Here is a 144,179-nt window from a genome sequence, read left to right on the forward strand (position 1 = left end):
AACAGTCGAGGGTTTTAGCCGAGCCCCTTCTTCAGGACTCCTCATAAGTGTGGGCTTTTGATCGCTTGAGAAAAACTTGCTGAAGATACACAGAAAGATATTTTTCTACCCATGCTTCTAACACAGAATAGTCATAGTCATGGCATCACAAGACAAGATTTATCTATGGTATATGGTGTATTGGCAATTAATTTGATGACAGACTATGAACCTATTCATCTTTTCGTCTTAAAGTTTCCCATTTGCCTATTGTTCACACTGAGACAAGAATTGTTTCTCCTGTTTCACCTTTATTTGAAATTTTAAAAATATAGAAATAGTAAGAAATCATAACCATTTAATTTATCAAATATTCTAATATATAGATTGAGATCTCACACACCGCAATGGATTATTATTCATTTCTCAACCAGTTTCTGACTGTTGTGATCAATTTAAATTCTCCAACAAATTCAACAGCAATAAGTCAAATCAATGTTTGTGATGCTATCAACAAATTTCATGGGTTATTATTAAACTTTAGTTTTGTGACTGACATACAGTCTTTGCAGATAATGACAAATTGACAATTCAGTAGATTTCAATTTTTATTGTTGGCTCAATGACTTGAAGTATAGTGATGGACCAATGGGCATATTCTGATTGGTCATCAGCTGATGGAGACCATGATGACTGTTGTTTCATGCTCCGTGATAACCAAAGAACATCACAAGAAATTACATCACAGCAGTAAAATAACATTGCAGTACCATTTCAAATTACTTTTCTTGAACGATATACACATTCAAATAACTCTGAGAAGCAACACATATATATTGTGAATTTTGTAACATGAAAGTTCAGAGTTAATTTATTATCAAAGTACATATATGTCACCATACAGCCATGAGGTTTGTTTTCTTGTGGGCATGCTCATTGCATCCAAGAACCATAACAGAAACAATGAAAGACCTCATCCAAAAGGATGAACAAATGACCAAAGTGGGAAAACCAACAACCTATGCAAATACAAAAGAGAATATATAATAATAAATAATAAATGAATACTGAGAACACGAGCTGAAGAGTTCTTGAAAGTGAGTCCCTAAATTGTGGGAACAGTTCAGTGATTGGACAAGTGAAGTTGAATGAAGCTATCCACACTGGTTCAAAACCTTGATGGTTGAGGGGTGATAACTGTTCCTGAACCCGGTGGCGTGAGTTCTGAGGTTTCTGTACCTTCTTCCTGATGGCAGTAGCAAGAAGAGAACATGACCTGAGTTACAGGGGTCTACGTTGCTGCTTTCCTGCGATAGTGCTCTGTGTAGATGAGCTTAATTGGGCTGGGACATGATGGACAAGGCTGTATCCACTACTTTTTGAGGGATTTTCCATTCAAGGTCATTGGTGTTTCCATGCCAGTATGTGAGGCAACCAGTCAATATACTCTCCACCACACATGATGTTTGCCAAAGTATCAAATTTGCTTTAAATATATCCAATGCTTTGGCCTCCGCAGCCAGCCGTGGCAATGAACCCCACAGATTCTCCATTCCCTGGCTAAAGAAATTCCTCCTCATCTCTATTCCTAAGGGACATTTTTCTATTTTGAGCCTGTGGTCTCCGCTTCTAGACTCTCCCACTATTTGAAACAACCTTTCTACGTCCACTCTATCTAGGCTTTTCAATATTTGGCAGATTTCAATGAGATTACCCCCACCCTCTCAGTCTCCCAATCTCCAGTCAGTGCAGGCACAGAGCCATCAAGCACTTCAGACATTAACCACTTCAGTCCCTGGATCATTCTCATAACCATACTCCAATTCTCAGATATGGTACCCAAGACCACTTATAGCGCTCCAAATGTGTTCTGACCAATGCCTTATAAAGTCACTGCATTACATCCCTGTTTTTATATTTTAGTCCTCTTGAAATGAACGTGAACACAGCATTTGCCTTCCATACTACTAATTCAACCTGCAAGTTAACCTTCAGGGAATCCTACACTAGGACTCCAAATCAGTTTATTCCTCTGATTTCTAAATTCACTCTACATTTAGAAAACACTTTATGCCTTTATTCCTTTGATTAAAATGCAGGACAATATACTTCCCTATGCTGTATTCTATCTGCCACTTCTTTGCCCATTCTCCTAATCTGCTCAAGTCCTTCTGCAATCTCCATACTTCCTCAACATTACCTGCTGCTCTACCTATCTTGTTATCATCTACAAACTTGGCTACAAAACCATCAATTCTATATTCAGATTATTAACATATAACATGAAAAGTAACAGACCTGACAATGACCCCTGTGGCACACCGCTTGTCACTGGCAGCCAACCAGAATAGGATCTCTTTATTTCTACTCTATGTCTTCTGCCAGTCAGTCAATCTTCTGTCCTTGCCAGTATTTTTCCTGTAATACAGGAACTCTTACCTTGTTAAGCACCCTCACATTCTGCACCTTATCAAAGGCCAAGTATACAACATCCACAGGCTGTCCATTGTCTATCCTGCCTGTTAGTTCCTCAAAGAATTTTAACAGATTTGTTAGGCAAGAATACCCCTTCAGGAAACCATGCTGACTTCAACCTATATTATCATGTCCGTTAAGTACCCAGAATCTCATCCTTAAAATGGACTCCAACATTCGCCAACCACGAAAGTCGGTCTAACTAGCCTACAATTTCATGTCTTATGCCTTCCTCCTTTCTTAAAGAGTGGAGCAACATTTGTCATTTACCAGCCTCCAGAAACATTCCAGAATCTAGTGATTCCAGAATACCTCCAAAATCTCTTCAGTTACCTCTTTCAGTATCCCAAGGTGTAGTCCATCTGGCCCAGAAGACTTATCTACTTTCAGACCTTTCAGCATTCCAAACACCTTCTTTTTAGTAATTGCAACTACACTCACTTCTTCCCCCTGACACTCTCAAATTTCCGACGTGCTGCTGACATCTTCCACAGTGAAGACTGACACAAAATACTTATTCAGTTTGTTTGCCGTTTCTTTGCCATTACTACTTCTCCAGTGTCATTTTTCAGGGGCCCAATATCTACTCTTGCTTCTCTTTTACTCCTTCTATGTCTGAAAAATTTTTGGCACTTTGTTTTATATTATTGACTAGCTTATCTTTATATTTTATTTTTTCTCTCTTTTTTTTTAGTTGTCTTCTGTTGGTTTTTAAAAGCTTCACAATCCTTTAAATTTTGCTATACTGAATGCCCGCTCTTTTGTCTTTATGCTTTGATTTCCCTTGTCTTCCCATCCTTCCTTTAGAATGCTGTTTCTTTGGGATAAACTAATTCTGCATTTTCTGAATTACTCCCAAAAATGTCAGCCATGTGGGCACCATGGTAGTGTAGCAGTTAACACAGCGCTATTGCAACTTGGAGTTTTGGAGTTTGGAGTTCAATCCCAGGATCTTCTGTAAAGAGTTTGTACATCCTCCCTGTGGAATGTGTGGGTTTCCTCTGGATGCCCCAGTTTCCTCTCACAGTCTGAGGATGTACCGGTTAGTAGGTCAATTGTCCCATAATTAGGTCAAGGTTAAATTAGGCAGTTTAGCTTGAAGGGTCAGAAGGGCCTATTTCATGCTGTATCCCAATAAATAAAGAAATAAATCCCTGCCAGTGCCCCTTTTAATCAATTTTGGCCAGCTCCTCTTACACGCCTCTGCAGTTAACTTTACTTAACTGTAATACTGATACATTCGATTTTAGCTTCCCCTTCCCTCAAACTGTAGGGTGAATTCTATCATATTATGATCACTGCACCCTAAGAGTTTATTTATCTTAAGCTTCCTAATCAAATCTGGTTCATTACACAACACCCAATCCAGAATTACCTTTTCTCTAATGGGCTCGACCACAAACTGCTCTAAAAGCTATATTGTAGGCATTCTACAAATTCCTTCTCTTGGGATCCAGCATTGATTAGGGTTGATTTTCCCAAATCAACGTGCATACAGAAAACCATCAGGACCTTTGCAATATTGCCCTTTCTACACGAGTTTGTATGCCAAATCCTGGCAACTGCTCAGAGGCCTGTATATAACTCTCATCAGGTTCTCTTCCCCTTGCAGTTTAGAAACATAGAAAATAGGTGCAGGAGTAGGCCATTCGGCCCTTCGAGCCTGCACCGCCATTCAGTATGATCATGGCTGATCATCCAACTCATAACCCTGTACCTGCCTTCTCTCCAAACCCCCTGATCCCTTTAGTCACAAGGGCCATATCTAACTCCCTCTTAAGTATAGCCAATGAACTGACCAAACTGTTTCCTGTGGCAGAGAATTCCACAGATTCACCACTCTCTGTGTGAAGAAGTTTTTCCTCATCTCAGTCCTAAAGGGCTTCCCCTTTATCCTTAAACTGTGACCCCTCGTTCTGGACTTCCCCAACATCAGGAACAATCTTCCTGCATCTAGCCTGTCCAATCCCTTTAGAATTTTACACATTTCAATAATATCCCCCCTCAATCTTCTAAATTCCAGAGAGTATAAGCCTAGTCGATCCAGTCTTTCATCATATGAAAGTCCTGCCATCCCAGAAATCAATCTGGTGAACCTTCTTTGTACTCCCTTTATGGCAAGGATGTCTTTCCTCAGATTAGGGGCCCAAAACTGCACACAATAATCCAGGTGTGGTCTCAGCAAGGCCTTGTACAACTGCAGTAGTACCTCCCTGCTCCTGTACTCGAATCCTCTCGCTATAAATGCCAGCATACCATTTGTCTTTTTCACCGCCTGCTGTACCTGCATGCCCACTTTCAATGACTGGTGTATAATGACACCCAGGTCTCGTTGCACCTCCCCTTTTCCTAATCGGCCACCATTCAGATAATAATCTGTTTTCCTGTTCTTGCCAGCAAAGTGGATAACCTCACAGTTATCCACATTAAATTGCATCTGCCATGAATTTGCCCACTCACCCAACCTATCCAAGTCACTCTGCATCCTCTTAGCATCCTCCTCACAGCTAACACTGCTGCCCAGCTTCGTGTCATCCGCAAACTTGGAGTTTCTTAACCCTGCCCACAAGAATTCAACATCTTCTGATCCTATGCCACTTCAATCTAAGAATCTGATTTCACTTTGTACCAACAAAGCCACCGCAACCCCTCTGCCCACCTGCCATGTCTTTTTGATATGATGTGTGTCTTTGGATGTTAACTCTACAGCTGTGATCTTCTTTCAACCACATCTCTGTGACGGCCACATCATTTACCTTATTTCATATGCTGTGTGCGTTGAAATATAACACCTACAATCTTATATTCACTAAATTTTTATCCCTTTCTAAACCATTTGTCTTATACTTTATTCTGGAAATTTCAGTAACCCATCTTTCACCTTCCTTCCTTTTTACTTATCAATACTTCTCCCATTATGTTACTGTTTATTGTGGTCCTATTCACAGCCCTACAAGACCCTGGTCCCAACATGTTTCAGGATGTCCCATCTGAACAGTTCCCTTCTTCCCCAATACTGGTGCCAACGTCCCACAAATTCAAACCCACTTCTCCCATACCAATCTTTGAGCCACGATTTTAGCTCTCTGATCTTATTAACCCTGTGCCAATTTGCATATGGCTTGGGTAACAATCCAGAGATTATTACCTTCTTGGTTCGGAGTTTTAATGTCCCTAGCTGCTCAAGCTCCCTCAGGAGACCACTTTCCTTGGTTTTCCTATGTAGTTGGTTTCCATATGGACCATGACAACCAGACCCTTCCCCTCATGCTCCAAATTCTTCTGCTGGTCAGACGAGATGTCTCGATCCTGGGTACCAGGCAGACAACACAGCCATTGGCGCTCTCAGTCCTTGCCATAGAGATATGTATCTAATCCCCTGGTTATACTATCCCCAATCACAACTTCATTGCTCTTCACACTCCCCTCCCCATTTAATTGGCCCCCTGAACCACAATGCTACGATTTGTTTACTCATCCTTCCAACAGCCCCCACTATCATCCTTGCATCAAGCAATAATCTCAGACCTGCTGGGCAAACTCGAGGTCTGAGGCTCCTACAGCACTACCTCTTGGATCCTCCTACCTGCCTCACTCACAGTCACACCCACTTGTCCCTTAATAGGAACTGACCACATGGGCCCTATGAATGGCTGTGCTTTACCAGTGTTGGTTTAGCTGCAAGACACCCAAAGATCCCAGCTTGCAGGAACACACTAGATGCTGCCACAGCTCTGGAGGCGAAGGGATATCAACAAAGAGAGTCACTCTGTCATTTGCTGTACTACCCATGTTCTGAAAACTCCCCAGTGTTGTCCATGGCATAAATGCAGCTGGTAGATTGAGAGGAGCCAGCTGAGTCTGGTAAGGTTAGATCCGGAGGACAATGATTCCTATTTCCTCCCCTTTCTATAATTAACCCCTAAACCAGCTAATGGATATCTTGAACTAATCAGCTTGTTCACAACAGAAAACACTGCTTCTCAGAAGGAATGTAGAAATTCTCAATTTGCATTGATATGTAATCTTGTTCTACCAAGAACATCTACCAGGAATCAGACAGCTTCAGTAAAGTAATAAACTTAGTGCAGATTATAGAATTAAGTGTCAGAGACATTTAAGACAATCTGATGTATTTATTCTGGTTAATACATTTATATCAAAATAGCAAAAATAATTTTATATTTATAATTAACTTGAATTTCTAACAGTTCTTTTCCAAAAATTCATGATAATAATTGTATCAATGTTCACACAGTTACACAAGTTTCAAGTTTCAAATTATATTATCAAGGAATGTATAAATTGTACATCCTTGAGATTTGTTTGCTTACAGGCAGCCACAAAGCAAGAAACCTGAAAGAACCCAATTAAAAAAATAAATACCAGCACCTGATATGCAGAGAAAGGGGGAGGGGAAAAAAACACAAATCATGCAAACAACAACATTCCAAACCAAAATCCCGGAACAGCCTGGAGTAAGCCCAAAGCCTCGGTAACAGTTCATATTAGCGGGCACGGAGCCAGGGCAGTCTTCATAGCCTCAGCAACATGGAGAGAGGAGTGAACAGTATGGGAGAGCATGTGAAATCAGTTCCTGCCTCTGATCCCGACACAGTCTTTCCACCGTCTATCTGGGCTAGTGCTTAAATTGTCCAAACAATGTATCATATCTCGTATTAGGTGACTGTAATTAAATTGGCAAGCAATGAACTTCTGTAGATGAGAACTCTAATGAATTTAGTACCTTTTCCCCAACTCAAAAAAAATCAGCCATTCGGAGATTCAAATAATACCATTTACTGGTTACTCACTTAAAATAATAACAAATGCATTTATTTTAGACTATATTTAATTATAATTGTAATTTATCTCCTGGGCTAAGAGCTTCTGTTAGCTAAAATTGCTATACCTGTATTGAAAAAGCAGATAAGATGTGGAGGGTAATTAGAGATTATTCAATAGACTAAAAATAGCACGCAGCCTCCATGTCTCAAAAAAATATAGTTTGTGAAAATTTTATATTGACTTTGTGGTATTGCTAGTCGTTTATCAATATTGTGAGAGGCCAAATACTTCTTTAATAGTAATTCGTCTTCCACAGTGAAAAATCCCTGCATAATTCACAGAAAAGTATGCAGACCAAACTGAAAATTGCCCTTCTGAAATTCATTTCAAGTACCATAGCAAGAATACATGAACAAGCGAGTTACAACCGGTTAATTAACAGTCAGCCACAATGCTGGCTTTATAGACATACAATGGTGCTAGAAAGCTTGTGAATCCTGCAGATTTTTCTCTTTCTGCATAAACATTACTGTACCTAAAATGTGATCAAATCTTCACACAAGTCCTAAAACAAGGGAAAAAAATGAAATAAATAACACATAAAACATTATACTTGTTCATTTATTTATTGAGAAAAATGATCCAATATTATATGTATTTGTTGGAAAATGTGAAGGGGTAATGCCTTCTACAACAGCTTTTTCAGGTCAGGTGCTCCAATCAATAAGATGGGATTGGAGGTGTGGGTTGTTGAGGTACCCTGCCCTATAAAAAAGGCACACAAGGTCAAGTTACTGACAGAGCCTGTGCTTCTCAAGAAAGATCTATTTATGTGCACCATGCCCCATATAAAACATCTTTCAGAGGACCTTAGAAGAAGAATTGTAGAGATACAGGAAGCCGGAAAAGGCTTCAAAAGCATTTTTAAAGATCTGAGTGTTCATTAGTCCACAACAAGAGAAATTCAGTACTGTTGCAACTCTCCCTAGGAGTTGATATATTGCAAAGATCACACCAAGAGCACGATGTGCAAAGCTGAAGGAGGTGAAAAAGAACCTGAGGGTAACAGCAAAAGACCTTCAGAAGTTTCTAGAACATGCTAAAGTCTCTGTTCCTGTGTCCACTATAAGAAAAATACTGAATAAGAATGGTGCTCAGGGAAGGACACCACAGAGGAAACCACTGCTCTCCAAAAGAAAACATTGCTACACTTCTCAAGTTTGCAAAATACCACCCAGATGTTCTACAACACTTCTGGGACACTGTTCTGTGGACAGATGAGACAAAAGTTGAACTTTTTGACAGAAATCAACATCGCTACGTTTGGAGGAAAAAGGGCACTTCGCCCCCAACGTCAAAAACTCATCCCAACTGTGAAGCATGGTGGAAGGATGATCATGGTTTGGGGTTGTTTGCTGCCTCAGGGTCTGCTTAGCTTGCAATGATTGAGGGAATAATGAATTCAAATTGTGTCAAGACATTTTACAGGAGAATGTCAGGTCCATCACTCGAAGCTTAATATTAGTTGGATAATGCAACAAGATAATAATCTGAAAGACAAAAGTAAATCAACAACAGAATGATTTTAAAAAAAGAGCATTTGTGTTTTGGCATGGTCGAGTCAAAGTCCTGACCTTAATCTTAAAGAAATGTTGTGGAAGGAACTAAAGCATGCAGTTCATGCAAGGAAGCCCACCAACATCCCAGAGTTGAAACAGTTTTGTAAGGAGGAATGGCCTAAAATTCCTACAAGCAGATATGCAGGATTGATCAATAGTTACCAGAAATGTTTGGTTTAAGTTATTGTTGTCACAAGAGTTACTGAAAGCAAAGGTTCACATACTTTTTCCAACAAATACATGTAATATTGGATCATTTTTCTCAATAAATAAATGAACAAGTGCAAACATTTGTATAATGTTTTTGTGTTATTTACTTAATTGGGTTCTTTTTATCTAGTTTTAGGACTGTGTCTGATCTGATCATATTTTAGGTCATATTTATGCAGAAATAGAGAAAATTCAATGGGGTTCACAAACTTTCTAGTACCACTGGAAAATCAACATGGAAGCAAAAATCACCTACTTAATTGAAATAACAGTCTTGAATGTTTGTCTTGATCCACTTAAACATTCTTTGCTTGTAAAATTTGAAGTACTGTTGCTTTAACTGAGGCAATTTTAAAATTGGTAAAATGCTACAAATTATTGGATGATACTGTCACAATAGAGCAATTGTAGAAATGTAAAAATTGTTTCCACATAATGGCACATATGTAAAACAGCGAGCCATAAAAATTGAAGCATATTGCAATTTTGCACAATAATTTAGTTTCTTAAAAGCAGTGTTATTTCCCATCAGAGTACAATGTGTGCACACATCTATAAACCATGTAGCACACTTCCTTAATCAAATGCAGCAAGATAGGAATTCTTGAATTTTCATTAATATTTATTTATAACATTGCATTATTCATATAGAACCAGTAAATATTCTAGAATGGGTTTTGAACTATTGCATGCAATGGTAATTTTAAAAGGTGGAGCCTTTAATTGTCAGGTAATGAATTAAAACAGCTGCAGTAAAGACAACCTAGAACTCCTTGCTGGAAACTGAGGTCCCAATCCTTCAGATTATAAACTTAAAAGAGAAGATTCACCTAGCAGAAGAAACTTCAGCACATTTAAAATTAATCTTTATTTTTGTCTTCAACTGGATGTTATTTTTCCCCTCTTACGTTTCATGTAAATGGTATCTTGTTCAGGTTTGTTTTCGCAGGGACCAGATGTACTTTATACCTCAAGTGTGCCAATTATTTATGTGAAAATCTAATTGTTTTATAAGTCATTTATTCATTCACCGACAGCTTTAGTGTTAAGCAAACTCCAGTCGTCACCACTGTATGTACATTTTCATCAGATACTGAACTGTGGAAATTCTAACTTTCCAGTAGTTCAGTTAGTTATAATATTCCTGTTGGCTCAGGTACTCACTTTATAAATGTGAACCAATCTATTTATGGCTCCAATACGTTAGCTAGCCAGAGTGAATGCCATCAGAGCAATTCCGTAATAAATCAAACTTGTGAACATACTTGTGTTTCAAGATGATTTTGTACCACAATCTTTATGTAAATATCCTTCATTTCTGAAGAAGTTACCTGCTTTATGTGGAGAACTTATTTTATACTACAGTTTGCACTGCTCCTTTCAAAATAAAAAGCTGTAGCTAAGTTTTGCCATTGATCCAAGAACAGCTCTGGCTAAGACTGTTTCTGATTTAGAATATATGAATTCAAACTGGTTTAATATTATTTTGCAGTTTCTACTCTTCCCCCGCCCCCCCCCATACAACAGGATGGCATTGCCCAGCAATGCACAAATATCTCCAAATCCTTCTGAGAACGAAGAACAAATGTTTAACAAACTTCATTGGAATAGCTGAGATGTGAAGCATAAACTATCACAACTAAACAAAAACAACAGGAATTCTGCAGATGCTGGAAATTCAAGCAACACACATCAAAGTTGCTGGTGAACGCAGCAGGCCAGGCAGCATCTATAGGAAGAGGCGCAGTCGACGTTTCAGGCCGAGACCCTTCGTCAGGACAATTTGTTAAGTTCCCTTGTGCACTACATACAATGAAATCAGAAATGCAATCTCAGATGAGCTTCTTGTGGAACTGGCCTTTTAGCCTTGGCACATTGGGATTTCCTCAATTTATTTCTGGATAGTGCCCGGTCTGGAGCTTCAGTTAGGTCTTCCAACCAGCTGACCAATCTGTGTTGATTCATAAAAGCAATACAATAACAAGCTTTCCTTAATATTTATTAATGATATGGAATTGTATCGGGCACAAGTTCCAAGCTAATAGATTATACAACACTTGGAATCTTAGTGAACTGTGGGAATGAAAGTAAATACAGTACAGAGTAGCTGGCAAAATAAGTGATAGGGAGCAGGTAGGTGCTCAGAAATGGGGACTGTTACATTCTGATTGGAAAAAATGAGCGGCAATGTAGAAAGATTTTGTAGGACTATGAAAAGTGAGCAGTAATATGGGACTAGCTAGACTGCCCTCTAATAGAATTGATATGGATTTCCTAGGCCCCTTGGCCTCTTTCAGTAGTAACTATTTGATGATTTTGTAATCACAGACCCTGAGTTATAAGGAAAGATTGAATAGGTTAGGACTGTATTCCTTAGAATGTAGAAGACAGTGGAGATTTGATAGAGGTATATAAAATTGAGGGGTACAGATAGGGTAAATGCAAGCAGGTTTTCCCACTGAGGTTGGGTGGGACTACCATCAGAGGTCATGGGTTAAGGGTAAAAGGTGAGAAGTTTAAGGGGGACATGAGGGAAGACTTCCTTTTCTCAGAGGGTCGTGAGAATGTGGAATGAGCTGCCAGCACAAGTGGTGCATGTGAGCTCGATTTCAACATTTAAGAGAAATTTGGATAGGTACATGGATAGTAGGGGCATGGTGTATGGTCCCGGTGCAGGTCAATGGGAGTAGGTAGTTTAAATGGCTCAGTACAGACTAGATGGGCCAATAAGCCTGTTTCTGTGCCGTACTGCTCCATAACTCTAAATCTACCCTACATCTTTATCCCTTCTGGGCCTCATTCTTTTATCATGGCTAAATTACTCAAACACTGAAGTAGAAAACTTGTCAATTCAGAGCACCATCTATGCTGTTCAGTCTCAAAATCCGGTTAAAGACAAGTTTTCACCCTTGTTTTATCCTAAATCTGAATTTTAATATCTTTAACCCCTCCTGCCACCCCAAATATTTTAGCCTTTTAGCATTGCAAACCATCTCTTTATTGTTAATCTGTACTATCCCTTTACCGTTTATCAATTTACACCTTCATCTTCTTTCATTTAGCAAGAAAAAGTTGCAAGTTTTCCATGAATTTCTTTGCACTTTTATTTCTTCATATCAGCAGCAATTTACTGAGACATCAATGTACCCCATGTGTATAGTTTGCAAATAATTTTTTTGCAAACTTTGGTATGTGGTTTTATTGAATGCTAAACAAGCACTGGGAATCAAATGGCCTATTCTTGCTTCTGTTTAAGTTCTTATAACTGTTTTCATATTGGCGATCTGTCTGGAGATATAGCTACAAAATGGAAATATCACACAAGTACTATTTAAGGAATTCATGCCCATGAAGCTGTTATGTTCCAACCGAATGTACAGTAGGTCACTTCCAGTCAGAATATTACTTATGATTATCAACACACAAAACTGAGAGGCAGGCAGAGATTTGTTGCACAACCAAGACTACGCAAGGTCTAGCAGCTAAGTGCTAACATCTCCAAAGGCCATTTAGATAAATACTAACCCAAATCAGTAAATGTTGTTTGAGAAGAAATGCCAAAGTATGCAAAATGCTATTACATCCTATATTTTGAGTACCTTCTGTATATTAGCCACGCGACATCAAAACACTTCAAAAAAACTGCCCTTCTGTCAGGCGATATGTCACACGTGAGAAATAAAAAGAAACAACAGAATCAATAACCCTTTATGAAAAATTAGCACCATTAGAATGTGGCCAGGTCATTTTCGTGAAACTCAGGAATTCACCAGATTTCTTGTTTTTCTTTTGTTAATCTAGTGCTCCATGAATCTATTTGCACAGTTACTCTTTATAATTGAGGCCATTGGTTTATAATTAATGAATAAATCAAACTGTATTTGCATTACAAAGAATTCAGAGAAATTCATCTAGAAATAAAGAATAAAATTTTAATCATCTTTACCCCCCAAGAACATTTTCACTCATCAACATTGTGAATTGTATGTATACTGTTTGAGCTTTCATTTTTGCAAATGAATTGTACATTATTCATCTTTTTAATGGTTAATAAGCCTTTCAGCTACACATCAAAAGAAAGTATGCTATTTCAATTACAGGGAGTCCCAGAGTACTTCAAAACCAATGAACTACTCTTTAAAGTTCATATTTGAGACATGGGAGTTGCTACACAAATGAGTATCTATTGCCTACCCTTAATTGCTCTTGAGAATGTAAGAAAATAACAGCAAGAGTAAGCGATGAGACCCCTTGAGTCTGTCCCACCATCCAGTAATATCATAGCTGATCTATGCTGGCTTCAACTCATCTTCTATGTCAGATCTCCATAACCCTCAATCCTCAATGTTTCAGAGGCTTTGCTCTTCCCATCTATCTGCCACCCTTGGCTGGGGCGGGGGGAGTTAGGGGAGGTAAACAAAGAAAATTTTCCAGATGCATTACTCTGAAAAAAGAAATTTCAATGTACCTGTTTTAAATGAGTAGCCCTTTATTTTGCAACTATGTTCCCTCTTCATTGGTTAAAATATCTCAATGTCTACCCTGCCAAGCCTAAGGGTCATAAAGGTGTCCAAGGCTACTGAGATATTTTGCCTTTAACCACTGTAATTGCTCCAATAAAGTACTCCTACAAGCTTTTAATGAAGGAAGTTCCAATATTTAAACACATCGGTGATGAAGGGCTAATGATAAATCTCCAAGTTAGTCTGGTGTGTTCCTTCGAGGGGAACCTGAAGGTGGTGGTGTTCCATGCACTTGTTCTCCTTGTCCTCTGTGGTAGTAAAGATCATACTGTTGTAATTGTATTTGGTAGATGTTGCACTCTGCAGTCAAGGGAACAAAGTTTAGTATGTTCCATGGGGTGCCAAGAAAGCAGGCTGCTTTCTCCTACTGGCTGACAACCTTCTTGAGAGTTGCCAGGACTGCACACATTCAGTCAAGTGATTTTGCTGTTAATCTTTTCATGCAGGAAAAAAATCAGCGAATTTGGTGTACAATCCAGTAAAAAAACAAATGAATTACAACTAGATGGTCTTTCTTACAAAGTAGATAGGAATAAATATTGGCTGATAAAACGTTAATGCCCTTCTTTGTAGAAATGCCAAATTGGATCTTTTATATCTATGCTTCTTGTAATGTGCTTTTATTTCTTCATGTCTGCTATGAAAATAATGTCAATCAAACTTTGACTTTGAAAATATATAACCATTTAATCAGAATCCGATTTAATATCACCAGCATATGTTGTGAAATTCATTGTCTTTGCAGCAGCAGTACAATGCAATACATGATAGTATATTTACTGTACATTGTCTATTTAAATTAAATAAGTAGTGCAGAATAAGAGAAATAAAAAAAGTAGTGAGGTAGTGTTCATGGGTTCAATGCCCATTCAGAAATCAGATGGCAGAGGGGGAAGCTGCTGTTTGTGAATCTTTGTAAAGTTATAACGCAAAGTGAGATGTTTTCTGATACACAGAAAAAATTATCAAGCTCCAAAACAGCTTGTTAATCCATAGATCTCTGAAGCAGAGGGTGATTGACTGGAATAATTCAGCACATGTGCATATTTCATAGTGTTGCAGAGGAGCTTGATCTTGAATATCAACATGCAATGTCTACTTATTCCAAAGACTTTTAAGGTGTTTTGATTTATGCCATTTTCATTACCCTTGATTGGTTGGTTCTAAGTTGCCATTCTTCATTTCTGGGGGAGGGGGAGGGGGGTTTGCAGGATATTGGGTTTCAGCAAAATTAACACATTATTATATACACAAGATGAAACAGCATAGAAGGATGCCATTTGGCACATTATGCCTGTGCCAGAAATAATCAAAATATGTATTTACACTTCAGAATCACTCATTCTTGTAGTAAATTATTGAATTCCAATTCAAGTAAACAGCAACATTCTGATAATCTTCCTCAAATTGCATTGCATGTATCAGCTTAGTTTTTCCATTCAGCATTAGATCCGTAAACTAGCAGATCACACTTCTATAACCACACACAGACACAAACAAGCATTATTTAAATATGAAGGCAATATTTATTGCTCCCACTGTTCCTTCAGGCAGCGACAAGACCCCTACCACATTGAGTAAATTTCCTCGAGTAATTGACCAGTTACTTTTAATCTATATTTACACAATGCAAGCATCCGCAAAATCCATCAATTCAAGAGTTAAAATGTCGATCGTGCAAGCAAGATACAACATGTCATGTAGGAAGGCAGAAAGTACAATTTCCAAATAAAAGTCTCCACAAGAGAGACATCAGCGGACAACTTCCAGCCCCAAAGCAATATCGTTGTTTTTTTTTCGCAAAGTGAATTTGCATCAAAGATAAAGCTGGAAACACAAGAGACTCCGCAGATGCTGGAAATCTTGAGCAGCAGGCAAATGCCGGAAGAAGTGACCCAAGTCATCGACGGCCGGGACATTTTGTGTTTGTCGGTCACTAGAACAGCCGGCCCGGGGGGTGGGGGGGGGAACCTGTCATTTCACAATCCTCTCCTAATGTACTAAATGACAGAGCCTGCCTCCTCACCCTTCGCCTTCAGAACAACCATCGGCACAGGCCGCTTCCGCACTGACCGGTTCTCCCGGGGTCGGTTAGAACTCCCATTCAAAATCAGCGCCTGCCCCCACGTGCGTACTTCCCGCTTGTGACGCAACCTAAACAGGCAAACGGGCCGGCCGAGGGCACCTTGAAACTGTCGAACCGGAAGAGAAAGCCGGCGTTGTTTTTCTCTCTCATCCCCCTTTCGCGTCAGGCGGAGGGCGAATGGGGCGCCGGCAGGGGGAGGAGCCTGAAAACCGTCGAACAGGAAGAAGCTCGCGCCTCTTGTCATTGCGCTCAGTCTGTCGGTCCAGGCGAGCGGAGAGTGAGGAGTGTGAGGCGGGGGAGGGAGGAAAGATCGGGGAGGGGGGCCGAGAAAGAAGTTTCTCCTCGGGGGAAGGGGGGGTTGAAAGCAGGCGATCTGATTAGTATAAACATACGTACCTATAATGTGAGACCAGGGCTCGGTATGTGAGAGAAGCCGGTCGAAGAGGAGGGGGGAAAAAGCTGTTGGTTTGGAAACAGTTAATTGGATTTTCTGAGGCAAAAAAGTGGTGCCGAAAGGGCGGTGACGCGACATTTTCCCCCCTTTTATGATTTTCTTTATATATTTAAGAAGAGAACCAGGAGGGGTAGGGAGGGGGCAGTGGTGCGGCCGTCACGCTCGATGGGGGATTACGGGTTCGGTTTACTAGTTCAGACCAATAATACCAACAGTAAGGTAGCTTTTCCAGTCAGATATCACCAGCAGCAGAGCGCCGCCAGCTTCTGCAGCGCCTCCACTTCGGCTTGGCTCTTCCCTGCTTCGGCCATCCAGACCATGCAAGATGATCTGCTGCTGTCAGAGAAACCCAAGCCCCAGCCCCAGCCCCAGCCGCCGCAGCTCTCCCCCCGGCTGGATCAGGCTGCTGCCCCCGAAGTAGTCATCCTCTCCGAGTCACCCAAGTCCGAGGAGGAGAGCGGGGGCGCCGGCGCCAAGGAGAAGCTGAGGATGGAGTCGCCGATCCTGCCCGGCTTTGACTACCACGACCCTCCTTCCTCGGGGCTCGGCACGACCGGGACGCCGTCCCTCACCTCGTCAACATCCTCCCTGACCGGTTTCAGCAACTGGTCAGCAGCGATGACTCCTCCTACCGTCAGCGAGGACAATTTCTTCCACCAGGGCGTCCCCGCTCCCTCCGCCAACGGGGCGATGCTGTTCCAGAATTTCCCCCACCATGTCAGCCCCGGCTTCGGAGGCAGCTTCTCGCCCCAGATGGCCCTGTCTCAGCACCACCACCCGCACCACCCGCCGCCGCCGCACCACCACCACCAGCAGCAGCAGCGGAGGTCTCCTGCCAGCCCGTTCCCGCACAGAAATGCTTTCAACCAGCTGCCTCACTTGGCCAACAGCCTCAGTAAACCCCCTTCCCCGTGGAGCAGCTACCAAAGCCCGTCGCCTTCCTCGTCTTCCTCGTCGTCCTGGAGCTCCGGCGGCGGCGGCGTCGGTGTCTGGGGTGGGTCCCAAGGTCGGGATCACCGCCGCGGCATGGCAGCCCTCAACTCCATCTCCCCCATGAAGAAACCTTTCCCCGGCAACCACATCCCGGCGCACAAGTACTCGAGATCCAGCTCAGCCTTCCAGCCCAAGTCTTGGATGGAGGACAGCATGCTGAGGAACGATATTTTACCGTTTCAGGTGAGAAGCGCAGAGTCCGACTGGGCTCATCTGTAGAGTCTGATTTCAAATTAGGTAAAAACCTTGGCAAAGACCAGTCCATCTTTATTTTAATATGGATAATTGCCTTTTAAATACCGCAAAACTAAACGCTTTAGTGTTCAGTATCATTTCCCCTCGGATGCTGCAGTTCTTTTATTGTTCACTGTTTTCTTAAATTCGAGATGAGCGGTTCCAGCAAGCTACTTGAAATCAAATTATTGTTATGCAAGTTATCTTGCAATTATAATATTTATCAATGGATGTTTTTGACAGTGAGATTAATGATGATGGAATGTATTGATTCCATTGCTCTGTAGTTTATTCTGGAAAGATCTTTGTAGCAACTTGCAGGAAGCTAATGTGTAGAAATTCCTTTTCCAGGGTTTCAAGATAGGCAAAAATTGTCTCCACTTGTTAAACAATGGACAAAATCTCTTTCTGGGACGATAGGTGATTTTTGGTATTTTTATGTGGTAGCTTAAAGTTTAGTCCGTTAGAGATTAATAAATGAAACTGCATAAATACTCAATCATCCTTATTATCAATGTCTTGACAGGAAATATGTTGTTCTGCGGCAGCAGTAGAGCGCAAAGACATAAAATGCATTTTAGGTTTCTTGGCAATTTCATACAGTATCTCTTCCTCAATACATTAAAATAATAACATTTTATCCCCTTTTGATATGTAAAAATTACAGGATTTCTGGTAGTTATTTTCCAGTTGCATCTTTAAGAATTTTTGTTCTTTTGTTTAAACTTGGCAAAGCAATGAACAACACATGAATAGTGTTAGCTTTTAAGAAGAGTCATACACTGCAGATCTCATTTTAAACTTCCAAGCAGATGTGTGCTTGCCTGATCAAGGCCTTGAATGCATGGTAGCAATCTTCAGTCATCGATTGGTCAGAAGAAATAGTACAATAGTCTGGTTATGGCATGCCATAACAAAATAAATGCTCTGAATTCTTAAATGGGGTTTAATATTCACTGACCTGGTATTATCTTTAATAATAAGAGCATTTATTCTCACAAGACAAGCCATAATTTAACTATGGTACCATTTCTTCTGACCAATAGATGACTGAATATTGCTACCGTACATACATTCAGAGTCTTAATCAGGCAAGCACACGACTGCTTGGAAATTGTGCTACGATTGGAGTCAACAATTGGAGGACTCACTAAATGAATAATTTCATAGATAACACTTTTTTTTACAATGTAAGACAACTTGCTCTGAATGAGAAAGCTTATGTATATTTTGCCAGTATTCAGTTGCAGTAGCCTTGTACTTTATTTCTGCTGATAGAAACATTAATAGGCTGAGTCTCAATGTTGTCATAATCTAGGTAGCTAAACTATTGAACAGTTAAGAACAAAAATACCTAAGTATTTGCTATAAATTAGACTTTTACAAAAGAATTATTTGTATTATTTCTGAGCAAGACTCAACATGGTCAGAAGAAACAGTTACCCACAATATTATTTTGTCAAAATGACAGTTAATGAGGCAAGCTTTTTGGTCATGAAGGGTGTTGTAGTTGGAGGAAACTTCAAAAATCTAGATCCTTGGAGCATTAATTCCACATGTTCCAATAACTGCTGTGGATCATGTCTATCAGCTTAATGCTTTTGTTGAAAAACTGTATATGAAGACTTTAATGGGGGTCTTTTATTGTGTAGCTTATGGCAAAGAGATCCAGATTTTGACAACTGCTCCTATCTTAAGATCTTATACATAAAGTGTCAAACAAGATAATTTTGAAATGTAAGAAAGCACAAGTATTTGAAGGGACACACATCAAAGTTGCTGGTGAACGCAGCAGGCCAGGCAGCATCTCTAGGAAGAGGTACAGTCGACGTTTCGGGCCGAGACCCTTCATCAGGACTAACTGAAGGAAGAGTTAATAAGAGATTTGAGAGGGGGAGGGGGAGTTCCAAAATGATAGGAGAAGACAGGAGGGGAGGGATGGAGCCAAGAGCTGGACAGGTGATTGGCAAAAGGGATATGAGAGGATCATGGACATCCCTCCCCCTCCTGTCTTCTCCTATCATTTTGGATCTCCCCCTCCCCCTCCCACTTTCAAATCTCTTACTAACTCTTTCTTCAGTTAGTCCTGACAAAAGGTCTCGGCCCAAAACGTTGACTGTACCTCTTCCCAGAGATGCTGCCTGGCCTGCTGCGTTCACCAGCAACTTTGATGTGTGTTGCTTGAATTTCCAGCATCTGCAGTATTCCTGTTGTTTGAGTATTTGAAGGGAACTAGGTATGGTTCGAAAATTTAGTAAATCGTTGAACTAAACCTTTTAAACTAGAATTGTTCAGTTGGGAATGGAGTTTCCAAATGATATTCAAGAGGCTGCTTTCAAGTTTATTTGCAGGAATGAAAACTAATAGAAAATATTGTATGACTTAGATATCGACGGCTCTCTAAAGTTTAGCTAGATCAGAGTTAGAGCTGTAGGAGACTGTCATTTGGCTTTCATTTGTAAGTTTATTTGTAAAATCGAGCTGAATACATTTTTAAAAGGTATAATGTACAATAGTGATGTTTGGTTGTATTAACCATTCCAGTTGGAAAAGTCAGCAGACCAAAATGGAGCTTTTGCTTAATTGTAATACAGATGCTGTATGTGCACTTAACCTCTTATTGCCAAATGAATCTGCAGCACAGAGATAGAAGCATATGCCTGGGAATGAAGACTTTATATATCTACTGAGCATTTAAAGCAAATGAAAGGCTTTATAGATTACAATGAGATAAGTAGGGGAGATGGTTGTTGGAACTGAAATTGTATCTGAGTAGTGGAAGTCTTTTTGCAGATATTCTAAAAGAATGGGCAATTTCACAATCATTGGGCAGTTGGCCTAGTAACTGTAGAAGGTGAAATAGGCTATCATTTTATAGCTTTTTTTCCAGTGCCCATTTGTGATGTTTTCTTGGAATACAATAGATTGTGATTGCAAGTTTTTAGTGGCTATGGGTTATTTAGTAAATATTAATTGCCTACAATTTTAGATGTAATGAATCATAGTCAAATTTGAGTTTAATTTTATTGGAACTGTATAGTACAATATAATCACAAGATGTTCTGCAGATACTGGAAATCTAGAGTAACATACAAAATGCTGGAGGAACTCAGCAGGTCAGGCAGCAACAATAGAAAGGAATAAATAGTTGATGTTCCTGATGAAGTGTCTGAGCCTGAAATGTTGGCTGTTTATTCATTTCCATTGATACTGCATGACCGTTGTTCTTGCAGCATTTTGTATATGTTACTTTTTTTAAAAAATGTTCGTATTTTGGCTCCCCACTAGGCTGTCATTTGAGTTCCTTGATGCATTAATTATTCTTCATTAGACAGATTTTTTTCACTCTCATTAAACTGATAGGATTTTTAAACCATAGAGTACTTGCTGATGGTACCTAACCTATGACAAATGTGAAAGATTAAATGCTTTCAGGAATTATAGGCCACTTAAGTAGATTGGGAATAAGTAGGTTTTAAAGTACTTTTAAAAGTGTAATGTGAAAAGAGACTTGTACGCAGTGGAAAAAGGCCGTATTGGAAGCAAATGATAGATCAAATGGTTGTCTTGAGGTATACTTTCTGAATCAGTGAAATGGATATGGGTGAGTATAAGAGCAAGTACCATGTAACTATTGATTGCACTAAATATACTAAAATGTGTTATAGTATAAACTGGTAAACATTTTGATACAAGACTACAGGTTTCCCCTGCCATCCAAAGGTAGAGTGTTCCTATGAAACGGTTCGTAAGCCGAAATGTTGTAAAGTGAAGAAGCAATTACCATTTATTTATATGGGAAGATTTTGCAAGCGTTCGCAGACCCAAAAAAAACCTACCAAATCATGCCAAATAACACATAAAACCTAAAATAACAGTAACATGTAGTAAAAGCAGGAATGATATGATAAATACACAGTATATATAAAGTAGAAATACTTTTCTACAATCATTGCCGCACTGTCCACCGTAGCGAAAATTTCATGCAAGCGCTCTCAGCAGAAACACTCTCTCCAGTAACCTTTAAGCTATGAAGCTGCCAAATCATACCAAATAACACATAAAAATACACAGCCTATATAAAGTAGAAATAATGTATGTACAGTGTAGTATCACTTACCCGAATCGGGAAGACAGCGCCGAGCCCACTGGTGATGGTGTGTTAGGCTGAGTCGCGGAGGTTGGGGTGGTGCAGTGGTCCCCACTGTCTACGCCACGGGCTGATACCGATCTGCGAAGAATGCAGTGGTGCAGCGGTAGCTGGGACGCACCCAGCACATCTTTAAGAAAAAAGCCGAAATAAACACGCTAATTAATTAGGTGCCTCTTGGCACGTAAATGTTGGTCCAGATCAGAGGCGACGCAATCGGCATTCGCCTCTGATCTGGGCCAACATTTACGTGCCAGGTGGCACCTAATTAATTAGCTTGTTTATTTCGGCTTTTTTTCTTAAAGATGTGCTGGGTGCGTCCCGGCTACCGCTGCACCACTGCATGCTTCGCGGCAACGTATCGGTCTGTGGCCCGGAGGTTGGGACCACTGGAGTGGTGGGACACTGAGGTGTCATCTCATGGTCGTCTGTTTTCATCAGGGCAGGCAGGTCATCTTCTTCTATCTCTGCCTGCCTCAATGTCAAAGGTCGAGGTTCGTCGTCAACCGCGGCTGATATGGAAGGCTTGGAAAACGACAGTATGCTTGACTGCTTAACCTCACGCATTTTTATATCATACAGTTCTTTGTAAGCACTCAAACCATCCTGCAAATATGGCCTAAACCTACGTGCCCTTTCAAAATTAAAGTTGTACTTTTCTGCGATCATTGCAGCAAAAATCTCACGCAGTTGCTTGACGTTCAGTTCCTGGACGACTTCACTTTTGGTCCGTTCGCTACCGCATTCGGTTTCGATTGTTATCCTTTCCTCTTCCAATTGCATCAGCTCTTCATCTATCAGTTCTTGGTCATGGGATGCCAAAACCTCTTCAACATTATCTTCGTCAACTTCCACAAGCCAAAATCACTTTGTCCTTACTTCGTTCACCACGATCGAAACGCTTAATTATGTCTCGTTTTACGCTAAGTGTAACACCCTTACGAGCTCTTTTAGGCTTTTCTGATACCTTAGAACTTATCTTGCTAACAGATGCTCAAAATAAATCGACATAAAGCACAGATGCTCATGGGCACGTGTTTAAGCAATGCCGGCTAGAATGCAGTTCCGGGGGAGGAGCTTGGCTGCTCGGGGCGCGCGCTGCCTTTTTTGGTAACAGTGAAAACACCTTCTGTTAGCGAAAACAGGTAACTAATGTAGGTCTTTCGTAACAGCGAGGTTTTGTAAAGCGAACGTTCGAAAAGCGGGGGACACCTGTAAAAGATATAGAAGCAGAATTGGGCCCTTTGACCCATTGTCTGCTCCACTATTTCATCATGGTTGATCCACTTTCCCTCTCAGCTCCAGTCCCCTGCCTTCTCCTCGTGTCCCTTCATGCCCTGACTAATCAAGAATTTATCAACCTCTACCTTTAAATAAGTGGACTAGAATATAAAAGCCAGGGTGTAATGTTGAAACTTTATAAAGCACGGGTGAGGCCTCACTTAGAGTACTGTGAGCAGGTTTTGGCCCCTTAGAAGGGATGTGCTGAAACTGGAGAGGGTTCAAAGGACGTTCAAGAAGATGATTTCAGAATTGAATTGCTTGTCATATGAAGAGCATTTGATGGCTCTGGGCCTGCATTCAGTAGAATGAGGGGTGACCTTAATGAAACCCATTGAATGGTGAAAGGCCTTAATGAAGAAAATGTTTCCTATGGTAGGAGAGTCTAAGTCCAGAGGGGACAGCCTCAGAATAAAAGGGTGTCCTTTCAGAATGGAGATGAGGAGGAATTTCTTAAGCAAGAGAGTGGTGAATGTGTGGAATTCTTTGCCACAGGCTGCTGTATATTTGAAGCAAAGGTTGATAGATTCTTGATTGGTCAGGGCATGAAGGGATACAGTAAGAAGGCAGGAGGTTGTGGCTGAGAGGAAAATTGGACCAGCCATGATAAAATGGTGGAGCAGATGCGATGGACTTAGTGGCCTAATTCTTCCCCTATATCTTATGGTCCCAGATCCTCAGCTATAGGTAGGTAGCCCCACTGCCTCGTGGGCAGTCTTGGGAGAGATGAAGGCTACGGCAGTCAACCCAGGTAACAAATCTGGATTGGAACCCCTAAGGCGGCTGGGTGTCATTGAACATCCTTCCAGTAGCTTCCGCAGCCAAGCTGATGTCAAATGTATTGCTTCAAAGCTTTTATTTGGATTACACTGGTGAGGCTGAGAGGGCGATCTTGATGACTGGGCATCTGGGGATCTCCGTACTTTCCGCCCAGGCTTGTGATGGTGATCACCCATTGTCCTTCGTGACAGACAGATGCCAAACAACTGTATTGTCCTAAATAGTCAATGACTTGGCCTCCATAGCCACCTGTGGTAATTAATTCCACAGATTCACCACTCTGGCAAAAGAAATTTCCCCCTCATCTGCATTCTAAAAGGATGCCCCTGTCCTCTCTAGTCCTAGACTCCCCCACCATAGGAAACAACTTCTCCACACCTCTCTATCAAGGCCCCTCAACATTCAGTAGATTTCATTGAGTCGCCCTTCATTGTTTTGAATTTCACTGAGGACAGGTCCAGAGCCATCAAACTCTCTTTATGTACAAGCCTTTCAATCCCATAATCATTTTCATCAACTTCCTTTGAACCCTCTCCAATGTTAGCACATCCTTTCTAAGATAAGGAGCCCAATACTCCAAGTGAGGCCTCACCAGCACTTTATAAAACCTCAGTATTACATCCTTGCTTTTATATTCTAGTCCTGGAATGAATACTAACATCACATTTGCCTTCCTCACTACTGACTCAACCTGCAAATTAACCTTTAGGGAATCCTGCAAAAGGACTCCCAAGTTCCTTTGCACCCCAGTTTTTTTTCTGGATTTTCTCTCCATTTAGAAAATAGTCTGTGTTTATTTCTTCCAAAGTGCATGACCATGCACTTCCCAACGCTATATTCCATCTGCCAGTACTTTGCCCATTCTCCTAATCTTAAGTCCTTCTGATAACCTCTCACTTCCTCAAAACTACCTGTCCCTCCACCTGTCTTTGTATTGTCCACAAACTTGGCCACAAAGCCATCAATTCTGTCATTCAAGTCATTGACCTGTAACGTGAAAAAGAAGCAATCCCAACACAGACCCCTGTGGAATACCACAAGTCACTGGCAGCCAGCCAGAAAAAGGCTCCCTTTATTCCCACTCTTTGCATCCTGTCAATCAGCCACTGCTTTACCCATGCTAGTATCTTTCCAGTAATAATAAGGGCCCTAAACTTGTTAAGCAGCCTCATTTGTAGCACCTTGTCAAAGTTGCTCTGAAAATCCAAGTGCACAACATCAGCCGATTCTCCTTTGTCTATCTTGCTTACTATTTCTTCAAGGAGTTCCAACAGATTTGTTGGCTAATATTTTCTGTTGAGGAAACCATGCTGACTACAGTCTATTTTATCATCTGCCTCCTTGTACCCCGAAACCACATCTTTAACAATCAACTCCAACATCTTCCCAACCACTTGAGGTCAGATTAACTGCCCAATAATTTCCTTTCTTCTGCCTCTCTCCTTTCTTGAAGAGTGGAATTTTAGTCCTCCCGAACTATGCCAGTACCTAGTGATTCTAGGAAGACCACTACTAGTCTCCACAATCTCCCACCTCTTTCAGAATCCTGGAGGGTATACTATTTGGGCCAGGTGACCTAGCTATCTTCAGACCTTAGTTTCCCAAAAACCTCCCAAGTAATGGCAACTTCACACACTTCTGTCCCCTGACACTCTTGAACTTCTGGCATAGAGTAGATTGGTTAATTGGAACACATCGGAACTAGTACATTTTGACCCAATTAAATGGCTGTACTAAATAGCCAAACTTCATAGAAATAGTTAAAAAGGTGTAAAAAGAGAAACTGAGTAACAAATCATAAAAAACTATAAAACCGTATAAACTCCTAGTACTTAACAATGGAGAAATTCATCCTTATCATGTCCTTTTGACTGTAAATGAACGAAATGGGTGGCATGGTAGCACAGTGGTCAGTACAACGTTTTACAATACCAGTGTCCTGGGTTCAGTTTCCGCCACTGCCTGTAAGAAATTGTACACTCACCCCATGGGCAATTGGATTTCCTCCGGGTACTCTAGTTTCCTCTCACAGTTCAAAGACCTACCAGTTGGTAGATTGGTCATTCTAAATTGTCCCACGATTCGGCTAGTATTGAATCGGGATTGCTGGGTGGGGTGGCTTGAAGGGCCTATTCTGCATTGTATCTAAATAAATTTAAAAATCAGTGCAGATAATGGACTGTCTCCAGATAATGCTGTTGATGATTGCATCCTCCAAACCTTCATTCATTCGTATTGTAACTTTCAAGGTGATTATTGGTACCTTCAGTTGTTCATAATTCCTATTTGAAGTAGTGAAATGTTTCTTTTTCACTCCCAGCCATTTCTACAATTTCTAAGTCTGAATGCTTGAAACTGCAATGAGCAGAACAGTTCTGAATTGTGGTTTTATTTCTTGCCAACTATCAATGACAAAAATCACTGCTTTTTGAATACAGACACACACAACTGACGCTATTTAAGCTTTTAAGAGTTGTCACAAATAAATGGTTACCCCAATTAACCACAATCCACCATGTAGTGCATTTAATGAGTACATTAAAGTTTTGTTGTACATTTGGAAATCCTGCCCAAAGCAGATTTGTAAGGTATAAAAGTGGGCTTCTGCCAGAGTAGTTTTAACTTTCTCTTGCTATTATAAGATACCTGGATTGCTGTTATAAACATTCTGTGCATTATTATATTTGGATCGTTTTAGTTCCTAGAAGCCTGCATTGCACTAAAAACTATTTTTAGCCATTTAGAAGGATGGGAAGGGAAAATCTTAAAGTAAAAGTTAAAACAGGTAACTGAGTAGGTAGTCACAGGTGTCAAGATGCAAATCTCTACAGAAATGCATTAGTTTGAGAAATACATGATGGGGGGAAAACAAGAAAGACAAGTTTGAAAAGGGAACGTTAAATTAGCCTTTTAAGGTTTGGTTATTAGATTAGGTCATGAGGACACACAGTCCTCTTTTATTGTCATTTAGTAATGCTTGCACTCTGAACATGCACTTAAGGTGGGAGGCAGTAAGTGTAAAAGAGATTTGATGTAAGTTTGTTTTTACTCACATGTAGAGCGGTACAGGTGCCTGGAATGGGCTTCATGCATAGTGGTGGAAACAGATACAGTAAGGGTATTTAGATAAATGTGAATTTGTAGAGAATGGAGGATATGGATTACTTACAGGCAGAATAGAGTTTGTTTAATTCGGCATCATGTTTGATACAGATTTCATGGACCAAAAGTCCTGTTCTGGTTCCTATAGCTGTTTTGCCCATCATATATTGCCATGGATCTGGTACTTGTGGCTAATGCCTGTATCCATCCATGCCGATAGTATTTCAAATAGTCTTCTGATTGCTTAATAAATATTGGGACTACCTTCTGCCTCCATCCCTCAAGCCTATAGCTAACCTACAAATTTTGGTTATATTTGGTTCTACTAAGGGAAGACAGCAGGAAGTATTTCTCCTTTCTGTGTCCCTCAAATTTGTATATTGCAATTCAGTTCTGCCTTAATCCTCTCTGCTCTTAAAAAATCAAACTCAGCTTGTCTAATCTCTTATACACGCTTCATTTTAGCCAATATCATCTCTTCTGCCTCTTTCTGTACAATCATCTTTCCTATAGTGTGACAACCAAAATGACCTAATGTTTTGTATATTTCCACTGCTTTTGCATTCTGTGCTGCCTAATGAAGGTGCATATTCTGAGTACCTCCTTATTTACCTGTGGTGCTGGAATCCTACCACGTATTGTGTATATCTCACCCTTATTGGATCTTCCAAAATCTATTGACTTGCAATTTTCAAGAATAATTTTCATCTGCAAGTTGTCTGTCCATGTTAAATGATTAGCATCATTTTGTAGTTTAAGGTTGTACTATTCACCAGGAGCAACTCACCAATTTTTAAGTTATCTAAGTTTATTAATCACATTTCCTACATTTGCATTCAGATTGTGGGTACATTATTAGCAAACAGCAAAGCCTCCAGCATTAATCCCCATAGTACAGGTCATGGGGATTACACAGGCTTCCAATTGCAAAAACAATGCTCTGCCCATCACCAACTGAATGTTTTTTTAAATTTACTAATTTGTCCTGGATCTCATGGGATGAAACGTCACCCTTTTGGGCCAGCTTTCTGTGTGGGGCTTTGGAATTGACCTTAATGAAGTCCATGTAGATGACCCCCAATCAATTCTATCCTCATGGGAATGATCATTACTCTTCACAAAATTCAAATCATTTAGAAGTATTTCCTTAAAGCCATGCTGCTTATCCTTAATCACGGCATATCCTTCCAAGTGTTCAGCTTTTTTTTCCATAATATCCCCTACCACTAATGTTAGACTTACTGTAATTTATCAAGCTTATTCCTGCTACCCTTTAATAAAGGTCCTATATTTGCCCTCCTCCAGTCATCTGGCCAAAGAAGCTTAAAACAATTTTTGGTCCCAACACAACCTCATTCTTGGATGCATCCCATCAGACCATGGAGATTTATCCATGTATAAGCCTTCTAGGTCAATCTATACTAGAATTCCAACCACCCCACTACCATCCTTCCCTCCCTGAGTTCTTCAATTGCATTTTACATTGTAAATATAGATGACAAATATCAGTTAAGACCTTTTCTCCCTCTTCTTTTCTCCCACCCCCCACCACACCATGTCCTCAAGTTCCACACAGAGTTCCTAATGGACCGTGATCATTACCTGTCAACCCTCTGCCTTTAATATACTTCTGGTATTTTTCATAATCTTGCCCACGAGAGCTATTTTGTGCTCTTATTTACCCCCCTAATTACTTTAAATACTACCTTTCACCTTCCCTGTTCCTGTAGAATTTTAAGTAATCTTAAATTTGTCATAAGCTGTATTTATTTCTTTGCCCAAACCTCTGTCTCTTCATGGGAATGGTGTCCCAAACTCATTCATTTCTTCCAAATGCCTCCGTTGATTGCCTATAAACATAACTGAAAGTAGCTGCTCCCAATCCACTTTTACCAAGGATGAGATTTCCGTGCATATGAAAAACTATGTTCTTGGAGCATTCAGCATGTCATATTAAAATCAATCTTCCTTGTTTTAATTTCCAATACATCATTATCTTTTGTTCATAACAATGGTGGATATATTGTTATGTAATTATTACATGCATGTCTGTGATAACTTTGTCTTTGGCCATCTGAAAATATTTTTTGGGAATAATGTTCAATGACTTGTCATCACCATTAACCAGAAACTAGACTAGACTGGTTATACACATGTGCCTACAGGAGCAGGTCTAAGTATAAGCAGTCTCCAGCGAATGACTTGCCTCTTGACTTCTCAGAACCTTTCTACTGTTAATGTTGTGAAAAGAATGGTATCCTTGTGCCTGGTTAAGTGGAGCGTAGCAACACGGGAAGCTTGACAGGAAAATAAACCCACCATTTTAATTGGTCTGTCATCCACAGCCTTAAGCAACTATTTCCTTCAGGTGACCGTTATTCACAAAATACATGGCAAAAGTTCTCCAAAATCTGAAACTCCTGACATGACATAATGCATTTTAAAAAAAAACTCCACATGGATTGCAGCAGTATGTAAAGTGGCATGAAGTATTAAGGACAAATAGGGATTGGAAAGCATCTTTATTCATGGGTCTGATGGAAATGTAGAGCCTGCAACTACAATTTCAGTTTAATTTCTAATTGTGATAAGGAATATCAAATTTTTAAGAAAAGATTCTGAAAATCTTTTTACAAAAAATGCTGAAATATTTGGGTAATGAAATGGAAGCAGTGCGACTATTTTAACTTCAAGATGTTTTCATTGGAAAAGTTAGGTAAAAACTTATCTTAAACTGCAGGGAAGGGTAGGAACAGACAGAGATTGTTGGTCTTAGAACAATAATTGATATCAAAGATGGTAGTGCTGTCGATAAAGGCTTGTTAATTACATTTATCTACTGGAGATATAAATAAGAAACATAAAAATGGTTTATTCATCCCATGTATGCTGCTTTCTATACAGTCACTGCCCTATTTTTTATATCTTAACCCTGCTTGATTTCCATATCCAGTGACAGACATCCCACCCTGCAAAAGCTGATTTCAGGGAGGTAGCACCGTCAATTTGCGGGAGACTTCCGGGAGAGGTGGGATGTCTGCAATAGAGTAGCTCCTTATCAGCTAGCCAGCTAGTTTAAATAACGTTAGCTATGCTAATGAACGAATGACACCTGTTAAACTCACCTCAACATGTCTTTTACAGTCTTAACCCACCATGGGCAATAGAAAAGTCACTGTTGCAAATAGTGCAGCGAGCAACACTGTCATTATTTTGACCCCTATTAGGCAGGGGTACACTTCAGTGTAGGCTGGGGTGATGTACGTTTTATATTTTTTTTATTTTGGAATACTCTGCCCTGGCGCCCTCGCGCTCTCTCTCACTCTCTCTCGCTTGCTTTCTCTCTTGCTCTCTCGCTTACTTCTTCTTTTGCTTGCTTGCTCTCGCGCACTCTCTCTCTTGCTCGCTCTCAAAAAAAATTGATTTCTGTGATATTGTATATAATTTGCAGGCATCAGGGAGCCATTATTCATATGCAGGAGACTCCCAGAACTTCTGGGAGAGGTGGGATGTCTGCAGTGATACTTTTTATAATCTAGAAATCTACCTTTTTGTTTAAATATATTGTAAATTGGCCTTCAGTTCTTTCAGTCATTGAAAATCCATCATTTGACACCCTCTGAGTAAAGAAAGCGCCACTTCTTAGTCCTAAACAAGAGATTCTGCCGATGCTAGAAATCCAGAATAACAGATACAATGCTGGAGGAAGTCAACAGGTCAGGCAGCATTTATGCAGAGGAATAGAGTCAATGTTTCAGGCTGAAATCTTTCATCTGGACCCCTTTTTAGTCCTAAATACATGCCCATATCAATTGTCTGGAATCTTTGGTTCTGGACATCCCAACAGAAGTAGCCTCTCTGTATTCAGCTATTGAGTTCTTGAGTTTCCAGACTCTATTCAATACGGCACTATTTTATCCAGTTTCTCCTTATTCCAGGAATCAAATGAGCTTTCAATACAATTATGATTTTTTTCCTCTATCAGCCAAGTAATTTCTTCCCAAGGTAGAGCTTGGATTAGTGTCTGTTTTGAGAGTCTGTTTATGCATCCTACATGGCCTGCCAAAGCTAAAGTCTTGATGGTAGACTCTAGCTCGAAAATCAGAGTTGCAAAGCTAAGGCTGCCTTCAAGGATATTATTGAAAGTAAAGAAAATTGAGCAATTTGACAGTACTTTAGGAAGGGAATCTGGACTATGGAGGAAGTGCAAAGAGTCTTCAAATGGTACTTGGAATGAGAGCTTTTGGTTCTGTGGGGGAAACTAGAAAAGCTGGAGCTGATTGTGTAAAAAGGTAATAGAGATGCTCAAAATCATGAAAGTACTATAAAGCTGGTTTTCTGCGAAAGCTGCATTGGTAAGTGGATACAAATTTGAAATGATAAAAATTCAGAGCAGGCAGACCTAACTAAGGTGGGTTATTATGATCTGGAATGTACCGTCTAAAATGTGGCAGGAGCAGTTTAAAAAGTAATGGGCAAGAACCAGTAATTGAAAATGATCCGTAGGGTTACTCTGGGAGTGTTGGAGTGCAGAGAGAGTACACTTAATTGGATGGATCTACAAATGAACCAGTATAGATGAGTGATTTTGTGTTGTGATTTGACATTTTGCCCATCTGACTTTTAGCTGGAATTACAACATTACTGAAGGACTTTATAACTATCCATGCTTCAAAGCAATTAAATTAAAGTATTTCAACGGAATAGTTGTAGACCACTTTAACCTCTAATCATAGATTCATCGAAACTTCTATCACAGGAAATGGTCTATTGACCAATTAAGTCCATAAGGCTAAGTATTGAACTACTTTGGTTACTCCTACTTCACTTGAATTGCTTTACCATAAGCATGATAATTTCTGCCTTTTGTGCTGTCATAATTTTATATTAAAAAAACTTATCTCCCTTTATTCTTCTCTTTTTCCAGTTTACAAAGTCTTTCTTAATTAATAATTGCCAAGGTTTGGCATCGTCCTTTTAAGTACTCCCAGCACACTTGTACTATTGTCATTTTTCCTGCTGTGTGGTGAATAGAATTGCATACGCAGTTGGCTAACGGTGGCTTTTCTATCGTGTCAGCCCTATTTTTTATTTTGTCTTTGCCAGTGAAGGAAAGCCTCTCATCTCTGTTTTAAACGTCTTACCAATTTGACACAGTAAGAAAAGATTTTTCTGTTCCTGTACACTTAATATCTTGAAATTTGTCTTGTACTCCTTACAGTATGTGCCTTCTACATGCATTGCCTCTCCTTTTTTTGAATTAAATTCCATTCAGTACATTTGAGACTGCATATCAGTCCATTGTCTTCCTGCACTCCAGATTTTTGTCTTTCACACTAATTCACATTGCCAGTTTTGATGATGGGTAATGTTCTAAACTGTGAGCCAATATTTAAGTTGGTCATGTGCAATGAGGAGCAGGGGATCTGATCCTGGGCTCTGTGGAATCTCGTGGCATACTGCCCTCTAGCCACTCTACTCTGCTAATCAAGGAGATGGGTTATTTTTTAAGAGTGTATCTGTCTTCTGTCCTTCAATATGTATTTATCAAGCATAAGTATTAATGTTGATTTAAATTTGAAAAATCAGTAGTAGCATTAATTATGATTAGCAGAAATAGGTTTGAATCTATTACGAACCTTTCTTGTAGAAGTTGTTTGGAAATGTAGTCTTCAAAGATCTGGCTCTAATTTCAGAGAATGATGCTTAACTGAGATTTCTGGGCCTACAACAATTATTTCCCTCTTTTGCTATCAGATTCATGAGCTGTCCATGTACTTTTTCAGGGTCTATCATACTCAAGATAAAATTACTCAATTAATAGACTATTTAAAGTGGAAAGGAAATGAAAATTGATTTTTTCATGCAAGTATTTAAATATTTTCCAAAAAAGAGATGAACTTTTCTTTTTCTGTGGTTTTCCTTTGGTCTAATCAAAATAGTATGTAGAGCAGTATTAGAAATGCAAAAAAAGTACTTTTAAAATGCTGCCATTGTTATGTGAGTGTTCAATCTTGTCACCAGCTCTTGAAAACCTTATCTGCATTCCTTTAACACTGCACATTTTTTTAGAAGTAACCCCAACTGGTAGTAGTAGAAGAGCTTTGACACTACTTTCATACTTTTAGCTATAAATTATTACAGGTCAACCTTCACTAATCCGGCACCATTGGGACCTGAGGAGTGCCGGATTAGTGAAAATGCCAAATTACAGAAGGATCGCATTAAGCATAATCAGTGCCGGGTTATCGAAGGAACCGGATTACAGGTAGTCGGATTAGTGAAGGTTGACCTGTAGAATGTATGCGACCAAGATATTGCTGTATCATTACAATGCAAATTTAAAGTTGTGTATACAATTATGTTAGGTTGTGTTAGATACTTGAGTTTCATCTGAGATTGGAGGATGAGAGTGTTGGATGGTCTTAATGTTAGTGTTTATGGTTCCACACAAGTGTAAACTTTAAAAATCATGTTGGATATTATTCATTAGAAAATGTTATCAAAATTGATTGAGACATTAACTAATTTGGCTGGCTGAATGCCAATAATGCAGTCAGTAGACATTGCACACACCTTGATGACTTATCTTTATGTAAGCAAAACTGTTGGATGTGAGCGCTTGTATTTTGGAGCAACTGTGCTTGGTTGTATAAAATTTTGGGTTTGGAACTGAAAACTTCATTTGTTTAGCAGTTTTTGCAGAGATCTCAAAGGAATAAACTTAAGTTAACAAAGCAATGGTTGTCTATTTTTTTTTAAAAGCATTAACTGGGTTGATTTAAATGTAACTGTTTTTGGACTACATGGATTGTTCGCTGGATTCCAGAGAAACAAGCTGTCCTACTATTGAATAATTTTCATCATGCGCGCTGCATCAAGACACTGGCTTGAACTGCTAGCTTAGTGTGAGCTTTTTCTAAATGTTTGGACCTGAACTGTAGTTAACTCAAAATCCTTGTGTGTATTTTAGTATTAAAATGTAATTGCTGCACTTGTTGAAGCAGCTGCCTTTTAGGGATTTAGTGTAATGTTTTACAAGATTTGGGTATTGTTGGTTTTGAAAATTGAGGTGTGATGCAATTAAATTTGTATACCCGCTCCTCATAACTCATTTGTAGACACCTGCTCAGAGATCATCTGATTTGCCTGTGAGGTTACTTGCATAAAAGTAACTTAATATGAGCCTGCTTCCTACCCTACATCTGTCTGCTTTGTCCATTGGACTTGATTTATCCTTTACATTTAAGTTGGTGTCTCCATCTGCTATGATTCTTCACACATTTTATATTAGTTTAAGCCCTCCCAAGCATTTCTCTGTGTGGTTAGATACAATCTGGCCTCCTTGTACAGCTCTTCTCCTTGCACTCACTTTTTAGCTTTTGTCTATCTGTCCTGCCCTCTTTCCATCTAACAAACTCATGGCACAAAATGTTCCTAAAATCAGAGTCATATACCTTCTGCATAACTTTCTGAACTCTTTGCAGGCCTTCATCACTCTTTCTGCCTGTTAAAAATATCATATTTTGGCTGTTCTCCCTCCCCCATCAGAATATTCTGTACCTAATCCAAGATATTACAAACCCAAACCTCAGTGAGACAACACACTATACTGGTGTCTTTTTCTTGGCTACAGAATTGTGGTGGTTCTACTCAGTAATGAAATTCCCACCACTACTACTCAAGACTTTTCCCTTCCCTGCAGTGCAAATGTGGTACCACAATTTGACTGTTCCTGCCTTTTTCCTCAAAGGCCAGTCTTCCAAATGTGTCCAAAATTATGCACCTGCTTTGGAGAGGAATGAGCAATAATGTTTCCAACATTATGCTCTGACACTTGCTGTCCTTCCTGATGGCCATCTATCATTCTTTCTATAGTTATGTTGCAGCTAGCTCACTAATGTTAGTATATACATCATTTTCTGTCTTCTTCTCCCCCCCCCACCCCACCTCACCAGTGCGCAATAGATCCAACTGCTCTGCAGTCTGAGAGCTGCAACGGAATACACTAACTGCAGATCTAGTCACGAGGGATGCTAGAAGATCTTTGAACTCTCACATCCTGCATTAAAACTATACCACTGGCCTAGTTTCTATGTCCTGTTATTCCTAGCCCTTCTAAGGAAAAGGAGAAAAATGAAACCTTATCTGATTGCTAAATGCTCTCCATTCCAGAGTCCAACACACCAAAGGTGCCACCTTTAGCATCGGATATTGAAGAATCAGTAAATGTGATGTATCTTGACAAAGTGACTTATTTATGTTGGCAAATAGTACACGATAAATGCAGTGTAACATGAGTGATTAATATATATTTGGAAAATGTTTGTGTCTGAAGAGGTCTAGGTGTGCCTGCACAGCAGTCACTGAAACCAAACATTCCTATTTTAACATTTCAGCTATCCATCCCATGGCTAAATTTTTTTTCATAATAAACTTGGTGCTCATTCATGATAGGCTTCTTCAACACAGCTTGGAAAATTAAATGTCCCTCTACTGAGGTTTGTAGTTTTTCTTCAAGTGTTTCTTCATTGAACTTTGTACCTTCCGGGCATTCGTTTTCTAAACTAATTTGGAATGTGGTCCTCCCTTTCTCCATCTGTACCTATGTTTTAATTTGGAAAAGGTACCTGGGATTCATAATTGCTGCTTGTGACATTTTCCTTGATATTTTAATGCTCTAAGGATATTGTGGCTATTCATTCCGTTTACCTGCTCTGCCATTCTTTAATTATAACTTGACATATTTTGCTTTTATCTTTTGAGGTAGTCTTAATTACGCTGGCCAACGAAGAATGATTAGTGTTTTGTATAACTTTGTAATGTTCGATGACATATTCAACAATTTTACAAGCAGAACCTTGAACTTTTTTTTATGATTTGTACAAAAAAGTCTATTCATCTGCATTAAATCTTGCACTTTGTTTCTTGAAGTGAGTTTGAAAGGAAAACTGTTTCTACATTTTTAAATTGTAGCTGAGTTGTTTTTACAGCAGTTTTAGATGAAAAATAATTCTTTCACATTTTCAAAGGATTGCTTATTTGCAGTAATAATTCAATTACTAAAATGTTTAGCCTTTGAAAATGTCATTATTTGAATATTTCATAATTGTAAATTTAATAAATTTGAGAAAAACCCTACTGCTAGTTTGGAAGTAACTGATGTTCACTAATATTTCAATTTTCACCATGATTTGTTTTCAGAATTTAAACAAAGATGATTTCTTTTTCCAGGATCGAACTAGATTATATGACACTTTAAACATGCACTCATTGGAGAGTTCACTGATTGACATCATGAGAGCTGAACAGGACCCTCTTAAAGGTAAGTGAAAGCTTTGAAATGCATATTCAATTTTATATTGAGGTTTTGCCATAACAAGAATAATTTTTTGGAAGGTACAGAACATTTCTTTCTCCTTAAGTATGTGAAGCAAAATAATATGGATTTGAATTAAGCCAAATGGTGCTAAGATTTACATTTTAAAAATAGTTTCATTCATAAAAAGAGAAAGAATAAATTATATATGGCAATGACACTGTTGACAAATTGATAATAGTTATATGGAACAAAATTTTCTCCTTTCCACCCCTGCTGTGCTCCTACTTTTAATCCATAAGACATAGGAACAGAATTAGACCATTCAGCCTATTAAGTCCGCTCTGCCATTTCATCATTCATCATGGCTGATCTCGAATCCCATTCAAGCCCATACACCTGCCCTCTCACCATATCCCTTGATACCCTGACCCAATCAGGAATCTTGATCAACTTCTGCTTTAAATATACCCACTGACTTTGCCTCCACTACAGTCTGTGGCAGAGAATTCCACAGATTCACCACTCTTTGACTAAAATAATGCCTCCTTGCTTCTATTCTAAAAGGTCACCGCTCAATTTTGAGGCTGTGCCCTCTAGTTCTTGATACCCCCATCAGAAAGAACATCCTCTCCACATTCACCTTGTCTAGTTCTTTCAACATTCAGTAGGTTTCAATGAGATCCCCATGCGTTCTTCTAAATTCCAGTGAGTATAGGTCCAAACCTTCATATGCTCTTCATATGTTAACCCTTTCATTCCTGGAATCTTCCTTGTGGACCTCCTCTGGACTCTCTCCAATGACAATACATCCTTTGAGATATGGGGCCCAAAACTGTTAATGGTACTCTTAAGTGCAGCCTGACTAGTGTCTTATAAAGCTTCAGCATTATGTCCTTGTTTTTTTTTGTATTCTGTTCCCCCTGATACAAATGCCAACATGTATTTGCCGCCTTTACCATAGACTCAATCTGTTAATTAACCTGGGAGTCTTACACAAGGACTCCTACTTTGCTCCTCTGATGTTTGAATTTTCTCCCCGTTTAGATAAGTCTGCACTATTGTCCCTTTTACCAAAGTGCATTATCATACATTTCCCAACACTGTATTCCATCTGCCACTTTTTGCCCATTCTTCCAATTTGTCCAAGTCCTGCTGCAATTGTATTGCATCCTCAGCTACCTATCCCCCCACCTGTCTTCATATCATCTGCAAACTTTGCCACAAAGCCATCAGTTCCACTATCTAAATCATTGACAAACAATGTGAAAAGAAGCAGTCCCAATACTGACCCCTGAGGAACAGCAGTAGTCACTGGCAGCTGACTAGAAAAAGCTCCCTTTATTCCCACTTGCTGCTTCTTGCCTGTCAGCTATTTGTCTATCCAAGCCAGTATATTTCCTGTCACACTATAGGACTTTATCTTGTTAAGCAGCCTCATGAGGCACTTCATCAAATGCTTTCTGAAAATCTAAGTAAATGACATCCTCTGCCTCTCCTTTGTCCACGCTCCTTGTTGCTTCCTTGAAGAATTCTAACAGATTTGTCAAGCAAGATTTCCCTTCACCGAAACCATGCTGACTTTGACTTATTTTATCATTAGTCTCCAAGTACCCCAAAACCTCATCACTAATAATGGACTCCCAACACTTTCTTAACCACTGAGGTTAGGCTAATTGGCTTAAAATTTCCTCATTTGCCTTCCTCCTTTCTTAAAGAGTAGAATGACATTTGCAATTTGCCAGAATCAAGTGATTCTTGAAAGATCATGACCAATGCATCTATTATCTGTTCAGCAATCTTTCAGGACTCTGGAGTGTAGTCCACCTGGTCCGGGTGACTTATCCAACTTAGACCTTTCAGTCTGCCTAGCACTTTTTCCTTTGTAATATCGTCGGCACTTACTCCTGCTCCCTGACACTGACAGACCTTTGGCACACTGCTAGTGTCTTCCACAATGAAGACTGATGCAAAGTACCCATTAAGTTCATCTGCCACTTCTTTGTCCCCCATTGCTACCAGCATAATTTTCCAGTGATCCAGTATCAACTCTCACCTCCCTTTACTCTTTTGATAACTGGTTTTAGTACCCTGCTTTATATTATTGGCTAGTTTGCCCTCGTATTTCACCTTTTCCTTTCTAGTAGCTCTTTTAGTTACCTTTTGTTGGATTTTAAAAAATCTTCCCAGATATCCAACTTCCCACTCACTTTTGCTACCACTTTTATTTATCAGTGATGGCATGCTTGGTTTGGGGGATGGGAAGCTGATTTGTAACTCTAAATCCAAAATATTTTAATGAGGTAAATACAATTTGAATGTCTGTCTGAAATTGGGGAAAACCATGTTGACTTGAATAGTTTAAATCTGTGGATCAGATGGATAATGTTTACGATGTCAAAAACATTCAAGACAAATATTGCATATGGAATGAGTTTAAATCTTGAAGGTAAAGAATATTGGTGAAGTGGAAACAATATTGGGGGTTAGACAAGAAATGTCCTTTATGTTAATAGATTTTGACATGTTTTGTGCGAGGATACAGTATACCTTGAAAAGGTATATCTCATTTTTCCACTGGAGATTTTGAGAGCTATAATTTTGGAATATACAGCCAAAGAACCAAAGGATATGTTTGTTGAATGTGTTCATCTGAAAGATGGGCAAAGGGCTCCAAAGATATTTTTCTGCACTCAGTGGCCACTTTAGGTCACTCTTGTACCTAAAGTGGCCACTGAGTGTATGTTCGTGGTTTGCTGCTGTAACCCATCCATTTCAAGATTTGTCATGTATGTTCAGAGATGCTCTTCTGTACACCACTATTGTAATGCACAGCTATTTAAGTTGCTGTAATCTTCCGGTCCGCTTGAACTAGTCTTGCCGTTCTCCTCTGACATCTCTTATTAACAAGGTGTTTTTGCCCACAGTACTGCTACTCCCTGGATGTCTTTTGTCTATCACCCCATTCTCTGTAATCTCTAGAGACTGTTGTGTGTGAAAATCCCAGGAGGTCAGCTGTTTCTGAGATATTCAAACCACCCTCTGGCACTAATAATCATTCCATAGTCAAAGTCACTTAGATCACATTTCTTCCCCATTTGAAGTTTGGTCTGAATAACAACTGAATCTCTTAACCAGGTCTGCATATTTTTATGCATTGAGTTGCTGTCACATGATTGGCTGATTAGTTATTTGCATTGCATTGATATGGGTGCCACGATAGCATAGTGGTTAGTGCAACGCTATTACAGCTCGAGGCATTCTGGACTTTAAAGTTCAATTCCAGTGCTGTTCTGTAGGGAGTTTCTGTACATCCTGTCCATAGAATTTATTGGTTTCTGCTGGGTGCTCTAATTTTCTCCCACAGTCCAAAGTTGTAATGACTGGGTTAAATGGTTGTTGTAAATTGTCTTGTGATTAGTTTAGAGTGGGTTTTCTGGCGCAGCATGGCATGAAAGGCCTACTCTGCACTGTATCACTAAATGAAATAAATAAAATCAATGAGCATGTGTACCTAATAAAGTGGCTGCTGAACGTAGATTGGACCCTGTATGGATTCGCTGATGAGAAACAAGTGGAAGCTATCAAATGTGGAAGGCAACATAAGCAGGATATGTAGAATGGGTAATATGTAGAAAATGCAGTATGAGAATGACACTTAAGTATCTGAGACAGTTTTGCTTGATGTATAATTTTGAAACTGTGACATTGCCTACATGAGAAAACATGATAATCTTTGTCAGCAGTATTGTCTTTTGGTTACAGAAACTTCAGGAAATTAGATCCCAAGGACCTAAAAATGTGAGGAAGGACTGGTACAGTTGCGTTGAGAGGAGTGTACCTCAGACTGAGATACCTTTTAATATTTGGCAGCAAGCTTGAAGGCATGCAGAATTTTGGAAATTGGAGGTTTTTGGTTAGCTAAGAAAATAAGAGCATAAGAAATAGGACTAGGATAGGCCATCTGGCCTGTCAAGCCTCCCCTGCCATTCATTACGATCATGGCTGATCTGGTTGTGGACTTGGCTTCACTTACTGCTTTATCCAATAACTTTTAATACCCCTGCTGTACAAGAGTCTGTCTAACTCTGTCTTAAATATATTTAATGAAGGAGTCTCTGCAACTTCTCTGGGCTAAAAATGCCACAGATTTACTACTCAGTGGGAAAAGCAGTTCCCCCAATCCCCTGAATCTTGGGGTTGCGTCCCTAAGTCGAGTGTTGCATATCAGTGGAAACAATTTTCCTGCCTCTGTCTTATTTATGCCTTCATAATTTTGTTTCTAAGAGATCTCCTTTCATTCTTCCGAATTCCCATGAGTATAGTACCAAGCTATTCAATCTCTTCTCATAGGCTAACTGTCTCTTCTCTGGAGTCAACCTAGTGAATCTCCTCTATACTGCCACCAAAGCCAGTATATCTTTATCATAAAAGGCCACACAGTAACGATGGTTATTGATACTATTGCAGATCACATGATAATTGGTTGGTTGTTCTGTGAAACTCCGTTCTACAGGAATGCAGTGGAATAAGGACCTTGCAAATTCTCAGAAAACTAATGTACAGTGTAGCACAGGAACGTGAAAGAAAGCTGCCAGTTATGGCAGCCAGCTGTATTAAACAGCCAATACTGTTGTGAAAGGACTAGCTTTGGGCCCAGCTTTTATTTTGACAATCTAAGTGATGGCTATGGAGACATTTATGGCACCAGTCCATACAATGGTAATGTTGGGTACAAGCCTACATTCTTCAGGCGAAAGAGGAGATCATAAATTGAACTAGAATAGGTATTTGTGAATAAGTATTCGACAGAGTAAGTGTCATACAATCATACAGTATGGAAATGGCCTGCTTGCCCAACTGGACCTTGCTGAGAAAGATGTCCATATTAGATAGTTCCATTTGTGCATTTTTCAAAGGTTTCAAGAGTTTTAAAGGTACATTTAATGTCAGACAAATGTATACATCCTGAAATTCTTTTTCTTCGCAACCATCCACGAAAACAGAAGAGTTCCCCAAAGAATGAATGACAGTTAAATGTTAGAGCCCCAAATTCCCCCCCAGGTCCCCCTCCCACGCGTAAGCAGCAGCAAAGCCATGATCCCCCCTCCCCCCACCAGCAAAAAAAAGTATTGGCAACCCCCGCCGAGCACTTGAGCATGCAGCAAAGCATCAATAAGGAGATACCACAGGTGTTCTCTCTCCCTAATAAGCGAAAAAGAAGTGTCCCCGTTTCACAGCGAGAGGGAAGGCATAATAAACAAGTCGCTGATTTACAATTTTAAAAGTCTGTTGCGTTGCTTTTTCCAAGCTCTGTGCCCAAAGAACTCAGGTCTCTGGACACACAACCGGCAGCCACCTTGCTGCTTTCAATCTTCCATGTATTCCCACGACACACCTCAAGCGCTGACCTGCAGTCTGCCCACCTCCAGGGCCACAAAATCCAGAAACCCTGAAGGTGTACCAGTCTTCTAGGCCGCATCCTTGGTATATTGAATAGCGGCCAGTCGTGAGACCCCGCGAGCGGGTCTCATTCCCGCAAAGAACCGAAGTCAGCGTGTAACTCCAGGTCAGGGTCTTCAGAAGAAGTGGGATATGTTTGGCCATGTCCCTCTGAATATTTACTATTCATTTATTTTCCAAAGTGCTTAATAACAAATGAATAGCAGTATCATCATGACAGCATCTCCTGTATTCTTCTCGAAACTTTTGATGCTCTTACTAATTAAGAACCTAACAACCTCTGGGAATACTTAAAACAATGACATATCCTCCATACACAATAGGTGCAGAAGTAGGCCATTCAGCCCCTTGAGCCAGCACTGCCATTCACTGTGATCATGGCTGATCATCCACAGTCAGTACCTTTTTTCTCATAGCCGTTTATGAATTCCACAGATTCACCACCCTGGGCTAAAGTAATTCCTCCATCTCCATTCTAAAGGAACATCCTTCTACGCTGAGGTTGTGCTCGCTGGTCATTTGCTGTCCCAGAAATGGAAACGTCCTTGCCACATTCACTATATTTCAATATTTAGTAGGTTTCAGTAAGATTCTTCTCTTCCCTCCTCCTGCCCCTCCCCCCCCAACCATGCCCTTATGCTTCTAAACTCCGTCGAGTATAGGCCCAGAACTATCAAACGCTCCCCATATGTTAACTCTTTCATACCTGGAATCATCCTAGTAAACCACCTTTAGACCCTCTTCAATTGCAGTATATCATTTCCTAGATATGGGGCCCAATGGTGACTAACGGCTTATAAAGCCTCGGCGTTGCAACTGTGCTTTTAGATTTGAATCCTCTTGAAATTAATGCTAACATTGTATTTACCATCCTTGCTACTGACTTAACTCGTTTAATTTAGTTTACCATTAGGAAATCCTGCACCAGCACTCCCAATTCCCTTTGCACCTCTGATTTCTGAATTTGCCCCCCCACTTTAGGAAAACACACTACACTTTTATTCCTTCTACCAAAGTGCATGACCGTATGCTTCCCTACACAGTAATCACTTGTTACTGACAGCCAACCAGAAAAGGCATCCTTTATTCCCACCTTCTGCCTTTGGCAAGTCAGCCAATCTTCTCTTCATGCTAGTATCTTTTCTGTAATAACATAGGCTCTTATCTTGTTTAGCAGCCTTGTGTGTCACACCTTGTCTTTCTTTCTTTCTTTCTTTTTAAATCTTTTTATTGAGTAAGTATACAAAAAAGGTAAGCCATATAAACATTAATACAATGTTAAAGTATAATAAAATTCCAAAAGATAACGATACCAAAAAGAAAATACTACAATGTAATTTAAGCATAAGAAACCAAGATAACATAATAGTATACTAAATTTTATATATATCAATGGAAAAAAAGAAAAAAACCCCCCAAAAAAAAACCCACCGTGCAACTAACTAAAAGCAAGGCAAAGCAATGGGCTAACTTGAAACCAAACAGAGTTAAACTTAAAATCACGTCCTCAATCCCGACCTCCATTAAAACAGTAATAGGGTGAGGAGAGATATCTATATTTAATACTTAACACCTTGTCAAAGGCCTTCTGAAATTCCAAGAAAGCGACATCTACTGACTCTCCTTTGTCGATTCTTCCTGTTATTTCCTCAAAGAATTCCACAAGATTTGTAAGGCAGGATCTTCTCTTAAGGGAACCATGCTGACTTCAACCTATTTTATTGGAGTCACACAAGTACCCCAGAAACCTCATAGTTAATAATGGACTCTTATCTTGCTAACCACTGAAGTCAGGCTAACTGGCCTTTAATTTCCTATCTTTGGCTTTCTCCTTTCTTAGAGTGGAGTGATATTTGCAATTTTCCAGTCCTCTGGAACCATTGCAGAATCTAATGATTCTCTTCAGCTCTTCAGCTGACTCTTTCCGAAACCTGTGGTGTAGTCCATCTGGTAAGGGTGACTTATCTGCATTCATACCTTTGTTTCAAAACCATCTCTATTGTACTAGTGGCTGCACTCCTGTTTCTCGAATTTTCTGACATGTTGCTGGTGTTTTCCTCAGTGAAGACTGATGTAAAATACCTATTAAGTTTGTCTGCCATTTCCTTGCTCCCCATCACTACCTCTCTAGCATCATTTTCCAGTGGTCCAATGTCCAGTCTTGCCTCTATTTTACTTAAAAAAAAATTTTAAATCATTGTGTATCATGTTATCTGGCTAATATTTCATTTTTTCTCTCATTGCTTTTTAGTTGCCTTCTGTTGATTTCTTTTTTCAAAGCTTTCCAATCCTCTAGCTTCCTGCTAATTCTTGCTATATTATATTCCCTCTGTTTTGTTTTCATTCTCCCATTGTCATTTGTACCCCACAGGCTGGCTACGGTTTGGAGGCGTGTATATAATTCCCATCAAGGTCTTCTTACCCTTGTAATTTCTTAACTCTATCCACAAAGATTCTACATCTTCTGATCCTATGTCAATTCTTTCTGAGGGTTTATTTCATTTTTGTCAACAAAGTCACCCCCTTTGCCCACCTACCTGTCCTTTTGATACACAAAATAATCTGCAGATGCTGGGATCAAAGCAACACTCACAACACGCTGGAGGAATTTAGCAGGTCGGGCAGCATCAGTGGAAATGATGAGTCGACGTTTCAGGCCGGAACCCTTCGTCAGGACTGTAGAGGGAAGGGGCAGAGGCCCTATAAAGAAGGTGGGAGGAGGGTGGGAAGGAGAAGGCTGGTAGGTTCCAGGTGAAAAACCAGTAAGGGGAAAGACAAAGGGGTGGGTGAGGGGAAGCAGGGAGGTGATAGGCAGGAAAGGTGAAGAAGGATAGAGGAAGGGAGGGGGAGGGAACTACCAGAAGTTGGAGACTTCTATGTTCATACCAAGGGGTTGGAGACTACCTAGACGGTATATGAGGTGTTGCTTCTCCAACCTGAGTTTAGCCTCATCATGGCAGTAGAGGAGGCCATGTATGGACATATCTGAATGGGAATGGGAAGCAGAGTTGAAGTGGGTGGCTACCGGGAGGTCCTGTCTGTTGTGGCGGACGGAGCAGAAGTGCTCAACGAAGCGGTCCCCCAATCTGTGTCAGGTTTCATCGATGTAGAGGAGGCCGCACCGGGAGCACAGAATGCAATAAGTGACCCCAACAGACTCTCAAGTGAAGTGTTGCCTCACCTGGAAGGACTGTTTGGGGCCCTGAATGGTGGCAAGAGAGGAGGTGTAGGGACAGGTGTAGCACTTGTGCTTACAAGGATAAGTGCTGGGTGGGAGATCCGTGGGGAGGGACGTATGGATAATGGAGTCGTGGAGGGACCAATCCCTGCGGAAAGCGGAGAGGGGTGGAGAGGGAAAGATGTGTTTAGTGGTGGGGTCCTGTTGAAACAACGTAGCCTTAAAATGTTAAGCTCCTAGCTGTGCTTTGTTGAACCATAACTCTATGATACTATATGTCATACCTGCCAAGTTCTAACTGTGCTACAAGATAATCTGCCTTATATCATATACTGTGTTTATCAAAATACGACACTTTCAGTCCTGTATTCACCACCCTTTTCAATTTTGTCTCCTTGCTGCTGGAAGTTAAATTTTTATCCATTGCTAAACTTCTGTATTGTTTTTCATTCTGGAGACTTCAGTAACCTCTCCTGCTCTCTCCTTCCCTTACTATATCCACTTTTTTCCCAGCTGTTCAACACAGCACACCACCCCCCCCCCCCCCCGCCCAGCTATTCAGTTAAAAGCCTTATCCATAGCCCTAGTTATGTGATTTGCTAGGACCCTGGTCCCAGCACAGTTCAGTTGGGGCGGCTCCTCATGACTAGTCAATGTTCCACAAATTCAAACCCAAATTTCGTTCTGTAATTTTATTAACCTTGTGCCAATTTGCATATGCCTCAGGTAACAATCTAAAGATTATTATCCTTCAGTTTCTGTGTTTACTTTGGTCCCTTACTGCTCAATTTCCCTCAGCAAAACTTCTTTCCTTGTTCTTCCTATGTCATTGGTACCCATATAGACCACAACAACTGGATCTTTCTTCTTCCACTCCAAAGTTCTCTGCAGATGAGATGTCCCGAACCTGGGCACCTGGCAAACACGGCCTTTCAGACTCTGAATCCTTGCAGAAGAGGATTGTCTATTCCCCTGACTATACTATTCCAAATTACGACTCATTTTTTTCTTCTCCCCTCTCTCTGAAATGGCTCCCTGGACCAGTGTCATAGATTTGTTGCTCATCATTCCTACAGCCTTCACTCTCATCCTCTGAGCAACAGTGTCAGATCTGTTGGGCAAGTTCAAAGGCTGCTCCTTCTCCAGCACTAGTTCTTGGATCCCCCTACCTGCCTCACTCGTAGTTATGTCTTCTTGTCCCAGGCGCAAATTATCGTCATAAGACATGCTGTCTAATTCAGGCCACAGCCTGATAAATCTGCTCTGCACCTTCCCTAAAGTTTCAACATCCTTACTATAATGAGGCAACCAGAACTGAAGACAATACTTCAAGTTTTATAGATCTGCAATATTACCTTGTGACTCTTGTAGTCAGTGGACCTGAACCAAGATTCCAGGATGTTCTTCCACACTACAAGAATACTGCTTTCAATCCCACGTTCAAATTTGACCTTCAAAAGTAAGTCACTTCACACTTTTCTGGGTTGAACTTCATCTGTCCTTTTTACAACCCAACTCTGCATCCTATCATTGTCCTGTTGTTAACCTACAGCAACCATCTACACTATAGACAACTCCTCCAACCACTGTCACCTGGAAACTTACTAGCCCCCCCTTCCAGTGCCTCATCCAAAACATTTATAAAATCACAAAAAGCATGGGTCGTACAACAGATCCCTGTGGAATACCACTACTTACCGTACTCCCAAGCAGAGTACACTCCATCTACTATGACCCTCGGCCTCTGTGGGCAAGCTAATTCTGAAATCACACTGCCCTGGCTCCCATGCCTACTGGCTTTCTGAGTAAGCCTACCATGTGGAACATTGTCATACATGTGTCTTACTAAAATCCATATGTGACATCAGATTATTGTCAACTCTGGTAGAGTTTGCAGGCCATTACTTCCTACAAAGCAAAACCCAACATCATGAATGTCAGTGGTGCATCACTACCAGATGAGCTCAACGCCTTTTATGCTCACTTTGAAATTTGAAAGGGAGAATAAAACAATTTGAGGGCAGAACGCAGGATTAATGGCAGGATTCTTAACAGAGTGAACCCTCACAAGGTGGCAGGGCCCGAAGGAGTAGCCGGTAAGGCTCTGAAGACCTATGCTAATCAACTGGCATGGGTTTTCAAAGACGTCTTCCATCTCTCATTGCTACAGTCAGAAGTTTCCACCTGCTTCAAAAGGGCAACAATTATACCAGTGCCCAAGAAGAGCAGCGTGAGCTGCCTTAATGACTGTTGTCCAGTAGCACTCATCTACGGTGATGAAATGCTTTGAGAGGATGGTCAGGGCTAGAATCAACACCAGTCTCAGGAAGGTCCTGGACCCACTGCAATTTGCCTACTGCCACAATAGTTCTACAGCAGATGTGGTCTCAAAGGTTCTCCACCCAGCCTTGGATCACCTGGACAATGCCAATAACTATTTCAAGGTGCTGTTTATTGACTATAACTCAGCATTTAACACCATCATTCTTATGGTTCTGACTGGAAAGCTACAGAACCTAGGCCTCTGTACCTCCCTCTGTAACTGGATCCACTACTTCCTAACTGGAAGACGACAATCTGGATTGGAAATAACATTTCCACCTCGCTGACAGTCAACACAACCGCACCACAGCAGTGTGTGCTTAGCCCACTCCTCTACTGTCTCTATATGCGAGACTCTGTGGCTAGACAGCTCAAATGCCATCTGTAAATTTGATGATACAACCATTGTTGGCAGAATGTCAGATGGTGACAAAAGGAGTTACAGGAGCGAGATACCTGCTAGTTAGGTAGTGTCACAGCAACAACCTTGTGCTCAATGTCAGTAAGACCAAAGAGTTGATTGTGGACTTAAGAAAGGATAAGATGAGACAATACAAACCAATCCTCAGAGGGATCAGAAGTGGAGAGAGTGAGCAATTTCAAGCTCCTTCGTGTCAATATCTCTGAGTTCCTAACCTTGACGCAACATATTGATGCAGTTATTATGAAAAAAAGACAATGACTACATTTCATTTGGAGTTTCAAGAAATTTGGTTTAACTAAAACACTCAAGCTTCTACAAATGTACCATGGAGAGCATTCTGACTGGTTGTATCACCAGCTGGTAAGAGGAGGGGCCACTGCACAAGATCAAAGTAAGTTGCAGGAACTTGTAAAATTAGTCAGCTCCATCATGGGTACTGGCTTCTGTAGTATCAAGGAGCAGTGCCTTAATAATGGATGCTGCCTTCCTAAGGACTCCCACCACCCAGGACATGCAGTATTCTCATTGTTACCTTCTGAAAGGAGGTACAGTAGCCTGAAGGCACACACTGAGTGATTCAGAAACAGCTTCTTTCCCTCTGCTATCCAATTTCTAAATGGACTTTAAGCCCATGAACACTACCTCACTACATTTAAAAAAAAATTTTTTTTGCACTACTTTAACTTAGTTATTTAATAGACATATACTTGCTATAATTCAGTTTTTTCTCTATTTATTTATCATGTATTTCATTGTGCTGCTGATGAAAAATTAATGGATTTCACAGCATGTGTCAGTGATATTAAACCTGATTCTGATCCTGATCCACTGCTCTGCCTTCATCAATGTTTTGGCACTTCCTCAAAGAATTCAATCAAGCTCATGAGGCATGACTGCCCCGCACAAAGCCATGTTGACTAACCCTAATCAGACTTTGGCTTATTCAGATGCTCGTAAATCTTGTCTCTAAAAATCCTCTCTGTTAATTTGCCCACCACTGGCATTAGACTTAATGGTCCATAATCCCCAGAGTTATCTCCTCGTACCTTTCTTGAATAAAGACATAAAATTTACCACCCTCCTATTCTCTGGCACTACTCTGTTGGCCAGTGAGTATGCAAAGATAAACAGTGAAGGCACACACATAAAAGTTGCTGGTGAACGCAGCAGGCCAGGCAGCATCTCTAGGAAGAGGTGCAGTTGACGTTTCAGGCCGAGACCCTTCGTCAGGACTGAAGGTACATCAATTTCTCTCCCCAGTTTCCATCTTAACCTGGGGTGTATCCTGTTTGGCACTGGTAACTTGCCCGTTTTCAAATGTTCTAGCACGTCCTTTTCTTAATGTTGACATGTCCATCATATCGGCCTGTTCTACACTGGCCTTGCATTCAACAAGGTTACTCTTGCTGTTTAATACTGACGCAAAATATTCATTAAGAAGGTCCGTCTCCTCAAGTATGTTTCCTCTTTTTATCCCTGATTGGCCCTACCCTCACTCTCATCATCTTCCTGCTTTTCAGGTATGTGTAGAGCATCTTTGGATTTTCCTTAATCCTACTTGCCAAGGCAATGACCCCTTCTAGCTCTTCTAATTCCATTCTTAATCTGGCTACCTTCAATTCTCAAGAGCCCTGTCTGATCCTTGCTTCCTAAACCTTAAGTATGCTTCTTTTCATACTCTTGACTAAATGTTGCAGATATTTCGTTAACCGTGGTTCCTTTAACCTACCATCCTTTTCCTGCATCACTAGGACAAGCCTATCTGGAACCCCATGCAAGTGTTTCTTAACAACCACCACAATTCACTTGTGCATTTTTATGAGTATATATATTTCCATGAGTACATATGTTCTCAATTTGCACTCCCAAGTTCCTGCCTGCTAGCATCATAATTTGCCTTCCTCTTCATTAAATATTTTCTCATACTGTCTGCTCCTAATCCTCTCCAAGGCTATGGTAAAAGATTAGGGAGCTCTGGTTGCTGTTTTAGAGTTTATGTATATATTCTTTGTCATGCTGCAAAACGTTGAGCTGCTAAACTGTGTTTCATTGCTCCACAACAATGACAATAAAGATATTATTCTTCTTCTGTTTCAGAGATGCCAAGAGATTTGTCACATGATCAGTTCATTGATTAGTATTAGATCCAGTATGGCCTGTCCACTAATTGGTCTGTCTACATACTGTATCAGGAATCCTTCCTGGACCAACATAACAAATTCCACCCCATCTAAATGTTTTGCTTGGAAGAAGTGCCAATCAATATTGGGGAAGTTAAAGTTACCTATGACAAAAAAAAAGGCAGTTATCTTTGCTTTATCCTTCCAGAATCTGCTTCCCAATCTGAACTTCAGTTTGTCTGCTGCTATTGTGGAGCTTATTGAATACCAATAGATTGCTTCTTACTTCCACCCACACTGACTCAATACGTAATCCCTCCAGTATTTAATGGGCGTGACTGCTTCCTGAAAGAATGTCCAGGTATCTCTTTCCCCTCCCTGATGCATTGCAGTGTTTGAAGCTCAGATTCCAGGTGGATCAGCTTTGAGCCAGAGTTGTGTGAACACCCAATACTTGCTGCAGATATGGTCCACCTGCTCCCATATTATACAACTGCATTACTTGATCCTGCATCCTTACTTTATTTAATTAGTTGTAATTTGGTAACCTTTCGGTTAACTACCATATTTAAACAAAAAAAACAAAAAAAAAAACACCTTACCGGTGCCTACCTGCAGCTCACCACTGGCTGCTTGCCAAAACCTCTCGAGTCAAACCTCAGACTTCAGACTCCTACACTGGCCCATTTACACAATGGCTGATTCAAAATAACTTCTGGGACCTTGGCTACTGCCTCTTCTTACTGAAGTATCTTGAGCCAAAACTTCAGTTTTCTCCCTAACTCTGTCCCAATCTGCTTAATGGCCACACTGCTAAAACCTCACTTTTTTTTGTTGGTCCAAATGAAATTCACATACAATAAGACTTGCTCTTTTCAATGGTTCCTGCTCTTGCACAGATATCCCTCCCTAAAGAAGAGAATTCTCCTGACAGTTGTGTGCAAGGAATTATACACCTACACCAAGATATCAGCTAGCATTATCATTCCTTCAGAAATGGATGCAATGATGAAAGAGATCCTGGGGTATCTAATAGCATTTTAAAATGAGAAAGATTGGGCCTTTTGGCTTTTTGATCCCACTTCATTTATCAAGATCATGGCTGATCATCAGCCTCAATGTCATCTACTACACTATTCCCATATCCCTTAATTGCATAGGTTATTAAAATCTTGTTACCATAGTGACTGAAGAGAACAAGTGAAGGCATGGCATCATATTCAGTGGATTACGTGGGCAGAAATGTCCAGCTAAAATGGAATAGACGTGCATTTATGCAATCTTAAGCTGCCTCTTAAAATTTGGAGTCAATGAGAATGGTCTGAGAATTGGAACAGTTGTGCCTATGTTGAATGCTAACTTTCCGCTGCTTCACTTAGTTTGGACATCACATTGAGTTCCTTATTACACTTAATGGAATTTCTGGCTTGGGTGTGAAGAGCTAGAGGGCACTTAAATTAATATTGAGCAGAACTTGGCTTTGAAGCCTTTCTTGTCTATTGATTTATAACTATAATGTATCTTTAGCAACAAGGTTTGTGCTGTAACAGAATTGTGACATGACCATGTGTTTTCTGCACCCTTTCCTCCAGTGAGGAGATTGATGTACAAATTGAAAGAAGATATAGCCATCACTTTTGGGACTATCTGATTCCTGGTTGGCAAGCATTTCACTCTTCATCACAGATCAAGTCACTAGTGGCAATTTTTGATAATGGTGATTCTGATGAAGGGCTATCATTCTGTTGCACTTGAACTATTCTACTGACTGCTCCATATGGAAGCAATGATGCAGCAGATGACTTGTCACACTTGCCTTCACAAAGAGCCAATGTCTCTTCAGTTGCAAGTTACTGATTGCTGGGGGCCCCCATAAAATGTTCCTTCAAGCCAGATATCCCTATTGGGGTGGGATTAGTAATGCAAATGAACGCATCAGGTTCTTCTAGATCAGCAGTCCCCAACCACCGGGCCGCGGACCGGTACCGGGCCGCAAAGCATGTGCTACCGGGCTGTGAGGAAACGATATGATTTGGTGATATGAGTCAGCTACACCTTTCCTCATTCCCTGTCACACCCACTGTTGAGCCATTACGCATGCGAGGTCATTACCCGTGCGTCATCCATGTCAGCGCGGGAAGGAGATTAACTCCTCGAGCTTGCAGATGACGGCGGGCTGAAAAGTATGTTTGACATAACGTCTCTGCGGCATTCTGGATCATAGTCAAGGCTCAATATCCTGAGATAGCCACGAAAGCACTGAAAATGTTCCTTCCATTTCCAACATACCTCCGCAATGAATGCAACGAAAACTAAATTGCGGAATAGACTGGACCTAAGGAACCCCGTTCGAGTATCGCTGTCTCCCATCACCCCTCAATAGGACCGTCTTGTTGCAGGGAAACAAGCCCAGGGCTCCCACTGATTCAGCGATATTGGTGTGTTGCAATGATTTTATATGTTCATATGGGGAAAATATGTGCTGTATGTTTAATATCCAAACGTTACTTAAAATGTTATGATGCTATTGACTTATAAGTGACTTATATAACCATATAACAATTACAGCACGGAAACGGGATCTTGGCCTTTCTAGTCCGTGCCGAACGCTACTCTCACCTAGTCCCACCAACCTGCCCTCAGCCCATAATCCTCCATTCCTTTCTTGTCCATATACCTATCCAATTTTTCTTTAAATGATAATATCGAACCTGCCTCTACCAGTCCTACTGGAAGTTCATTCAACACTTACTTCAAGCTCCCCTAATAATTGACTTATCACTATATTCATGCGAGGAAAATATGCGCTTTGTGTTTAATATTAAATTCGTTAGATAAACCCTTTTAGAAATGAAATTGAGTGTATTAGCTACTTATCACCTATATTCCAGTTGTGATTAACCTCCCCCCCCGAACAGAATTGCCAAAAATGATTTGTAGGAAAAAATCAGCACGTACACGCATACGCAAGGCATGCATGCGCACACAGGTGCCCGCACAAGGCTTTATGGTCATTGTAGTCTTTCTCTGGGTAAACACAACGTATTTGACTGCTACTCCTGTCCGTTGGCAAATCTGTCCACCCCTCCCCTCCCCCGGGTCGGCAGGTCTGCAATGCAAAAAAGGTTGGGGACCCCTGTTCTAAATGAGCAGGTTAGCATGAGATGCCAATAAACCAGTTGCTTAACTAGAGCCATGGAAGGTATTGGAAAGTGAAGAATGGCCTTGTTCTGCAGATGGAATCTTTCATATGAAGTGGCTGGAGGCTTTGTAAATTAACTTGGGACTATCTGAAGTTCTGTGTAATGTCAGGACTGCAAGCCACAGCTGGCCTGATTCAAACATGATAATGTCCAACTTATCCTTTCAGAAGGTGCATATTTTGCAGCTGGAAATGGAGTATTTTATCCTGGTTGATCATTTGAAGTGATAAGTTTTTTTTTGGATTTGCTTTTTATATCTTGGGAAACTGGCTTATGTTGTTTTGCAATTCAGTCTGTATGGTGAAGTAAATGGTGAAGAGACCATCATTGGACAAGGAGTTCAAGTGATCCACAAATCATCAGCTTGCATTGCTTCTGGTAATATGCAAGACCAGATTGCTTCACCATAAGCTATTCTCTAGCTGAGTTGCCAAACACAGCTGAACTTGGCATTTCAACTTAGAATTACAGGTGATTGGAAGTAATAGGCACTGAGGGAATCCATGCCATGAAGAATTTTCAAGATAGAATTGTGGAAGCACTCAGTCAGGAACTGTATTGGCAAAGATGGAAAATAGTTGAAAAGTTCACAACTATCAGTTGGTGTATGCTGTTGAAGGTACCATTCAAGAACTAAGTGGAGGATGACCATGGGTTTAATTTATAAGTATATAAATTAATAGAATAAAACATAAATGGAGAAATATCATGAGCACGTACTGCAATTGTCATAGGTTATTGTAATGGTTGGGTGAATCAAAGGTACTGTTGAAAATAAAGTGAAATGGAACCTAACTAGAAATGAGATTTTGAGTTTAGCCATGTGTAATTGGTAAGATTATTAAAATATATGCTAAGTATTTCCTGCCCTTTACCACCCACTCCATATAGTAGTGTTCACAATACACAATAGAGACAAAATTTAAAGTTTAAGGGTGAACACGTGTAAATTGATGCCCCTGACTTAAATATGGGCATTTACAATGGTATGAATGCAGTTGTTTGGAGTGGACCAAATATACTCAAGTATTGGTGATTGAATTGGCACTGGCAGATATTTAAACAATGAAATTAAAGTGCTGATTGAAATTTATCCCAAGAGGAAAATGAACCATCCATGGTCAACAAAGGAGGTAAAGGAATATATTACTAACTAGCAAGGCCTAATAATAAACCAGAGAATTTTATAACCAGCAGTAAAAAAGATAAAATTGTTAATATGGAGGGAGAGAATTGCCATGTAATATCAAAATCAGTTGTATGAGACCCTTAAAGGAGAAGATTGGAGAATTGATGATGGGATAGAAGGATAAGTTAAATCAAAACTTTGCATTGGCTTCCATTGTAGAGGACAGTATAAATTTTCCAAAGTTATCTGCAGTACTAATGTCAAATAGCATGTAAGAACTTGTAACAATCACCATCATGAGGGACAAGGTATTTTGGTGGTGGTGGGTTGGGGGTGGGTGGGTGGGGGAGAAGGAGAAAACTAAGGCAGGCAGTTGGCAAGTCCCAAAAGCCTATACTAGTGTTTTAAGGAAGCAGCTGCATGTACTTGGAGCCATTGGTTGAAGCTTGTCAAATTCAGAGTTCTAGGAAGTTGTCAGGAATGTCTAGTCATTGAGAAACTTGATGCTATCAAGTCAATGAAATTTTATGAAAGATCATGTTTCACAAATTAGCTTGATTTCTATAAGAATATAAAAAAAAGCTGAGTTGTTAGATAAATTTGTGAATGTTGCACATGTAACAATGTGTGACCCAAGGGGGGCTCTATGCATGATAAAAAAAAATTACCTTTTATTGCAAAAGTTGTACAGGGTACAGAAATGGGTGCACCTAGAATACTGTGCACAGTTTTAAACACAAAATACTCTGCAGATGCTGGGGTCAAAGCAGCACTCACAACACGCTGGAGGAACTCAGCAGGTCAGGCAGCATCCGTGGAAACGATCGGTCAATGTTTCGGGCCGGACCCCTTCGTCAGGACTGAAGAGGGAAGGGGCAGAGGCCCTATAAAGAAGGTGGGGGGAGGGTGGGAAGGAGAAGGCTGGTAGGTTTCAGGTGAAAAACCAGTAAGGGGAAAGATAAAGGGGTGGGGGAGGGGAAGCAGGGAGGTGATGGGCAGTAAAGGTGAAGAAGGAATAGGGGAAAACACAATGGATAGTAGAAGGAGGCGGAACCATGAGGGAGGTGATGGGCAGCTGGGGGAGGGGGAGGGAATTACCGGAAGTTGGAACCTCATATACCGTCTAGGTACTCTCCAGCCCCTTGGTATGAACATAGAATTCTCCAACTTCTGGTAATTCCCTCCCCCTCCCTTCCCCCATCCTTATTTCACTCTGCCCCCTCCCCCAGCTGTCTATCACCTCCCTCATGGTTTCGCCTCCTTCTACTACCTATTGTGTTTTTCCCTATTCCTTCTTCACCTTTACTGCCTATCACCTCCCTGCTTCCCCTCCCCCACCCCTTTATCTTTCCCCTTACTGGTTTTTCACTTGGAACCTACCAGCCTTCTCCTTCCCACCCTCCCCCCACCTTCTTTGTAGGGCTCCGGCCCCTTCCCTCTTCAGTCCTGACGAAGGGTTCCAGCCTGAAACGTTGACTGATTGTTTCCACGGATGCTGCCTGACCTACTGAGTTCCTCCAGCATGTTGTGAACTGTACACAGTTTTGATCCTCTTCTTTAAGAAAAGGTACACTGGCATTGAAGGCAGGCCAAACCCAGATTAACCAGGATAATTCCAGGGATAAGAGAGCTACCTAATGCCACTGGCCAAAGGATTTAACCTGTATTCTTTTGAAGTTAGAAAAAAATGAGAGATCTTAATGAAACATAATGTCCAGAGGAGCCTTGACAGGATGGATGTTGAAATTTTTCCACTGATGGGAAGATCTCAAATAAGGGGATATAGTTGCAAGATAGGAGTCTATCGTTTGGAACTGAGCTGCATATGAATTTGCAGAGGTTGGTGAATCCTTAGAATTGGAGGTCAGATCATTGTAGGTTCTTGAAGTAGCAGATTAATTTTTATTTAAAAGATCAGGAAATTGAACATTTTGAGAACTAGCACAGAAGAAAAATCTGCCTTGGACAGATCGGGCATGCCGTCATTGAATGGTGTATTATGCTTGGGGGTGGGAGGCAGCAAGTGACGTACCTCTATTTATGTGAGCAAGAGGAGAAATTAAATATCCTAGATAGTACTGTTTCAAGAAAACAAGTACAGAAATTGCACAGCAATTCTGAAGGCATAATTACTTAAAGATTGAATTTCACTAAGCGCAATCATGAATTCACATAGTTGTTCCATGGTATTAGCTTGCAACTGCACAGAAAAATATCAAAGGTGTTTCGTTAGGCTCAACAAAAGTAAATCCCTTGTTCTGCTGCAGATACAAATTGGAGGAAGCAGTGGTTCTGTCTTTTGTGTCTGTACTTGCTGGAAATGTAATAACTTAGGGCACTCTCACTTGGCTCTTCATGTTCATGTCTATGACCTTGTATGTACCCCTCTTTTAAGTACTCATTCAGATACAATTATCAACAGGACTCTGTTACATTTAGTTTTAATGACGCTAAGACTGCAACCAGCATGCTTTGGCCTTGTTGCCAGAGAGAAGGATGAAGTTGGTTGTAAGTAAACAGTTGTGGTGAGAGTCTTTGTACTGTTGAGTTGGGCAAGCTTTCTTCTGATCCTCTTGCTAATTCAATAGTGCAAAAAGAAAATATAACTGATCACCCAGTGTGTTGCTATCATGACATGTATTCAATGAACTTGGAGACCACGCTCACTAATTTTGGATGTGCCAAGAATATGAAAACACTCCCAATAGATTTCTCGGGCTTTTGGTTGAGCAATCTCCCATAAAATATTACCTTTCAGCAAAAGTTCAATTTTTCGGTCATACCGGCTGACTGAGACACATGCAAGATGTAGTAGTACAGTGTAAAGTTGGAGTAAGTGGCGTTTACTTGCTTGTTTCCTTAGAGTGCTGCAGTTTCCTTCTACATCCCAAAGAATTGCAGTTTATTGATCATTGTAAATGGTTACGACTTGTGGAATCTTGAGAAGGGTTGGGGGAGGGGGAATGACAATGTAAGAGGAATAAAAAGTTGAGGATTAATGTAGGATTAGTGTAAATTAATGGTTGATCACCAAGGACTCTGGGATGAAAGACCTGTTACCTCACTGCATCTGACTCCAGTAGAATTGGTTTATTTAGATGACCATCAAATACAAAAAATTTAATTGTTTCTTTGGAATGTGGGAGGAAACTGGAGCACCCAAGGGAGAACGTACAAACTTACAAACAGTAGTGGGAATTGAACCCAGATCAGTGATTGCTGGTGCTGTAAAGCGATTGTGCTAACCACTACATTACCATATTGCTCAGTTTATCACTTTCAATATTTAACATTCTTCCTCACATTAATATCTATTCCCTCTCAGTAGTCTTACTAACTGCTTTGTACATTATCATCCCATTTATTGATTGTAGATAATCCAAGCTTCTCAATTTGTTCCTTAAATAGGGTAGATCACTGGAAATCAGTGAGTGAAAGATGTGACTGCAAGTCTCCCCAGTAGGGTAATGTTGAGGGGTAATTTTGTAGAAGCTGAGTTTACTGGTTGTGATGAATCAGTGAACAACTTCAAAAATTAAACGTCAAAAAGGGAAGTAAAGTGTTAGTAAGAAAATTGACACACTGATTACAGATTTAATGTAATGTCAGTCACAGTTACATATTGGCCATATTCAGAGATGAAAATGTTTGTACAGAAATTTTAGTGAACGAGTTGAGATATTTTAAATTGAAACCAACAGTCCCAATGTAAATGTATAATCATTTAAAACAACACAGCTGTTCATATGCTTCAGGTTCTTTTAACAATATAGGTTAGCTTTGGAATCATAATTTTAGCCTTCTCTGTGACACAAGTGATGACAGCTACACCAGAATTAGTCCTTGTAGACTAAGATGCTGAAAGACTTGAGTAACTTAAGTAAATATAATGAATTGCACAAATCTGCAAGTTAACAAAATTGCAATCATTAAGACCTTGAATATAGATATAACATAGCAATTGCATGAAAAGGGTAATTTTTTTTAGACTTTGTAGTTGCTTATAACTTTTGTACCTTTTGATAGGTCGTTTAAACTATGCGCATCCTGGATCAGACAGTCCTCTCCCTATTAATGGTGAGTATTTATGTTCAAGCTATATATCCTTTTACCAAAATTGGGTGCTTTATTTTTTTCGAAGAATTGCAGGCACAACTTGCACTGTATTACTGTGGTGCAGAACACCAGAAATTCAATGTATCCTTCCTCCCAGCAGTAGATGCTTTTGGTCCAGTGGGTTCTATTCTGAGGAAACCTGCAAATACAGTCCTTCATTTTCTGTAAGTGTTAATTTAGGATCTATTATCAAAACCTTTTTAACCTTGTATGAACAAGTGATCTTGAATATATTTTTGTTTCATTACAAATGATGAAAACTAGCTAACTACAGAGTGGACTAGTACCTCTACGTATTAAGTTGGGACCAAAGGATTTCATTATAATTCAAGGTCAATAATTAATCTTTAAATGCAGAATTTTTGCAGTCTTTATTGCATTGATCAGCAAGCAAATCAGAAGGGATGTTCATGTCATAATTAACTAATTATACCATAAATTCTAATAGATTTTTAGAACCTTCCTCATTCTTGATTTTCTGGTACTTAATCAAGAAATGAAATCAAAGCAACTTAAGAGTACTACGTTAATTTGTTGATTAAAGCTATAAATTAATTATCACTAAGTACACAAGTTTTTTTGTAGTCTTTGTTAATATTATTTTATATTTAACTTTGTCAACCATCATTTATCCCAAAAATTCATTGTAGGTTAAAATAATTCATATTTCATTCTATTTATAGCAGTCTCAGTATTTCTGAATTGACTCAACTTTATGAATCTGAAACTATTTTTGAAAGCTGTCTTTTTTTTCTCTGCCAATAGTGTAATGACATTTATTGCTACAGCAAATAAATATCTTTGAGGGTTGTGTACAATACAAAAGGAGATTAGCGAAGCACTTTGTGAATGAGTTTTAATTTTCGTTGTAGTGGCATCTTTGAGTATGATATACAGTGCCCATAGAAAGTATTCACCCTCCCTTGGAAGTTTTTGTTTTATTATTTTACAACATTGAATCACAGTGGATATAATTTGGCTTTTTTTTTAAAACACTGATCAACAGAAAAAGACTCTTGTGTCAAAGAGAAAACAGATCTCTACAGAGTGATCTACATTAATTACAAATATAAAACACATAATTGATTGCTTAAGTATTCACCCCCTTCAAGTTGGTATTTAGTAGATGACCTTTGCCAATAATTACAGCCTTGAGTCTGCGTGGATAGATTTCTATCAGTTTTGCACATCTGGGCACTGCCATTCTTTCCCCATTCTTTATAAAACTACTCAAACACCTCTATCTGGAAGTTCCAGCTGCTGGTGAGTCAGTATCCTGGCAAAAACTACACCATGAAGTCAAAAGACTACTACAAGCAACTCCACAAAAAGGTTATTGAAATGCACAAGTCAGGAAATAAAAATAAGAAATATTCCAAGTCACTGAATCTTCCTTGGAGTACAGTTCAGTAATCATCAAGAAATGGAAAGAATATGGCACAGCTATAAATCTGCATAGAGCAACCCATCCCCAAAAACTGAGTGACTATACAAGAAGGGGTCTACTGAAAGAGGCCACCAAGAGACCTATGACAACTCTGGAGGAGTTACAAGCTTCAGTGGCTGAGATGGGTGAGACTTCACATACAACAACTATTGCCCGGGTGCTTCACCAGTTGCAGTTTAATGTGAGAGTGGTAGAGTTGAAAACAACTCACGTGAAATCTTGGCTAGAGTTTGTCAGAAGGCATGTGGGAGTCTCTAAGGTTGGCTGGAAGAAAGTTCTATAGTCTGATGAAACTAAAATTGAGTTATCTGGCCATCAGACTAAGTGCTATATTTAGCATAAGCCAAACACCCCACATCATCAAAACAAACGATCCCTACTGTGGAACATGGTGGTGGCTACTTCATGCTGTGGGGGTGCTTCATAGGCTTGTGAAGGTAGAGGGTAGAATGAATACAGCAAAATTATAGGGAAATCCTGGAGGAAAACCTGATGCAACTGTAAGAGTACTGATTTCCAGCAAGACAATGACCCCAAGCATAAAGCTAAAGCTACACAGGAATGGCTTCAATGCAACAAAGTTAATGTTCTGGAGTGGCCAAGTCAGAGGCCAGACTTCAATCCAATTGAGAACTTGTGGATGGATGGACTTGAAAAAGGTGGTTCTCTCGCGATCCCCATGCAATCTGACAGAGATTGAGTAGTTTTGTAAAGAACAATGGGGGGAAACTTGCAGCATCCAGGTGTGCAAAGCTGATGGAGACCTATTCCGACAGACTCAAAGGTGCATTTACTAAATACTGACTTGAAGGGGGTGAATACTTAAGCAATCAATTACTTTGTGTTTTATAGTTGTAATTAATTTAGATGACTTTGTAGAGATCTGTTTTCACTTTGACATGAAAGAGTTTTTATGTTGATCAGTGTCAAAAAAGCCAAATTAAAACCACTGTGATTCAATGTTGTAAAACAGTAAAACATGAAAACTTGTGGCGGGGGAGGGGTGAATACTTTTTATAGGCACTGTACTTATACCTTATGTATAGTTAATGATAAATACCTTATTTGGACTGTTCACATGGTATGTTAATAATTCAATCATAATATTTTGCTAATGTTTTTTGTAACTCTGAACACCGAAAATCTTGTGTTTAACTTGGCACTCAAATCTTCAAAGCTGGAGGATAACATGGACAGGGAAAAGTAAAAGCAATCAAGAATTTAGATAATGGTGAATAAAGCAAAATAGCATGTAAAGCTACTTAAAACAAAATCAGAAAAATAAAATAAATTTCTGCTAATTTGTTTAATGGTAATTGATTACAATGAAATGCAAACTCGCTGCATAACTGTTGCAAAGCTGGTGTAGGAATCGTGCATACGTTTTCTCTGACAAATGTAATTCAGTTTACATTAATGACAAGTCTTCCTATTATTGCTAATTTATTGCAAAGTTTAAGCTAAGCAGTGGCCCTTTGTCAGATAAATAACTTCTGGCCTTTGTAGCATGATGGATCTTGAGGATTTGGTTCCATTCCTAGTTTTCTCAAATGTATGAGGGAAGTATTTCTTTTCTCAATTTGATTTTTGCAAAGATCTCAGAAAATATCTTGATAACCTAACTTAATTTTTTTATTTTAATTTTTAATGTTCTGCATTGAAGTAAGAGATTCATATTAATTCTTGCTTGTCATCAGATATACATTTTGGCTTTTTTTTGGCATGGTAGCTTAGTGGTTAACACAACGCTTTACAGTACGGGCAACCCAGGTTCATTTCCTGTCGCTGCCTATATGGAGTTTGTATATTCTCCTAATGACTGTGTGAGTTTCGACCTGGTGTTCCAGTTCCTTCTCACAGTTCAAAGACGTACTGGTTGGTAGGTTAATTGCTCTTTATAAATTGTCCCATGATTAGGCCAGGACTAAGTTGAGGGATTGCTGAGTGGTCCAGCTCAAAGGGCCGAAAGAGCTTACTCTGCACTGTATCTCAATAAATAAAATTAATTAAGCACAATAAATATTATCAAAAAAATTCTCTTATAATTTAGTTTGACAGCAGAACACCACCATTTTGTTCTTTATTTTTAATAATTTAATGTTACTTAACAAAAAGCTTATCCTAGTTGAGTTTGTCTTCAGACTTATTAGCTTCATGCTTCATAATGAAGTGATTTCTAACCACAGCACATCTAAACATAGTACTTCTCCGGAGTATTTTGGCATACCTAAATAATGGGATTAAACAACTCATCTATTGACTTATTCTGGAGAATTTTAGCCAATTTGTGAATTTGTCTGGAAAACTTAAACTTATGCATGTACCTACAATCAGATGTTAAAAAGATTGTATTAACTATTAGCTTCCTGGTTTTAACATTGGTAAAAAGAGTTTGGCTTCCAGTGTAAATTTGTTATCTGAAATATTAACTCTTGATTGGAAGCTGGGAATATAATTCATCATTTCCTGGTTAGTTTTCCAAGTATGAAGTTGAAATGTGGTTAAAATAGAAATTGCAAAAACTGACTCTACAATTTGTTTCCAGCTGCTCAAGTGTGGAACAATTTAGTTTTCAAAATGCATTTTAAATTCAGATTTGAACAGGCTTCTGTTTGACCTTGGAGGGGTGTGAGGGCAAAAAGAATGTAGAAAGAGAACATGATAAGGCTTGAAATGGAAATGTACGGTATATAAATGTAGAAGTGAAATAGCACCTTCCTTCTCTCCTACCCCTGAGCTTACACTTATTTAGTAAGATCATAGCTAATCTTATTTTAACCTTGACTCTACTTTCCTGTTTTTGACCCACTTATCTATATCTGCCTTAATGTTTTGACTCTGCTTCTCCTACTGTTTGAGGAAGTGCCTCAAAGACTGAAAACTGAGAAAATATTTTATCTCATCAGCTTGAATTGATGACCCCTTATTAAGTAGCGACAGATAGTTCAAGTGCTTGTCTAGACTCTACTTAAGCACCTGTTAGCAACCAAGCTTCAACCATTTGGGCAGTGCATTCCAGGTAGTTGCTGTCTCTGGGTGAAGAACAGTCCCTTTGTGCCTGCTGTAAATCTTTTCCTTTAACTTAAATCTGTATCCTCTAGTTTTATTTACCTCTGATCAGGGGGAGTTGGAGATCATCCTGTAGTCTATTGTATCCATAATCCTCCTCATAGCATTGTACTGTTCACTTTTTAACTTGTCGTAAATGCACCTTATATTTTGTTAATTTATTTGTGGTAATATTACTTTGAGTGTGAGTTATATGAACTGTGTTGTGCATCTTGGTCTGACATGTGTACAGCTGAATGACAATAAACTGAATTTGAGCTTGAACTTAATCATGTCTTTTCTTGACCACCTGTGCTCTAAAGAAAATAGACCTAATTTTTCCTTCCATTTTTCCTTGCAACTAACCAGCTCTATTCCAGGCAACATCTTAATGAATCTCTTCAGCTAGTGCCATCACATCCTCCTTTTAGGGTATGCAGAGAATGGTGTGAAAGCAAAAAAAACATCCAGTGAGCAACAGTTCTGTGGTAAAAATGCCTTGTTAATGAAAGGTCAGAATGATTCAAATTGACAGGAAGGTGACAGTAACTCAAATAACCACGTGTTACAACAGTGGTGTACAGAAGAGCATCTCTGAATGCACAACACATCAAACCTTAAAGTGGATAGGCTGTAGCAGTAGAAGAACACAAGCATATCGGAGATACCTCATGAAGTGGTCACTGAATGTAGTGTTCCTGCATGCAATGAGATGCATTTTATCTTAAAACTGGAAAGTAGAAAAAAAATGTGAGGATGTTGCCAGGACTAAAGGGCCTGAGTTCTCGGGAGAGATTGGCCAGGCTAGGTCTTTATTCCTTGGAACTTAGAGTAAACTGTTCAAAATTGAGAAACTTGGATAAGGTGGATAATATGTGTTTCCCAGGATAGGGAAGTCCAAACACTAAATTGGGACTAGCTGAGTGGGCACTGAGATGTATGGACCCATTGGCCAAAGGGACTGCATCTGTGCTATATTGCTCTGACTGTCTCGATAACTACTTACACAAAGTTTAAACGGTACAATTGAGTATTTAAATATGTGGAAGGCCAACATTGTAATTCAATTTTCTGTGAAGTCATTTGATTATTTTGAATTGAATGATTAATATACAGTATGAACAATGCATCGCCCCCCAAATGCCATGCAAGTTTAGTTGTTCACTATATCTTGATAAAAATTAATAGATGCAGGTAGTTGAGATATATGTATATTTAAGTATTTGTCATTGCAGGATAGTGTTTGTTTAATAAAATCAATGAACTAAGACTACAGTAACCTAAACTCTTCACACCAGCGTACTTTCCCTTATGAAATCTTAATATATTCTTAAATTTTCCTCCCATGTGGAAGTTTTTGAAGCATTCGCTTTGCTCTCAAGATGCATTGCTGGTAACGTTCTTGTGCATGATATAAACTTTTGCTCTGCAGCCTTTGCATCATGAGTTTATACCCAACACCTTCTCATTTATGATTATATACAGTTAAGGGCAGGACTGTTTGAGACTAAGCAGTTAGTTTTCAAGTTGGTGTTTAAAATACAGATGTTGACATGAATTATGTTTGTGGATAAATTGTGCGTACTTTGTATTAAAAAATGTTAGGGTGCACAAAGCAGGTCAGGAGCAATGTACTTCATGGTAAATGGCTGAAATCTCTCATGTTCCTTCACTCCTACAAAGACATAGTCTGAGTAACTCACACAATGCTGGAGCAACTCAGCAGGCCAGGCAGCATCTGTTGGGGGGGGAGGGTTTGGGGGAGAGTACTGTCGACGTTTCAGGCCAAAACCCTTCGTCCTGCTGAAGGGTTTCAGCCCGAAATGTCAACTGAATTCTTTTCCATGGATGCTGTCTGGCCTGCTGAGTTCCTCCAGCATTTTGCATCGGTTGCTTGGATTTCCAACATCTGCAGATTTTCTCTTGTTTGTAAGATGTAGTCTGATGTATGATTGAATACTGTACACTTCACTTGCCCAAAGTAGAGTTTGTAAGAGAATTTTCTGAGACTTTCTGTGCAATATGCATGATTAGGACTCTGTCTATTGCCTTGATTATCCACTCTGTCCTCAACAGGGTTGCTGCAGCTGTGTCATAAACTTTATAATGTCTTCCAGCAATTCACCATGGCTTCTTTAACAGCAGCTCTCAAACTTTAACCTTGGAAGGAAAAAAGGCAGCAGATGGCTTGGAAAAAAAATTCACTTCTATTCTTATTCATCCAAGTTTCACACTGTAGTAACTTGGATTTGTATCAGTTTTTCATCAGTGAAAATCTGACTAGTTCCAATTTAGTAACTGAGGGCACCTTCCATCACAGAAGCTGCAGCTGATCATAAAGGTGGTGCACAGCACCTGCTCAAAGCAGTTAACATCTTGGTAGAAACATAGTTTCAAATAAAATACCATAAATTTTGATAAACTGACTAACTATGCTTTCTTTGTGTATTGGGTTAATAGTGTTCTAATTCTTTAAAACTTTTCAGTCAGGAGCTCACCAGGAGGATCTTGTATTAGTACGCTCTATCTTGCATTTTGTCCCGTCATCACAATTAGGTGGTGATAATTTGGCATCATATCCTTTAGTTCCATAATAAAATGGCTTTGAAATTTCAGCATTAGGTATTTCCTATCCTTTGTCAATTGAAGATGCAAACTGAATCCAATTTAAACTGTTTCCATGACCAACTATTCCACACCATTTTCTCTTATGATTGAAAAGTATTTTCTTTCTGTTTACATGCAGCAAGGACATATGGGCGAAGGAGAGGTAAAACTATGAAAATTAGTGTAATGTATTCGTAGTACTGCATCTCAGAACAATGGACTAGTATTTAATCACTTTTTTTTTACACATCACTTCAAATAAGTATTTTAAGTTTCATATGCAAACAAGTGTATTTTGCTTAAATAAATCTAATTTTCAGTGTAAATATGTCATATAATTGTAGACCCGATCTTTTTAATTTCTGAGATTCACGAAGCTGGTTTCTACTTCTATTTTATGAGTATATTGACTTCAATATTATAATACATTTTAATTTTCTAGAGTTATTGGAGAGGAATTTAGAGCAGATCTGCTCATTTGGCGGGGGGGGAGGGAAATCATAAAATAACCCTGCTACCTAGTTTGTTTGTTCTGTCAAAATCTTTGAGCTTCTGAGTCAGAAAAAAAATCCTTTTTAGTATGTACTTCATTTGATATTGTTACAAATTTGGATCCAACGAAGTTTAATAGTTGGTTCAATGTTCTGATAAACTGCTCCACAACTTGAAGGCTTTATGGAGTTTTGGAATATTATAATGCTTTTGAAAACAGTACAGGAACAAAACTGAAAAATGTTGGAAATACCCAGCAGAACAATGAAGATAGGAAATATTTAATGATTCAATTTGATGACCTTTCATGAGATCTGACAAATTTTGATAGTAACTGGAAAGACTAGCATTTGGAAATGGTTGAACTTTGTGCTGAATCCTAATGGATGTGAATGTATTGGATCGGAAGATAAGATACTATTCCAGAAACTTGCATTCAATGGCCATATTCAATGTGAGAGGCCGAAGACTGAGGGGGTTACTGAGACTGAAGATTTAACAATAGCTTTAAATTCTGGGTCGCCCTTGCAGATGGAATGAAGATGTTCTGTGAATGGTCAGCTATACATGGCTACCCTAATACAGAGGAGGCTACATGGTTAGCACCTTATGCAGTACACTAAATTGGAAGTATTACAAGTGGATTACTGGTGTTTGGCTCTGGATGGTGAAAAGAAAGATTAAAAGGTCAGATATTGCATGGAAAGTTGCTGTGAGAAGAGTCAGTATTTTGGGGGAGAATAAACTAAGGAGCTGTGGTCCCTTTATTCCCACCCTTTAGGCATACAAAAGGAACCATTTCATTCATGGCTCTTTAGTTTATTCTCTGCAATCTTGTTGAGGGTAATGGAAATTGGAGAATAAAATATAATCAGTCACTTTGAGTCTGGTGGAGTGGAAAGTGGGGGCAAGGAGAATTCTGCCATAGTCATAGTTCTACAGCAAAGAAAAGGGGCCCTTAAACCCAACCTGTACATGCTGACCAGCACACCTTAGACTAGTTCCATTTGCCTATGTTTGGCTCGTATTCCTCGAAACCTTTTCTATCCAAACACCTGTCCAAATGTCCAAATTGCATCTGCCTCTACCACTTCCTCTGGTAACATATACTTACCACCTTTATATGGAAAAAAAATTGCCCTTCAAGTCTCATTTAAAAATTTTCCCCTCATCTGAAATCTTCCTTTGCTAGTTTTAGATTTCTCTACCCTGAGGAAAAGACTGACATTTCTATGCCCCTTCTAATTTTATAGAAAGTCAATCCCCTGCCTTCTATGCTTCAGAGAAAAAGGCCCTAACCTCTCCAGTCTCTCCGTAAACTTAAACCCTTCAGCCCTGGCAACAACCACCTGAATTCTTTTAGCACCCTTTCCAACCTAATGATATCCTTCCTATAGTTATTGCACAGTGCACAGAATTGCACAGTGCTTCAGACACAATTTTGCCAACATGTTATACAATTGTAATATGACGTCCCAAATCTATACTCAATGCTCTGACTAGTAAAGGCAAGTGTGCCAAATGCTGCTTTAAGCCTTTCAGCCAGTGTTGTCACTTCCAGGGAATGATGTACTTGCACATCCTAGGTCTCACTGTTCTACAGCACTCCCTGCGGTCCTGCTACTTTGCAAGTCCTATCCTCTTTTTACAAAATTACAACACATACTTGTCTAAGATATCATAGCTGAGTTTTAGGTGTGAGGGGGCAAAAATGGAACAGATGCAGCTGAGTATTCTGTCAACTTAGTGACACAGTTGAGAGAAAAGAAAGCATCTTGGAAGCATTGTTATGGAGCATCATTCATTGGAGCAGATGCAACAGAGCAGGAGAAATTAGGAAACTGGGATAGAGTCCTTGTCGGAGGCAGAGTGGAAGGTGAAGTTAAAATGAGTATCTGTGGGCCTGTAATTCAAACTGAACATTTTGCCAGCTATTTATGATATGTATAATTGTGACACACAAAGAATTTCCTTTATGCATTCTCTATTTTGTATGAAAATATCTACTTCCTGAAAACTGTTCTATTCTCTATTCCTTCAATTAACATAACTTTGGAAGTTTTATGATCTCTTGCGCTGTTGCATTCCACCAAGTGTTCTTGCTGTGTTCCTTTCACATTGCTGTATGAATAGTCAATGTTAGTTTTTCACAAACACTGTTCAGATCTCATGTTTCAACAGTACAAATACTGTTTAACATTTGTATTAACAATCTTCAGGAAAATGTTCACCAAATTGGAACTGCGGATTTCATTTTTTATTAAGTTTAATATTTACAAATATATTGATTTTTCTCCCCCCGTTTTAGTTCAGTATTCAAGCTTGTCTGCTTCCTTAATGCATATTTTTAAAGGATACGAGCTATGAGCAGTATTATTCCTATTGAAAGCATTTTTCACAATCTAAAGTCTTAAAGTAAAAAGTAAGAAAATATTGCAAAAGCAACATTAATGTTCATACCTTTGCGTCAACAGCAAAATTGATAGCAAATCAATTTGCATTCAAAAGATGCGAATGTATAATTGAACACTGATAAAAAGATTTGTTGGGATTGTACACAAAGTTACAGCCTCTACATTTGATTTGTATAAATTTTAATTCTCTATTCTTGTTAGTATCCTTGTGGAAAACAAGATCAAACACTTGTTTTTTTTTTGTGGGGAGATTGTTGGGTGCAGGAGGAAGAGGCACAAAAGTATTCCAGAACCACCTCACTTAATATTAGTGCACATTAGGCTGTACTGTGGTCATGTCTTAGTTGCAGTTAATATACAATGCCTATAAAAAGTATTCCTCCCCCCCCCCCCATGGAAGTTTTCATGTTTTATTGTTTTACGGAATTGAATCACAGTGGATTTAATTTGGCTGTTTTGACATTGATCTAAAGAAGACTATTTCTTGAAAAAGTGAAAACAAATTTCTACGAATTGGTTTAAATTTATTACAACTATTAAACACAAAATAATTGATTGCATAATTACTCATCCACTTCAAGTCAGTATTTAGTGGATGTACCTTTGGCAGCAATTTTAGCATTGAGTCTATATGGATAGGTCTCCATCAGCTTTGCACATCTGGATGCTGCAATTTCCCCCCCCCCCCCATTCTTCTTTACAAAACTGCACAATCTCTGTCAGATTGCATGGGAATCATGAGTGAACAGCCCCTTTTCAAGTCCAGCCACAAATTCTCAATTGGCTTGGCATCTGGACTCTGAGTTGACCACTCCAAGATATTAACTTTGTTGTTTTTAAGCCATTCCTCTGTAACTTTGGCTTTATGCTTGGGGTCATTGTCTTGCTGGAAAACAAATCTTCTCCCAAGTCGCAGTTCTCTTGCAGACAGCATCAGATTTTCCTTGAAGATTTCTCTGTATTTTGCTGCATTCATTTTTACCCTCTACCTTCACAAGCCTTCGAGGTCCTGCTGCTGTGAAGCATTCCCACAGCATGATGCGGACACTACTGTGCTTCACGGTGGGGATGATGTGTTTTGATGATGTGGGGTGTTTGGTTTATGTCAAACATGGCATTTAATCTGATGGCCCAAAAGCTCAATTTTGGTTTCATCAGATCATAGAACCTTCTTCCAGTGGACTTCAGAGTCTCCCACATGCCTTCTGGCAAACTTGAGCCAAGATTTCTTGTGAGTTTTTTGCATCAATGGCTTTCTCTTTACCACTCTTCCATAAAGCTGTGACTGGTAAACACCCAGGCAACAGTTGTTGTATGGGCAGTTTCTCCTACCTCAGCTATAGAAGCTTATAACTCATCCAGAGTTGTCATAGGTCTCGTGGTGGAATCCTTCACTAGCCCCTTTCATGCAAGGTAACTCAGTTTTTGTGGACAGCCTGCTCTAGGCAGATTTGTATAGCTGTGCCATACCATTCCTTGACTAACTGTACTCCAAGGGATATTCAGTGACTTGGAAATGGTCTATGTCCATCTCCTGACTTGTGCTTTTCAATAACTTTTTCAGAGTTGTTTTGAGTGTTCTTTTGGCTTCATGGTGTAGTTTTTACCAGCAGTTGGACCTTCCAAATACCTGTGTATTTTTTACTACAATCAATTGAAACACCTTGACTGCACACAGGTCTCCAAAAACAGATCTCCATTTAACCAATTAATGTGACTTCTAAAACCAATTGGCTGTATCAGTGATGACTTGATGTCATGTTAAGGGGGGAGGTGAATACTTATGTAAGCAATTATTGTTTTATATTTGTAATTAATTTAGATCACTTTGTAGAGATCGGTTTTCATTTTGACACAAGTCTTTTTCTGTTGATCAGTGTCAAAAAAGCCAAATTAAACCTATTGTGATTCAATGTTGTAAACAATAAAATATGAAACTTCTGGGGGAGGGGGTGAATACTTTATATGGGCACTGTAATTAAACAATATGGTATTAAACAAAGTTCATATTAAACAAACATTTCTCTTCCCCCCCCCAACACAAATGGTTTCTCACTGAGGTTAAGACCCTCCATTGGTCGGGGTCGACCACGGATGTTGCATCTCAGCTGCCTACATGATACGCAGGCCAGGGCAGTACGATATGGAGGGCGAGGTCTCGCCCATGTAGCAGACTTCCCTTTTCCACGCAGTTGATGAATCAAAGGAATGGCAGCGATTGATATAGTTTGGCACCAGTGGCGTCACAGGAGTTACCAGTCAGCATTGAACTCGTAACTATATGTTATAATTATGTGGTTTTTGTTAGTTTTTCAGTCTTGGTCTGTCCTGTGTTTCACACCGGAGGAATATTGTATCATTTCTTAATGCATGCATTACTAAATGACAGTAAAAGAGGACTGTGTGTCCTCATAATCTAATCTAAAAAAAAATAGTGGGATTGCACCTCAGGTTGATCCTTGTGTATCTCTTGCCACAAATCCTGTGACTGTCTCCCTGCCTCTGTAATCAATGCAACTACCATTATTCTGGAAGTGCTGGTAACACTCAGCAGGTCAGCTGACTTCTGTGGAAAGAGAAGTTAACTTTGCTGGTCTTGAACCTTTCAGAAATGGAAAAGAGAAGTTAGCTTTTAGCATCAGACAATGGGGGGGGGGAGATGGATAGATGATGGAGAATAGTGAGACCAAATACTATGTTGCAGTTAAAAAGCAGTCAGGACCATATCATACTTTGTCTATGGAATGTGCTGCTAATAGTAATGTGTGACATGGCCAACAAGTCAGATTATCCAAATAGGGAAGGGGAAGGGATGGGAAAAACTGAGCCAAAATAAAGACAGGCACAAATAGCATATTTCAATAGACAGAAAGAAGGAGCAAGTTACCAAAAGTTGGAGAATTTGATTGAAGCTGCCTGGTATGCTGAGTGGTTTTATTTTTGATTTTTCACACAATTTATCCATTTTTGCTCAATACTAATAGTGTAAAAGTAAGGACCTTTGAACAAACAGAGTCCAAAGTCTGTTTTGAAGCTTTACACATAGGTGCTTGGGTCTCAAGCATATTTTGAGGTGGTAAGCCTTTGATCAAAATGAATTTTGGCCTGCCACTCTGCTGAAGCAGGAACCGTATGTTTATTCAGCTACAAACTTATTCCAGTGAATAAAATTTCTAAAATAAGAAATTTAAAGATGAAATGAAAGATTTAGGATGCAGAATAGGCAATTGATCTTTTCACATAATGAATGACGAGACTGGAATTAGACTTTGAAGTTGATAGTTGAAGCAGAACTCTTGAACATTAGCAATAGATTGAATAAAGATTTATGGGAGCAATATAGTCGATTTGAGATTGTCATGGATTAAACAGTCTAGTTTTGTATACTTTGTAATTCTAGATGGCATCTCATGTAATTTGGGAACAACACCCAAGTACTGAATGCATAAGTACCTGTCATAGTGCAATACAATGATGATTCAATGCTTAAGAAGTGAAAGTAAGAGGAATAAGGTATTTGCTGGATTTTAGAGCTGCGAGGTGTGCATGGTAAGGCCTTGGAAAGATTTAAATAGTGAAGAGAGTATTAAACTGTCAGTAAGAGGAATCAAAGGTGGATTATTATGCAGATGTGTGCAGTTTTGAGGGATCTGGGTATTCTAGACGTCAATCCCAAAGTTAGACAGGTCCAACAAGTAGTTAAGAACTAATGGAGTAGGTAAGGTGGGGCTAATGTTGTGAGTTGCATCTATTTCAATGCACGGTGTATTATAGTTAAGGCAGATGAGCTTAGAGCATGAATCAGCATGTGTAATCATGATATTATAGCCATTAGGTTACTTGGTTGCAGAAAGGGCAGGACTGACAGCTTAGTATTCTGGAGTTCCATTGTTTTGGACATGAGAGTATTGAAGTGGGAGGGGTAGCATTACTAGTCAGGGAAAATGTCACAGCAGTGCTCAGACAGGACGGACTGGTGTGCTTGTTGACTGAGGCTGTAAGGGTGGATCTGAGGAATAAGAAACAGATGACACATTAATGGGATTATATTATAGGCCTCCGAATAGTCAGCAGGATTTAGAGGAGCCATTTTGTAGAGATAGCAAATAGTTGCAAGACAAATAAGGTTGTGGTAATAGGTGAATTTAACTTTCCATGTGTTGACCTGGATTACGATACTGTAAAAGGGCTCGATGGGATAGTTTGTCCAATGTGTTCAGGAAAATATCCTTAATGTAAAGAGATTCCAACTACAGTGTGCACAATACTGGATCTCCTATTGGGGAACAAGATGAGACAGATACCGGAAGTGTGTTTAAGGGAACACTTAAATTAGTAATCGTAATTCCATTAGTTACAAGACAATTGTAGAGAAAGGTCCTCAGGCTGAGATTCTAAATTAGAGAAAGGCCAATTTTGATGGTATCAGAAAGGATATGTGGATTTGGACAGGTTGTTTTCTGGCAAAGGGGTGTTTGGTCAGTGAAAAAGTGAAATATTGAGAGTACAGACTTGATGTTCTATTAGAATAACAGGCAAGGCTAATTGGTCTTTGACAGATTTTGAGGCCTTGGTTAGGAAGAAGGTGTCTGGCAGGTGTAGGCAGCAAGGAACAAATGAGGTAGTTGAGAAGTACAAGAAATGCAAGAATACACGAGGGAAATCAAGTTCATAGTTTGTTAACGAAGTACAGTACATGTGTCACTGTATACGATGCTAAGATAATTTTCTTGTGGGCATTCACAGTGAATACAAAGAAACACAATAGAATCAATGAAAAAACTGCACACAACCAAGGCAGACAAACAACCAATGCACAAAATACAACAAAATTGTTTTTTTTCTTTTTTGTATTTGCACAATGATAAAAATAATGTTGATAACATGAGTTGTAAAGTCCTTGAAAATGAGCCCATAGGTTGTGGAGTATGATCAGGAAGGCTAAAAGAAACCATGAGGTTGGTCTGACTGACAAGATGAAGGAGAATCCCAAGGCCTTTTAGAGATAAAGTAAAAGCAAAAGGATAGCAAGGACAAAATTGGTCCACTTAAAGATCAGCATAGCCATCTATGCACGGAGCTGAAAGAGATGGGGTAGCTCTTCAGTGGACTTCTGCATCTGCATTTCCTTGAGAGTGGGACATGAAGTCTGTAGAACTGAAGAGGGAACATGAGAAGTAGTGCTCATTGGCTTGAGGCAAATTGGGGTGGGTAAGTGCAGAAATTGCAGGGCCCTGGCAAAGATATTTAAAATGTCTTTAGCCACAGATTAGATGCCAGAGGACTTGAAGGTATCTAATGTTGTTCTGTTCAAGCAAGGCTCTAAGACTAAGCCAGGAAATTCTGGACTAGTAAGCCTGACAGCAGTAGTGGGTAAATTATTGGAAGGTATTCTGAAGGACAGAATGTACAAGCATTTGGATAAATGGGGCCTAATTAGGGATACTTAATGCTGTGTATTTAATATTTCAGAAATATTTGAATACTATTGTAAATATATTGTTTGATTAAGCATTCTTTGTTTACATAATTCATTACGGGTTTTATGTAAGAAATACGTGAATGGCATACATCTCTATGCCACCTCGTCATATTTGCGCACTTCAAATAAAGTAAAACTAAGTATTTACTGGCTCCCATGTTTTTCCTTTGATTAGTTTTTTTGAGTCACACAGCGTAATAGTGGCGAACAAGTTGTTTTAAAATGTATCTGAGAAGCACAGCACATGTTTCTTTACAAGGGGAGACAGACATTCAAGTAAAAAAAAGACAGAATACAATTGAAATTCATGGGTTTGTATACAGTGCCTAGTGATGATAAGGAAAAGCAGAAATAGCTGGCTGCAGTGGAAGGATAGACATGGTCAATTGCACAACACATAACTGGCTGTTGTATATTGAGGAAATTGAGCTGCATTTTAAAGTGGAATCGCTGATGAGAAACGAGTGTCAGTTTTGCTGAGTGCAATTGATGGAAGAGTGTACAGTTTACTTGGAAGTTAGAATGCTGATATTGTGAATGTAATACAGGAACATTTAGAACAAAAAACATTGTAGATTGCAGAACACTTTTAAGTTTCTTAAGTAGAATCAAAAGGCAGGGGCTCCATTTCAGCTTGTAAGACTGAATTGAAACAATTATCTGAGCATTACCAGTTCAATAATGGGCTTGCTGATGCACTGAAAGATCGTTTAGTTTCTGTAACAAAAAAAAATTCAAAAATGGCTCTGAACTGAAGTGCAACTCTCAGTTTAAAATCAGCAGCCAGAGATGCAAGTGAATTGCAGTCAGAATGAAAGTGAGCATGAACAAAATTGTAAAGTCTGAATAGAAACCAGCCTGGCTGCACAGATTAGGTTACTGTTATGGCAGGGCTCGCGTGCACCAGACCAATGCAGATTTAAAGGTGAAACTTACAGAAAATACAATAAATTAGGATACATACAAAGAGCATGTTGGGCAGACAAAAATAAATGGACTACACAGAAGTAAAAGAGTCAAGTTGCAGTTTCAACAAGAGCACTAATCTGCCTACTGTTGATGAAACATCTGATAATAATGAGAATGACACTGGACTGGGTAGCCTTGGGATTTACAATGTGAAAACTAATGAGACAAACAATATGGCTCACACCTGAAGTGAATGGCAAATTAATTGAGATGGAATTGGACATTCGCTCAGCTGTGTCAGTCATTACACAAAATAACTTTGAACAGTATTTCAGAGATACTGAACCAAAGCCTGTGGATATCCATTTGAGAACTTGTACTGTGGAAATGACATTCATAACAGAGAAAACAACAGCCAAAAGCTACATTGGGCTTGTATGTGATTTAAAAACAGGAAGTGTAGTTGTCTCTGCCAATCAAACGATTGAAGATCCATGCACAATTTGCATTCCACATTCCCTGCAATAGAATCAACTGAAAGTGAATTAAGAAAGGTGCTGGATGATGCCATTGCAGTGTTCAAAGATGGCACTGGAAAACTCAAACATATCAAGAGTAAAATGGTGTTAAATGAAAATGCCACATGCTCGTTTTAAAAAGCCCATCTGGTTCCTTGTACCATCTATGTAAAGGAGCGAGTGAGCGAGATTGCATGGAGGTTGAAGGAGTTCTTTCCAAGGTTGAGTGGAGCCAACGGGCAACGCCAGTAGTCCTGGTAGCCAAAAGGGATGGTTCTGTCAGGATTTGTGGTCATTTTAAGGTCACCATCAACCCTTTACTTAAAATAGATCAATACTATCTACCCAGGATAGAGAATACCTTTGAAAACCTCTCTGGAGGGAAATGCTTCAGCAAAGTGAACTTAGCTGAGGCCTACCTATAGATGGAGTTCGAAGAAGAGTCCAAAGTGTTTCTCACCATAAGCACTCACAAAGGGCCTTATCAATATAATAGACTTATTTTTGGAGTTGCATCTGCAGTCTGGCAGAAAGCTGTGGACCAGGTACTGCAAAGCTACCCCAGGCACTCAGATTTACTTGGATGACATCATTATACCGATGAGGAGGATCTTCAAAATCTTGACAGCGTTAACTGCCAGCAAACAAATCTCAAGGTTATATAATTTATACACTCTTTGGTAATAAGTGTACTTTGAATCTTTGAAGAAGGTTATGGGCTTGGAGCATAATGCAACAAGTGCGAATTCTTTAAACCAAGCATCACTTAATGTGGTCACACATTGACACACAAGATTTACACAAGTCTGCTGAAAGAAAAATCAAGCACTGGTGGATGCCCCAAGGCTACAAGACGTGTCACAGTTGCAGTCCTTTTTAGGATATGTCAATTACTTTAATAGGTTCTTGCCAAATTTGGCTACTGTGCTTCACCTCTTGAACTCATTACTACAGATCAGGAAGAAATGGCAATGGACAAAGTAGTGTGAGATGGCTTTTCAAAAGGCAAAGTAAATGGTGACATCAGGCACTGTACTCACACATTCCACATTGTCCAGTGAAGCTTGCCTGTGTCGCCTTGCCTTATGGTATAGGTGCATCATGTTTCCTTACTGCTACAGAGAAAATTTACACATGGATTGACAGAGGCATTGAGTCTGGTTTGGGGTGTAAAATGTTTCAACCAGTACTTGTATGGGAGAGAGTTTACCCTTATTACTGATTATCAATAACTAGTGTCCATTTTCAGTTCACAGAAGGGTGGTCCACTAACAGCAGCAGTAAAAATGCAGAGATGGGCTCTGTTTCTGGGGGACACAATTACAAGATTGAATTCAAGAGGACTATTAATCATGGAAATGCTGATAGATTGTTCCATTTACCCTTGGAAAAATAAATATCTGAAAAATTTACAAAAGAAGACACTCCTCTTGACATTTTCTCACTAATGCAAATTGAAAATCTCCCTGTTACAGCAGAGATGATCCAGAAGGAAATGAGAAAAGTCCTACACTGCCTCAGGTATACATGGCAACCCTAAATGGCTGCAACCTGCAGAAGAATTTTCAGTTCCCCCAAATTTACCAGCACCGGGATGAACTTGCCATTTTTGGCGTTTGGCTTATGTGGAGATTGAGAGTTGTACTATCCAAGCTGAGAGGTACACGCTGGCCATCGAGGTATGATCAAAATGAAAGCTTTGGCTCGAAGCTTTGACTGGTGGCCTGGGATAGATCAGCAGATTGAGAGGTTCACCATGCATTGTTTGGCATTCCAACACGACCAGAAGATGCCAGGAGCAGTGCTTCTCCCTCAATGGGAATAGCCTGTACTGCTCTGGCAGGAGGATTCATGTAGATTCTGCTGGACTATTCATGGGCACAAATCTCAAGTTGTTGATGCAGCTACAAAGTGGCCAGAAGTATTCCCAATAGCCTCCACTACAGCCTCACACTGCATTGATGGTGATGAGAAGCCTTTTCTCGAGGGTTGGTGTTCCAGAACACTTAGTCAGCAGCAACGGACCACAGTTTGTTGCCGAACAGTTTCAGTCATTCTGAAAAATGAATGGAATAAGACGCATGGTGCAGGTGTAATACTACCCAGCTATAAATGGCGGAAAGCTTTGTCCAAAATGTAAAGAATGCACTTTGAGCAATGTCAGCAGAACACACTACACTGACATTGAATTAGAAGTTCACCAATTTCCTCCTTGCATATCACAGTGCAATACACTCCATAACCAACAACCCACCAGCTATGCTCTTTGTAGGTCATCCCTTGCGCTAATGCATGAATCTCCTGAAACCCAATTTCAGAAGGCATTTGCAGGACAAATTGAGGGTTCCTCAAACAAGAAGGATCGAAGTTTCACCGGTTAAGCAGACCTGGTGAGGGACTAGAGGTGATCAAAAGTGGGTACTTGGAAAGTTTAAGGACGGAACACAGTGAAGATTGCAGCTGATGTCATCGGGAGAGGAGACATCGATAAGTTGAGAGCAGAATCATTTGTTAGAGAAGAAAGGTGAACCACTTCCTGCCATTCCAGAGTCGTCAACTACAGCTACCACAGAGGCGGCCCCAGAACCTAAGATTGTTTCACAGCCGAAAATCGCTCCTGTCGAGTAGAGGGACCTCCCTTGTCAGGAAAGACATCCCTAGAAGTAAGAAATCCTCTGCAGCAATTAAATTTTTAGGCGTGAATGGGATACTTTGAAGTTTATTATTCTGTCAATATCTATAAAGTACTTGTATAGTACACTCTTTGTGTGTGTGTATTTGCATTTTTTTAACCCTGATCTACAGAAAAGACTCTTTCATGTCAAAATGAAAACAAATTTCTACAAATTGATCTAAATTTATTACAATTAGTAAACACAAAAAAATTGATTGCATAATTACACATCCTCATCAAATCAGTATTTAGTGGATGCACCTTTGGCAACAATTACAGCCTTGATTCTGTGTGGATAGGACTCTATCAGCTTTGCACATGTGGACACTGCAAATTTTCCTCATTCATCTGTAAAAATTGCTCAAGCTCTCAGATTGCATGGGAATCATGAGTGAACAGGCCTTTTCAAGTCCAGCCACAAATTCTCAATTGGATTGAGGTCTGGACTCTTAACTTGGCCACTCCAGGATATTAACTTTGTTGTTTTTTAAGCCATTCCTGTGTAGCTTTAGCTTTATGCTTGGAGTCATTGTCTTGCTGGTAAACAATCTTCTTCCAACTCGCAGTTCCTTTACAGGTAGCATCAGATTTTCCTCCAGGATTTCGTTCTATTTTGATGCATTCATTTTACCCTCTAACTTCAGAAGTTTTTCAGGGCCTGCTACAGTGAAGCATCCCCACAGCATGATGTAGCTACCACCATGCTTCACGGTAGTAATGGTGTGTTTTTGATGAAGTGTGGTGTTTGGCTTACGCCAAACAGAGCATATCCTGATGGACAAAAAGCTAAAATTTGGTTTCATCAGACAATAGAACCTTCTTCCAGCTGACTTCAGAGTCTCCCACATGCCTTCGATAAACTCTAGCCGAGATTTCATTCGGGCTTTTTTTCAACAGTGGCTTTCTGTTTGCCACTCTTCCATAAAGCTGCGACTGGTGAAGTACCCAGGCAGCAGTTGTTGCATGCACAGTTTCCTATCTCAGCCACTGAAGCTTGTAACTCCTCCAGATTTGGCATAGGTCTCTTGGTGGCCTCCTTCAGTAGTCCCCTTGCACGGTCTCTTGATTTTTGATGATGGCCTGCTCTGTGCAGATTTACATCTCTGCCATATTCTTTCCATTTCTTGATGATTGACTTAACTGTACTCCAAGGGATATTCAGTGACTTGGAAATTTTCTTATATCCATCTCCTGACCTGTGCTTTTCAATAACCTTTTCACGGAGTTGCTTGAAGTGTTCTTTTGTCTTCATGGTGTAGTTTTTGCCAGGATACTGACTCGCTAGCAGTTGGACCTTCCAGGTACTGGTTTATTTTTACTTCATTCAATTGAAATACCTTGACTGCACACTGGTCTCCAAAAGCAGATCTCCATTTAACTAATTATGTGACTTCTAAAACCAATTGGCTGCACCAGTGAAGATTTGGTATGTCACGGTAAGGGGGGTGAATACTTATGCAATCAATTATTTTCATTGTGGAGATCTGTTTCTACTTTGACACGAAAGAGTCTTTTTCTGTTGATCAGCCTCAAAAAAGCCAAATTAAATCCTCTGTGATTCACTGTTGTAAAACAATAAAACATAACTTCCAACTTACAAAGTGTACATGGTCACTGTGTATTGCTGCTCTCGAGTAGCAAGTGACCCTGTCAGCGCTGCTCGTATCCTAAGAAGTTATTTTTAATGTCTGAAGCATAGCTGCAGTTTTTATTGTAAAAGCAACATCTAAATTGTGTATTGCATTTTATCCTTATTTTGCCATACTTTAATAGCAGTTTGACCAGATGTAATTTCACCAAGTTTGCTTCATATTTGATATATATAGTTGAGATGCATTCTATAATGAGTTGGAACTAAGCTGAGAGGGGTGTTTATTTAATATTTCAGTAATATTGTAAATGTAAAGTTTGATTAAGCATTCTTTTTATACATAATCCATGTTGTATGTGTGCACCTCACTAAAGTAAAGCTAATAGACATGTTTTCCCCAGCTGTGGTGTTTTTCTTATGATTAGTTTTTGGGGTTAAAGTGCATAACATTTAATGTGTCTTTATGTATGATGGATCTTGACTAACCAATCTTGTAGAGTTTTACATACACAACTGTTGAAGGAAAGACGGAATTTTGGCAATGACCTTTGACAATGTCACGCATGGGAGGCTGGTCTAGAAAGTTCAGTTCCTTAGCATTCAGTATGAAGTAGTCAATTGGATTCAACATTAGTTTAGCAAGAGAAACCAGCGAGTAGTGGTAGATGGCTGCCTCTCTGATTAGAGGCCTGTGAATAGGGGTGTGCAGAAGGAATAGTACTGTGTTCATTGTTGTTATCTGTATCAACAATCTGGATGATAATGTGGTAACATGGATCAACAAATTTGTGGATGGCACCAAGATTGGGGACATAGTGGACAGCAATGAAGGCTTTCAAAGCACACAGTGGGATCCAAACTAGCTGGAACAAAAGGGCTATAAAATGACAGATGAAATTTAATGCAGATAAATGTGAGGTTTTGCACTTCAGGAAGACAAATCAGGGTAAGACTTGCATAATCAATGATAGAGCACTGAGGAGTGCAGTAAAACAAAGGGATCTGGAAATACCGATCCATAGTTCCTTGAAAGTGGCATCACAGGTAGATAGGGTCATAAAGAGAACTTTTGGATCATTGACCTTCATAAATCAAAGTTTTTTGAGTACAGGAGTTGAGATATTACGTTAAAGTTGTTTTAAGATGTTGGTGAGGCCTAATTTGGAATATTATGTTCAGTTCTGGTCACCTACCTATAAGAAAGATATCAATAAAATTGAAAGGATAAGGAGAAAACTTACAAGGATATTGCAGGCACTTGATGACTTGTACAGAAAGGTTGAATAGGTTGAGACTTTATTTGTTGGAACATAGGAAAATGAGGGGAGAGTTGATAGAGGTATACAAAACTAGAAGGATTATAGATGGATTAAATACAAGCAGGCTCATTCCACTGAAGTTGGATGAGACTAGAACTAGGGACAGTAGGTTAAGGGTAAAAGGTGAAATATTTAAGGGGAACCTGAGGGGAAACTTCTACACTCGAGGATGATGCGACTGGAATAAGCTGCCCATGGAAGTGGTGTATATAGGTATAATGCGACATTTGAAGAAGTTTGGATAAGTATATGGATGGGAGGTGTGTGGAGAACTATGGTCCAGGTGTGAGTTGATGGGATAGAATAATAATTTGGCACAGACTAGATGATTGAAAGGCCTGTTTCTTTGTGCAGTGCTCTATGGCTTTGCAAAAGCCAACAGTATGTTAATGTTCATAACAAATGGGTTGGAGTTTAAGAATAGGGAGGTTTTGTTACAGTGTTGGTGAGACCACCCCTGGAATATACTGTGCTCTTCAGTTCCCTTGCATAAAAAGGATACAATCCCCAAGGGTTGAACAAGGACTGGATTATCCACCAGGCTAATTCACAGGATAAAGGATGTACTATCATGAGTGGCTAGACAGATTTGAGTTTGTATTTCTTCAGAAAAAGAATAAGGTGTGACCTTAAATAAATGATTAAATGATATCCTAAAGGGGCTTGACAAGGTAAATATTGATATGTTTTCACCAATGGAAGGGTCACAAACAAGGGGGTATAATTATAAAGTAGGTGCTGGTCATCTAGAACTGAGGTGCATAGAAATTTCTTCTCTCAGAGGGAAGAGAATTTCTGGAATTCTCCCACCCCAGTGATGGTGGAAACCAGATCACTGGATATATACCAGGGCACCATGATAATGTAGCAGTTAGCGCGATCCTACTACAGCTTGAGGCTTCAGAATTCAGAGTTCAATTCCGAAGTCGACTTTAAGAAGTTTGTATATCCTTCCTATGAGCTCATGAATTTCCTCCGGACACACCAGTTTCTTCCCTCCTACATTCCAAAGACGTACCGGTTAGTAGTTAATTGGTCATGGTAAATTATCCTGTGATTAGGGTAGGGTAAATAGGTGGGTTGCTGGGCGTTGCAGCTCGTTGGGCAGGAAGGGTCTGTTCCATGCTGTATCTCTAAATAAATATGTAAGGTGGTGATAGGTTAATTATGATCCTATTGATCAGTAAGGCAGGCTTGAAGAGCCTACTTGTATTTTCTTGTGTTCTTTGCTTCAGAGGAAAATGGATTGTTCAACAAAATGAGAGACAGAAGAACAGATTTTCTGTTGCCCTGAAATCACTAACACTTGTCTCCATAGAGTGCTGCTTGTTCCAGCTTAGTTGTTAGGAGCATTGTCTTCCTTTGGAAGGCTGACTCCCATCAGTTGGCATAGCCTACTGGAGTCAGAACTACTGCTTTGACAGCCTGCAAGTCTCCACACCCACTCCTCTCCCCCCCCCCCACACACACACACACATATCTCAGTCTACCTGATCTTCAAAGCTGTCAGTATGGTCTGAGAGCTGTAGTAGCTGGAATGTGGAATTGTGTTTGGCAGTTCTTAAAGCAGCATGGAGACCATGAAATGAATGGGTTGTATCATATTTTACTATGATTACATTTGGAAGCTTAGGGGAGGTGGGGAAAAGAGCAAGCACTTCTACATACTATCCCTACATAGTGATTCTCATTTCAGTTTCTCATCACAATACAGTATATCGCTGCCTTCGAGTAGCAAGTGACCCATTCAGTACTGCTTATATCCTAAGGAGTTATTTTTGTATCTAAAGCGTAATGGCAGTTTTTATTGTAAAATCAACATCTAATTGTGTATTGCATTTTATCCTTGTTTTGCCATACTTTAATAGCAATTTGACTAAGCAATTTCACTAAGTTAACTTCCTCTTTTTCTCCTAGTATTAAGGAAGTGTTGCTTTTCCTAAAATTATTCTATGAAAGTTACGGTGTCCTCAGATTTAGGGAGCATTGAAAAAAATTATCACAACATGAGACCTCGAAGTGATCAAGGTTATAAACCTCATCATGCCCGTGCTGATTCTTTGATGGAGCAGTTAATCCTTCTCTCCCAGAGTTTTTAATGAGAAACCAAAGGGTTTTTTTGATTTTATTTGGAACAGTAGCAGGCTGCTCAGCACTTCATCCCTTTTCCAAGTTTAATAAGGGCACAGCTGATCTTGTTGTACACTCAAATTTACACTTTCACCTACTCCTGATAATTTTTCCCCATCTTGATTAACCCCTGGCTTAAAAATATTCAGACTTTCACAGGAGAAATTGTTTTGTCTTAAATGGGTAGCCCCTCCTTATTTTTAAACTATGAACCCTTATTCTAGATTTTCCGAAAAGAGAATTTTTCCATGTCCATCCTGTCAGGACCCATCAGAGTCCTTTTTTTTTAAATCAAGTTCCCCCTTGTCCTTCTGAACTCCCAGCGGATGCAAGCAAAGTCTGTCCAACCTTTCTTCCTAAGAGTGTGCACTTATTACAGGCATTAATCAAGTAAACCTTCCCTAAATTGCTTTAATGCATTAACATCCTTTCTTAAGTAAGAAAAACAATTTTATGAATAGTTTTCCAATGCCGTATATATTTGAAGTACAGGCAGTCCCCGGGTTACAAATGAGATCCGTTCCTGAGTCTGTCTTTAAGTCAAATTTGTAGGTAAGTTGGAACAGGTACATACGGTTCTTATTTAGCATCAATTTAGTCAAATGTTTGCCTTTGTATATATTTTACCTTCCTATGCCCAAGCCTTTGCATTTGCTTTCCAAATAACGGGAAGAGATATATTAACGATATGGCTAAGTGCCCTCGGATTTAGGGAGCGACACACAAGCAAAGGCTTGAAATCCCTGGATGCGTTACCCCCAAGCAAGTAACATTAGCCTATCCTTCGATGCCTTATGCCCTGGTGCACTGTTTTCCTCTTCTGAAGTGTAGGTCCTTTCTGGCATTTTTTTTTCCAAAATAAGCCAATCTCATCTACATTAGATATTTGGTCTGGCAAATAACCTCCCTCCTCAATAATTTTTTTCAACATTTCAGGAAAATCACTCGCAGCACTTACATCAGCATTCGCTGCTTCACCTTGTACTTTAATATTCTGTAAATTTGCCCTCACTTTGAAACGATTGAACCAACCCCTACTCGCAACAAATTCTTCATCACAATCACCTTCACTTGCTGCGCGTGCAGCTTTTAAATCATTGAAAAGGCTTCAAGCCTTTTCTTGCACTGAAGTATGGCTAATAGGCATATTAAGCTGATTTTGATCGTTAACCAAATTATCAATAGCCTTTCCATTTCAATAATTAAACCCCTGCATTGCTTAGTAATAATTGTAGCTTTCATCAGGGCAGGGCCTTTCACATGCTCCATTATTCTCACTTTATCCTTTAAAATTGTTATGATAGTTGGCCGACTGTAGCCTAGTGCTTTTTCAATGACCGATGGCGTTTCACCTCTTTCCGATTGCTTTATTGTTTCCACTTTATTTTCAATCACGGTCGTTTTCCTTTTCTTTGATGCATCACCAACACTTGCATGGGATTTATGCTTTGGAGGCAGGTAAATAAAAGAAAAGTTTTAGCCAAATACAAAGTTACACACTCAACACAGGGTTAACGGCAACGTGATCCAACTTAAAACGGCGGACAGCATCTCCTTCCTAGAGCCGACGAAACGCTGAAGCCATGCAATGTTTTCAAATTTTTAATATAATAGGCTTCATAGCAGTCCATTCGTAAGTACGAGTTGTCTGTAAGTCAGGACGTTCTTAACCCAGGGACTTACTGTATAGCTTTCCAACTTTTGTATTCACTTATCCTAGCAATAAATTATTACATTCTTTTAACATTCCTCATTCCTTCCTCTATCTGAATACTAGTCTTATGATGCATGTATCAGAACACCCAGGTCCCTCTGCATTTCAGATATCTGTAATCTCTCATCACTCAGATATTTAAATAGAGCATAGAAAAATACAGCACAGGAACAGACACTTCAACCCCGATGTTGTGCTGAATTAATTAAATTGGTAATCAAATGCTCAACTAAACTAATCCCTTCTGTCTACACAATATCCACATCCTGCAAATTTGTGTGCTTAATTAAGAGCTTCTTGAGTGCCTTTGTCATATTTGGCTCCATCACCTGCCCTGGCAGCACATTCCAGGCACCCACCATTGTGTTTTTTAATATGAAAAGTTACCCTCATTCCAGGCAGCACCACCGTATTTTCTATCAAAAGGTGCTTCATCCCCAGTATATCTCCTTGAAACTTACCTCTGTTATTTTAAATTCATGCCCTCTGGTAAAATACTGGCTGTCGATCTGTGCCTCTCATACCATTTTATAAACCTCAATCAATTCTAATCTTGATCTTCACTTCAGAGAAAACCGAAGTTTGTCTGTCCTCTCTCTATAGCACATACTCTCTAATCCAGGCAGGATCCTAGTAATCTCTTCTGCACCCTCTCCAAAACTCTCCTTCCTATAATAGAGGGACCAGAATTCAATGCAATATGCCAGATGTAGTTTTATAAAGCTGCAACTTAACTTCCCATCTATTGAACTCAGTTTCTCAACTATTGAGTGTGCCATATGCCATGTTTACCACAGTAGCTATCTGTGTGGCCACCTCTAGGGAGTTATGAACTTGGACCCCAAGATTATTGTGCACATCAACACTGTTAAGGTTCTTGCTATTAACAGTGTACCATCCCTTTACATTTGATCTCCCGAAGTACAATACTTCATATTTGACCATGTTAAACGCCATCTGCATTTCTCCATCCATATCTGCAATTGATCTATATTCTCTGGCAGTCCACTACACTATCCAAAATACCATGAATCTTCATATCATTTGCAAACTAACTTATCCACCCTTCTCTGTTTTCATTAAGGTCACTAAATTGTTTACAGACCTCCAGCCAGGATAAGTTCCATCGATTACTACCTTCTATCTTCTATGACAAGCTAATTCTGAATGCAAGTAGCCAATTCACTGTGTCCATGCATCTTAATCTTCTGGATAGCCTCCCATGAGGGACCTTGTCAAATGCCTTATTAAAATACATGTAGACAACATCCACACGTCTAGCTTCATCAATCACCTTTGTCATCTCCTGTTAAAAACTCGATTTTAAGACAAAATTTGCCCCAATGAAAGTTATGCTGACTATCCCCAATTATGCTATGAAATTCTAAATGCTTATAAATCCTATCCTTAAGAATACTCTCCGGTCACCTCGACTACTGCTGTGAGACTCGCCAGTCTGTAGTTTCCAGGATTATCCCCATTTCCCTTCTTGGATGATGACACAACATTAGCTACTTGCCAGTCCTCTGGGACCTCGCTCTGGCTGAAGAGAAAGTGAAGATATTGGTCAAGACCCCAGCAATATCATCTCTTGCCTCTCTCAATAATATATCAGGCCCTAGGGATTTTTCCACCTTAATGTTCTTCAAAAGACGCAGCACTCTAGGTCTATAAAAAGTGTTAAAAAGTGTTTCTCCCCCCCCCCCAGAAGTTTTTGTGTTTTATTGTTTTACAACATTGAATCACAGTAGATTTAATTTGGCTTTTTTTTACATTGATCAACAGAAAAAGACTCTTTTATGTTAAAGTAGAAACACATCTCTACAAAGTAATCTAACTTAATTACAAATATAAATCAAAAATAATTGTTTGCATAAGTATTCACCCTGTTTAATGTGCAACCAATTGGTTTTAGAAGTTACGTAAATTAGTTAAATGGAAATCTCTTTTTGGAGACCTATGTGCAGTCAAGGCATTTCAATTGATTGTAGTAAAAATACACCTGTATCTGGAAGGTCCAATTGCTAGTAAGTCAGTATCCCGGCAGAAACTACACCATGAAGACAAAAGAACACTCCAAGCAACTCTGTGAAAAGGTTATTGAAAAGCACGAGTCAGGAGATGGATGCAAGAAAATTTCCAAGACACTGATTATCACTTGGAGTACAGTTAAGTCAATCATCAAGAAATGGAAAGAATATGTCATAGCTGTAAATCTGCTTAGAGCAGGTTGTCCTCAAAAAAGAAGTGACCGTGCAAGAAGGGGACTAGCGAGGAAGGCCACCAAGAGACCTATGACAACTCTGGAGGTGTTACAAGTTTCAGTGGCAGAGATGGATGAGGCTGTGCATACAGCAACTGTTGCCCAGGTGCTTCACCAGTCGCAGCTTTATTGGAGAATGTCAGAAAGAAAGCCCACATGAAATCTTGGCTAGAGTTTGCCAGAAGGCACATGGGAGACTCTGAAGTCAGCTGGAAGAAGGTTATATGGTCTGATGAAATTGAGCATTTTGGCCATTAAACTAAACACTCTGGTGTAAGCCAAACACTACACATCATCAAAAACACCATCCTTACCATGAAACATAGTGGTAGCTGCATCATGCTCTGGGAAAGCCTCACTTCTGCAGGGCCTAGAAGGCTTGTGAATGAAATTAGTACGGTTTTTAAGTTAGTAACCAAATGAAATGAACACTAAGAGCTGAAACAGACTTGTGAGATGATAGGATGCATAACAGATTAAATCAGAGATAATGTGCTGATAACACAAAGTAGGAAAGTAAGCTTTGCTGAGGACATAAGGGATATGGGCAGGTTGAATAAGAGGATGAAGATCCAGAAAATGGAATATAATGTGGAGAGATATAAATTTGTCCATTTTGGCAAATAATAAGAAAAACACTTGAATTATGTGAAGAATATTTAGCGAGGGGTACTTAAACTAGTTTCGCAGGGGGATGGGAACCAGAGCACCAGCTCAGGAAGTGGTGGAATTGAAAGGAAGGTGGATGTCATGATAAGTAAGAACATGCAGGAGCAATGTAATATTCATGATGGAGCAGGAAGATTGAAGTCTGGGTATTTTGGTGCTAGTAGGGGCCATGAATTTAAGAGCATGGATCAGTACATGGAACTATGATGCCATAGCCATAACAGACACTTGGTTGAGAACGGGACAGGAATAGATTTGTTAAGGTAGAGAGTAAAATGAATGCAGTAAAATACAGGAAAATCCTGGAGGAAAACCTGATGCAGTCTGCAAGAGAGCTGCGACTTGGGAGAAGATTTGTTTTCCAACAAGGCAGTGACCCCAAGCATGAAACCGAAGCTACACAGGAATAGTTTAAAAGTAACAAAGTTAATGTCCTGAAGTGGCCAAGTCAGAGTCCAAACCTTAACCCAATTGTGAATTTGTGGCTGGACTTGAAAAGAGCTGTTAACTCACGATCCCCATGCAATCTATCAGTGCTTGAGCAGTTTTGTAAAGAAAAATAGGGAAAAAATGCCCAAGTCATTAAACGAAAACAAGATGAATTACCTCTGTAAATATCCATCTATTCTGGAAAAATAAACGTTTTTCACTGGCCACGACTTAGTGTTACAAAGCCAATTTTATATCCATATTACCAATATACCTTTAACCCAAGACATTAGTTTGCTTGGAAATCTCCAAATGATAAAATGTCAAACAGGACGTTAGCTTCATTAATTTTCTTTGTCACCACTTAAGAGAAATTGATCAAACACCATTTGTCTTTAATTTATTCATTTATAGCATTCTGAAGTTTCTCCATGATTGGTATTAGGTCAACTGATCTATAGGATTATCCATTTACCCTTTTGTTTTCAAAAAACCCCTGGTACCTCTCCCAAAACCACTGAGGATCTTCAATAGCATCCACAACTTCTACACTTCAGTAATCCTTTGAATTGTTTTAGTTTATAAATATCGTTGTTTCTCTGTTCATAAATATATTTATTCATTTAGAAACTTCTGAAGTTTATAATGAATAGGAAACAAAATGGTAGTGTAGCAAGTTAAGGCAATCTCTTTATAGTGCCAGTTATCACTCGTCAATGTTCGATTCCATCTGCTGTCTGTAAGGAGTTTATATGTTCTTCCCATGACCATGTGGGCTTCCTCTGGGTGTTCAGTTTCTTGCTAAATTCCAAAGGTGTACAGTTAGGGTTATTGAGTTGTAGGCATGCTATGTTGGTGCCAGAGGCGTGGATATACTCATGGGCTGCCCCAACACAGTCCATGGACTGTGTTGGTCATTGACACAAACAATGCATTTTACCATATGTTTCAGTGTACATGAAACAAATAAAGCTAATCTCTAAGCAGTGAAGTTTAGGGATATTTCTTAATTTTAGAAGATTTTAAAATGTTGTTAATAATTAACTGTTAGTCTTGAACAGCAGACTGAACTGCAGACATTGCTGAGGCAGCTGTCGGTATGTTTTCCAGGTGGCATTAACCATAGGATTTTACACGATAGAACTTGAAAATGATTCTGTTAAATCCTTAACACAAATATTAACCTTTACTTAGGTACAGATGGCCAGTTATGTCAGCCAATTTATTTTTATTCTGCATCTCTATTTGTTTAACTTTGCTGTACTTCCAAACTTGAATGAGCAAGTTCCAGTGTGAACATAGATTTCAATGTTCTGCATTGAAAGGATGCAATTAAAATCAGTCACAGAAGAAGTAAATAAGGTTCTTGGGTGAACAAGTTTGAACTAAAACTTCTTTGAAGAGTAATATTTGTGTATTTTTATAATTGTTTAATATTTGATTTCATCCAGGTCATTCATCCCTCTTCCCAGTTGAAGATGGTTTCCTTGATGATGGACGTGGTGATCAAGCTCTTCATAGTGGCATAAATTCTCCTCATTGTTTTCCTCACCAAAATGGTGAACGAGTGGAACGATATTCCCGCAAAGTATTTGTTGGTGGTCTGCCACCTGATATTGATGAAGGTAAGATAGTAGTTTTAAAATTGTTTTGTTGGCACAAAATTTGAAACTAAATATACAAAAAATTTGAATCAATCTCAATGATAGAATGATAAGCTTAGGATGAGAATGGCCTCCATTTTGTTATAAACACTAAATAAGAAAATCATTTTTAACTTGCTAAAATAAACAGATATTTAGATGCTGTCTACAATGCATCCGTTTATATATCATTTGTATACAGTACTGTGCAAAAGTCTTAGGCACGTATATATAGTTAGGGTGCCTAAGACTTCTGCACAGTACTGTATATCATATAAACTATATCATGAGAAGCATCTTCACATATACAGTATGCAACTGGGCAATTTGGGCCCAAAGGCTGTGCATGATTTTCTTCCATATTTGTAAATGAGGAGTATAGTCGATTTGAACCTACAAAATTATCAACAGTAAGATAGAAAATGTACTTCATTCAAACAGATGAAATCACAGCTAGTTTTCGTCGTTTTGGTTCCCTGGTTGTTGATTGGCCTCACAAAGCAGAGAGCAAGTCATATTTTCCACCAAAAGGTAAGCCAGATTGTATTTAACACGCAATTTTGCTTTTGATTTCATAGCAATTCATGGTGTACCTAACTGAGAAAAACATAGAACTGTCCAGTATATTTATTGTTGGAATGTTCAGCATGCATAATGGAAAAAGAGCTGATGATTATAAAAAATAAGTTTTTCATCTTTAAAAAGAAGCAATTTTAATTAGCTTTAGTTTAAATATTGCCATAGACAGATGATTTAAAAAATGCAGACAAAAACTTGTTACCATGATATCAGTTCGTAAGAATATTTTCTGAAATCTTACTTTCAGGCTGTATGCTTATTGACGATGTTGAGGATAGCACCGTAAAATTTTAAGAAGCATAAAAGTAATAAAGCATACAAACAGGTCTTTAGGCCTACCAGTTTCATGCCAACCAAGATCTATCTATCAATATTAATTGAAAAAACTAAATTTAATGTTGCTATTGATATACAGGATGCTTAGAAGGATGAATTATATATTGATGATGTGAATTGAATTACAAAAGAAAGGAAGTGAAATGCAATTACAGCTGAGCCCACCAGGATTATAATTCTGATTTACAGCAGCTTTGGGATCTATATGAGTATGATACAAATGGAGTTTCAAATTTGTATACTTAAGTAGTCACTATGTTAACAAGATTTAAGGAACAGTTTTATTAAAATGCTTTACCTTCATTCTGTGCTTGGATAGAGTGCACAGTAGTGATCACAAATACAATCGAAGGCTTAAAGTAAAAATCAATATTTTTTAGCATAATTTTGTGTGCACTGATAACATAGTAATCAGTCAAACAGTTCTTATTCAATTGGACATTTGGTCAAGATTTTGCTGAACTCATAGGTACATTTATAGCTATCTAGAACATAGAACGGTACAGCACAGTATGAGCTCTTCAGCCCACAATGTTGTGCTGACCCCTATAAACCTCCAAGGTCAATCTAACTCTTCCATCCTACACTCCATTTTCCTTACGTCCATGTGCCTATCTTAGAGTCTTTTAAATGTCCCTGTTATATCGGCCTCTACTGCCAATCCTAGCAGTACGTTCCAGGTAGCCACCATTCTGTGCATATTGGAGGGGGGGAGGGGGGAAGAATTATGTCTGACATTCACCCTACACTTTACTTCATTCACCTTAGGCAGATGTCCTCTGGTGTTGGCCATTGCTGCTGTGGGGAAAAAAGATGCTTTCTGTCCACTCCTTCTATGCCTTTCATAATCTTTTTCAACTCTGTCAAGTCACCTCCTATCCTTTGCTCCAAAGAGAAAAGCCCTAGCTTGCTCAACCTTTCCTTATAAGATGTGTTCTCTAATCCAAGCAGCATCCTGGTAAATCTCTACTGCACCCCCTCTAAAGCTTCCATATCATTCCTATGAGGAGGTGACCGAAACACAGTGCTCCAAGTATGGTCTAACCAGAGTTTTATAGAGCTGGAACATGACATGCAGCTCTTGAACTCGATCCTCTGACTGATGAAGGCCAACACACCATACACCTTCTTAATCACCCTATAAACCTCTGCAGCAAATTCTGTAGACACTTGAACCCCAAGATCTCTCTGTTACTCCACACTAGTAAGTACCTTGAAATTAACTTTGTATTCCACCTTCAAGTTCAATCTTCCGAAGTTTAGCATTGCATCCTGTCTACCTGTATATCCAACTGCAATCTATGATAACCTTCTATACTATCCACATCTCCAGCTTTCATGTCATCTGCAAACTTACTAACCCACCCCCTCCACTTCCTCATCCAAATTATTTATAAAAATCACAAAAAGCATGGGTCCCAGAACAGATCTCTGCGAATGACTAGTTACCAACCTCCATGCAGAATACGCTTAATCTACTACCACTATCTGTCTTATGTGGGCAAGCCAATTTCAAATCCACACTGCCAAATTTCAAGGGATCCCATGCTTCATGACTTCATGGATGAGTCTATCATAGGAAACTGTCAAATGCCTACTGAAGTCCATATACACCACATCTACTACTCTCCATCAATTTGTTTTGTCATGGTAAATCGCAATTGTTTTGACATCTCAAATATCTCAGTTAAGGCTTGTGAGGCATGATCTGCCCCTCACGAAGCTAAATTAACTACACCTAATAAGACTATGACTCTCTAAATGCTCATAAATCCTGTCCCTAAGAATCCTCTCCAATAATTTTCCCATCACTGTTGGAAAACTCACTGGTCTATAATTCCCAGGATTATCTCTATTACCTTTCTTGAACAATGGAACAACATTTGCCAACCTCAAATCCGCTGGTACAAATCGTATAGCTAGAGTGGTTGCAAAGGTCATCATCAATACCCAACAATCTCTCCCCTTGCTTTCTGTAGTAAGCTGGGATCCCCGGTGACACACTCAGTGGCCACTTTATTAGGTACACCTATACACCTGCTCATTATTGCAGATATCTAGTTAACCAATCATGTGGCAGCAATTCAGTACACAAAAGTATGCAGATATGGCCAAGAGGTTCATTTGTTCAAACCAAACATCAGAATGGGCAAGGAGTGTGATCTAAGTTACTTTAACCATAGAATGATTATTGGTATCAGACAGAATGGTTTGAGTATCTCAGAAATTCCTGATCTCCTGGGATTTTCACGCAAAACAGCCTCTAGAGTTTGCAGAGAATGGTGTAAAAAGCAAAAAAAAATCCAGTGAATAGCTAGACTGGTTCAAGCTGACTGGAAGGCTACAGTAACTAAAATAACAATGCATTGCAACAGTAGTATATAGAAGAGCATCTCTGAAATCACATCACATCAAACCTTGAAGCGGATGGGCTACAGCAGCAAAAGACCAAGAACATACACTCAATAGCTATTTTATTAGGTACAGAAAGCACCTAATAAAGTAACTACTGAGTGTATCTATCTTAATGTTTTTCAGAAGCTCTCAGCGCTACTTAACATCAACATGGTTCAGCCCATTAACCTGTTTTACACTGACCTCACATTCATCTAAAGTCCCTCTGGTGAATGTTGAAGCAATGTTTTCATTAAGGACATCCCCTACCTGCTCCACCTCCAGGCACGTTTTCCCCTTGATCCCTGTGCAGTTCTACCCTCTCTCTACCTTTACACCAATTGTTCTGTCATCTGACCTATAGTTATCTGGTTCCCAACCCACTACCAACCTAATTTAAGCCTTCCCCAACAGCTCTAGCAAACCTGACCGCGAGGACATTGGCCTGTCTTGAGTTCTGGTGTAACCCATCCTGTTGTACAGGTCATACCTTCTCCAGAGAGATCCCCGTGATTCATAGATCTGAAATAGATCCCCATGATTCATAGATCCTGCCCCCTGCACCAACCCTTCACCCACACATTCGTCTTCCATATCTTCCTACATTTGCTCTTACTGGCATGTGGCACAGGCAGCAACCCAGAGATCACTATCATTGAGGTCCTGATTTTTCGCTTCCTTTCTAACTGCCTATTTTCACTCATCAGTACTTCAACCCTTTTCCCATCTTTGTCATTGTTGCCAATGTGTATTACGTTTTCTGACTGCTCACCCTCCACCTTAAGAATGCTGTAGATGTGATCTGAGACATGTCTGACCCTGGAACTAGGAGGCAACCTGTCATCTGGGAGTCTCCTTCTCATCCACAGAATATTCTGTCTGTTCACTTAACCAATGAGTCACTATCCCTATCACCATCTCTGGGAGCTATTTGTAACTGATGACCTTGTGTATTTCAGTGGGCCCAATGCCTGTTGTCAAGTACATATACCACATAGGCAAATTGATTTCCCCAAGTTTCATTGTAATGGTTCCCACCAAGGTTTTAATTTACAGTATAATCGTGAGGTAGAATACATACCTTGGCTTTACAGCACCACCCACAGCTATTGCTAACCAGGGATCTGAGGACTTACTTCCAGAATCAGGCAGCAGGGAGAATGAACTTCTACCTCATCAGAATTTCATTATAAGTAAGTGAATTTAAAATGTGATGCAGTGCAAGAATGGGAGCCATTCAGCACTTCGAGAAGATCTATCAGTCTCCTTGCTTTCCTTCTTGCCATAATAACCCTACTTTTCCCTAGATCATCATGAAACTCAGAAGTACAGTACATGCTGTGTGTTCTTCTAGGTACCAGCTTAAACTTTTTTTTTTCTATTCCTCCCTGTAGTAGCACTGTGGACAATTAAGTTTTTTCTTTAATTTTAAGGATTGTTTCATTGTTGATGCCTTAAGATTTAACAAAAGACTTGTGTCTACCAATCAATAAATAGCTTATTTTCAATATAAATAAAATAATTAGAACATGTATTGCTGACAGAACCATTCGGAAAGAGAAGTAGCATTATTCTGGTTTTCTAGCAGTCTCTCAATAGCTAGCAATGACTGTCAGAGCTCAATTTTTATATCTTGAAAGTTTTTCAAGAATGTTCATTTATTAATTTGCTAGATTTTTGAAGGATGTTTATTCTGCTAAAATGAAGCATGGTAAATGCCTCTTCATAGAAAGGTAAAATAATTATTTGTAGCAATGATCATACCACTGCAGAAAATCTAAAATCAACATTCAGTGCCCACTTTGCTAGGTACCTCCTGTATCTAATAAAGTGGTCACTAAGTGTGTGTCTGTGGTCTTCTATTGCTGTAACCCATCAGCTTCAAGGTTTGACATGTGTGTTCAGAGTTGCTCCTCTGCACGCCACTGTTGTGTGCATGGTTATTTGTTTTTCTGGCACCTTCCTGTCAGCTTGATCCAGTCTGGCCATTCTCCTCTGGCCCCTCTCATTAACAAACATTTCCACCCACTGGATTTTTTTTGTTTTGTGCATCATTCTAGAGACTGTTGTGCATGAAAATCCCAAAAAGTCAGCAGTTTCTAAGATGCTCAAACCACCCCATCTGGCACCAACAGTCATTCCACGGTCAAACTTACTTGGGTCACATTTCTTGCCCATTCTGATATTCGGTCTGAACAACTGAACCTCTTGACCATATCTGCATGTTTTTCTGCATTGAGTTGCTGCCATGTGATTGCCTGATTAGATGTGTGTATTAATGTACAGGTGTATCTAATAAAGTGGCAGCTGAGTATATATTCTCATAATGTGCAAAATACAAGGTGCCTAAGCAACTACACTAGTTGAAATGAATCAACTTACTCTTTATCTTCTTTTGCAGGCTATGCATTTCTGCTGTTTCAGGAGGAAGGTTCTGTGCAAGCTTTAATTGATGCTTGCATTGAAGAGGAAGGAAAGCTGTATCTTTGTGTATCAAGTCCAACTATCAAGGATAAACCAGTAAGCAGATGTGTATCCAATAACAAAGCATCAAATTTTGATATATTGTACTTAACAATTAGGAAGAGACTTAGATTGTGTTTTGTGTCCTTGGATAGGAACTCTAGCTATGCTGCTCTGCAAGTACATAATTTTGTCCCTTTTTGTATCTGCAATTAAGCTTTCATGGGAATCTTATTTGTGTTTGACAGAGAAACAGTGTCACTTTCTACATTTTATAAGCTCACCTATTTATTCCAGTAACATTATATTCATATTTCTAAGTACAGAGAGAAAGGAAAACAGTTGAGAAGGAAAACCACAAAGTTGTTGTTTAAAAAAAAAATCATTTAAGTAAAAATATAAAAAGCTGAATTCTAACTTGTAATCAAATGCCACAGGTGGTGCCTTTTTTAAATTTCTAATGCTTCAGCTAACTATTTGGGTGTATGAAAAGATCTATATATTTTGTTATCTTATTTTTGAAATTCAAGAAGTCTTAAGTGTACATAATTCTAAATGCAGGTTCAGATACGCCCATGGAATCTCAATGACAGTGATTTTGTAATGGATGGTTCTCAGCCACTTGATCCACGGAAGACTATTTTCGTAGGTGGTGTTCCCAGACCTCTTAGAGCTGGTAAGCTAAAATGCCAATAAAGTTCACTAATTATGTGTAGTGGTTTCTATTCTTAGTTAGAACTAGTGATCTCATAAAGGATTCAATTAAAAACTACTTTCTCTTTTACATTTTGTTCATGTTTATAATGTATTTTGAGAGTATAGAACTGTTGAAATTGCACAAAATATCAATGCTTCTTGATCATGTTTTAAAATTATCAATTCAATTTAACAACATTGTTAAGGCTAACTAATGTGGTACTTAGCAATGATCATATTTAATAATTATCAGGCTTTTTATTTTCATTAATGGTAGAGTAATGTATACTTTCTACAAAAATCATCCTAGGAGTTGCAGATCTCCAAAGATGTTTTAAGTTGCATTACCTCAACAGCATTATACATGACGTGAAATTGCAAAAAGAGATTATCAAGTAATAAAACAACAGATTAAAATAAGCAGTCTCTATTTGTACATCTTATATAAAATACGTTAAAGGTAAATGTACCAATATACATTACAACTGGTAATCGGACAAAATAAATTAAAGCAAATCGATGAAAAAGGCCATTGAAAACATTAAAAACATGTCCAAAGAAATCAGTTTCAAGGGAATCTTTTTTTTCTGAATTGCGAACTGGTGTTTCAGAAATTTCTCCAGATGTTCCTCTGTGCTTTCATGGCTATCTCCATCAAATCAGAATTGTCCACAGCCCCTATTTAACGGATACGATATCATTTTTCACTAGAGGGCTGCACACACGCGGTGCGCTGCTCTCTCTTCTCCCGCCTTTACTTGCATCTACTTGCATCTTGAAAAGAGTAGACACTTATTAAGAATAGTCAATATATGTTTGTCCATAGGAGTTCATGTCCCACAAATGTGATTGAGTCATTTTGAAGTGACAAAGATGATTGAGGGCAGGGCAGTGGATGATGTATACCATTAACTTTAGTAAAGCTTTTGACAGCATCCCTGATGGTAGTTTGTTCCAGAGGATTGAGGTCCATGGGATCCATTGATGCATGGTAGATTTGATTCGAAATTGGCTTGAGCAGAGAAGATAGGCGGTGTCTATATTTGTGGTGAAGGAGGGAGGTATTATTCTGCCTGGAAGACAATGACCAGTGAAGTTCTGCAACGATCAGTGCTCAGACCTTAGTTGGTTGTGATGTATAGGGGGCCGATTAGTAACCTTTAGATAGCACAGAAATTGGGAAAGTTGTGGGTAGTGACGATGGTTCTAAAGGATTCAGCAGGATGTAGACCAGATAAAAATTTGTACAGAGGAATGGCAGGTGGAAATTAGTCCAGATAGGTACCTGGTGTTGCACTTTGGAAGGTCAAATGGAAGAAGAAGGTATACAGTAAATGGTTGGACCTTTATATGTATTGATGTGTTGAGGGATCTTGGGGTGCAAATCCATTGTTCAAAGTTCAAAAAGTAAATTTATTATCAAAGTACATATATGTCACCATATACAACACTGAGATTCATTTTCTTGCAGGAATTCACAGTAAATACAAAAAAACACCATAGCTCCCTGAAAGTGGAGTTAAAGGAGGTACATAGCGTACCTGCATTGATAAGTTGGGGTATTGAGTATTAAACTGGGAAGTCATGTTGCAGCTGTATAAAACTTTAGCTAGACCACAATTGGAGTATTGTGTGCAATTCTGGTTGCTGCGTACAAAAAGAATGTGGAGTTTTGGAGAAGGTGCAGAAAAGGTTTATGAAGATGTTGCCTGAATTAGTGAGTATAAGCAATAAATAGGTTGGGCAAACTTGGATTGTTTTCTCTAGAGTATCAGAAACTGCAGGGATAAACCATTGGAAGTTTATAAAGTTATTAGAGGTGTAGACAGAAAAGATGGTCAATATTCTAGGGTGAAGGTATCAAATACCACTACTTTAAAGTGAGAGGGGAAACTTGAATAGAGATTTATCAGACAAGTTTTGTATTACACAGAGAGAATTAGGAGATTGAGAGAGCGAGGGAGACTGGAGAATGAGAGAGATGAGGGGTGTGGAGAGAGATTGAGAGATGGGGAGCAGGCATGAATCGACGTACCCTGATTTCTTCCCCATCACTTTGGGGGATTTTAGCCAGGCCAGCTTGAAAAAGTCTCCAAATAATTATACCAACATATCACTTGTGAAACTAGAGAAGCCAACATCCTGGACCACTGTTTACTACCATCAAGAGCGCTTACCATGCCATCCCACACCTACACTGTGGAAAGTCTGATCACCTGATCACACTTTGAAAGGGAGAATAAAGCTACAGCTATGAGGATCCTTCCACCACCCGGTGACCCTATGATCTCTGTCTCAGAGGCCGAAGCTAGATTGTCTTTCAAGAGGGTGAAGCTTTGCAAGGTGACAGGCCCTGATGGAGTACGTGGTAGGGCTGTTAAAACCTATGCCAACCAACTGGTGGGTATGCTCAAAGATATTTTCAATCTTGCATTGCTACAGTCAGAAGTTCCCACCTGCTTCAAAAGGGCAACGATCATACCAGTGCCCAAGAAGAGCAGTGTGAACTGTCTTAATGACTACCATCCACGTCTACGGTGATAAAGTGCTGTGAGAGATTTGAGAGGTTGGTTATACCTAATATCTACTCCTGACTCAGCAAGAACCTGGACCCACAATAGGTCTGCAGCAATCACATTGGCTCTTCACGTGGCCTTGAATCACCTGGACAAAACTAATACTTTGTTAGGATGCTGTTTGTTGACTACAGCTCAGCGTTTTAACACAATCATTTCTACAGTTCTGTTCAAAAAGCTCCAAAATCTGGGCCTTTGTATCTCCCTCTGCAACTGAATCCTCGACTTCCTAACTAGAAGACCACAATCTGTACGGATTACAAATAGCATCTCCGCCTTGCTGACATAGTTCAAATGCCATCTATAAATTTTCTGTCAACATAACTATTGTTGGCAGAATTTCAGATGGTGACGAGAATGCGTACAGGAACGAGATGTATCAGCTAGCTGAATGGTGTCACAGCAACAACCTTGCACTCGATGTCAGTAAGGCCAGAGAACTGATTGTGGATTTCAGAAAGGGTAAGACGAGGGAACACACACCAGTCCTCATTGTGGGATCAGAAGTGGAAAGAGTGAGCAATTTTAAGTTCCTGGGTGTCAACATCTCTGAGGATCTGTCCTGGGCCCAACATATTGATGCAGTTACAAAAAAGCACGATGGTGGCTATAATTCATTAGGAATTTGAGGAGATTTGGTATGTCACTGAAGAGTCTTGCAAATTTCTACAGGTGTACTGTGGAGAGCATTCTAACTGGCTGCATCACCATCCGGTATGGGAGTACTACTGTGCGGGATCAAAATAAGCTGCAGAAAGAAGAGATAGAGAGAGAGATTGGGAGATAGTGATTGAGAAAGAGAGGGGGGAGATTGCTAGGAAGAGATTGAGATTGACAGAGATAGAGAGAGAGAAATATAGAGAAAGATTGAGAAACATCGAGAGGGTGTGATTGTGAGATAAGCAGATTAATAGAGATTGGGAGAGGGTGACTGAGAAGCAAATTGATAGAAATTGAGAGGGAGAGTTTGAGAAAGGGAGTCGGAGTGAGTTTGAGGGAGAGGGAGAGTTCGAGAGAGGGAGGAAGTTTGAGAGTGAGAAGAGTTTGAGAAAGAGAGAGGAAGAGTTTGACAGAGTGTGGCAGAGTTTGAGAAAGAGGAAGGGCAGAGAGTTTGGCAGAGAAGCTGATCGATAGAGATTGAAAGAGGGAGAGGGTGATTGAGAAAGGGGGAGATTGGGAGAGGGAAAGAGATATTGAGATGGGGGATAGAGAGAGGGGAGAAAGAGATTGAGAGGGTCAGAGATGGGAGTGTGAGATTGTGAGTGAAGAGAGAGGGAGATTGAGAGAGAGTGAGGGATTGTGAGAAAGATAGAGAAAGGGACTAGGGAGATAGAGAGAAAGTGATTGACACAGGGAGAGATTGAAAGATGGAGTGGGAGGGAGAGGTCTAGAGAGACTGAGAGAGGCTGTGGGTGTGAGAGAGAGAGATTCCTGGGACAAAACACACAGTGTACCGGACAGGCAGCATCTATGGATAGGAATAAACAGTCAGTGTTTCAGGCCAAGACCCTTCATCAGGACTGGAAAGGAAGGGGGAAGAAGTCAGAATAAGATGATGGGTGGAGTGGAGGAAGAAGTACAAGGTGGCAGATGATAAGTGAAATCGGGGGCGGGGTGAAGTAAAGAGCTGGGAAGGTGATTGGTGAAAGAGATAAAGGGCTGGAGAAGGAGGAGTTTGATAGAAAAAGACAGAGGATCATGGAAGAAAGAAGCAGAGGGAGTTTGATAGAAAAAGACAGAGGATCATGGAAGAAAGAAGCAGAGGAGCACCAGAGGAAGGTGATGGGCAGATAAGGAGAGAAGGTGTGAGAGGGAAACAAGAATGAGGAATGCTAAGGGAGAGAAGAATGACATTACTGGAAGTTTGATAAGTCGATGTTCGTCCTATCAAGTTGGAGACTACCCAAGCAGAATACAAGATGTTCTCCCACAACCTGAACATGGCGTTATCATGGCAGTTTCAGAGGCCATGGATTTACATGTCAGAATGGGAATGGCCACCAGGAAATCCTGGTTTTTGTGACAGACAGAGCAAGGGTGCTCAATGAAGTGGTCTCCCAGTCTACATTATGTCTCATTGATACAGTAGATAACCCAAACAGACTCACAGATGAAGTGTTGCCTCACCTGGAAGGACTGTTCTACTTGTAGGGATTAGTTCCTGGAATGCACTGCCAGGTGAGATGGTGGAAAGTGATAGGATAACAATGTTTAAGAGACATTTATTCAGACACTAAACAGGCAGGGAATGGAGGAACATCATGTACAGGCAAATGGGATTAGTTTAGTTTGGCATCATGTTCAACATGGACATGGTGGGTCAAAGGGCCTGTTCCTGTGCTGTACTCTTCTACATTTCATTAAATTTGCGTGGGTTAAAACTGGCTACACTATTATACTGTGCATAGTTTAAATCACTATGCATTAAAGCGGGCATAGAAGCTTTGAGAAAACAGCAAAAAAGATTTACAAGGATTGGTAATTGATTTATTGTTATCACATGTACCAAGCTAAGGTGGAAAATCTTTGTTTTGCATGCCATTCCAACAGAATATTTTAAAACGTGTACACCAAGATAGTTCAATGGGAAAAGCAATAACAGAATACCCAGAAAGCCAGAAAGTACAGCAGATGTATACAATAAGATGCAAGGCCACAACAAGGTAATTTTCAGAGGTAGAGAGTTCATCTTTGTCATACTGTAGAGTAGTGGTTAGCATGTCACTTTACAGTATAGGTGACCTAAGTTCAATTCCCACCGCTGCCTGTAAGGAATTTGTATGTTTTCCCCGTGGCCCTGTGGGTTTCCTCCAGGTGCTCCAATGTCCTCCCACAGTCCAAACATATACCAGTTGGTAGGTTAATTGGTCATTGTAAACTGTCCTGCGATTAGGCTAGGATTAAGTCAGAGATTGCTGGGTTGTGTGGCTTGAAGGGCAGGAAGTGTATATTCTGTGCTGTAGCTGAATATATAAACAAATAAAATACAAGAAGATTCATTGAAGAGCCTGATAAGAGCAGGATAGAACTGTTGTTGTAGTTAGTGATAATCCTATGCCAGTTAGCCACCCTCGCATGGGAGGAGTTCACATACTGTACAAGCGAGGAATCAATAAAGTTGAGTTGAATATTCTATGTGCTGGCATTCTGGTGTGTTCTGCACTATCCCTCAATATCAAACACAACATGGTGTCAGAGGTGGTTGATCATCGATGAATTGGTGCTACAGACCAAGTGAGATTCCCAGCAAGCAAGAATTTACAGTGAGACTGTTCTTGCTTGCATATATCTATGAAAAATATCCAGAAACTTAACAACCTAAACTGCCTATGCTAGTTGCTAATTGTATGCACTGCATGAGCTGAGTACTGGCCAGGGTTGCTAGGTATAGCCTTCAGGCTATTCCCAAAAATGGATGCATTCTAGTAATCTGTGGGCTACTAGCCTGGGGAAGGGGGAAGTGCACAGAGACACAGACACAGCAGAGAAATCAGTCAAACTCTCAGGGAGAGAAAAGAGGACATTTGTGGTCCAAATAAATAATATAATAAATAGACTCAAACAAACAGGAAAATGGAGTGAATACCTGCAGTACCAACATCTACTTAATTAAGCCCCCGAGACATTTTGATTTTCTAAGCCAGGGGACTTTGAGAGATGGTTCAGAAACTTTGAGAGATTTAGGGTTGCACGCAATCTCACTCAGGGTTCAGAAGGGCATCGAGTAAGCACACTGATATACTGCGTGGGTGACAAACCAGATGACCTCATTGGTGGATTAGGGCTGACAGATGCTCAGGAAAAGGAGCACAAAATAGTGCAGGACAAATTCAATGCGAACTGGGATTGGCTAAACAATGTTTAGTGGCAGATGTACCCCAAGTTGTTCGCAGGCCTGAGGGTACTGAAAGAAAAGTACCGTATCCCACTGAGATCAGGAGTGACGTTCAACTTTCTGACCGCAGTGGAGCGTTTATCAGTCCCACTGTGGAACAAAGACAAAGCTGAACTTGAGCGAATGGAGTGCTTGACATCATAACAAGAGTGAATGTTCCCAAGCCAAACGACACAGTGAAGATCTGTGTTGATCTAACAAAACTGAATAGTGCAGTGAGGTGGGAGAAGTTTATTCTGCCCTGTTGTGCACACATTGGGTATGCTGGGTGGAGCAAAGTTTTTCACCAAACTAGAAGCAAACTCATGGTCTGGCAGATCCATTTAGTTCCTGAGTCACAGAAGCTCACAATCTTTATCACGCCATGTGGGTGCTATGCCTTCAAGAGACTCCCTTTTGTTATGTCATTATCCCCTGAACACTTTCAGATGAGGACGAACCAAATTTTGGAGGGACTGGAAGGAGTAGTCTGCCACATGGAATATACTCATCTTTGGAGGCTCAAGTGTGGAACATGACGAAAGAGTGGAAGCTGCCTTGGAGAAATTGAAACAGGCTGGAATAATCCTGAACAAAAAGAAATGTGAATTAGCAAATTTGGAGGCAAAGTTCGTAGACCACCAACTCTCCTCAGAGGGAGTGCAACCAGATTTAGACAAACTGACAGGAGTTCGGAACAAGGAACAACCTACGGATGTATCAGAGATCTGCAGTTTCCTTGGCATGTTATACCAACTGGGAAAGTTCGTTTTAGATTTGGCAGAGAAAACAAAGCCAACACGTGACCTCCTCTCTCAGAGAAACATTTGGACCTGGGACACAGCACAAGAAAAGTCATTCTCATCACTTAAAGCAGAGCTTATCTCTCCACCAATATGGGTGTTCTGTGATCCAAACAAAACAACCGTGGTCTTAGCAGACACCTCGTCCTTTGGCCTAGGGGGAGTGTTCGTGCAAAACTGCAGTGGCATATGGAAACCGGTGAAATGTGCATCAAGAGCACTGACTGCTACTGAACGGTGTTACGCCCAAGTTGAAAAGGAGACGCTGGCTCTCATAGGCTTGTGAACACTTCAGCTGCTGCTTGATTGGCACTAAGTTCCAACTTGAAACAGACCACAAGCTACTTGCCTCTACACTTGCAAACGTTCAGAATGAGGCTTATGCGATACTGTTATGACTAACGTGTCCCCATCAAATCTTTCACAACACCAGACATTCTTCCGAGGTTGCCATACAAAAGTGAGTGGTTAGAAACTGACTCTGCCCTTATGGAAGATATTGATGTCTACTTAGCTCAGTTGTGTGTTCACTTTCCTGCATCAAAGAGTAAACTGGATGAAATTCGCACTGAGTTGAAAAAGGACCAAATCTGCAGCGAGGTCATGCAATACTGTGAGCATAGATGGCCACCTGTTCCAGAAGGAGTTCACAAATTCAGATCTTACTGGCTTGCAAGGGACACACTCCCCATTCTTGATGGTTTGCTGCTAAAGGACTCTAGACTCATCGCTCCTTCTTCTATGCATGCCAGAATCATCAGTCAAATCTTCCCAGGACATTAAGGCATCAAAAAATGTTCCCTAAGAACAAGGCAATCCATGTGGTGTCTTGGTCTGACGACACAACTGGGAGATTATGTAAAGCAATATGAAGCATGCAGAAAACTGCACAAAAATCATGCTGAACCTCTCTGTCCCACAGAATTCCCAGACTTTACATGGCAAATTGTAGGCACAGACATTTTCGAGCTGAGAAAAGACATATCTTCTCACTGTGGATTACTACTCATGGCATGTTGAGGTGTCCAAGCTGTCCTCTGCATCCTCAGCAGAAGGTATACAGCACCTGAAAGCTGTATTCATTCGCCATGGAATACTAGTAGAGACACTTGTGTCAGACAATGGTCCACAATTCAGCTGTTCAGAATTTAAAGCATTTGCTGGGGACTGAGTTCAAACACCAGTCAAGCAACCTTCGGTACCCATAGGCAAATGGAGAAGTGGAAAGAGTAGTGCAAACTGTTAAGAGTCTCATTCTGAAGGCAAAAGATCACTACGAAGCTAATCACTCCACACCTGCTGTGAATGACTACAGCTCATCAGAGCTGTCAATGGGCCAGAGACATGCCTGCCCACTCTTTCTTTCCTTTTCCAACCTCACTTACTGGACTTGGACAAAGTGAGAAATTTTGAGACAACACAAAGTGAGAAAATGAGGAGCATGCATGATTTCAGATACAAAGTAAAAGCTTTGTCATCACTCAGGAGTGGTGAAGCTGTTTGGGTTTCAGATCAATTCACTGAAGGAATAATAACATGCATGCACCACAATCGCTTGTGATCAGAATATCACGAGGTGGAATCAGGTGGAACAGGCATGTGCTCGTACGCCTTCGAAGTCCACAGAAGAAATAGAGTGCCCTGATCCTTATGATGAGGACCATTTACCTGAGGTGGGCGCACCTGCTCAGGAATCTCCATTCACCCCAACACTTCCAGGAATTTGCACCAGATCGGGTCATTTATCTGTCGCACCACAGAGATACGTGCCATAACCTGATAGCTTAGGACAAGTGACTAAAGAGGCAGAGTAATCCTCTCAGTTTGTCAGTGTGTTCAGGTAGTCTACTCTGATCTCCATTAGATATAGTGTCTTTTTTAAAGAGTGTTGTAATGTTGAAAACATTTCACAAAATGAGGCTGTTCTTTAACCAAAAAAGAGTTGGTGAAAGGAGGGAAGGAGACTATTAAAGTAAAGAAAGACAGTTTTAATTTTGGCAATTTTTTTTTGTTTATGTAAGGAGCGTAAGTTACATGCTATGGGTAAAGTGCACAGAATCACTCTATTTCAGTGACTATAAATTCAATGCAGTTCTATGGACAAAAAGTACATACCTAGTATGTTTTTCCTAACAACGTAGGAAATGTAGTGGTAGTTAATAGTGTTATTCCTATGCCACTCCCACAGGAAAGGAGTTCACATACTGTACAAGCAGGGGGATCAATAAAGTTGAGTTGAATATCCTACATGTTGGCATCATGGTGTGCTCTGCACTATCCCTCAATATCAAACACAACAGAAGCTACCTTGAACCTGGCCTTTTTCAAGCATGTTTGCCAGCTTGTGCATCTTCTGCCCAGTGGAAGGGGAGAGAACAGAAAATGACTGGGGTGAGAGGATACTAAGACCAAAAGGATAATTATTGCAAGAGATTGAACAGGTTTTCATTCAAAAGGAATGATTTGGAGAAAACAAGATTATAGTTTTTTTTTAATAGAAGATAGAAGTAAAGAGAATTCTTTAGTTTATGACCAATTTCATTATCTGGAGCCATGAATATACAAATAAATCCAATAGAAAAATGGGTTGTTTCCTTACTTGGTGTGATCAGTCAAGTTATTATTGCGACTAACAGTTTAAGGGAACTAGAAATGTTCATGAGAGAAATAGAAATAAAAAATATGCTGAACATCAGATGTAGATTGTAGTTGCCACATATGGAGTACAATATAACAATTGCAAAGAATTCATGACCTGCTTATTTGCTTAACATACAATGTACTTAAGCATTTTGTGTTTTCTTTAGCATTTGTGTTACAACGTACAAGAATAAATCTGATATATTTGGACAAGTGCATGGCTGAGATGCATGCAGTGTTGTAAGAAAGAATGTTAAGGTCGTTGAATGTGTTCAGAGAGTATTTAGCAAGATGATATCAGAAATAATGGAGATAGTAAAATTATTACCAGTGACTTAAAGACTGCAACATTTGTGGATATGGATTCAGTGCTGAGTGGTCATCAATTTAAGATGGTTATAACTAGTTGAAGAGTGAGTTTATGATATTTTTAAATAGCAATTGAGACCCTTGCAGTGAAAGAGAAATGAATAAATATTTGAAAGAGTGGGTGTTATAAAGAGAGAAAATAGCTGCCCCGTTTAGTTTTAAGAAAGAGCCACACAAATTATATGGATCAAATATACTGGGTTCAAACCCCAGCCTTTTCCACATTTGTTAAATATTGAACAGTCAAGTTATCATTGTAGTTCTGATTGGATAGGATGCCCATTTATATTCCCATTTAGCTTGGCAGAAAAGGTGTTAGAATTGGTGTACATGGTGGATTGTTGGAAGGGAATTACCATACCAGGATTACTGTGCTTGTTCAATGTGATAACATCTACAAAATCATGGTTATGTTCGTATTAAGGAGGATGATATCAGGCTAAATAGGGTAAAGTTTTCAGATTATAAAATCCTGCCAATACTCTATCCAGGATCTGACATGAAAAATTTAGTTCTTCCCAAGACCAGTTTTGGGTTCAGATAATAACTACTATAAAAAGCAGCAGTTAGTTCATAAAAATCTAGAAACTAAGATTGTGAGCAACACATACAAAATGCTGGAGGAGCACAGCAGGTCAGGCAGCATCTATGGAAAGGAATAAAGAATTGACATTTTGGGCAGAGACCCTTCTTCAGGACTGGAAAGGAAGGGGGGGGTGGCGCGAAGCCAGAATAAGAAGGTGAGGGGAGAGGAAGGAGTACAAGCTAGAAAGTGATGGGTAATGCCGGGGAAGTGGAATGAAACTGGGAGGTGATGGGCAGAAAAGGTAAAAGGCTGAAGAAGGATTCTGATAAGAAAGTGGATAATGGGAGAAAGGGGAGGGGGAAAGGTAGTGGGGGAGGTGATAGGCAGGTGAGGAGAAGAGGAAGAGGTATGAGAAGAGCCGAAATGGGAAACGAAAGAAGAGAGAAAGGGGGTGGGTGCAAATGACTGGAAGTTAATGAATCAATGTTCCTCTCATCAGGTTGGGGGCTACCCAGACATTCTATGGGATGTTGCTCCTCCAACCTGAGGGCAGCCTCATCATAGCAGTAGAGGAGTCCATGGACTGACGTATCAGAATGGGGATTGGAATTAAAATGGTTGGCCACTGGGAAATTCTGTGTTGCAGAAGGAGTGAAGGTGCTCTACAAAGTGGGCCCCAATCTACATCTACAGGAGGCCTCACCAGGTGCACCAGCTACAGTAGATGACTCTGACAGGTTTGCATGTAAAGTGTTGCCTCACCTGGAAGGACTGTTCGGGGTCCTGAATGGAGGTGATGAAGGAGGTGAATGGGCAGGTTAAGTTTCCACTTGTAGGGATATATTGCCTTGAAAAGGTATTCAGCCTCCACAACTATTTTCACATTTTACTGTCTCATTTTCTAAATTTAAAATATCTTGAAGTATGATTTTTGAGCTAATCTACAAAACATCATCCATCATGTTAAATCAAAAGAAAAATTCCAAAACCTGTCAACAATTCTTTAAAAATTATAAACCAAAATTTTGAGGCAGAAAAAGTATTCATCCCCTTTGTAATTACTATGCTAACTTTCCTCAGGTGAAATATTGTATATTATCTTACCAACTTACCAAATTTGTTGATGTAGAAAATTGGAGGATCACCTGTTTTCAATAAATTCATAAGAATAAATAACCCCTCCCTTTGTAAGATCCAACAGTATAGTAGATTTCCAACAGAGACAAACCAAAGTGAAGACAAAAAGATTATTCAAGACAAGTCATGGATATAATAATAGAGAAGCAGAAATCTGCAAAAAGTTACAGGACCACCTCAAAGGCACTGAACATACTTTGGAGCTCAATGCAGTCCATTGTAAAAAAAAAACTGGGAAAAAATATGAAACTGTGGCCACGCTGCCTAGGTCAGGCTGCTCCTCTAAACTTAGTTGCAAGAAAAGAATAGCACTTGTAAGAGAGGCTACTGTGATGCCGACTGTCATTCTGAGTGAGCTGTAGAAGTCAGTAGCTGCAACTGGAGATGAAGTTCCTGGCTCCACAATCTCTAAGGCCTTGCACAGAAAAGGTATTTGTGGAAGAGCAGCAAGAAAGAAGCCCTGCCTAAAAGAAAAGGAGCATATCCTTGCCTGTGACCTTGCAAAGTATCACTTAGAAGATACTATAAAGATTAGGAAGAAAGCTTGTGGAACATTTTGGCTTCAATACTAAGTGGTATGTGTGGCATAAGTCTTAATACTGCATATCAGTCAGTTAACACCATCTCTACTTTAAAGTACGGTGGAGGTAGCATCATGGTCAGGATCGATGGGAAGATGAATACTGCTAAATACACAGAGATGCTGGATGAAAACTTGCTAACCTCTGCCAGAAAGCTTAAACTGGGGAGGAAGTTTGCCTTTTTAGCAGGACAACGACCCAAAATATACTGCCAGAACAACCATGACTTCAAATAAAGAAAATTGATGTCCTTGAGTGGCCCACTCAGTATCCTGACCTTAACCTGACAAAACCTCAAAATTGCTGTCCAGTGCTGTTCCCCAACTAACCTAGCACAGTTTGAGCAATTTTGCATGAGCAAATCTTGCTCTCATCACATTGTGCAAAGCTAATAGAGACTTTTGAAAAAGAGTACTGAGCAAAGGGGGATGAATACTTTTGAACTGCTGACATTTCAGTTTTGAATTTTTTAAATTTTCATTTTTTGGGCTCTACTGTGGGGCAAAAATGGATAAAAATTATCAGTTAAATTGATCAAAATCCCTGGTTGTAATATTTATGTGAACAAAGAGTTGGGGCTGAATACTGTTACAAGGCATTTTGTAAGTGCCAGATCTGAGGTCAGTGGAGAGGGACGAATGGACAAGCGAATCACAGAGAGAGCGATCTCTGCAATTCATGAAAAGAAAAATACAAGTAAGACTGTACCCCTTTGTTTTTACAATTTTTCGATGAAATTCTTTTGTATTAATACATTTAGCACTTCGTAATTGTACTGCTTATCTTATTGTCATGATTCTTGCATTGCAGTGGAGCTGGCAATGATCATGGACAGGCTGTATGGTGGAGTATGCTATGCTGGCATTGACACAGATCCAGAGTTAAAATATCCAAAAGGTGCAGGCCGTGTGGCTTTCTCAAATCAACAAAGCTATATTGCTGCTATCAGTGCTCGCTTTGTCCAGTTACAGCATGGAGACATTGATAAACGGGTAAGTCAAAATCACCAAACATGTTTTTAAAATATTAAAAGAGAATTTATGCAGGAAAAATCCTGTCTTACATTTGGTTGCATACAAGTAGTCTGATTAGTAAGTGTGCAGATGACATAATTTTGTGGAGCTGTTGTAGCAGGGAAGGTTGTCAAAGGATACATCAGCATATAGATCATTTGTAAATAAAATATGGGCAGAGTAATGGCAGATGGAGTTTAATCTGAACAAGTGTGAGGTAATGCATTTTGAGAGATCAATGCAACATCTACTGCAGGATCCTTATGAACACTGATATACAGAAAGATCTTAAGGTATAATTCATAGCTTCCTGAAAGTGGCAACAAGTGGAAAGGGTGTTGGAGATGCTTGTTCTCATCTGTCAGGGCATTGGGCAAGTCATGTTGCAGCTACTGTATATAAAATTGTTGGAGTATTGTGTGCAGTTCTGATTACCATACTGTAGGAAGGATGTGATAGTGCTGGAGAAGGTGCAGAGGAGATTCACTAGAATGTAGTCTGGGATGGAGTGTTTCAATTATGAGGAAAAACTGGGGAAGCTAGATCTTTGCTGTACAACAGAGGAGATTAGATAAGGTAGAACGATGTGAAGACAAGAGGGTACAGAAGAGATCCTCCAGGATGTTGCCTGGTTTATAGTGCATTAACTACAAGTATATGTTGGATAATCTTGGTTTGTTTTCCTTGCAGTCCTAGAGGCTGAGGAACAATCTGATAGAAATATATAAGATAATAAGAGACACAGGAAGAGTAGATAGTCATTTTTTCCAGGGTGGAAATGTCAACTACTAGAGGGCATAGCTTTAAGGTGAGGGGAGAAAGTTTAAAGATTTACTGGCAAGCATTTCTTTATTTTTACACAGAAAATGGTTTGGAATTTTAGAATATACTGCCAGTAGAGATGGTAGAAGTAGATAACATAGCAATGTTTAAGTACTTAGACAGACATGAATAGGCAAGGAATAGAGGCTTTAAGACAACGTGCAGGCAGATGAGATTAGTTTAGATTGGCATCATTTTGGTTGCAGACATGGTGGGCTAAATTCCCTGTTTCTATGTTGTGCTATTTCATATCCCATGTTAATGTACATGAGTATAAGCAGAGGTGTCAGCTACATTCCTGCAAAGTCAAGATTAAAAGTTTGGTTTGGTGTTACCTTTGCCAAGAATTTAGTTAAGAGTTTAATTTCAGGGAAAAAAAAATGTTTTGATCCCTGTATTTTCAATTTTTTTTCTTTGGAATAAAGATTTTGCTTTGATTTCATTTTTCATGTAATTTAACCCAAGAAGAAGTGGTCAGAAACAAATAGTGATAACTTAATAGCAGCAATTTCATCAGAATCAGTTTTATCACCATCTTATATGATGTGTAATTTGTTGTTTTGTGGCAGCAGTCCAGTGAAAAGAGATAACATTTACTATAACTTACAAAATAAATAGTGCAAAAAAAATATGAAATAGTATCCTCGGGTTCATGGACTATTCAGAAATGTAACGACTGGGGAGAAACTTCCCTGAAAATTAAGAGTGGGTCTTCAGGCTCCTTTGCCTCCTTCCTGATTGTTGTAATGACAAGTAATAAACATTTTTGTGGTTCAGCTACTACTTTCAATTCCAGATGCTAATCAGTATTAATTTAGTTGTTGTTTGGTTATTTATTTAATTATCTATTAGTTATTTAATTTAGTATTTAATATAATCGTAGTGATAGACTCAGTTTTATCCAAACTGCAGACTTGCAGATAAATCCTTGTCTTTTGAACTAAACATTAACTTTGGTCTTCTCTGCTTGTTAAGGTAGGTACAGGACAGAAAAGAGGCTTATTGGTATTTTAACTACATTTCACCTTCAGTGAAAATAGCAAATAACAAAATATGTCAAATATTTTCTGTTTTTTATTTGTTCTGAATATTGTTTGTTCTTCTCCTTACAATAGTGACTATCTTTCAGAAATAATGTGTTGTTTAGAAATAATTAGTTAATATTTGTGGTACAAATTAAATAATCATTTTATATTTTTCAATAATGTAATTAAAGTAACTGGGTAAAATATCACCCTATATTACTGTTGAGCAGAAAATGCAGATGTCAGATACCAGTTTCAGGCATTATGTGCATCAATCTAAAAACTTGTTTTACACTTGTTTAATATTTACCTCTGAATCTACTAATGGAAATCTGATGTTAACTTTTAGGTGGAAGTGAAGCCATATGTCCTTGATGATCAGCTATGTGATGAATGCCAGGGTACCCGTTGTGGTGGGAAATTTGCTCCGTTTTTCTGTGCCAATGTCACATGTCTGCAGTATTACTGTGAATACTGCTGGGCTGCCATACATTCTCGTGCTGGGAGAGAGTTCCACAAGCCACTTGTCAAAGAAGGAGGAGACCGTCCACGTCAGGTTCCTTTCCGTTGGAACTAACAAATAATCACATATGATTCTAGTGGCAGGATAAGTGTGTTCTAGGGCTGCAGACACCAGACTAGCTAGGAATAATAAATAAGTGCATTCTTCTACTGCCTCATCCCATATTTCAAAACATAGTTTCTAAATTCATTTAAAATAGTTAAATTGATCTCCAGTTTCAATGTTTTTCATAACATTGAATTACTCGTGGTAACACTGGATATGTGATCCTTATCTTAATGGAATGTATGATTGGTATTTCTGGAAAACATATTTGCACAGCTTGCTTTTGTATTTGAGAAAAATGTTAAGTTAATGAAATTGACAACAGAGAATCAGTTTTATTGTTCTATAGACAGAAACTAAAATTAATGTGAAGTTTAACTGCAGCCCCTTCTGCGTTTTTGTTTCAATTGAGTTGAATCTAAAGTAGAGGAAGAGCACATAAGAAAAAATAGCCTGAAACAATACAAATCCCAATATTGTTCAAACATAAACCTATCAGTGTGGTTTTAAAAAGTTGTTTCTGACACACTACAGGCTTCACTAACAAATATGCGGGGTAAATGCTTTTCGTGCTTTTCCCATATCCCTTCTTCACCTCCCCAAAATAAATGATTTTAGAAAAGGGGGTTTAGTTTGCTGCTATGGTTGAAGTGTGCACTTATTTCAGAAAAGGAAAACCACAATTTGAAGATCTGCTACCCCTAAAAGTTTACCAAAGTTGTTGAGATTGACACAAATCTAATTGTAGAGAGGCATTTTCGTTGCTGGAAGAGATTTTATACCTTTATTTTTTTGATGTTGCTATTTACAAAGTCCACTTGATCTACTAATATATTGTCATGTGTCAGCTTTTGCTCTCCATTTTGACACACAAAAGTAATACCTCAAATGTAGCCTTGATTTATATTTTTTTATTTTTAGTAATGCTATTTAATTGCAAGAGACAATAAAGGCCTTGCTGCTGTTTAAATGGTAATATAAAATACCATGTCTTTTCCAGTAAAAATGGGAATTGGAAAATAACAAAGTAAAAGGCTACATTACAACACAACTATGTGTAGCACAGGCTATGGCTTCATCTGCCTAAGATTTTTTATTTTATTTTTTATGTGGAATAGTATGAATGATTGAATGTTTACTTGTACACCTATTTTGCATGCACTATATATTCATACATTTTCCCACTATCCACAGTACTTATATTCTGCCTATAAACTTTGTTTAGAAAAGTTACATTTTCAAAATGTAAATGTCATAGAAAAAAAGGAAACACTGAAGTTCATTTGAGAGTGCCAATGTGCATGTTTCTGTATTTCTATAGGTTAGCATGTGGTGTCACAACACTATAAGTGTAAACTATGCAGGTTGGCTTTAAGTGGTACTGCCTTGCAGTGGCAATATAGGTGCTGGACTGCATTGAAGGAATTCATTCCTTATAAGTATTGCGTGATTCAGCCAAAGGTGGTTATGTTTCCGTGTGTAATTTTTAAAAATATATATGTGAAAAGTTATTTCTCCTCACTTTTGCTGTTTTTTTTCTGATACAGTTCATAGCATCTTCAAACTCCTGCGAACCAAAGACTGGATTATTCACTGCTGATTGCTGACTTGTGACCCACAAGTAACACAATGATAATGAGCAGTGTAACTATTGCTTTGGAGTAAAAGGCTTTAAAGAGTTAAACCTAGTCAAAATGGAGACATTTGCTGTGAAAAGATCAAATTTAGAATTTAAATTTGATCTCCATGTTCTGCCACAGCAGTGACAAACGAACAGCAGCAGAGAGTTGTGAGGGTGCTTACCATAGCTCATCAGGGATTTACTGTTAAAGTAAAAAAAAAACGTAATTCTTAGTGGCAATTTTTAAACTATAGGAAGTGTTGGTTATCATCCTTTCTAGGTGAACTGGTGTGCTTTTGTGCCATTCATGCCCAATTCTAATGTTTGTAGATGTAGTGAACTAACATTTTTAAAATTTGACACTGAAAAATAACTTTTTTACTCGTAGTTAAATCCCTTTTTACATAATCTGCCTTTGAACATTTTGGGACATTATTTCTCTAACTGGCTTTTTGTTCCCTTATTTTGTTTTCCTTTTATAAAAACATATACCAACATTTGTTGTGCACTACTTTTATATATCTTGATTTTTCCAACAGTTAATATTTTTAAGCTCACTTTTTCACAGATGACATCTCTTTTTGCAATACCTCGATTTTTCATAATCTAAAGAGATGAATAATTTTTCTATGTTTATTATTCAAAGATTTGCACATATAGCTAACTTAATTGTGCAACAAGAATGAGTTGAAGCAATCAGTTTTATTTTCACTTTTTGTTTCCTTTTAGCATTTGAAGGCAAAATGAAATATAAATATCATGAATGGTAGGGATCAGCAATGCTATTGATAAAACTGCAGATTCAGACAAAAAAACAGATGTAAAAAGTATTAACCCTCCTAACTCCAGCAAAAATATTGTTCACATCTAAATAATGATACAGTAGATATTAGGGCCAAACTGCAATCTCAGCCCAAACCTTGAAGTCTAAATGTGGGTTCCAGTTTCTTCCAATATTACATTGCATTTACAGCTAATATTCAGTGAAAATATTCATATAGACTTTCTTTCAGCTCCTGCATTTGTGGTATAGTAGCAGGCCTGCCACAACTCACAATACAAAATGCACACAAAAGAATTTAGCAGTAAACTTGAACGTATGGATTCTTAGGTGTTTGATGGTTTTAAAATTGGATTTACCTGTTTTCAATGGGCAAAAACTGGTTTGAAATGCCATCAAGTTACCTCAGTTCTAAATAGTGTGCAAAGTTAAAATTATTAAAAGCATGCATGCGAACAAACAAAAACAATATGTAAAATTCAAAACTTGTTTATTGTGTGTTGTAAAGTTGTTTACAAAGGTTAAATTTCATTTCTCACTTGCCCATAGCATGGCAAATATATCCTCATAAACAGACCTCTGCAGAATGCATGATTTTAAATCTGATCTTATGGTTCAAGAAGGAAAAGATTTTATGAATGCCATTGGAAGGACTTGATAATTTATTCTTTGTGTCTGGATTTTAAGAATTTCTTACAAAGTTACAGAAGACTTGAATGTGGTAAATTGTGAAAAGTTAATGTCATATTGTTATGTGCAATACTTTTTTTCTAACTTCTGAAAAAACTTTACAGTGTAAACCTTTAATGCGATTTTTTTTAATTGCAAACATTCAGATTAGTATGTTGTCCACAATGTCATTTTCTACTGTTATTATATTCCCTTTTATCTTACTGATATTTGTAAATTCAGAATATGATCTTTGTACTAATATAAATAATTGAAGTTATTTTTAGATATGGACTAAAGGAAAAATGTGCTTGTTTGCTTATTTTTGTTACCTTACTTTAAAAAGTAGCAAAGACTACTTTTCTCAGCAGCATTATAATAATTGGGTCAATATCCTGTCCAGCATTTTTATTTTTTGGTATTTTAAATTGAAATGTATAATTAGTTTTTTATCATTTTGACCATTGAGATTTTTTATGTTGTAATATTTTTTGGATGTGCAGCTTTTTTAATATTTTAAAATGTCTAGTTTTTATTGAAAGCTTATGTATTCAACACTGTATGGCAAATATTCATAAGAAGAATAGTTATTTCTGGAAGTCAGCCATCAGTGGTGACACTCTGTAGCTGAATTCCTTGTGCTTTTCACTGTGTTTGGGGAGGTTGTAGTGATTAACAATTTTAAATAAAGGAAACTCATTTTTATTAATATTGGTTCACCTTTTTTGATTTTATTTTATGTACCCCCTCAAAAATGTCCCTTTTTACAGCTTGTTTGTTGAAGTGATAGTAAAAAAATGTTGTTAAGTTTTATGCCAACTATTTATAACGCTCAGTAATTTTTAAATATTTGTAATGTGAAATGTTGAATGATTAAAGTGTTTCAATGTACTGTAAATGTCTCAGCTTTATACTAATACTGGTCTGCAATTTATTTTTCATTAATTTATTTCATTTGGTTAGCTAGGTAACCATTACCAATGCTGCTTCTATGTATTGAATCTCGAAATGTACCCAATACAGCTTCCTTGTTTTATTGAAGGTCATTTTAGTGTTCCTGCTTGCCCCTCTCATAGTCCTTAGGGTCGATTTTAAAGGAATTTTTTTAAGATGCAACTGATTATCTTACATTTGCAGCACATTTAAAATAATTAGGCATTCAGCCTACATGCAAAACTTGAAACAGAATGAACAAATCAAGAGATTTGTGATCAGATTTTGCTGATAAATATTCAGAACTATTGACATGTGTCTCTTTGGCAGCAAATCTTAAGTCTTCCTGGTACCCCTGTATAAACAAGACTTACATTTGCCATTGCTTGCACTGCTGAAATTCCCCACTAGAGCAATTTGTGAAGCTGCATCTTCCTGGATGGTAAGGCTGTTAAAAAGAGAAGCTTATTTTAATGCATTAAAATATTTGTTATTTGATTTTAATTTTTGTGTTAATGCAAAAAATCTGTTTTCAATGTTTCATTTTGAATTTATAACCAGCAAAATTAGAGATGAGGTTTTGCAAGGAGTCGACATTTTTAAGAGAGCTTATGGAAATGGGTTTATCCATCATGCTGCTTTGAGTCCCCCTGTCATTCAAGTCTCCTTTTTCGAGACTGGGACAGTTCAATCTAAGCAAGATGGAGTATTCTGCACTAGCAACAGGTAAGTTCAGCTATGAAGTTAGCTCAAGTGCAGTTGCTGGTGGAAGACAAAATATGGGCCTTTATAGTTCTGAATAACGTAGAACAAATGTAAACCTTGTATCTTAAATCAGTTATTATGATGAGTGTCGTATATAAAGCACTAAACTTTCAAAATTGTGATAGAATACACAGGGTCTATTTTGGAAGATGATGTTTAGAATGTTAATGTTCAGATAATATGGATCCATTGAATTATATACTGTTACACAAAAATTGTTAGGCTTATCGCTGTACAATTGTTTCACACATCAACCAATTAGTCCTAATTATGGATTGAGCAAGATAATCAACATTAGAAAAAAAAACTACAAATTATGACAAAAACCCAAATTTGCACCCTTTTTAAAAACTTGTTCAACCTATTAAGATTGTTTGATTGCTTTAAATTAAGATGTATATTGTTTAAACTAATCAAATTATGGCATTTGAATTAAATTTGTAAGTAATTTGAAGGGCATTAGTTGTTCACTTTTAAGAGTACAGTCATTTTATTTATGAGACTTGTGCACATATAATTCTGAAATTATGATTTGACTTCTTTTCTTCCAGGTGATAGATCTGAAATTACAAATTCACTTTGATTGTAATTTGAAGAATACTTAATCATTTTAGTATTATTAATGGAACACTCCTGCAGAATAGTGGGTAATAATGTAGGCCAAGAAACCTTGTCCATTTCTTGTCAGTATTAAATGTTGAAATCTGCAACATAACACAATGAACCATCATTTTAAATAAAATGGTATTGTAACATAAACCTATTTGACTTAAATACATTCTTGCATATTTAAGATAGTTTTGAGTAGAATTTGAATTTTACATTCAGTTTCTGATCAAACCAGATATCATTAGGGTAATAGAAGCTGTTGGTTCACGTATTAGCAAAAAAAGTTTGTCTTTAAAAATAGCATGAAATGTTGTGTAAGTTGATAGATTACAGAAATAATTGACATCATTTAAATCCTCCTGAAACGATGAATACAGACTTTCAGAGAAAAAAAGATTCACTAAAAGGAAATGGTAAAATATAATGAAGCCAAGCTTTATTATTTCTTTTCATGCAAACTGCAGACCCTAATTTCATGAAATTTTGACAGGTGATATAAAACAACAGTAGTCCTGCTGATTTTAAGGGTATATTACCCAATCAAATGTAGATTGATTTTTATGGATATCATTAAATGTGTCTTATCTAGAAGATTACAGTCATAGGCTTCAAACTGGAATGGTTTTGATTTACCATGGTAGCTTTTAATTGGAAGTGGGGTAGGGAAAAGAATGGGGAAGGGGCAAAAGTATTTTTGAACTAATGAATACTGCATATTAATTTTAGTCCTCATTCCAGTGAATAAAGGTAGTTTTATTTCCAGATCAGGTGATAAAAGGTTCCTTAGCAGTAAGATATTTTGCTGCCAGGTGTACGTAAATGTAACTGAACAATTGTATGTGGGAGAATGCAAATTGATTTTACTTGCTATTAATCTTCTAGGAATTTATTTTACTCAACTGTTATCCTATCTACCTGATATGGTGCCTATAAAATGTACTCTCCACCCTCCAGTGGTTTTACTGTTTTACAACATTGAATTGCGGTGTATTTAATCGGGCTTTTTTGACACTGATCCAACAGAAAAAGAATCTTCCATGTCAAAATGAACACAAATCTCTGTGAAGTGATCTAAATTAATTAAAATAATGACACAAAATAATTGATTGCATAAATATTCATCCCCTTCAAGTCAGTATTTAGTAGATGCACCTTTGGCAGCAATTATAGCCTTGAGGCTGTGTGGATAGAACCCTATCAACTTTGCACTTCTGGATACTGCAATTTTCCCCTATTCTTTACAAACTGCTCAAGCTCTGTGAGATTGCATGGGGATTGTGAGTGAACAGCCCTTTTAAAGCCCAGCCACAAATTCGCAGTTGGATTGAGGTCTGGACTCTCCACTCCAGAATATTAACTTCGTTGTTTTTAAGCCATTCATGTGCAGCTTTGGCTTTTTGCTTGGGGTTATTGTCTTGCTGGAAAACAAATCTCCTAAGTCCAGTTCTCTTACAGACTGTATCAGGTTTTCCACCAGGACTTCCCTGTATTTTGCTGCATTAATTTTACCCTCTACCTTCACAAGCCTGCTGCAGTGAAGCATCACCATGCTTCATGATAGGGATGGTGTGTTTTTGATGATGTGCATACCATTTAGTCTGATGGCCAAAAAGCTCAATTTTATTTTCATCAGGCTATAGAACCACCTTCCAGCTGACTCCAGAGTCTCCCACATACTTCTGGGAACTCTAGGTGAGATTTCAAGTGAGTTTTTTCAACAGTGGCTTTCTCTTTGCCATTCTCCCATAAAGCTGTGACTGGTGAAGCACCTCGGCAGCAGTTGTTGTCTGTGCGGTCTCTCCCATTTCAGCTACTGAAGCTTGTAACACCTCTAGAGTTGTCATAGGCCTCTTGGTGACCTCCCTCATTAGTCCCCTTCTTGCACGGTCTCTCGGTTTTGAGGACAGCCTGTTCTAGGCAGATTTACAGTTGTGCCATATTCTTTCCATTTTTTGCTGATTGACAACTACTCCAAGGGATATTCAGTGCCTTGGAAATTTTCTTGTATCCATTTCCTCGCTTGTGCTTTTCAATAATCTTTTCCTGGAGTTCCTTTGACTGTTCTTTTGTCTTAATGGTGCAGTTTTTGCCAAGATACTGACTCCCCAACAGTTGGATCTTCCAGATAAATGTGTATTTTTACTACTTTCACTACTTTCGTTTTCCATGCCTTGCTATGTATTTAGAATTTAAAAGTTATAATTCATGATTTTATATCAATTTTCACTTGTAATTCAGTTACAGGTTGGAAGCCAGGCATATCTTTGTTTATATCCAAATAAAGAGCAGAATCATTTACAACATGCTCAATAAGAGATCCTTCTTATTTACTTTTGGGTTCAGAGAATAAACCCGGAACAGGGAAGGATATACAACCAACTGGAGACTATTCTACATAACATTTTGCATATGTTTGTGGTCAGGTATAAATGCCTTTCTTAAATCAATTCTCGACTATATACTAGATTTTCCATTAGCAAATGAAAATTAAAACTAATATTAAAAGACAAGGAAAAATAACAATGTTAACAAACTATTTGATCATTTGTAAATAATTAAGAATTACAGTGTATATTTTAGAGCAGTTTATTATTCAAGATTAAAATGTGTCTTGCATTTAAGTTGCAATGCCTTTTGCAGGAATATTGATGGAACTGAATTCTAGGTGCTGTATGTATTTAGATAACAAAGCAAATAGGAGATCAATTTATATCAAGTGATAAAATGGAACAGTAACTGTACAAAATATCTCATTTATAAGGTTGGTCTCCTGCCCCACTTCAATCAATGTTACTGAACGTCTGCAGTGGGTGGAGGTGAGGAATATCTTGATGTTCTGCCTATCATGTACTGTAGATGTATGCAGAATAATTCTACTGTTCAGTTCATTCAAGTCGAAATTATAAAAAGAGCAAATCTTACTCAAGTAATGTTCCCAATGAATCGATAGCGATTTATATAGCTAATTTTGTAAATGGCATAAAGCAAGAGTAGAAGTTACTGCTAAAAAGGTGATTCCTGGAATACAAAGTGCATGAGCCTTCAGCAGAGATGAAGCATAATGCATATTCTTTGACATTCTTCCCGTAATAATTTTTCATCTATGCCACTAGAAAAAGAGAAATCCGTGACCCAAACACTCAGATTTTCAATCTATCTGGATATAAAATTAAAATGAAATGGTAAGTGTTGCAGTTAATTGTTTCCAAATCCAGTTTTGTGCCTTGAGATTGCTACATCATTCCAAATAGCAGCTTGCTTCACAATAACATTAACCATAGGTAGAGGCCTGGGACAAAAAGCAAACTGATTTACTTGAAGGATTCTTAGCAACTTGAGAAAATGTTTATAAATGTTCACAAACATGGTTAATTTAAGCACATGGCTTTAAATTTTTAAATAGGATTGTCATATCATTTCTTGAGATCGTGATACAGTACTGAATACTTATTACATTGATGACTAGTTGGCTGCAGTTTCATGCACAACAAATCTGTTTTGGAGTTTGGCTTGTAAAAACCAAACTTGAATTGTATGAAATAGTGACAGATTACAATATCATAAATTAATGTAGCAGAGTGCTATCATTCCTCTTGGATGCTACAGAATCCTTTTTCATGAAATTATTCATTGTAAGAAATGTAGATCTCATTGTAAAAGGCTCTGTAAAATCAGAAGTAAATCCAATTATATTAACCATGTCTGCTGTGAATTTGATTGCAGATCAATCTACCCTCATTTAAGAGTTCTTTGAAGTCTTTCTATCAGTTTTGATAAATACTAATCTTTCTCAGCCTCACTAACACTGACTGCCAATTGTTGGATCGCACGATATTCACAAATTCACGAACAATAAAACTGGTATTACCTATTGCAAAAGTAACAGAATTATAGTAAGATAGTATAACTGCAGTCTCAAACTGAAAACTGTTATCTTCAAACTCCCTAATGGAGGCAAGCACAGATGCAAAGATGGAAATGGATGGATTTTGTAATCGAGATGGTGGGTTTCAATCATTAGTCACTCAAAAAGAATATTGAAGTTGTGGGTCATCTGTTTTAAACTGATCTGGTCATTCTTGTGTTTAATGAAATAAATTCATATTTAGTTACAGTAATTATGGTTTATCTACAACAATGTCAGTAGTGCTGTAGCTGTTTGCAATCAATATTGAAACTAGACATGCTGAAAACAATCAATGAAAATTGGAAAGAATAACTTGTCACCATTGTCTCCACACATTATTGTCAATTTCAGAGTAGTCTCAATACTATGGTCAGGATGGAAAACAAGCTGAATGGATTTGAATTAGATTAAAAGAAAAGGAGGGTTTAAATTTGGTAATGGGAGATCACAGAGGACATACTTGTGTAAAGGATATGCAAATTTAGAGAATAGCTATAGTCATAGAGCAATACCAATCAGAGGCCCTTCAAGATTGTTTAATGTCATTTCCTGTACATAACTAAAGGAGAATGAAATAATTGTTACCTTGATCCAATGCAGCACAATAAAACATAAAAAGATAAAGAACAATAATAATAATAAACAATAAATATAAATACATAAGATAACTTATATACATAGACCAATTATATACCCATAACGTGACATTAGGCAGTACATAAGGTGACCCAACAGGAAATAATAAAGTAGCTTTTCACATCCAAGGTGACCCATTTGCCCAGGTAAGTCACTCAAGTCTGCTCCACCATTTCATAAGATAGTAGTTAATTCAATTATACTTCAACTATGCTTTCCTGCACAGCCACAGTAATCTTTTATTCCATAGTCAATTATTGGTGTACATCCATCTCAAGAATATTCAGAATTTCTGTTCTTCAAAGGGTGGTGGAAATAAAGTACAGGTCCCCCCTAGATTACAGCATGGTTACACGCTTGTGATTAATCTGTAATCCGAATTCTTTAGTTGGAAATACATTCGTGAATTGAGCCCCCAGGTAGCAGAAGGTGCCTACAGCTCTGCAGCATCTATCCTGTTGGTCTTCCAAAAGCTTATTCATGTTTACAAGCATTAGTAATCTATAGTGAAGTTGTAAGAGTATTTCTATAATCTTAAACCAACTCTGGAGAAGAAAGAAATTCACCATTGTTGGGACGCCAGCATCAATTCTTGTGGTACACTATTTGCTACTTCTTACCAGCCAGAAAAAGACCTATTTATGTCTATTCTCTATTTTGTGTTGGTAGGCCAATCTTCTGACCACTCCAAAATGTTGCTCCCTGCATCATTAGCTTTTATTTTCTGCAATCACCGGACATGTCAACTCATGAAATTCCCTCTGGAAACATTAACATATGCACTGGTTCCTCATATCGACTATGCATATTACCTCTTCGATGTGAATAAGGATTAATTTTACATCATATTTTATCTAACAGTTAAAATTTAGAAGCATCCTAATGTGGCATCTGTCAGTCTCGTGAGACCATGGATCTGCAGCTGGAAAGGTTCTCCAGGGCGCAGGCCTGGGCAAGGTTGTATGGAAGACTGGCAGTTACCCTTGCAATAAGTCTCCCCTCTCCATGACACTGATGTTGTCTGAGGGAAGGGCAAGGGCCGATACAGCTTGGCATCAGTGTCGTCACAGGAGTTGCCAGAACGAGGTTGAAGGCAATGTCAGACTGCCTTAGGGATTCCAGCTCCGGATTTGTCCTCAAGGTTTACTCCCGAAGCCTTTCCCATCTGTGGGTATGGCTGCAAGGCAGTGGAGGTTTGAAATCAAAGTTTTCCCTCTCTTAGATGGACTGCCTTCCCAGGCTGACGAGCTCCATCTACCTGAAGCACTGGTTTTAAGGTGTCAGGACCCACCTAATGGGTGTTATATAATCCAGAAGAATAGGCACAATCCAATAATTGGTTAAAACAGCACATACACTCTTAAATCCTGTTAAAATCTCTAGACTCACCTCCTTTGCCATTTATGTATGAAATCAGTTATTCTCATTTTTGATTTTGATTGCATTCCTTGAAAATAGTTCTATCATTTTCCCAAAATCTCAAATTTTGCAAGAGCTAGCTCTGTAATCCGCTTTATAATATGGGTAGATCCTAATTATTGCTTCAGTGGGGATACAGAAACAGGAATAAGACTGAACTGTGCAGCACTGGAGCCATTCTGTTATTAAATTAGACCATGCTTATTATCCTGTTCTCCATTTACCTAATATCCCCAAATAGCTTCTAAAGTGTTCACTAATCTTTGTGTCTTATTTAAATTGACACAGCTTTAACAGCTATTATAATAATAAACAATAAATATAAATACATAAATTAATGTATGTACATAGACCAATTATATACCCATAACGTGACATTAGGCTGTACATAAGGTGATCTGAGAGGAAATAATAAAGTAACTCTTCACATCCAAGCTGACACATTTGCCCAGGTAAGTCACTCAAGTCTGCTCCACCATTTCATAAGATAGTAGTTAATTCAATTGTACTTCAACTATGCTTTCCTGCACAGCCACAGCAATCTTTTATTCCGTAATCAATTTAATTTTTTAATTCCCCATTCGGCAGATAGTACTTCCAGTTTTTATTCCTAAATAGCCAAGTGTAAGATCATCTCCTACAGAGTACCTGAGGACATCTATCAGGAAGTGCTTCAGAGTAATATGAAGAGTTGATTTGGATATGGTCAAACCCAACAATCTTACAGAACAAAAAAAAATTGGTCCCAAATTTACTGCTTGGGTTAAGCTCCCATGGTTGCAGAGGACTACATGGATTGGAAAGCAAAAGTAGCGGGCAATAGGCAAAGGTAAACATGTCAACTAAAATACCACATCCGGAGACTCCTAGAATAATAGAGGACAATTAAACAGCCAATAGGGGAAGGAAATGCCTCCAACAAGATTGTCCCCATTCTCTATGGGGCCTATCTTAGGATTGCTAAAGATGTATGGAAGTATTCACTACATGTTCAACCAAAAGTAATGAATGAATGGCTCATGCCTACCTGGTTCTGAGTTCCCTGTCACTAGTTAAGCCAGTTCTCAGCCAATTGAATTCATTCCAAATGATAAACAAATGGTGGAGAACAAATGTTATGAACCCTGACATGCTTCCAGCTATAACATTGAAGATTTTGTGCTCCAGAACTAGCAGATCCTCTAACCAAGCTGTTCAAGTACAACCACATTTGTGAAAAACAGGACAGATTGAGTTCACCTACTGACCACCTGATCAAACAAATTTCATTCATCAGCATTTTGATGGAAAATGCTATCCACGTGTTGGTTATGTTAATAGACAAAGTGGAAACAATCCAATAGAGGGAGTTACATCTTATTCAAAATATGATGGTTATAGTTGTTGGAGGTCAGTCATCCCAGCCCTAGAAGTTTCCAGGCTTCCTTCTGTCATAAAGTCAGAAGTGAGTATGCTTGCAAAATATTCAGTTCCATTTGTAACTTCCATTCATGACCTAGGCAACATTGAGAAATGGACCGGTAAGTGACAAGTAATATTTGTGCCACAAAAGTACCAGGCAATGGGTGTTATGGTCCTGTGATCAGCACAAGAGAAAGTCCTATTATGGTCTTGAGCAAGAGAAAGACCTATTTCATCTCTTAACCTACAATGGCATTGCCATCACCTAATGCCCAGCTACATACATCCGGGGAGTGTCACCATTAAACAGTAACTCAGTTGGATTACCAACATAAGTATAGTCATTGCAAAAGAAAATCAGAAGGCTGGGTGCCCTTTGGTGAGTGAGTGGTCTGATGTTGCAAAGACTTTCCACCATCTCTAAGGCACAAATCAGAAGTGTGAGGGAATAACTCTCTCACTTGCCACCTCTGATGTTTGCACCACCCTGAGCAGGGTGAATGTACAGAAGCAGCTGGTCCGGATGGAATACCTGGCCGTGTGCTCAGAGTCTGTGCAGCGCAGTGGGCCAGGGTCTTCACGGACATTTTTAATCTGTCCCTAGCCCAGGCAGTTGTCCCCACAAGCTTCAAGATCACCACCATTGTGCCAGTGCTGAAGCATTCCACTGCCATGGGCCTGAATGAATTCCTTCCAGTTGCACTCATCCCCAACATTGCAAAGTGCTTTGAGAGACTGGTTCTATCACATCTGAAATCCTGTCTGCCCACTACCCTGAACCCCCATCAATTTGCCTATCGCACCAACAGGTCAACAGAGGATGCCATCTCCACGGCACTTCACTCTGCCCTGAGCCACCTGGACAGCCCCAACTCTTATGTCAGAATGCTGTTCATTGACTTTAGTTCGGCATTCAATACTGTGATCCCCTCCAAGCTGATCACCAAACTTCGCCAGCCTGGTAACAGCTCATCGCTCTGCAATTGGACCTTGGACTTTCTGACTAACAGACCCCAATCAGTTAAGTTAGACAACCTCTCCTCCTCCACTCTCACCCTGAGCACCAGCGTGCCTCAAGGCTGTGTGCTGAGCCCTCTTCTGTACTCCCTTTTCACCTATGACTGTGTTCCTGTATGTGGTTTTAACTCCATAATCATATTCACAGACAACAACATGGTGGTTGGCCTGATCAGGGGGATGACGAGACGGCCTACAGGGACAAGGTCCAGCACCTGGCCGTGTGGTGTGCCGACAACAATCTGGCCCTTAACACCCAGAAGACCAAGGAGATCATTGTGGACTTCAGGCATGCTAGAAGCCACACTCATGTCCCCATCTACATCAACAGAGCTGTAGTGGAGTGTGTATCAAGCTTTAAATTCCTTGGTGTCTACATTTCTGAGGATCTCACCTGGTCCCTGAATTCCTCCATCCTGATCAAAAAGGCGCAACAGCACCTTTATTTCCTGCGGAGCATCAAGAAAGCTCACCTCTGTCCCAGGATACTGATGAACTTTTACCGCTGTACCATTGAGAGCATACTCACCAACTGCATCTCAGTGTGGTATGGCAATTGTCCCATATCGGACCGCAAAGCACTCCAGCGTGTGGTGAAAACTGCCCAGTGGATTATCGGCACCCAATTGCCCGCATTGAGAACATCTACCATAAACGCGGCCTGGGCAGGGTGAAAAGCATTATCAAGCATGCATCTCACCCTAACCATGGACTTTTTACTCTCCTCCCATCCAGTAGGGGCTACAGGAGCCTCCAATCCCGCACCAGCAGGCACAGGAAGAGCTTCTTCCCTGAGGCTGTGACCCTGTTGAACCTCACATCACAGCGCTAAGCAGTATTGCACCCATATTGTACTGTCTCAGTACTTTTATATCTGTGTGCTGTAGTACTTACTTTTTATTCGCAGTTATTTTGTAAATAACACTATTCTTTGCATTTCTGGTCAGATGCTAACTGCATTTCATTGGCTTTGTATCTGTACTCGGCACAATGACAATGAAGTTGAATCTAATCTAATCTAATCTAATCTAATTTGCCTGAAAAATGCAGCTTCAACCATGAACAAGCTCAGCAACTTTCAGGACAACACAAGTCAATTAAAAACCTATCACCATGAATCTTCCTTTCCTCTACAACCAGTATTAGGTGGCTCCTAAATACGCTGCAGTTATTTAAGCTACTCCATCAGCAGCACCCAAACCCATGACCTTTATTAGAAACCATAGAAAACTACAGCACAGAAACAGGCCTTTTGGCCCTTCTTGGCTGTGCCGAACCATTTTCTGCCTAGTCCCACTGACCTGCACACGGACCATATCCCTCCATGCACCTCCCATCCATGTACCTGTCCAAATTATTCTTAAATGTTAAAAACGAACCCGCATTTACCACCTCGTCTGGCAGCTCATTCCATACTCCCACCACTCTCTGTGTGAAGAAGCCCCCCCAATGTTCCCTTTAAACTTTTCCCCCCTCACCCTTAACCCATGTCCTCTGGTTTTTTTCTCCCCTTGCCTCAGTGGAAAAAGCCTGCTTGCATTCACTCTATCTATACCCATCTTAATTTTATATACCTCTATCAAATCTCCCCTCATTCTTCTACGCTCCAGGGAATAAAGTCCTAACCTATTCAACCTTTTTCTGTAACTGAGTTTCCCAAGTCCCGGCAACATCCTTGTAAACCTTCTCTGCACTCTTTCAACCTTATTAATATCCTTCCTGTAATTTGGTGACCAAAACTGAACACAATACTCCAGATTCGGCCTCACCAATGCCTTATACAACCTCATCATAACATTCCAGCTCTTATACTCAATACTTCAATTAATAAAAGCCAATGTACTAAAAACTCTCTTTACGACCCTATCTACCAGTGACGCTACTTTTAGGGAATTTTGTATCTGTATTCCCAGATCCCTCTGTTCTACTGCACTCCTCAGTGCCTCACTATTTACCCTGTATGTTCTACCTTGGTTTGTCCTTCCAAAGTGCAATACCTCACACTTGTCTGTATTAAACTCCATGTGCCATTTTTCAGCCCATTTTTCTAGCTGGTCCAAGTCCCTCTGCAGGCTCTGAAAACCTTCCTCACTGTCTACTACACCTCCAATCTTTGTATCATCAGCAAATTTGCTGATCCAATTTACCACATTATCACCCAGATCATTGATATAGATGACAAATAACAATGGACCCAGCATTGATCCCTGTGGCACACCACTAGTCACAGGCCTCCACTCGGAGAAGCAATTTTCTACTACCACTCTTTGGCTTCTTCCATTGAGCCAATGTCTAATCCAATTTACCACCTCTCCATGTATACCTAGCAACTGAATTTTCCTATCTAACCTCCCATGTCAAAGGCCTTACTGAAGTCCATGTAGGCAACATCCACTGCCTTCCCTTCATCCACTTTCCTGGTAACCTCCTCGAAAAACTCCAATAGATTGGTCAAACATGACCTACCACGCACAAAGCCATGTTGACTCTCCCTAATAAGTCCCTGTCTATCCAAATGCTTGTAGATTCTGTCTCTTAGTACTCCCTCCAATAACTTACCCACTACTGACGTCAAATTTACCTGCCTATAATTTCCCGGATTACTTTTTGATCCTTTTTTAAACAACGGAACAACATGAGCTACTCTCCAATCCTCTGGCACCTCACCCATAGACACCGACATTTTAAATATATCTGCCAGGGCCCCTGCAATTTCAACACTAGTCTCCCTCAAGGTCCGAAGGAATACCCTTTCAGGTCCTGGGGATTTATCCACTTTAATTTGCCTCAAGATAGCAAGCACCTCCTCCTTTTCAATCTGTACAGTTTCCATGATCTCACTACTTGTTTCCCTTAATTCCATAGACTTCATGCCAGTTTCCTTAGTAAATACAGACGCAAAAAATCCATTTAAGATCTCCCCCATTTCTTTTGGTTCCACACACAGCCGACCACTCTGATCTTCAAGAAGACCAATTTTATCCCTTACAATCCTTCTACTCTTAATATACCTGTAAAAGCTCTTTGAATTATCCTTCACTTTGACTGCGAAGGCAACCTCGTGTCTTCTTTTAGCCCTCCTGATTTCTTTCTTAAGTATTTTCTTGCACTTCTTATACTCCTCAAGCAGCTTATTTACTCCCTGTTTCCTATACATGTCATACAACTCTCTCTTCTTCATCATCAGCCTTCCAATATCCCTTGAGAACCAAGGGATATTTTCTATTAATCAGAAAAGCCTGGGTAGACGGTGCGTGGAAATACAATGTCCACATTATGAGGCTCAGACCAGAAGACTAGAAACACACTGTTTCTTCAACAGTATTCATTCTGAATCCTGGAACTCCCTGCCCAGAAGAAGTGTGAAACTCCACCAAAACCATGGCAGTAGCTCCAGAAGATGGTTGAATACCAGCTTCTCATGGTCATTTAGGAATAGGCAATAAATGCTGGTCTTGTCAATGACACTCTAATCCCTACCCATCCCCACTCCTCCTAAAAATAAAACCTACTGTGAATTTGGGCAGTCCAGAATTCCCAAACCAGCTGTGACAGGAGATACAGGCAAAGTCTCCTGTGATAGGCATCACGTACAGGCTTTGAAAGACTTCCATAATGATTCAAAACTTATCAAAAATTAAACTAGTTTTAAATTAACTCTGCTTTCGAACAGCAGCACTCACAGTGAAGTGCTTCAAAAGGCTGGGCGGAGGTAGAATTCACTCCACCCTGAGCAAGTCCTGGACCCACACAATTCAGCTGCTGCAGCAGCGAGACTAAAATGAATGCAGTCTCATTCGTTCTCCAGTCTGCTTTGGAGTATCTAGACATCAGGCTGCTGGTTATCAATGACAGCTCTGTGTATAATATCATCATCCCCTTAATATTAAAAATCAACAAACTTCTAAACCTGGGCCTCCGCACCTCCTTCCACAACTGGATTCTTGGCTTCCTCATTGGGAGACAAGAGCTAGTACAGATCTGTCCTGGTCTCAGCACATTGATGCAATCAAAAAGAAGCTTTAGTCTGATTGCAGTTTGAGATTTGGTAGGTTACCAAAAAACTCTTCCAGTTTTCCACAGATGTACAGTGAAGAGCATTCTGACTGGTTGCATCACAGCCCGTACAGAGGCTCCAATGCACTGGATTGCAACAGGCTGAGAGGTATGTAGACTTAGCCAGTTCCACAATGGACACAACCCTCTCCACCATCAACGATATCGTTAAGAGGTGGTGTGTCAAGAAGACAGCATCAATATTAAGGACCGTCACCATCCAGGATATACCCTCTCCTTGTTATTTCCATCAGAAAGGGGGTATAGGAGACTATAGACACACACTCAATGATTTAGGAACAGTATCTTACCCTCGGTCAACAGATTTCTGAATGGTCCATGACACTACCTTCTTTGAATTATTTATTTATTTTGTAATTTATAATAAATTTGGCTGTGAAACGACAAGTTTCATGCCATCTAGGACAGCGATAATAAACCAGATTGGGATTCTTTAAAGAAATTAAACAACTCAAATAAGAACTTCTAAAATATTGTAAATTGTTTTGCGCCTTGCTGCTCTTTATTTTTCTTGAGATGAATAGGATGTGGAGTCTATCTTGCCACGATCTAACAACTGCTGAGGAATTGTAGTAAGATTGAATCATGCTGAATCAAAAACAGAGTCAGGTTTAGTATCACTGGCATATAGCATGAAATGTGCTGTTTTGTGGCAGCAGTACATTGCAATACATAATAACAAAAAGAACCTAGAAATTACCAAAAGTATATATATATATCTATTCAGAAATCTGACAGTGGACGAAAGTAGCTGTCCCTGAAACGCTGAGTATGTCTTCAGGCTCCCATACCTCCTTCTTGGTGGTAGCAATGAGGAGAGAACATGCCCTGGGTGATGGGGTCATTAATGGTGGATGCTGCTGTTTTGAAGCAGCACCTTTTGCAGGTGTCCTGGGTGCTGGGGAGGCGAGTGCCCATGAAGGAACTGGCTAAGTTTACAACTTTCTGCAGCTGTTTCCAATCCCGACGGTTGCATCACCATCTGGCCCTTCCATACCAGAGAGTGATGCAACCAGTTTGAATGCTTGCAAGTGTCTTTGGTGACAAGCCAGTTCTCCTCAAACTCCTAATGAAATATAGCTGCTGTAGTGCCTTCTTTGTAAATATGTTGGGCCCAGGACAGATCTTCACAGATGTTGACACCCAGAAACTTGAAACTTCTCACCCTCTTCACTGCTGATCCCTCGATGATGACTAGTGTGTGTTCACTCAACTTCCCCTTCCTAAAGTCCACAATCATTTCTTTGGTCCTTATACCCGTCTTACTGCTGCTGAATTCTAGGATTCCGATGCCAACGATCAACCAGGGAAACCCTGCCAATAGGTAGCTAATAAGTTCAGGATCTCTCTCTTCGTCGAGGAGTCCTGGACTGCTTAATGCCTTTGGAGGTAACTGCTGACACTGGAGTAACTCAGCACTTTTTATCCCATGGTTTCAGTAACTTAATCAATTAGAGGGTTAAATATCAAAAAGGGAATCAAGAGAGTTCTTCTTTTCTTCACACCAGGGTTTGGAATCTCCATGTAATTTCAAGAAGAAACAAAGGGCTCCGTTTAACTGAGAAGTGGCATCTGCAGTCGTGCAGCATTCTCTCAAAACATCCGTTGTGTCTTTGTAACTTTACACAACTCACAAGGTTGCTGGAGGACCTCGGTGGGTCAGGCAGGGTCTATGGAGGGAATTAGCCAGGTCACGTTACAGTGAGACCCTTTATCAGGACTAGAAATAAAGAGGGGAGATGGCTGGGGTAAAAAGTTGGGGAGGAGTGGAGCAAGATCTGATGGAATCAAGTGAGGGGGTGACAAGCAGATGAGGGAGGCAGACGAGTAGGAATATTGCAAGAAGATGAGAAGTGAAAGGTGAAAGGTAGGTGAAAGGTGAGAGGACAGTGGAACATGGAATAAACGGAAGGAGCTGGCGAGGGGAACTAGTGGCAGGAGTGTCTGGGTGATTGGAAGAGAGGGCAGGGAAAGGGAAGGAGATAGAGTGACTGCTCTGTTGGATCAGGAGGAAACAGAAGGGATAGAGAGAATTACATTTTCATATTTCCAAAGTGGTACAAACTCAAAAGACGTTTCAGCAAACCTTTTTTGGTTTATGCATCATGATGACGTGACTTATCTTTGAAACATCCTTTGTGCATGACTCTGCAGTAACTGAAAGCATACATTACTCATCTGACACCCGAATTAAAAATAATAAGCTTTGCCAAATGCTTTTTCATGTAGTGTGTCCCTGAAAATTTCCTGTCAACTATGACATACCTCTTGGGTAATGAAAGACTACGAGAGGCCTCCCACTCCAAACAGGAAATTAAAGTCAAATAGCAGCCTGTAGAAGGGCAGATGAGAAAACACACATCATATCATTGCAGTCTCCCTTTCTGACTGCACAGTTTAAGTGGTGCTTTTGGCAGATGGAATATTATTACAAGTTACACTGAAGCATTTCACAAAAAAACTGGCAAGCGCAAAGTGAGACCTCCAAGAAGTGAGGATAGTAATTTATTACACAGTAATGTAACTGCCACCTGCTTTGTATTAATATTTACAAAAAGGGATATTAGAGCAAAGGAAAGCATTGAAATGATTAAAAGAAAGATGCAAGATATTATAATAAAGAAAACTAAAAAATTGCTTCTGACCAATGCTGCAATATAATAAAATATATCCAAACATGCTGAAGAAAATGGGAAAAGAACCCCATCAAACTGGGGTTCAGTAAAATTTAAAGAGGATATATACTGTCATCTTGGAGCATAGCCAATATCACTTGAGCTTATGAAAAGTTCAAAAAATTAGGTAATGATAGAGATCTGGAAGATTATAAGGCTAGCAGGAAGGAGCTTAAGTATGAAATTAGGAGAGCCAGAAGTGGCCATGAGAAGGCCTTGGCGGACAGGATTAAGGAAAACCCCAAGGCATTCTACAAGTATGTGAAGAGCAAGAGGATAAGACATGAGAGAATAGGACCAGTCAAGTGTGACAGTGGGAAAGTGTGTATTGAACCGGAGGAGATAGCATAGATACTTAATGAATACTTTGCTTCAGTATTCACTATGGAGAAGGACCTTAGTGATTGCAGGGATGACTTACAGCGGACAGAAAAGCTTGAGTATGTAGATATTCAGAAAGAGGATGTGCAGGATCTTTTGGAAAGCATCAAATTGGATAAGTCACCGGGACCTGACGGTATGTATCCCAGGCTGCTGTGGGAGGCGAGGGAGGAGATTGCTGAGCCTCTGGCGATGATCTTTGCATCATCAGTGGGGACGGGAGAGGTTCTGGAGGATTGGAGGGTTGCGGATATTGTTCCATTATTCAAGAAAGGGAGCAGAGATAGCCCAGGAAATTATAGACCAGCGAGTCTTACGTCAATGGTTGGTAAGTTGATGAAGAAGATCCTGACAGACAGTATTTATGAACATTTGGAGAGGCATAATACGATTAGGAATAGTCAACATAGTTTTGTGAAAGGCAGGTCATGCCTTACAAGCCTGACTGAATTTTTTGAGGATATGACTAAACATATTGATGATGGTAGAGCAGTAGATGTAGTGTATATGGATTTCAGCAAGGCATTTGACAAGGTTCCCCATGCAAGGCTTATTGAAAAAGTAAGGAGGCATGAGATCCAAGGGGAAATTGCTTTGTGGATCCAGAACTGGCTTGCCCACAGAAGGCAAAGAGTGGTTGTAGATGGGTTATATTCTGCATGGAGGCCGGTGACCAGTGGTGTGCCTCAGGGATCTGTTCTGGGATCCCTACTCTTCGTGATTTTTATAAATGACCAGGATGAAGAAGTAGAGGGATGGGTTAGTAAATTTGCTGATGACACAAAGGTTGGAGGTGTTGTGGATAGTGTGGAGGGCTGTTTGGGGTTACAGCGGGACATTGATAGGATGCAAAACTGGGCTGAGCAGTGGCAGATGAAGTTCAACCCAGATAAGTGTGAGGTGGTTCATTTTGGTAGGTCAAATATGATGACAGAATATAGTATTAATGGTAAGACTCTTGGCAGTGTGGAGGATCAGAGGGATCTTGGGGTCCAAGTCCATAGGCCACTCAAAGCTGCTGCGCAGGTTGACTCTGTGGTTAAGAAAGCATACAGTGCATTGGCCTTCATCAATCGTGAGACTGAGTTTAAGAGCCGAGAGGTAATGTTGCAGCTCTCTAGGACCCCGGTCAAATCCCACTTGGAGTACTGTGCTTAGTTCTGGTCACCTCACTACAGGAAGGATGTAGAAACCATAGAAAGGGTGCAGAGGAGATTTACAAAGATGTTGCCTGGATTGAGGAGCATGTCTTATGAGAATAGGTTGAGTGAACTCGGCCTTTTCTCTTTGGAGTGACAAAGGAAGAGAGGTGACCTGATAGAGGTGTGTAAGATGATGAGAGGCATTGATCGTGTGCATAGTCAGAGGCTTTTTCGAGGGGCTGAAATGGTTAGCACGAGAGGGCACAGTTTTAAGGTGCTTGGAAGCAGGTACAGAGGAGATGTCAGAGGTAATTTTTTTTATGCAGAGAGTGGTGAATGTGTGGAATAGGCTGCCGACGATAGTGGTGGAGGCGGATACGATAGGGTCCTTTAAGAGACTCCTGGACAGGTACATGGAGCTCAGTAAAATAGAGGGCTATGGGTAAACCTGAGTCATTTCTCGAGTAAGGTCATGTTTGGCACAGCTTTGTGGGCCGAAGGGCCTGTATTGTGCTGCTGGCTTGCTATGTTTCTATCAAATTCATAAAGCAAGGTAATGCTGAGATAATGACTTAACAGCTGAATAGCTATGATAACCTTACCTAAAAGATAAATTACGTATCAAAATGGAGAAAATAAACATAATTGGAAGTATCCAATATTCATTTCTGAATACCTTATAAACCAAGCAAAGTTTTAGGAGAATGAGGCAGAAGTGGTGGAAGCAGTCACGTAAAGTCTGGTGAAAACTATCATATTAGAAAGGGTGGCAGATGCTGAAGGAGGATAAAATTAAGCAGAGTATTGCTTATTAGAATACTAAGGAGAAAACAGGAAAAAATGACCACTTCAATGTATGGGTACATTGATGTAAATCCAGAGAGAGATATCCAAAATAGACCTCACAAAATGATCAGAGTCAAATCTCACCTCCTGGAATGGGATATACAACTTGCTGCGGTTGTAATGGTTGTAGTTTAGTCCTCGAGAAAAATAACTTCATTGAAATAATGAATTAGGTAACAATGGTACTCTTGGCTCAGTACTAATGCTTTCATGTCTTATAATGACACGAGGCGACCACTCAACACGTGAAGACCATTCTAGCTCACAGAGCAGTCTCGTTAGTCCCATTCCAACTCTCCTTATTTCCCACCACTGCAGCAACTTTTTTTTTCAAACATGCCATTCGTCTGCACAGCACATAACCAATTGATCTATTAGTATCCGTCTGTGACACGGAAAGAAATCAGACGAGAGCCAAGGAGAACAAAAGCACAGTGGTATAGTGGTTAGCCCAGTGCCTTGCAGTACCAGTGACCTGGATTCAACCAGCTGTTGCAAGTAAGGAGTTTGTACGTTCTCCCTGTGACCGCGTGGGTTTCCTCTGGGTGCTCTGGTTTCCTCCCACAGTCCAAAGCCATACCACTTGGTAGGCTAATTGGTCATTGTCAATTGTCCCGTGATTAGGCTGGGATTGAATGGGGGGATTGCTGGGCAGTGCAGCTCGAAGGCTCTGATCCATGCTGTATCTCAATAGATAAAACCAAATTAAAACATGCAAACTCTACATATACAGAGACCAAGGGTAGAGCTGAACCCAGGCCCCTGAGGCTGCATCAGAAATCTGTGAATCCAATGACCCCCACGCCCTAGACCACAGCCTACCCCACCCACCCTCTGCATCCCAGTAACTAAGCTGGCAGGTTTGAGGAGTTGTGAATTGCAGGTGGTGCTTTGCTCCGGATGAGATATTGCACCAATGTCCTGAGGCAGTTAGCACGGTATTATTACAGCTCTGGGCGTCAGAGTTCAGAGTTCAATTCCAACATTATCCATAAGGATCCTGTACATCCTCCCCAAGGAATATGTGTGGTTTCCCCAGGTGCTCCGGTTTCTTCCCACAGTCTAAAGACGTACTGGTTAGTAAGTTAATTGGTCTTTGTAAATTATCCAGTGATCAGGCTTGGGGTTAAATCGGGGGTTACTGGGAGGCATGGCTCGAAGGGCCAAAGGGCCGATATCTCAGTAAATAAGAATATTAAACATTCCACAACCCATCTTTGAAGAAGAGCAGAGAGTTCTTCCAAATGCCCACAAAACTGAGCCTTTAAAATCTCAGTTATTCTATTTCCAAATTCGAGAATTTGTGCATAGTGGCTGCCACTTTGCCAACGACTACGTTCGAGCTATTCTCAAACACCTTGAGAGTGTTAAAAATGAAAGTCCTTTCCTTCACTCTGAAAGGCTTCCGTGAAATTAACTGCATATTTTTTTTTCTCTGCAAATCAGTCTTCTTCCTCGGCAGTACTGCAAATTTCATGATGACCTGCTTCCAGTTCAGTTCCTTGATGTTCTGAAGTAGCTGATGAGACCAAATTAGAACCCATGAGACACTAATGCAGGTGGGCAGGAGGTGAGTAGCTTGTGAGCTGATATGGTATAGTGCTCAATACTGGGATTCTGTCGGCTCTCACTGTCAGGAGGATCCAACAAATCTATATTATACCTTGTTGCTGGGCATTGTTGTGCTGTGCCATCACTTTGGTAGGGGACCTTTGTTTTGCCCAAATGCAAACCTATCCTGTGTACTTCAGTAAACGAAGTGACTATAACTTAGAGATGGGACTCCAAACATGCACAAACACAGGCATCATCTGAAAACGGCAGCTCGGTGACCTAAGGTGGGTGACTTTGGTTCTGGAGTAGAAGTGACATAAGTTAGAGAGTTTCTTAATTTGCCCTGCTGTAGTGAAATAACCAATGCTGAAGTCACCAGTCACATTCTACGTATTACAGTGGCTCCCCGTGCTTCTCAATCTGCCTACAGCCTTTGGTGTGATAGTTTACATCAAATCTCCACTATTGTCCATTTGGGTGGAGCCATACTGACTGTTTCCATTCTTAACCAAACACTTAGTCAGTAAGTCATAAACCATTGGCCACTCTTCCCTTTGGTGTTCCTCTTGAATCTGCCTCCTTACTTCTCAACTACCTGCTGCTTGCTCCTTAGTAATGCCATCTGAAAAAATGCACCAGGCTCCATGTGTCGATGACACACAGATTTAGTTCACCATCTCTGGCTTTAAATTGGCCCACGTCAAAGTCCAAATGGGTAGAATTTCATCCAATTAAGTACTGGAAAGACCAAAGTAGTTTCAACATTCTCCACGCAAGCTCAGTGCTTTACCAGCTGATCCTATGCCACCCCTGGTAAATGTCTAAATCTTAGAATGTTTGCAATGCTGTCATAATTAATCCTGGGCTGACGTGCAGACCTCATCATTATGCCTTTCCAAGACCACTAAATTCTATTTTCTTTAACACGGGCCGATGCCAGGCAATCCTCGGTTTATTTATTACAGAAACACTCGTACTCGGCTTTGATGCCTGCAGCTATGATTATTCTTCATTCCAGTATCAGAAAGCAGAGGTCACTCAAAATTCAGCCAAATCCTAGTTTACACAAAGACTTACTCATCATCACTCCTGTGCTTGCTGACCTGTGCTGGGATCCACTAAACGTTAACATTTTCATCCTTGGTTTTGAATTCCTCTATGTGCTTGCCCCTCCCTTTCTCTTTCATCCCCTCCAGCCCTTTAATATTCTAAAATATCTACATTCCACCAATTATGGACTTTTGCACACCCTTGAAATTAACCACAACACTGGCAGCTTTTAAACTTTGTTTTAATCCAAGTCTTCAATTCTTGAATTTCTTCTAACTCCTTTAAGATGCTTCTAAATCTATCTTTGCAAAGACTTCAGTCATCTGCTTAAGTATCTCCTTATGTAACTCAATGTTAACATGCTTGGTATGAAATCCTCCTACTAATATAAAATATCCTTTGGAATCTTTATTATGTTAGAAGTTTTCTCAAGCGCAAATCATTGCTGATTACAATTACAAATTGTCAAATTGTATACTTGAATTAAAAAGAAAAACATAAAACATCTGGAAATAAAATAGTAAGAAAGGTGAACTACATGAATTATCATTTAGTGTGGGACCATCCAATATCCTGTCCCCACCTAACACCCAGAATTTATCAGCCTATCTCTACCATTCAGCTGTGGACCAAATTCTGTGTATTTTCAGCACTTTCTAGTTTTAATCAGATCACCTAACACACAGCATGGAGACACAGGACCTCTGCTGAAGAAGATAAGGCTTGTTTTTAGAATATATTATGAACAGGGTCACAAACCAGGGCAGAGCGATGAATAAAAATTGTGTGCCAGCTTATATGTGGCTCAGGATAACTCTGTTAATGATTAGTGTCACATGATATTTAAGCTAGATCACTGTTGGTTTCATAAACTTTTAACATATTAGACCATAAGACATAGGAACCCCATTGAGTCTGCACCGCTATTCCATCAGGGCTGATTTACTATCTCTCTCAACCCCATTCTCCTGCCTTCTCCCCATAACCTTTGATACCCGACTAACCTACCAACCTCCACTTCAAATATACTCACTCACGTGACCTCCACCTGACAATGAATTCCACGGGTTCACCACCCTCTGACTAAAGAAATTTCTCTTAATCTCTTTTCTAGTCTTAGGCAGTGCCATCTGATCCGAGACCCATCCGCTATAGGAAACCATCTCCTCATCCACTCTATTTAGGCCTTTCAGTATCTGATAGCTTTCAATGAGATCACACCTCATTCTTCACAACTCCAGTGAGCACAGGGCCAGAGCCTTCAAATATTAACTCTTTCATACCCAGAATCATTCCGTGAGCCTCCAATGCCTGCACATCTTTTCTTAGATAAGGGGCCCAAAACTGCTCACAATACTCTTAGAGCAGTCTGAGAAGTACCTTATAAAGCCTCAGCTCTTATATTCTAGTCCTACTGAAATGAATGTTAATGTTGCATTTGCCTTCCTTAACACCAGCTCAACCTACAAGTTAACCTTCAGGGACTCCTAAAAGAGGACTCGCAAGTCCCTTTGTACCTCTGATTTTTGAATTTTTTCCTACTTAAAAAACAGTCTACACCTTTATTCCTTCTACCAAAGTGCATTTCTATACATTTCCCTACACTGTATCCCATCTGCCACTTCTTTGGCCATTCTCCCAATCTGTCTATGTCCTTCTGCAGATTCTCTGCTTGCTCAACAGTAACTGCCCCTCCACCTAACTTTGTATCATCTACAAACATCAATTCCATCATTCAAATCATTGACATATGACATGAAAAGTTCCAATACTGACCCCTGCAGAATACCACTGGTCATTGGCAGCTAACCAGAATAGGTTTCAATAGGTACATTTAATGTCAGAGAAATGTATACAATATACATCCTGAAATTCTTTTTCTTCACAAACATCCACGAAAACAGAGGAGTGCCCCAAAGAATGAATGACAGTTAAATGTTCGAACCCTAAAGCCTCCCCAGCTCCCCCCTCCCATGCATAAGCAGCAGTAAGGCAATGACCCCCCACCAACAAAAAAGAAGCAACAGCAGCCCCCACAGAGCACTCAGGCGGGCAGCAAAGCATCAATAAAGACACAGACTTGCAGTATCCCAAAGACTACTCTTTCATCCGGTATTTGACATACCACAGGCTCTCTCTCTCTCTCTCCCTAATAAGGGAAAAAGAGGTGTCCCTGTTTCACAGTGAGAGGGGAAACATAACAAACAACTCGCTGATTTATGGTGTTAAAAGTCTGTTGCATCACTTCCTTCCGAGCTCTGTGCCCAAAGAACATGGATCTCTAGGCACACAGCCAGCAACCAGCTTGCTGCTTTCGATCTTCCGTCTCCCACGACACAGCAGTTTTCTGAAGCGTCATGGACCTCAAGTTCCCCCACCTCCAGAGCCATGAAATCCCAGAACCCTGAAGGCGCACCAGTCTTCCAGGCCGAGTCCTTGGTATATCGAATAGCCGCCAGTCGTGAGACCCTGAGAACGGGTCCCATTTCCGCAAAGAACTGAAGTCAGCGTGTAACTCCAGGTCAGGGTCTTCAAAAGAACCCTGAAAGGGGAAAATAGAGATATTAAAGATAGAAATAGAGCTGTTTCCGAAGATGCAAACAAAGGAGTCATCGTCAGGCCTCTTTTATTCCCACTCTTTGTCTCCAGCTGGTCAGCCAATCTTCTATCCATGCTAGTACCTTTCCTGTAATACCACAGGCTCTTACCTCGTTAAATGTGCGGTATTTTGTTAAAGACCTTCTGAAAATCCAAGTAAACAACATCCACTGATTCAGTTTTGTCTCTCTGACTCTTATTTCCTCAAAGAATTCCAACAGATTTGTCAAGCAAGATTTACTCTTCAGGAAACCATGTTGACTCTCGCTTACATTAACATGTACTCCGAAACTTCTTCCTTAATAACGGAGTACAATTTCTTCCCAATCACTGAAGTCAGGCTAACTAGTCTATAATTTCCCTTCTTTTGTCTCCCTCCCTTCTTGAAGAGTGGAGTGACTTTTGCAATGTTCCAGTCCTTTGGAACCATTCCGGAATATAGTGATTCTTGAAAGATCATTACTAATGCCTCCACAATCTCTTCAGCCACCTCTTTCTAAACCCTGCGGCGTAGTCCATCTGGTCCAGGTGTCTTATCTACATTCAGACATTTCAGCTTTCTCTTCACCTTCTCCTTAATCACATTTATCGATTGATCGAGATACAGTGTTGAATATGCCCTTCCAGCGCTTTGAGCTGCACTGTCCAGCGACCCCCAATTCAACCTGAGCCTAATCATGGGAAAATTGACAATGACCAGTTAGCCTAGCAAACAGTACATCTTTTGGACTACAGGGGAAACCAGAGCACCTGTAGGAAACCCATGCAGTCTCAGGAAGAATGTTCAAACTCCTGACAACTTCTGCCCTCTGACACTCACATATTTCTGGCATACTGCTGTTGTCTTCCACAGTGAAGACTGATGCAAAGTATTCATTAATTTCCTCCACCCATTTTTGTTTCTCGTTACTACCACTCCAGCATCATTTTCCAGCAGTCTGATCATCACTTTTGGCTCTCTTTTATTCTTCGTATATTTGCAAAAAACTTTTGGTATTCTCTTTTATATTATTAGCTAGCTTCCCTTCATATTTCATCTTTTCTGTCCTTATTGCTTTGTAGTTGCTTTCTTTTGGTTTTTAAAAGCTTCCCAGTCCTCAAACTTCTCACCACTTCTTGCCCTCTCTTTTCCTTTTATGCTGTCTTTTTCACCCTCAGCCTTCTCTTTAGAATACTTCTTCACCTTTGGGATGTATCTTTCCTGCTCCTTCTGAATTGCCCCCAGAAACTCCAGCCACTGCTGTTCTGCCGTCATCCCTGCTAGTGTCCCCTTCCAATCAACTTTGGCCAGCTCCTCTCTCATAGAACCATAGAACATTACAGCACAGAAACAGGCCTTTTGGCTCTTCTTGGCTGTGCTGAACCATTTTTCTGCCTAGTCCCACTGACCTGCACCTGGACCGTATTCCTCCATACACCACTCATCTATGTACCTGTCCAAGTTTTTCTTAAATGTTAAAAGTGAGCCCGCATTTATCACTTAATCTGGCAGCTCATTCCACACTCCCACCACTCTCTGTGTGAAGAAGCCGCCCCCCAATGTTCCCTTTAAACTTTCCCCCCTTCACTCTTAACCCATGTCCTTTGGTTTTTTCTCCCCTAGTCTCATTGGAAAATGCCTGCTTGCATTCACTCTATCTATACCCATCATAATTTTATATACCTCTATCAAATCTCCCCTCATTCTTCTACGCTCCAGGGAATAAAGTCCTAACCTATTCAACCTTTCGCTGTAACTCAGTTTCTCAAGTCCCGGCAACATCCTTGTAAACCTTCTCTGCACTCTTTCAACCTTATTTATAACCTTCCTGTAATTTGGTGACCAAAACTGTACACAATACTCCAAATTCGGCCTCACCAATGTCTTATACAACCTCACCATAACATTCCAATTCTTATACTCAATACTTTGATTTATAAAGGCCAATGTACCAAAAGCTCTCTTTATGACCCTATCTACCTGTGACACCACTTTTAGGGAATTTTGTATCTGTATTCCCAGATCCCTCTGTTCTACTGCACTCCTCAGTGCCCTACCATTTACTTTGTATGTTCTACCTTGGTTTGTCCTTCCAAAGTGCAATACCTTACACTTGTCTGTATTAAACTCCATCTGCCGTTTTTCAACCCATTTTTCTAGCTGGTCCAAATCCCTCTGCAAGCTTTGAAAACCTTCCTCACTGTCCACTACACCTCCAATCTTTGTATCATCAGCAAATTTGCTGATCCAATTTACCACATTATCATCCAGATCATTGATATAGATGACAAATAACAATGGACCCAGCACTGATCCCTGTGGTACACCACTAGTCACAGGCCTCCACTCAGAGAAGCAATTCTCTACTACCACTCTTTGGCTTCTTCCATCGAGCCAATGTCTAATCCAATTTACCACCTCTCCATGTATACCTAGCGACTGAATTTTCCTAACTAACCTCCCATGCGGGACCTTGTCAAAGGCCTTACTGAAGTCCATGTAGACAATATCCACTGCTTCCCTTCATCCACTTTCCCAGTAATCTCCTCAAAAAACTCTAATAGATTGGTTAAACATGACTTACCATGCACAAAACCATGTTGACTCTCCATAATAAGTCCCTGTCTATCCAAATACTTGTAGATCTTATCTCTTAGTACTCCCTCCAATAACTTACCTACTACCGACGTCAAACTTACCGGCTGATAATTTCCCGAATTACTTTTAGAGCCTTTTTTAAACAACGGAACAACATGAGCTACCCTCCAATCCTCCAGCACCTCACCCATAGATACCAACATTTTAAATATATCTGCCAGGGCCCCTGCAATTTCAACGATAGTCTCCTTCAAGGTCCGAGGGAATACCCTGTCCGGTCCTGGGGATTTATCTACTCTGATTTGCCTCAAGATAGCAAGCACCTCCTCCTCCTCAATCTGTATAGTTTCCCTGACCTCACTACTTGTTTGCCTTATTTCCATTGACTCCATGCCAGTTTCCTTAGTAAATACATACGCAAAAAACCCATTTAAGATCTCCCTCATTTCTTTTGGTTCCATACATAGCCGACCACTCTGATCTTCAAGAGGACCAATTTTATCCCTTACTATCCTTTTGCTCTTATCTTACTCACGCCTCCGTAATTCCCTTTACTCCACTGTAATACTGATACATCTGACTTCAGCTTCTGCTTTTCAAACTGCAGGGTGAATTCTATCATATTGTCATCACTGCCTCCTAAGGGTGCCTTTTCCTTAAGTTCCCTAATCAAACCTGGTTCAGTACACGACACCCAATCCGGAATTGTCTTTCCCCTAGTGGACTCAACGACAGGCTGCTCTAAAAAGCCATCTTGTAAGAATTCTAAAAATTCCCTTTCTTGGGATGCAGCACCAACCTGATTTTGCCAATATACCTGCATATTGAAATCTCCCATGACTGTTGTAACATGCCCTTATTACATGCTTTTTCTAATTTGCTGTGTAACTTATATCCCACATCCTGGCTACTGTTCAGGGGCCTGTATATAACTCTCATCAGGGTCTTCTTACCCCTTGCTGTTTCTTAACTTTAGCCACAAAGACTCTTACACCTTCCAATCATATGTCACCTCTTTCTAAGGATTTTATTTCATTTTTTTACCAACAGAGCCATTCCATCCCTCTGCCTACGTTCCTGTCCTTTCAATACAAGATCTATCCATGGATGTTAAGCTCCCAACTACAATCTTCTTTCAGCCATGACTTGGATGCCTACAATGTCATACCTGCCAATCTCTAACTGCACTACAAGATCAGCTACCTTATCCCATATACAGTGTGCATTCAAATATAGCACCTTCAGTCCTGTATTCATCACCCTTTTTGATTTTGACCCAATGTTACAATTCAACTGACTGATTTGCAATTCCACTGACTTCAATTTGGCCCTAATCATCTGCCTGTCCTTCCTCACAGTCCCACTACACAATACATCGACTTGTGTACCAACTGCCCCATCCTCAGCCTTATCACTCTGGTTCCCATCTCCCTGCCAGATCCGTTTAAACCCTCCCCAGTAGCTCCAGCAAACCCACCCACAATGATTTCGGTCCCTCTCGGGTTCAGGTATAACCTGTCATTTTTGTACAGGGCCTACTTTCCCCGGAGGAGATCACAATGATCCAGAAATCTGAAACCCTGTCCCCTGCACCAGTTCCTCAGCCACTCATTCATCTGTACTATCATCCAATTCCGGCCCTGACTAGCACGAGGTATTGGGAGTAATCCAGAGATTACTGGCTGTAAGTCCTGCTCTTCAGCGTCTTCCCTCATTCCCTAAGCGCACTCCCCGGGACCTCTTTCCCCCTTTCTACCTGTGTCATTGGTGCCAATGTGCACCACGACCTCTGACTACTCACTGCCCCTCTTGAGAATCTTC

The 144,179-nt window shown here is 39.6% G+C and overlaps 1 protein-coding gene across 2 annotated transcripts; it reads left to right on the top strand.

The window, feature by feature from the left end:
- Window positions 1-16,040: 16,040 nt before the first annotated feature.
- Window positions 16,041-115,670, top strand: cpeb4b (cytoplasmic polyadenylation element binding protein 4b). 2 transcript variants are annotated; one of them, XM_063053566.1, is made up of 10 exons: window positions 16,041-17,310; window positions 35,909-35,999; window positions 57,859-57,909; window positions 65,190-65,213; window positions 89,106-89,279; window positions 89,739-89,828; window positions 95,008-95,126; window positions 95,631-95,745; window positions 109,082-109,263; window positions 111,481-115,670. In XM_063053566.1, the coding sequence occupies exons 1-10, from the start codon at window positions 16,300-16,302 to the stop codon at window positions 111,706-111,708; spliced, it is 2,085 nt and encodes a 694-aa protein (XP_062909636.1). In that variant the 5' UTR covers window positions 16,041-16,299; the 3' UTR covers window positions 111,709-115,670. The 2 variants fall into 2 exon arrangements, with proteins under 2 accessions (XP_062909636.1, XP_062909637.1); XM_063053567.1 differs by lacking the exon at window positions 65,190-65,213.
- The last annotated feature ends 28,509 nt before the right edge of the window (window positions 115,671-144,179 follow it).

The sequence above is a fragment of the Mobula hypostoma genome, chromosome 7 (genome assembly GCF_963921235.1).
Source record: "Mobula hypostoma chromosome 7, sMobHyp1.1, whole genome shotgun sequence".
NCBI classification, from domain to species: domain Eukaryota; kingdom Metazoa; phylum Chordata; class Chondrichthyes; order Myliobatiformes; family Myliobatidae; genus Mobula; species Mobula hypostoma.

Excerpts from the sequence above, each read along its gene's own strand:
- cpeb4b (XM_063053566.1), top strand. The coding sequence starts at position 16,300 with ATGGGGGATTACGGGTTCGGTTTACTAGTTCAGACCAATAATACCAAC. Across the intron at positions 57,910-65,189 it reads CAGTCCTCTCCCTATTAATG|CAAGGACATATGGGCGAAGG; the intron begins GTGAGTATTTAT and ends GTTTACATGCAG. Across the intron at positions 65,214-89,105 it reads GACATATGGGCGAAGGAGAG|GTCATTCATCCCTCTTCCCA; the intron begins GTAAAACTATGA and ends GATTTCATCCAG.